This window comes from Phyllostomus discolor, chromosome 9, assembly GCF_004126475.2.
Source record: "Phyllostomus discolor isolate MPI-MPIP mPhyDis1 chromosome 9, mPhyDis1.pri.v3, whole genome shotgun sequence".
NCBI classification, from domain to species: domain Eukaryota; kingdom Metazoa; phylum Chordata; class Mammalia; order Chiroptera; family Phyllostomidae; genus Phyllostomus; species Phyllostomus discolor.
In genome coordinates this window covers 14,178,117-14,322,295 of record NC_040911.2, presented here as the reverse complement: position 1 = coordinate 14,322,295, position 144,179 = coordinate 14,178,117, and the positions used below count along the sequence as shown (strand labels likewise).

The 144,179-nt window shown below is 41.4% G+C and overlaps 2 protein-coding genes, 2 long non-coding RNA genes and 1 pseudogene across 7 annotated transcripts; 2 read left to right on the top strand and 3 right to left on the bottom strand.

Moving 5' to 3' along the window:
• Positions 1–26,973: 26,973 nt before the first annotated feature.
• Positions 26,974–94,003, bottom strand: MBD2 (methyl-CpG binding domain protein 2). Of its 2 annotated transcripts, none has more exons than XM_028524455.2 (7): positions 93,383–94,003; positions 75,003–75,162; positions 58,683–58,820; positions 34,602–34,692; positions 32,942–33,119; positions 28,753–28,886; positions 26,974–27,442 (listed from the first exon to the last, which is right to left on the bottom strand). In XM_028524455.2, the coding sequence occupies exons 1-6, from the start codon at positions 93,916–93,918 to the stop codon at positions 28,760–28,762; spliced, it is 1,230 nt and encodes a 409-aa protein (XP_028380256.1). In that variant the 5' UTR covers positions 93,919–94,003; the 3' UTR covers positions 26,974–27,442; positions 28,753–28,759. The 2 variants fall into 2 exon arrangements, with proteins under 2 accessions (XP_028380256.1, XP_035866091.1); XM_036010198.1 differs by having other exon boundaries at positions 26,976–27,442; positions 28,748–28,886; positions 93,383–94,002.
• Positions 54,969–57,538, bottom strand: LOC118496940. Its single transcript, XR_004899494.1, has 2 exons — positions 55,707–57,538; positions 54,969–55,482 (listed from the first exon to the last, which is right to left on the bottom strand). It is a non-coding gene; the product is annotated as an uncharacterized LOC118496940 (long non-coding RNA).
• LOC118496941 lies at positions 81,844–83,509 on the bottom strand. Its single transcript, XR_004899495.1, has 2 exons — positions 83,121–83,509; positions 81,844–82,893 (listed from the first exon to the last, which is right to left on the bottom strand). It is a non-coding gene; the product is annotated as an uncharacterized LOC118496941 (long non-coding RNA).
• Positions 94,004–111,850: 17,847 nt separating the features above from the next.
• On the top strand, positions 111,851–112,175 carry LOC114507038 (annotated as a pseudogene).
• A 9,751-nt stretch (positions 112,176–121,926) lies between these two features.
• Positions 121,927–143,930, top strand: POLI (DNA polymerase iota). 3 transcript variants are annotated; one of them, XM_028525059.2, is made up of 10 exons: positions 121,928–122,043; positions 123,476–123,598; positions 124,254–124,418; positions 127,046–127,198; positions 128,978–129,214; positions 131,343–131,521; positions 132,368–132,459; positions 134,994–135,124; positions 139,650–139,855; positions 141,539–143,930. In XM_028525059.2, the coding sequence occupies exons 1-10, from the start codon at positions 122,004–122,006 to the stop codon at positions 142,355–142,357; spliced, it is 2,145 nt and encodes a 714-aa protein (XP_028380860.1). In that variant the 5' UTR covers positions 121,928–122,003; the 3' UTR covers positions 142,358–143,930. The 3 variants fall into 3 exon arrangements, with proteins under 3 accessions (XP_035866090.1, XP_028380860.1, XP_035866089.1); XM_036010196.1 differs by lacking the exons at positions 121,928–122,043; positions 123,476–123,598 and adding an exon at positions 123,747–123,869 and having other exon boundaries at positions 141,539–142,374; XM_036010197.1 differs by lacking the exons at positions 131,343–131,521; positions 132,368–132,459; positions 134,994–135,124 and having other exon boundaries at positions 121,927–122,043; positions 141,539–142,374.
• The last annotated feature ends 249 nt before the right edge of the window (positions 143,931–144,179 follow it).

The window sequence follows — 144,179 nt, the reverse complement described above, 5'->3', positions numbered from 1 at the left end:
CGATGTAACAGAGAGACACCCTGTTCTACCAGCGGGCACCAGACCGCACCCTCCCGGCTCCAGACCCAACCTTCTTCCCAGTGTGTCGCTTTCTGTTAGTGCAGGATTCCTTAGCACACAGGGTTGGGTGCTAAGGAATGAGGCTCAGATACATTCTAATGGGCATCAAAGAAGGCAGGAGTAAGATCCAGAGCTTTGAGGTTACCGAGTGACCACACACCCAGCGAAGGCCCAGGAAAGGCTAAGGCAAGGGGGAGAGTGGGAGGGAGAGGGAGAAGCATGTTGCTCTGTCCCTAAGCGCTGATTGCCCGAAGCAGGGACCTGAAGCTGTGTGGCCAGTGAGTAAGAAGCCACGGCAACTTTCAAAGGCAGAAGTTAGCAGCATTCCAAAAAGTTCAGCTGTCAATAACCGGCCTACCAAGAGCACGTGAAATTGGACGGCCAACTAACTAGGTTCAAATTATAGGGAAGTTGAGTCAATCTGGAAATACACACAGAAATAAAGGAAATGCTTAAGAGCAGACAGTCTGAGCCAACATCAGACCAGCGGCCTCCAATTTTCTTCATTTTTCACCATGATCAGAAAAGCGTTTGAAGCACACGCTTCTAATCTGGATATTTTATTATAATGTACATCCATGTATCGCTGTAGTAATATATTATGAACTATATGCACAAAACAGATGTTTGTTAGTGAGATGAAATTCATTTTAAAATTAATGGCAACATTGCTTTCCCGCCCACCCGCGGGGCACTGCACATCCCAGAACACGTTCGCTCTCCTAGTCAGACACCACTGATGGGTCACTGAGACCGTCCGTGTCTTTAAATATCGTGCTGCTTCTTTTTAACCCAAGCCATCTTTGTCTCGGATGGTTTTGCTCATGATAGTTACCAAAGTTTACGGAGTTTTGTCTCTTCACAATTTTGCTTTACCTGGATTTTGTTCACACGAAAGTGAACAACAGGGAGATAACGCCCCGGGTGCTGCGCCGGGTCTCCCGTCACCAGGTCCCTGCATGCCATTCCCCAAAGCCAGGAGAGATCAGGAAACTTCTTTCACAAATCAAATAAATAAGTAATTGGCTGCAGGCATGACTAGGCCATTCAAAAAAAATAGAAATAGTCAATCAAATCATAAAAAGAATAGCCAAAAACAATCTTGAAATAGAAAAAAAAATTGGAGTACTCATATTTTCCCACTTCAAAGTTACTACAAGGCTACAGCAATCCAGACAGGGTGGCACTGGTGTAAAGTAGGTGCACATACCAATGGAATAATATTGTGTGTCCAGAAATAAACAGGTACATCTGTAGTCAACTGATTACCAGCACAGGTGCTAAGATCACCCAGTGGGGAAAGAATAGGCATTTCAACTAATAATGCTGGGACCACCAGATAGTCACACCACCAAGAATAAAAACGGGTTCCTCCTTCACAGCACATAAGAAAGTTAACTCAGAATAGATCAAAGGCTCAAATGTAAGAGCTAAAACCATAGAACTCCTAGAAATCGTAAAGAGAATTAAAATCACTCGTAGTCAAAAAATAAAAATTGAAATACTAAAAACTATTCTTCATCTCTTCAACTGACTAAGAAAATTCTAGAGACAGAACAGGTTAGACTTGAAGAAAAGGAAAACTGATCAATGCACTTTCAATGGTGACATGGTTGGCACCTTCTGGAAAGCAGTTTGGTAACACAAATCAATGTTAGAATGGACATACACTTTGACCCGTAACTCCACTCAAAGGAAATCACCCTTTGACACATTTGATAAAGATAATGGAGTTGTGTGTTTGAAGATGTCCACCTAAGCATTGTAAGGAAGAACAGAAAATCGGAAGTAAAATAAATGCCCGTCAATTAGGATTTGCTTAGTAACATGTGCATAATGGAATAATAAGCAGTCATTAAAATTGTTGATGAATATTCTATTGATGTGGAAAGATGTCGACAATGTTTTATTAAGGTAAAAGAACGAAACAGGCATTCCCAGACCGAACAGAGAATACAGAAAAGGGCAATTAACAGCCAAAGGGAACACGCAAGGTGCTGAAGTTAAACTCCACATTGGCCTTTGCTCTTCCTTGGGTCAGCCCTGGCTGTGTACTTCCTTCGATATGCCAAAGTTTGATTTTTCATAAAAATAAGCATTTCCAAGAAGTACACCGTGTGCTCCAAGCAGCTTCCCGGCTGGGAACCATTTGAACATCGAAACCAACAACTGGAGACTAATGTGATCCCCCTAGATCGGCCGGCAGATGCTGAGGAGCCTGGGCGCATCGCTAGACACATTCATTCCTCCAGTTCCTCCCCAGCCAGAAGCAAGAGGTTCTGCTCTTCGGATAACTGCGATGGACGACCCTCAGTTACTGAGTAATCCCAAAGATTATAAATCACTCTGTACAAAGAGAAACAGTAACAGCCGGCATTCTCCACTAACAGGTGGTAATACTTTGTAGTAAAAAACATGAGTCTGAAGAGTCTTCCCATGTTCGCTCCTCGTTGGAACCCCCTGGAGAGAGGGCCTGTGTGACCCAGAGATGTGTCCATCCCGCCCACCAAGCTCCCTGGGGACAAGCAGCTGTCAATACAACTAAAGCCTCACCTACCCCAAATGGAGCAAAAATCAATAGCGTTGCTTCCTGTCTCCTCCAAGAGAGTACTCAGAGCATTAAAGCAGCCCATAAAAGATTAGGGAACAACTGTTTTATCACTTTTCAGCTGCTTGTACTATATTCCATTACAATTTTGGTCACGTCTATGGCAGCCACGTGAAAAAAAAAATAGCCCCTAGATGCACCACATCTTGCACAAGTCCAAGGGATCAAACAGCTTGCACAGCCCCACAGTGAGAAAAGGCTGTGACCCAGTCACTTGTCTCCACAGCTCCCCTCCCCTCCAAGGTCTTAGGCTGCTGCGCACACTCTCATCACACAGCCGTGCACCGCCCAAGCCCAAAGGAGACAGGCATTCCGGGGAAGCATTCGGGTGTGGATCGAGCTTCACTTCTGAAGGTTCCGTTAAATGGCTGTTTTTAAAATTAAAAAACAACAACAGATGAGTACAGTGAATGTTCGTTCCCACAAGTTTTACATCTCCAAGTGTCAGCTCTTCTCAAGGAGGAGGAAGAGGACTGTGTCATGTAATGCCAAGACTCACTAATGAAGACGCCTTAGCTTCGTATTCTACCCCCACCATGGGAAATATGTTTCTTGACCGTGGGTTATGCCAGCTCGGCTGTCTTCAATGATTTTCCTCCATCATATCTTATCCCCTTTTGTATTCTGTCCTTCCAAATTCTTCTTGACACCAACTATTTTTGAAACCCTATGGTATATCGGGTATGGTATTTTTAAAGAGAATTAGCCCTTGCTGATGCGACTCAGTGGACGGAGTGCTGGCCTGCAGACCAAAAGGTTGTGGGTTTGATTCCCAGCCAGGGCACATGCCTGGGCTGTGGGCCAGGTCCCCAACTGGGGGCCTGCGAGGGGCAATTGATCCATGTTTCTCTCAAGCATCTATGTTTCTCTCCCTCTCTTTCTCCCTTCTCTCTCCTCTCTCTAAAAATTAATAAATACATTCTTTAAAAAATAAAAAATCAAGCAAATCACCACTTAGCTTCCACAATTCAGAGTGGGATGGATTTAATGTTACATGACAAGCACCCAGGTGCCCATATTTCTCCCCAATGGGGGATCCATTTTCAGCTCTGAATCTGATCAGAAAGTTACTTTTTTGTCACCAGTGATGAGGTCCTCTTCTCCAAAGCACTGAAGAGTAGATCATGAGAGCACAAGGGCAGATAGATGGTCAAAGCCTTGAGAACAACTGGAGGGAGCAGAGGATGAGAAAACCACAGGAACAAACAGCTATTAGCCTACTCTTGAAACAATACAAACAAGCAATAGTTTTGCTGGAAGTAACGGGCTTCATTAGGAATATAGTGGGTAAAATGTTGGAGGTAAAATAATTTTTTGTTCTTCTTGAAACAAAAAATAAGTATTTTCTGCCAAGTGGAGCCACAGTAGAAGCAAGTGACATCTCTGGATAAACCAACATGGAAAAAGAACAGCACAAAAAGCATACTTCAGAGGATAACCACGCTTTCGTGTTGAAAGCAATGCCCAGACGAGAGCAGGGCCCCTTCTCTCTGCATCCGCTCATCGTTTTCTTAGGGAGGAAGGATCAGAAGTTTCTATCAGACCCCAACTGTATCATTTTTGATCTGTTGTGTACAGTTATTTAAAGTGTGTAGAAGCTTGTGCAGTCTTCATTCCAAAACAAGGGTTCAATCATTATGAACTAATAGAGCTTCGCAAAATTCAGAATTAAAGACTTCCTCCAGATAGCACGGCAGGGAGATACCTGAACATGCTGAACCCAAAGACCACAGCAGTCAGGACTCTATCATCTGGCGAGGGAGCCACCAACTGCACAGAGAGTATCAGCCACCTCCTCATATGTTCCTTCAGCGGGTATTTAATCCACCTGGGAGTATTCTCTGCATTTATTTTTGTACGAGGATGACAATAATGTGATTCTGGCTCTTCTTTCTAAGCAAGGCCTCAAAAAAGTCTTACTAAAAAACAAAAACAAACAAAAAGCTTCACCTGCCTACACAAACAAGCAAGATTCCCAGCAGAGATAAGCTCTCTGTACTGACCTAAGAGGTGGCTCAGCTCGCAGGCAGGGATAGCCACTGAGATAACCAGGCGGAGGTGTAACTGCACAGTGAAGCTTTTCATTGAAACAGCCGTACTTCTTCCCCTCCGCCTCTCCCCCCTCCTTCTCCCATCCTCCCAATCTTCTTGTTTTTAGGGCTTCTGATGCTTCATAGATTTTAATATTCAAATATAACCACAATTTCTAAGTCAAATACCACCGTATATTTTAAATAAATACTTTCAACCACGGAAAAAGAGAACAGCCCTGGCTGAATGGCTCAACTGGTTGGAGCATCATCCTGTATACCAAACAGTTCAGGGTTTGATTCCTGGTCAGAGCACATGCCTGGGTTGTGGGTTCGATCCTCGGTTGGGGTGCATAGAAGAGGCAACCAACTGATGTTTCTCTCTTCCTTCTCTCTCTAAAAGCAATTTTTAAAAACGTCCTTGAGTGAGAATTTTAAAAAGAGAGACAATAGATCAGTGTTTCACCCCCTTTTCTAGGTTCTTTGCTCAGATGCCCAACTCTTGCTCCTTCCTAAAAGGATCAGTAATAGAGCCCTAGCGTCCTAAGTCCTTCATCCAGCAAGTGTGTGCAAAGCAATATTAGATGCAAGTCACTGAGGAAATAAAAGTGAGAAAAAATAAAGTTTCTGCCCTTCAAAAATTCCCAGGAGGAAGAGTCAAAAACACAGGTTACACGACAGGGATGTAAGTACCATAACAGGACATGGACAAGGGCTGTGAGAACACAGCAAAGATGGCAATCGGGATGCTGCCAATGTGGTTTACCAGTTGTACCTAAAGTCTGGGGGCCTGGGACACACATCTGCGGTGTTGCTCAGTGTTCCTCAGAAATGTATCTGCTTTCCCTTGGCAGGATTTTACTACCAAAAGGATTTTGAGACTCAAATCAAGCAGAATATCCCTATTACTATTCATTGGGCTAAAGGGTCATTTTTTAGTATTCATCTTTAGATGTCTCCTCTGCTAATTTAATCCCTCTTACGTCTTTGGCTTCATAGGGATGGGAAGCAATAGGCCTATGTGGGCTGGTAGATGAATTTTTTAAAAAAGTCATTCCAGATTGTAGACTTAGAAAAATTAGCATGAAATGGGAAAACGAAATGAGGAAGGTGGTCGAGGGCTCTTTCAGAAATTTATTACTAATGTGCCCCAAACTACTATCTGCGCAATAACGTCTCAATTTATATATTTTATGTTATCTCAATAACTTGGAATGTGAATCAACATTTGAGTCAAAGTCTATTTCAACTGGACCCCAGGGTAACTTAAAGAATTTAGTAAATTTCCTTCTAAAGCTGAGACTCTTTTTATAATGTGAATAATGACTTCCTCATTTTATGTCTTATAACTTGGAGTTTGGTCAAGTTGGCTGAATGCAAGGCAAACCGCACCTTATATTTTCTGTTAATACTGCATGGTATGGAGGAAATGGCAGCATGCTGGCGGATTTACCGCCACATGCACTCCAGTCAGCAGGTCTATGCCAGCAGCGGCTCCAGTTTCGGATAACTTGCACCAGTAGACCAGTATCCAAAAAACCTAGGACAACTTTCTGGTAAAGAGTGGGGCGGGGAGAGAGAGAGGAGGAGAAGAAAGAGGAGGAAGAGGAGGGGAGAAAGGAGGAAGAGAGAGAGAGAGAGGGAAAGAGAGAGGGAGGGAGGAAGGAAGGAAGGAAGGAAGGAAGGAAGGAAGGAAAGAAGGGAGGAAAGAAGGGAGGAAAGAAAGGAAGGAGGAAAGAAGGGAGGGAGGGAGGGAGGGAGGAAGGAAGGAAGGAAGGAAGGAAGGAAGGAAGGAAAGAAGGGAGGAAAGAAGGGAGGAAAGAAAGGAAGGAGGAAAGAAGGGAGGAAGGGAGGAAGGAAGGAAGGAAGGAGGGAGGGAGGGAGGGAGGGAGGAAAGGAAGGAGGAAAGAAGGGAGGGAGGGAGGAAGGAAGGGGAGAAGGAGGGAGGGAGGGAGGAAGGAAGGAAGGTAGGAAAGAAGGGAGGAAAGAAAGGAGGGAGGAAAGAAGGGAGGGAGGGAGATCTAAGCCAGCACTTCCCAAACTGTAATGCACACAGGAGTCCCCTGGATCGTGTGAAAATGCAGATTCTGATTTGGGAGGTCAGTGGTGCAGCACGGAGGTCCTGTATGTCTAACAAGTTGCAGGATGATGTCCGTGTTGCTATTCCACAAGCCATACTCTTAAGTGGCAAGGATCTAAGCTGAGTTCCTAAAAGAGATGATTAGAAGCCTACATTGGACTAGTTGGTTTATCAGCAACTTGACCATCCAGGCAGAATGCCTTTGCGATCTCCCAGAGAAAAAAGGGAACTCACTTCAGACAGTATCTCCTGTTCCTTGCATTTTCTTCTATAGCACACCCCACCCTTGCTGTTGTGGGTGCGGGGCCTGGGGCCTGGAGTTGGGGGGGAGCTCTGTTTGAAGCAGGGGGTCAGCCATCACAACCTTTTCAGCAGAGACTCCATATCTCATAACAACAGCGAAAAGGCAGAACATACTGGAAATGGTCAAAGATTTTCACTTTGGTCTCAGGAAGTATGATTCCACTGAGCCACTGTGTGCTCAGTCTTCCAACAAAATTACCACAACAGTTTCCACCTGGCACGCTCCCTCTCCTGAGATGTCTGGGGAACAACAGCGCCAAATATGTAAAGTTCTCCCTTTGAACTAAGGCAAAGGGAGCACATTAGTCCCAGAATACCTTTGGGCTCTAAACACTGTATCAACTTTGTAACTAACTATGAGACTCTATTTTTAGAAACATATTTACAAATATTCAGTAAATATTTGTAAATATGCCATTGTAGCGATTTTTTTAAAGCCATGGCCCAAATGAAGGCATATCAACAATTGCCCTTTAATTGGACCACAGGATAATTTCTGCATCTCGGTTTTCCCAAAAGCCAGAGAGAATTCAGTCCACAATAAGATGCATCTCACATTCACAGTATAGGGATTCCACTTCCACATGGTTGAGAGAACTCCCTCACACCACACATCAGCCTTCCCTTCCCCAGGATTTACCTTCCTGGGCAGTAGATGTAAACTGGCAAAAAAAGATACTTAAAACAAAATGTGTTACCCTTTAGAGAGTGCAGACAGCTCTTCTCCAAACAAACAAACAAAAAAATCTTGAAGGAGAAATAAATCATCAGAATCGTTGACTCAAAGATATATTAGGCAAAAGTAGGATCTGACAGCAAAAATTCTTACAAAATGTCACGGCATACCAATTAAGTCTACATTTATTTCACCCTTAAAAATGTCCTGTGTGATGTATGTTTTATGCTTCAAAGAAAATCTGGGGTAACACAGAAGTATTTCTCTTGCTAAGTATCACTTCCATGTCCATAAAAACATTCTAGGTAAATGCAGAAGTAAAACCATTCTGAGAATTACATACGCACTGAGGTGAGGGATTAATATTACATACACTAAGATGCCCTGTAGATGACTATAAATATTAAAGATATAGAGAAAGACGCAAGGATATAATTTTATGTTACTTTTTCATTGAATTATCATGGCCTTCTTGATCGTAAAACTTAACCTGAATGTTTTTCAGTAGAAATGCCATGTCTGCCCTCTGGTGGAAATACGAAGTTAGTATGTCGGGCCTTGCTGTTCTGCTGTTCTGGTTCCTGCAACAGAAATTGCCTGCAACTAGGGAACTATCTTTTTTTTCTTTTGAGAGAGAGAAAGAAAGAAAGAGAGAGAGAGCCATCTCCTCCATAGCACCTGGCATAGAATGAAGGGCTACTAAGTTCTAAATAAGCACATTTTATGGGTGAAATACTCTCTGTCACATAGAAGGCAAACCATTTAAAAAAAAAAAACCACGCTGCAATCAGGATTCACCTTCGCTCCTCCTGCTTTCACATCTATTTTCCAGAGTTAGCAGGACATCAGGAGACACACCGAAATCACAAGATGCTGGAATTCCCACCCATCATCCCTGTGTCACCCGAGTTGTGTAAAATAAGCATGTGTTCCTTTTAACATCGGAAGCAAAAGCATCTGAAACTCTCCCAGCTGGTTGTATCTTTCCCAAACCATTTCTATTTTTTTTATTCTCTACTAATGTAGGCCCAGCTCCTCCTGGTCACCCTGCATCAAATCTCCTATTTTTCTAGAATCTCTCCCTACTTCTTGACTCCTGTAGGCAGTCTCCAGATTTTATTTGGTTTTTCCCACCATCACCACTCTCAGCGAACCCTCTGCTGCAGACAAACGGGTCTGCTCTCGGTCCTGTCTACAGTCCATTTAATATTTCACTATGTGCTCACGCTCACACCCTTTCCCACCCTGCAGCATTTTCTGCCCGCTCCTTTCTCCTGCATCACAGCACCCTTCCTCGTAGGCTCCATGAACCCGCACCCTTGCCGTGATTACTCTCGTGACACTGCAGCATGTCATGAGTCCACAGGAAACATCTAACAGTCTTCGTTAGCGTGACCTTGCGTCCTGGTGAGCATGAGACATGCCAGGTTTGCTCCTGTGTTCCTAATGAAATATTTAATGGCACCCTCTTTTATACCCCAGTCTGGGTGATAGATACAACATGCTCAACCTACTTATCAAACCCACCTTCGCAAAAACTCACCTTCGTAGATGGAGTGTGACTAACTCAACTGCGGGAACTTTATCATGTTCCTCTGTACCCCAGCTCAAACAATGCTAGGCAATCAACAGATCTTATTTGACCGTGAGCAAGCTGCAAAGACTTACTGTGCTTAGAAACCGTCTGTCCAAGAGATGATTCTGTAGGGAATTCCCTCCCCTCTGACCCACCACCCCACTACACACACACACACACACACACACTCAGTACCTGGCCAGAGTGCACAGCGAAGCCCCTTCCTGGGACTCTATCTTCGCTGAGCTCCTCCTCCCAGCAGGGCGGGGCCGGGGGCGGAGCCTCTTTTGCCTCACGAGGCCCAGAGCAGCACTTCTAGATTTTAAACATTTTTCCTAGGGGTTAGCTGGAGCAAAATTGTAACCATTTCTCATTGATGACACTCCCTTTCTCCTTCTGCACATCCACTGCCTCCCTTCATTCTCGAAACAACTCATAAGCATCTGCCGTGTGTTACAAGCCGTGCAGGGGGCTGTGGCCTCAACGACGAGCAGTCTTCTGCTGCAGGAACGTGGAATGGGGCGGCAGAGAGTGACGCCCCATCAGGGCTGCGTGACACGTGCTACTGAAAAACAGGTCCTGTACTGGGGGGGCACAGAGCAGATACTGTCTAATGCTGATTGGTCAGTCTGGGTGACTCCGGGAAGTTTTCACAGAAGTGACAATGGAGCTTAGTGACCAAACAGACAATCAGGAAGAAAAGGTACACCTGGCAGATAATTGCAAGAAAAATCCCCTGGCAACATGAACCAGTTAAGTATGTAACAAACATGCCAGGCACATGGAGGGAAAAAAGGCAGTAAGTAAGGCAGGAAATGGAGACCGGAGCCAGACAGAGCCTTGGGTAACATGAAAGAGGTTGGGGCTTACAGACAAAGGGAAACAAGTAAACTCTCATTAAGTTGGGAATGACGTGACCAGGTGTGTGCTTTAGAAGGCTTGCCCTTGCGAAGCGTTCTAAAATCCCCGTGAAGGGTCCAGGGCTGCTTCCCCGGGAGGAGAGGTGGGGTGGGACATTGTGTGTGCCGAGTGCGAACATTCATGTCCAGAGAGGATGTTTACAGGAGATGGTGAAGGCACTGAAAGCCTCCCCACCAAATGAGCGTCCCGTTCTTCTCATCTGGGGCCTGCGAGGTGCATTCCTTCTCCCTGGTTAGATTTTGAGAGTCAAGCAGTGCTCGCGTGGGGGGTAGACAAGGGGCGATGATTGAAATGAGGGAAGAGACACGCCCAGCTTGGGTTACTGGGTGGATTATCGTGCCGTCAGCAGAGCTGGAGAACCTCGGACCCAGGTGGGGGAGGGTAGGACGATGAGCCTGGTGTGGGACATGTCATATTCGCAGCATCTGTCGGAGTCGCAGATGGAAAAATCTGATGAGTCACACAACTGTCCGTGTTAGCTTGGAGGGGCAAGGTTTGCTCTGGAGCTAGAGATTGGGGTGTTGTCCACACCCGAGTGCTGATTAGAGCTGTGAGTACAGGTGACACCGTCCGAGGAAGGATGGATGCCCAATGGGATCGGGTTTGTAGAAGAGACACGATTCTGGCAGGATGGAAAGGAGGCATCATTCCTCCTATCAGCTTTGATCAATGGGCAGTGTCTCCTCGGAGCCCCCAGGGAAAATGCCAGGGGCCAAGACGGACTCAGGAGGTTGCTGGGGGCGTGGAGGTAGACATGGTGGCATCACCCCAGAGACACAACACAGCAAAGGCATGGCAGAAAGCACTTCAGAAGGCAATATTCAGCTGGGGCAGGTGCCTCAGGGAAATCCGGAGGGCTACAAGCCAAGCAACCGATGCTGGTGTTTGGACACCCGTGGTTTAACTGAGCTCTGCTCAGTGATGCTGTGGGGGCAAGAATGGAGGGGGAACTGCGGGGTAAACGGGAGGAGCTGAAATTACCTCCGTGAGGAGAGACTATACTCTCAAGAAATTCCCAGAGTCCTTCTCCACACCCGAATCTCAGGTTCTCCACCCTGACCTGCCCTTCTGGCGCGTGCTGTGCTTTTTAATCATTCTCTCCCGCCCACTCCACTCCCCGCACCCTCTCACTCCCCCCACCTTCCCCTACCCCTTAGCTCTCCTTTGATAACATGATGAAAGCAGGATTTTCCAAATCGGAAAGACAAAGGCCAAACGGACGTGAGTATATAAAAGGACACACACAGACGCTTTCACTGAAAGAAAATGATCATAATAAAAGGGAGTTAAAATGAGGTGAAAGGGCAGCAGACCTCTGCCCACCCCGGGGGGCGGGGGATGAAGCTTGGAAAGGAGAGTGGGAGGGGGCAAACTCCAAGTTCAAAGGGAAAAGGCGAAAAGCCACACAGTATTTGAAAACAGCACTACCAGTCCTAAATTTCAAATTAGAGCCGCCTCTAAGTGCAAATGTTTAAACTTACATTAAAGGCAAATGGCCACCAAGGGGATTGCTTCTGGAGCCCGTCTCAGCACGAAGTAATGGGATCAGATGCTCATTAGAATGAAATAAGGAGAAAGCCGTGATTGAAGCCTCACGATTCAGCTCCGAGGCCGGGCGCTGGCCATTTTTTACCCCACACTGACCCCTAGCGGATCGCCGGTTCCTTGAGACCGCGCTAGGCGTGGGGCCCGTGGGGAAAGAAAGAAATGAACTGAGGGATAAGGTTGCGTTGCTTTCTTAGAATCCAAAGGGATGTGAAGAGCAGGGAAAAGGAGCAATGCGGGTATCTGCTGCCAAGTGCTATCAATAAAATCGCCTTAATAGAAGCGAACTCTGTCAGTGCATGTATCACGCCTAAGCTCCGCTGCTTACACTCGCTACAATATTAGTCGGGAACATTGGGAACCGCGGCTTGCATTCTAAATGCGCCCCTTTGCTTGCTTGCCCCATGTGGCAGCTGCGACCCTAGGCGGGCTGCCGGCCAACCCTGTCCCTCCCAGTGCCGCGGGGAAGGCGGTGGGAAGTGGCGCCCCTGCTGGTGTCCCCGGGCCACCCGGATGGCCACGTCCCTGGAATCACACTCCTCGCCTTGCTTGGATTCTCATCTAGGACAGAAGGTGGAGGCACGCTGCAACACCCACACTGCCCAGGGGAGGCAAGCCGCCTGCGGCCACAGGGCGGGAGGGACATTGTGGCATGTCAGGCTGTCTCCCAGAAACCTTCATGACACGCTCCCAGTGACAGAAACCTTGATTTTCAACGCACTAGCCACCCAGGGATCTGTCTCCACACAGAGGAGGGAGGAAGGAAAATAAGCACAGGAAACAACGCTGAGGGAGCTGAGGACTCCCTGTCGGCCAGCCTGACTTTGGAGCCCCGCTGGTTCTGAGGGTGGCTCCCCAGGTGGCAGTAAGGACTTGCTCCAGCTGAGGACAGAGTGCAAGTGGATCCGTCCAAAGGGGGCTGGGATATGCACTCGAAAAGTCTAACGACCCACAGTTTATGGTCAGAAAATCCACACATTGGCACAAACAGGCATGAAAGGAAACACTATAAGGGCCTTTGGAAGCAATCGCTCTGAAAACAATAGTTCAATCACATTCTAAACATCATGTAAAGACTTTTTTGCCCCAGTTTGCCATTTGTCTTTTGACTTCTTATGGTGGGGGGTCGGGGGGGTTACCATTTAAATGGAGGGTTTTGTGTGTGTGTTTTTATGTTTATTAGCATTCAACATTATATTAGTTTCAGATGTACAACATAGTGACAAGACATTTGCATAACTTACAAAGCGATCCCCTGCTAAGTCTAGCGCCCATCTGGCGCCACAGTCATTGCAATGCTCTTGACCATATACCCTCTGCCGGACTTGATATCCTTGAAGCAGCCCAGACCTCCCTAAAGAGGCCCACCCTTCCTGGACATCTCTGGTTTTAAAGTGGCTTTGTGTGCACCTGACCAAACATTCGAGCTCAGGAACCGAAGGCTACTCCCCAGGGGGGATGCCAATGGCCTTGGAGAGGTCATGAGGTCCCTGGGAGGAACTCCATGGAATACAAATCATCACCCCCTGATGTTTCCGTCTGAGCAGGCAGGAGTGGGGAGGGAGCTCCTAATCAGCTTTCCTCAGGGCTCTAACGGCCTCACCTACAACACAGCTGCCCTAAAGCTCCTCTCCTCAGCAGTGATAATCACGAACCTCGTTAACATCTCAGCAGAGCTCGAGCCCCCCCAGAGCATGCACCTGTGAAGACGCTGAAGTTATTGAAAAGTGGTGAGCCTGAGAAATGTAATCGCAGGTAAATCTCTTTATCCCTATGAACTGTGGAAGGACTTCTAAGCCTATGTGTACATAGATAAATTTTTTCTTTTTAAAAATAAATACCGTCCTAACCATTGTAGCTCAGTTCATTGCAGCGTCCACCGTTAACCGAAGGGTCACAGGTCTGATGGCCAGTCAGGGCACATGCCTGGGCTGGGAGTTCCACCCCGAGCCAGGGCGCGGGCAAGAGGCAGCCAATCGATGTTTCTCTCTCGCATCAATGCTTCGCTTTCTCTCTCTCTCTCTCCCACTAAAATCAGTAAGTATATCCTAGGGTGAGGATTTAAAAAATAAAAATGAATGCCTACAAGGGGGTGGGGCAGGGTTTCTAAACTAGACACTTGCTCTGACACCAAACATAAAAACAAAACGTAATGCAACAGCTCACGTCTGTGACTAAACCTGTTGCCCGTTTCATGAAAATTACAGTTGTGCCTTCAGAACTTCCCGGACACTGTCATTTGGCAATGCAGGCTGTCTTCACCACTGATAATCTAGTAATTGCCTGGGCAGTGATCTGATTTGATGGGTGACTTAGCCAAAATAATTGGATTGACAATTTTCACAGACTAGGAGCTTAACACGCCATCTTCTGCGTATCAGCATCTCACTCCTTTCCTTCATGGATTCACACAGCATCATAATTATTCACAAAAATTTCTAGCTGCCCACTGCAGTTGTCACTCATGAAATACGCCGGGAAGTGACAGCAAGAGAAATGCATAAATCTGTAAGCACATACCCAATACCCCCACCGCACTGTTGGCAGCCTTCAGCCAGCAGAGCGCCCCCTCCCATCATTCACAAGGGATCCTGACGCCGTCAACCCTAAGGCACGTCTTCCCACCCATCCTATGAATTACAAAAAAGTAGCAGAGCAGCACCTGCGGCCAAATGTAAGGCTTCAGAGTCGCTTCTACAATTTCTGAAAAACTGGGAGCATATAAATCCTCCCAAATTACCAAAAAAAAAAAAAGAAGAAGAAGAAGACGATGTATAGAGTTGACCCCCTGAACAACTCAGGTTTGAAGTGCACTGATTCCCTTGTACACGGACCTTTCCCAATAAATGCCATCAGCCCTTCCTGTCCGGGGTTTCCAATGTGCAGATTCAATCAACCACGAATCAGAAACGGTATTTTCACATTCCCAACCGCAGATTCCCAAACTCGGTCAAAAATACATACTGTTTTCCTTCCAGGGTTACTCGAATCTGCAGGTGCAAAGGGCTGACTGTAGAGTAGAAAGTTATACACAAATTTTCGACTCTGCTGTTGGACTGATGAGAGAGAAAAAAGGATGGGCGGAGGGGAGGGGGGGCGGAGAGGAAACGGGAGGAAGGACCGACAACCACATCAGGCAACAGGTTCCTTTGACGGAGACTGGGCAAGAATGACACACCAGTTCTGGGAAAGAATGCGACAGAGCTCGGAAAGCGCATGGTAACTAAAACTTCAGAGAGTTATTTTAGAAACCAGCTCTGGCTCTTCCAGCCCTGTTTCTCAGGGAGCATATTTCATTTTAAGGATTTCACGGACATTGATGAACGAGCTGGCAATGCGCGTCCTAAATTTTCCTGAATAAAAACAATTCAGAAACTAGCCTGCATACTTTTTTTACATTATTTTTAGAGAGAATGTAGCATTCCGGAAATACATTAAATTGATGACTTCTTCCCCAGAGTGCAGAAAGTTTCCATTTACCTTGCCCGGGTCATTACCTCGGTTTGGTCGGCCTGAACCTGAGCTATCTCGACAGCCAGTAAGAGTGGAGGCAATGAGGCCGCCTCTCCAACCAAGGGCTAGGGACAGTGAAGCATTGAAGAAATAAAGTACGCCATTTCAGCAGAGAGGCAAAATGCTGAAGAAGCAGTATTTTCTAAGATAGCTTAATGTGCTGTCTTTCAACGTGGGACTAGGGCCCCTGTATGTATAAACTTTGACACAAGCTTTCTCTTTACATTTTTCTTTATCATTCCCCGTATGCGTACGTGTGCTATATCCAGGGAGAGGCAAAAGCAGGTTTACCATTGTGAGTATGCAAAACAGAGTTTGTTCTTGTGTTATTATTTATTCACTATGGTATTGTTTTCCATAGAAACAGCTATAAACCTACTGTGTCCCACCCTGCGTGTGGCTCCCAAGTCATACTGTCTCCCTTTCCTGATTCTTTTCTCATTCCCAGGTCTCCTTAGAACCCCCACTTTCCACTTGCTAGAGGTCACAGTTCTCCTCTCCGTTCCGGATTTTTACTGGGATGTTGCCAGGGAGGTTTTTCTCCCCCCTCGACCCCACCCACTCCTCTCTAGATCCGGCATGGCCGGCGTGCTGCCCTCTCTGTGAATCCACTGACCTGATTTACACGGACGGGAGGGAGAGGGGAAGGGCGGTCCTGTGTGGGCTCTGGCACTGGGCCCCCCACATTCAAGCCCCGCCTCTGATGGCCACCAGTTCAGTGTCCTTGGTGAAGGTCCCCAAGAACTCAGTTTCCTCATCTACAAGAGGGGGACAGTACTACCTCTCGTTGGGTGACTGTGAGTCTAAAACGAGAGAGCGCCTATGTGTGGCATTATTATTTATGGCCCGATGAGCCGTCCCTGGAAGCTCTCCACCCCATTGTTGTGTTCCATGGAAATGAAAAGGGACTGTCATGTGGAACAAGGTCATGTTTATCCTGGAAGTGTTTGACTGATGTCCCTTTCCTCTGCGCTGGCAGAAAGACGTGCCAGGAAGGCCCGGTCATGGCAGAGGTCAACTCCCTGCTCTAAGGTGGCACCTTAATGTGGTCACATGGTGACCCTGAGTTTGCACCCCACCCGCCCTCCCCCTTCCCTTCCGCAGCTCCGCCCAGAGCCGTAAGAGTGGCTGCATCGCTGGGTGGAACTCACAGCCATTCCCCACGGCCACTGGTCCAGCCTGCCGTGGAAGGTGAAGACAGAGGTCAGCATTTTCTTCTTGGGGGCTAACCAAAACCTGTCACCCGAACACAACAAAGAAACTAGTCCACCACCAAGGAAGGAAAGACATTACAAACTGAACTTTACACTAAGGAAGATGTTACTATAACAGAAGTTCCACGCTGGACTGCCCCTGACCAAGATCTATCTGCAAGCCCGCCTCTACACGGAGCCTCGAGGGCGCACACCCCTTTCCTCCCAATCCGCAGAGTGGTGGGCGGCGGCTGCGGCTGGAAAGCCCTCCTACCACGCTTGTTTAATGTTAGGACAGGCAGCGCTGTTCAGCTCACTCGGGATGAAAGTGCCTGGGAAGAGAAAAACATCACTCAACACACTTGAGAGGGAAATGTTAAAATCAATGTCAGGATCAAGTTATGATTTTGTAAGAATGTCATTAAAATGCTTTTCTTTTTAGCCCCACAAAGACCGTGGTTATCAGGCAAACAGCACACCCACAGGGTGTTGGGTTAGGACAAAGACATGTCTAACTCAGGGACGGGGTTCGGGGAGTATGTGGTGTTTTCATGATTGCACCCAGCACAACCTTGAGCATATATTAAGGTGAATGAATGCAACTCTCTGAAGCAAAAAACAGGATGATTAAAAATAGAGCAATCGCCTCCTATGTGTGTCTGACTTACATTGAACTTGGAACTTCACTGTGCATAGAATGTAAGCCTACTGCTTTGTTTGATCCTCTCAATAATGAACAAGTCTTTTAAAATGTGTTAAGATGATCAAGTTTTGTATTAAAACAGAGTGCAGTAATGCCCTTCAACAGGTAAATGAATGACAATGGATAAACAACATCCATAGCAATAAAAGAAGGAACTTTAGACACATGACTTATTCTCAAATGCACTGTGCTAAGTGGAAGAAGCCAGACCTTTAAGGTTGTATACTGCGTGATTCCATCCGTCTGACATCCCGGAAAGAAAAAGCATGTGGGGACGGAGAACAGACCAGTGGTTGACAGGGGTTAGGGGAAGGGAAGGCTTGATTACAAAGGGACAGCGCGAGGATGTTGGGGAGGGTGGGGTGATAGAATTTTTCTGTCTCAGCTATGGCGGCGGACATAGGCTTCTACCATGGATCCATACACATAGACCTGCATATCAAAAGACTGAATTTAATCTAACTTTTAAAATAAATATTTTCCTAAAAACCCAGGATTGTTGCTAATCCTTTACACACTTCTCCACACACTCTCCTCCTCACTCCCACTCCCCTCTGGAGAGTGACGCGTACTTGAGAGGCAAAGTAGAATGCTCAGATAGCTGCACGTTTTGACTAAGTGTATTCTCACCTCATGCGCTGGAAGCTCAAGACAGCCCTGCCCAGATGTGATGAGTCCATCACACAAATCATAGGCCCCAAGGCTTTTTCTCTGTCCTACAGCTCCCCAAGTGGGCCTCTCCCTTTTACTGGCATCCTTAGATGAGAACTGAGAAAGTTCTAATATAACATGGGTAACATGGTGGGTTAAAAAGTCTAACAATACTAAGTTAAAGGTGGGGAAGACTGTGTAATTGCTGCAGTAATTAAGTATTATTGCCAAAGTTTAATAGGGATCATTGCTCTTTTCTTTCCAGGAGGTAAAGTGTTTGCAAGATTACTCAGTCTGGGGCCTTGTTGTTTGTTGTTACATCATTTATTTGCTCCAGATTAAGGGAAAAAAGAAAGCAATTATGTCTTCATTATCTTACATAATTGCTGAAGAAAGAGCAACAGAGAGATTCTCTTGCCTGTTTTACATGATGACTGCAAGTAAGAATAGCAAGTGGAGCATTGTGAAGTAAGGCTCTCCCGGAATGTCACCAAATGTTCAACGCTCTTTAAATATTATTGTTTTAGAATATCTGAATATTAATTTGGTCATCAACAGAACTTGGCTGAAGACCCTGGTAATAACCAAGTTAGTATCTGCTACTAAAATACTTAGCATGAAATATATAGTAAAGACCTTGGCCTTGCCCAAAGAGAGGACTGGTTATTGTCCTGGGCTTCTGGGGGATAATCTATGTCATACTCAGGAGGAGCATGTCTCTTAGGGCGGGGCCTGGTCATACTAGATTTTAGGGTGGAGCCTGTCACACCCAACAGTCTGGGGCAGACGGGCTAGTGATTCCAGAAAGACCAACCATGTGACTTGGGGCAAGTGCGTTCGGTCAAGCTGCATCGGTCATCCAGGAGACACTTCGCCCACGTGGGCAAGCAATCAATCAATCAATCCATCAACCACGCCTGCATAGTGAGGTCCCAGCAAAAACCTCTGGACACTGAGACTCAGGTGAGATTTCCTGGTTGGCAATACCCTGTGCACGTGATCACAGGTTGATGCTAGGAGGGGCGCGTGTCCTTCCTCAACAGACAGGGGGCGATGGAGCCTGCGCACTGGAACCCTCCCAGACTCTGCTCCACGTCTCTCTTCCTTTGGCTGATGTTAGTCTGCATCCTTTCCCTGCAATAAACTGTAATCATGAAGATGATAGCTTTCAGTGAGTTCTCTGGGTCCTTCTCGCAAACTGTTGAAACCGAGGGTGGTCTGGAGGACCCCTAAGCTTGCAGCCACTGTCAGAAGTGGTCTGGTAGAGGACTGTGCTATCAGACTCTACAGCTCATGCCAGGCACTGAATTCGTAATCTCATCCCTAAATTTGCTCCTTTTAAAAGTCATTGCTCGTGTCCTGGAGGAACTTACAAACTAGTTAAGAGGAGAAATATTTGAGGAAGGGACAATATGGGGTTACATACCATGTGTCAGGTGGAGTCTTCCTACCAACAAGGGAGACCTTGGAGGAAAGGATGCATTGGACAGCCTGCAGACAGAAATGCAATGACTGCTCTTGGGCTTAAAGAAAATCGAGGACTTAAACTGATTGTGAGAGAAAGAAGCTGACTCTACAAAGAAGCCAGTGAAAATGAAAGCCCATGCCCATCCTCACGACCACAGCCACTGCCTTCACTTCCATCGCAGGCCTCCTGGTGCTGGCACTGTGTCACATTGCCGTGGGGCAGCAGATGAACCTGCACTGGCTGCACAAGATGGGGCTGGTGGTCACCCTGGTGTCCACAGTGGTGGTCATGTCAGCCGTGGCCCAGCTGTGGGAGGACGAGTGGGAGGTGCTCCTGATCTCCCTGCAGGGCACAGCTCCGTTCCTGCACATGGGGGCCCTGGCCACCCTCACGGCACTCTCCTGGATCATGGCGGGACAGTTCCCCCCGGGCAGAGTGTTCCTCCTCCCGGATGGCCATCCTCTGCATCTTCTTTGCTGTGGTGTTTGCCCGCTACCTGGCCCCTCTCACCTTCTCCTCTCCCTGCATCATGGAGAAGAAGGACCTGGGCCCCAAGCCTGCCCTCATTGGCCACCAAGGTGCCCCCATGACACGGGAAGAGTGGTGTAATGGAGAAGAGTGAGATGAATCCAGTCCCACCTCCTGCATTTATCCGTTCTTTGCCACTCACAGCTCATCTCTTTCCCTACTTGCCTTTTCCTGCGGCAACAGTTTGAAGTGGGTCTCAGACATCGTACCGTTCTCCCCACACATACTTCCGGACGTGCCTCTAACACACAGGGCTTTTCTTTTAACATGGACACAACCACAATGCTTTTATGACAACCAACCCAATTAATAACAATTCCTTCATGTTATCTAAAAAAAAAAAAAGAAAGCCCAAAGTTTTGGTGGGGGGTGGGCAGAAGTATGACAAAAAAGAATATTTAGCACCTCGAAGCAGGTATTGTGTTTGACTCCTGACAATTCTCGCTCTTCCATATAATTAATCAGAGCCACCTGCCGTGGTCCCAAGCCCCCCCTGTCAGCGAGTGGTTTAGAAATCCCCACATTACCCAGTGCTAGCCAATGAGGTGTGGGGCCTTCTAAAAAGGAGGCGCAGGAAGAACCCGTCTCTCTTTTCCCTCTCGCCGTTGTCTTGTCCCAACACGTCAACCGAACCGTCTTGCTCCTGAGAAGAGGATGAAGCTAATGCATGGACAGAGAGGGCCAGAGCCCGAGGACCACACGGGAGCAAAGCTGGGCCCTGAAGCTCTGCACGGGGATCTGTCTTCCACCAGCATTGTCTGGAATAGACATTTACTATGAACTGCCTTATTTTTTAAGCCATTTGAGACTGGTTTTTCTGTTATCTGTAGCGAACAGTATGTGGCAAACAGAATGGCCCTCAAAAACATCCAATGCTGGAATTCCCAGGAACTATGAATATGTTAGGTTACACAACAAAACGGTCTTCGCAGATGCAATTAAGGTTGTGCAACATAAAAATAGAAAATGTATCCTGGATGATTTGTAGTGGACTACTTAATCTAATCAAGTGAGCTCTTAAAAACAGAAATCAGCCCTGGCTGGTGTGGCTCGGTGGATTGAGTGCCTGCCTACAAACCAAAGGGTCGCCAGTTCAATTCCCAGTCAGGTCACATGCCTGGGTTGCGGGCCAGGTCCCCAGTAGGGGGCGTGCAAGAGGCATGCACACATTGATGTTTCTCTCTCTCTCCCACCCTTCACATCTGTCTAAAAATAAATTAAAAATATTTTTTAAAAAAGAAATCTTTGTCTGGCTTCAGAGACATGTGGCAGAAGTGTAGATCAGCAAGTTACAAAATACAGGAAGGATTTGGCCCCACTTTTGTTGCCTTTAAAGATGAAGTTAAAGAGCCACGAGCCGGGGACTGTGGGAAGCCTCTAGAAGTTGAGAATGACCCCTAGTCCTCAAGGTTGTCTGCCACATGTCAGATGCTTAATAAAGAAATGGAAAAGATGATAAAAAAAGGTTTCCTTTTTACTTGAGGATATGAGCTAAATTTAGTTTTGGACATTTGAATTCAGTGAGTACTAAGGGGACACGTTTGTAAGAGGATATTCCTTCAATGTCACATTTATTTTTTTTTCCCCCGAATGATCTCTAAGATACCTGTCTCCAAATACCCTTTAGTGGTGTGAATTATCTCCATTTTTTACCTCTCACCCATATTTCCTCTTGCCTCTCTACCGGTCCTTAAAAACATGGCGATAGAGCCTAGAAGATTTCATTTAAAAAAATCAGAAGAACAAAGACTGTGACTATCCCCTGAATGAATTTGAAGTTCCAGGAAAGCTGAATGTTTTTGACTCGCTGAGTAATACCGCATCTGCCCCCGGTGCCGTTTTCAGAGCTGGGTGACTAATTCACCCTCCTCACAGCAGCCTCTGACGAACCAAAATCTCGCTTGCTCCAGCGAGGCACAATAGGTTTGAAAAGTATGAGTCATAGCGTTAAGGTTGGGGTTTCCTCCTTTATAGCATTGTACTAAATGACTCTGCACTTTGGGGGGAGACGGAGGAGGGAAAGAGAAAGGTTTTAAAAGAAGGCATTCATTCCCATCATCAATAGCACATTCTACCATGTTGCTGTGCGTATTTTCTCCCTTAAGTTTCCAAACGTTTCTGTTTTCACAGAACTAGTTATCGCTGGGTATGAGGCCCCTCCCCATAAACCAGGCTGCGGCCAACAAGGCCCCCTGACCGCTGGCCATCAGCCCCCGCAGCGCCCGTGCGAGTCCTGCTTTGGTTCTCGCCCCGTCCATGTGGTGTCTGTCCACGCAGCAGGGTTCAGGAGAACCCCTCCCAAAGCAGATTCCAACCTCGAAAGAGATCACCAGTTGTTTTTCTTTTTCTTCTTTTAAGGAGAGGAGTTGCTACCATTTACAAAATATATTACCATACACCAGGCACTGCGATCTGTTTTCCCTATGAAGAATTTTCCGGGAGCCACAGACCCCACCCGAGGACAAGACGCGTTGTCACAGAGCTGCCGGGGTGGCAGGCTGGCGGGCCCCTGGGCGCCAAGGCTCGTGGACCTCAGGAGCGGAGTCCTGCCCTTGGGAAGTGGTATCAAAACTAATGAACTTGAAATAAAACCGAAGCATGGGTCCCAAATTTATGGATATTTACTTATAAATTGCATACACGGACTACTCTACTAACCTGCTTAATAAAACTCCCCAAAATTAAAATCTGGAAAGGAGGAGATGAAAACAAATACGAAGAGGTCAGGTATGCCCCCCCCCCATGAAGGTTGTACATGTCCTAGATGCGTGCCCCCCACTCTGAAGCTCCAGGGTCTACGGCCCATTTGTAGCTCGCTGCCAGGCTTCTCACAACACCAAGTTTATGAATGGTTAAAGAAATAGAAAAGAGGGAAATGGAAAGAAACGGAAGAGCGGAAAGTACTAGAACAGAAAGAAAAATGCTAACCCCCGAGACGAAAATAACTCTCAACGTTTCGTGACTAAGCAGCTGCACCTGCTCCCACGCCTGATGAGAGACAGATGATCCTAGTGACGGTTTCCCGGCAGAGGAGTCCGGCAGACGGGTCCCGTCTCTGGAACCGCGTGACTCGTCACACGTGGAGGAACCGGGTTTCCCGTGAAGAGTCCCTCTGCCCTGTGGAAGCCACGGTCACACTGGACTCCATAAACCTGTTGTTGTGCCACGGAAAGGCAGCTTGAGATCTGAGTGGGGTGGGCAGGGAGCTTAGGAAGGTCTCCTGGCACTCTAGAAACAGAAGACCTCTCCATTCCAATTCCCTTCTCTTCACCTTAGCTCGAGAAAGGCTTTTGGCCTGCCTGGTTCTTAGACTCCTCACCTCTTCAACAGTGGCCATAGCCTGTGCCCCATTACGTGCCTTATAAATAAATAAACTCAAACATGACACTGAAGGGGTAAAGGTGTTCTGTGAACTATAAAATGCTGTAAAAATGAGAAGAAATAAAAACTTGGTCCTCTGGCCATAGAAACAAAGCCAAATAATTCACAAAGCAATTTACAGGTGCCCTTCCAGAGAATCTAGGGTGATACCTTAAAACCGGAAAGCCCACCCCAGGCCCTTGGAGAGGTCCAGACCGACAGCCCGTTGCCCCAATTCCCAATTCCTCTGCCATTCCCAGCTGATCTTGTTAAGTGGCTGATGGAAGTGCCCGACCTGTGGACTTGGCAGAGGCCATTCAAGCTGTATAGGGGTCACATCCGCACCCCGGAAGTGAAGGCAGGCCGGATGGGGGTGCCGGCAGCCCTGGTGCAGGCCTGGAGGCTGCGGCCTCCCGAGGTCTAGGGCGGCCCACGCCAGATTCCACGAAGAGTCCTTTCAGGCCTCCTGTTCACCAGAAACGCCGGCAGAGGCAGAGCGACCGAGCAATACGGTCGCAGGAGCGAGTCAGCACGGTGGCCCTGAGTAAGCTCTGAAAGCCTTGGGGCCCAAAACCCCAGTCGGAATCCCCTTGGGCCTGGGAACCACAGGCCAGAGACGTCCTCCCGGGTTGAGTCACTGAAGATGACTTACACAAGCATGTTTAAAGCTTCAAAATTTATTGCTGTACATTTTCGCATAGCATTTACTATGGAAATACTAATAGTGCAAATATTTATTTTGGACTTGGTAGCATTTGAGAGATCACAAAGGTTTTTGATCTTTTGCAATCATTTAAGATCCGTATCACTCAACTTATTTTTAAAAATCAAACAAAGAATCTTATATGTAGACATTATATAATGCATTTTAGGTCTCCTCTCTAGAACAGAATGGTACCCTGTTCCATAAGCCACAGGGGGTATTCCTTTCCCTGATAATACAGACTTGCAACATGTGTCCAACTGCAGGACTCTGTTCATCCACAAATCCAATCAACAAGTATTTATTGACAAACTGTTATGTGCCAGGCACTGTGGAAGGCTCCATTATGAAAAGTTGCAATCTCTGCTTTCAAGGTGCTTACAGTCTCAAAGTAGAAACAGACATGCAAACAAAATTTACAATAAAATACAGTAAAGTGCTTCCTTCTATGGAGGTATTTACAAAGTACAATGGGAACTTGGAAGAGGGGAAAAGGTCATCTGCCTGGAGAAATCAAGGAGAGCTTCACAGGGGAGGTAGCCACTGAGCTGAGACTTGACCAACGATCAGGAGGACTTTGCCAGGCAGGCAAAGGGAACGACAGGTGCACAGACACAGAGGCCCGAGGGGCACTTGAAGGAGCAGGTTAGGCAGGAGGAGCTAGACAAGTAGGCAGGGATCAGGTCATGAATCTTCCATTGATTCAACAAACATTTATTGAGTGCACACCGTGTGCCAGGCACTAGGCGAAGCGCTGGGGTTATAACAAGAGGCCGAGACAGACACACCCTGGCTCTCATGGAGCTTCCATTCTAGTAGAGAGATAGACAAAAAGTCAACAAATGAATTACAGACTTAGAAAATTTCTCGAAGGAAATAAACAGAGTATTGAGGCAGAAAATAAGTATTATGGCGAGGGCACTGAAATTATTTGGGGTTATCAGCAAATGCCTCTTAGAAGTGACAAAAATGACACCTGCAGGGACCATAATAACGTGCTCCAACGGTAGCACTCACTACGCACCAGGCACTCTGCTAAACATCTTATAAACAGTATCTCATTTAGTCCTCACACCGACTCTATGAGGTAGGTATTATTATTCCTATGTCACCGACGAGGAACAAGCTCAAGGAGATTAATGAACCTGACAAGTCACACAAATGGCAAACCAGGGTTCAAACACAGGTTCTCTTCATTTCAAAGTGCTCACTCTTAAAAATTACTCTGAACTATATATACAGATAAGTGAGGAGTTCTGAGCAGGGAAATGACACAGTCCTATTTGCTTTGAGGACCACCCTGAAGACTCTGTGGAGGAAAAGGAGGGTTGGAGAAGGAAAAGGAAAGGGAAGCAGACAGGTATTTTTTTTGGAAGTGCAGAAGAGAGGAGAGGAGGTCGCATGGTGGCTATGGCAGTGGGGATGGACATGCAGACATGAGGGTGCGGCTGCTGGTTCTAACGGTGTGGACAGGATGTCGGGGAGGCAAGGGAAGGAGCGGCCTCTGGGATCCCTCCTGGGCTCCCTCCTTGGCCAACTGGGTAGGACAACTTGCTTTTACATGAGTTGGGGAATGCAAGATGGTGATAGGTGTGTGAGGACGAAAGGATGAACCTGACTTTGGGCAGGTCATCCTGTGGGTTATTGGGAACACCTGCACTTATGAGCTGGTCCCCAGTTGGACACCATGTAATGGCTTTCATACCTGTTCTCTACCTGAGCAAAGTACGTAAGAACAAAATCAAGGTTCTGTATGTGTGTACACTGTGTTGTTTTTACAAAAGATATCTTGGTCGGATTGCTTTGTAAAAACAAATGACCACCAAGATGAAGTTACCCCAAGCCTGATCACAAATGGAGAATCACAGACTTAGGAGAAGCTAAGAAAAGCCTTTGGACATCATTTTAACTAGTCATACCAGTTCTCCCAAAAAACTCAAAATCAACTTTCTATGGCCACCCCAGCAGGGACAGTCTGCTGGGCCCAGAGCAGTCCCCCTCTGCCAACAGTCTTCTTAGAATCCGCAAGTGTCCCTGCTCATCCACCAGCGGGACTACTCCCAGGGCCTTGGTGGCCTGAGGCCCAGAGATCAAAGCTGAATGTGAATCAGGAATTCCAAGGAGGGCTTACTTATGTAATTTAGCATAAGGTCCAGAGAGACGGCAGCCCCAACCTAGCCAGCTACATACTTTGTTTTCTCTTCTTTCCCTTCCTCGGGAACTGAAGGGTGCAGGAGGTAGTGTTAGTCAAATGTGCGAGTGACACTCACGTGGGCCTGGTCACAGCCTTGAACACATCATTTCTGGGTCCCATTTTTAAAGAATTCAGAGTTAAGGAGTACATAAACCCATCATGTAGAAATATATTATTTTTGTTCCATTCTCCAAATATGCTTAAATTTGTTTATAACCACTGCCTCCTTTCCTTGGTATTAGCCTAACTTGTGTTTTCATTTGTAGAACCCATAATAATACTATGCACTTTTAATAATTAGATAGCAAGGAATTTAAGTGGTAATGAAGTTACACTTATGAGTTTTAACAGCAAAAAAAAAAAAAAAAAAAGTTGATGCTTTAACGCTTTGGAGGCCAGGTCAAGTATTGAAAGCTGGGTGGCCAAGCCGCTGCGCCTAGAGAGATGCCTCTCTCGGCGGCAAACGGTCTGGCCCGCACCGTTAACTCAGTAAGCTCCTGGGAATTAGAAAATGCACAGCGATCTAGAAAAAACAACACACGCAGGCTTCTAGTAACATCGAAGGGTACCTGTGTACCTAATTCCTGCCCAAGGACAAAACTTACTTATTCTTATACAACTAACAAAAGTACTAGCCATGGGCAAAGGGAAAAAATTACATATGCTAGATAGCAGCTTAAGAGTTCTGGTGAAAACACAGTTTTCATGATACCTGGAAGCCTGCGGCAAATGTATACGCTACTTGCTACCACCTCCGTTTCAGACCTCGGGCCCAGGGGTCACAGCTGAATGGAAATCAGGAATGCTGAGGACAGGCTGTTTACTGTGTGTGTTCTTTAACAGAAAGAATCCCAATCAGTCTGTGAATATAATCATTTATTTGTCTTTACAGCGATGATGGAAGAATGTACAGATGTCCTCTTTCAATAAAGTATAAAAATCTGTTTATATACAGTGAAGTCACAATAATCTTTAATTGGGAAATTTATTGGGTCTCCTGATCCATTCATATTAAAACTGGGTGGCAACAAACATTTCTTATAAGTGCTACATTTCCAGTAGATTGCACCTGGCATCCAAAGCTCAGCTTCATCGTAAGGGTCCTGCTTGGTATTACAAAAGACTAATTTTAAGTCCTAGGACTCAAAATAAACATCATCTTTTGAATAATAGATATATACATCAAAAATACATCTAAAAAGGCATTGGTTAGTGCTATTAAAAAGCTCTATGTGCTCGGGTACATTTTTTTTTCTTACAGGCAAAACCCAGTGGAAACGTTTTGGTTCAATTCTAGGAATTTGCTCTTGGGGAACATCAGCCAAGTTACCTGTAAGGAAAAACAAACAAACTTGAGTAATTCATGATTTCTCAGGTGAGGTCAGCAAAACCTGAGAGAGGAATTAGAGGCTAAATTTCACTTAGCACCACATTTCTAAAGCACTGATTAGCATTTAGCTACAGCACGTTGTACATAAAACGTGCTCAACACATCCCCTCAACGTGCAGGCTCAAAGAAATGTCAGTTCCTCGGGGAGGCTTTGTGGACCCTGCACTTCACGTTAGCTCCCCGGCCGGCAACTCTCCGAGCGCCTTTAGTTTTCCTTTGACACCAAGCAACGCCGCTGGTAGTTACATGGCCACGTGCGCGCTTATTCAATGCGACGACACGGTAAGGTTTTGTGAGCACGGGAACTGGGCGCCTGTGTCCATCCCGGCACCCACCGCTGTGCCCCCAGGCCCTAGCACTGAACATCAGGGTGACTCTCGGGATAGTCACTCACCCCCACGACTGAAAGGGAAGGGAGGAAGGGTTCAAAACCCATGTCAGAGCTACAACTCTGTCACTCACTGTGCTCATTCCCTCCCTCCCTCCCCTCCCTCTTTCTTGCTCCCCCCTCCTCCATTCTGGCTTCAAAGGACACAAATAATTAATCCACTACAAGTGGAAGAAAGTAAGGTAAGACCTGTCGGAACGAAGCAGGGCAGAAGTTGGGAAGCAATATGCTGTGTGAACACTTGGAGATTTGAGTGTGATCCCTTAGAAGACAACTTATACCCAACGGGACAAAGTCCATGAGACTCATTATTATGAGAAGAAGACGGGATCAAAATCTGTATTTTTTAGGGTAAGCTATTCATTATAATTTGAAATGTCCTCATTCTCCCTGCATCAAATCTTATGCTAGAGAGAATCTGGAAAAGGGGAGGGTTTTTGCCTACTGTGCAGCCATAACTGTAAAGGGGAGACGACACCCCCAGAAAGCCAGCGTGGTGGAGATGACAGCCTCCTCCACACCTTCACCTCCTGTGGCCACTCCTCGCTTCCTGGAAGAGTCTTCCTCTTCTTCCCCTGCTTTTCTCTACGGACACCTTGGAGTACCCCCCTGTCTTACTAAAGGAGGTGCAATCCCTTTTAAACGGCTGTGGGGCTGCGAATGTTTTCACGTAGTGAGAGCGAACGGCTGCAATAACTGATCTGGTCTTTCGCTGCAGGGAGGCACCCAGCAAGAGCTCGCGCACGACCCACGCAGAGGCGACACCTCCTAGTCCCTGCCGAGGAAGGCGACAGCAGGCAAAAGCAAGAACAGAGAAGACCTGCAGTCCCAAGCCCCCTCTCTCCGGGTTAGTTCACCTGACCATACTCTTAGGCTTCATCTCCACTGTCCATTTCAATGTCCATGTCTTCCGTATCAGCAGCTCGTGACAAGATGTCTGCCATCAGGGCTTCTTCCAATTTCTTCCGCACTTGTTGTACTCGCTCTTCCTGTTTCCTTTGTGACGAGAGAACGAAAAGACTCGGGTCACTGGGCAAGTAATGGAAATAAGAAGCTGCCACTGAAGTTCATCTTTACTTCAAAATCATGAACATTCCTGAGAAACACACACTTCCTTCTCCTTCCACTTTGCAGAAGCTGCTTCTATTCTCACAAAACCAAATCACACAAGAAATGGGCGAGCGTTCCTCACTCCACAGGGAATTCTGGCAGGAGCAGATTTATCTTGGTGACCTTTTCTTCAACCTCAATAATTTCAAATACGTGAAGCTTTGGGGCTATTCCCATGAAGGGTAAGCAGGAACATCACCCCGCAGGGTAGGTAGGAGGCGGGGACAGGACAGGAAGTAGCCCGGGAACAAAGAAGCAGAGAAGGCTTGCTCAAGGAAGCGCTGAGAAGTGGAGGCAGAGCGCGGGGCAAGCTGGGAGGCAGCGTGGCACCTGTGGCCGGGACTGCAAAGCCAGCCGAGCCCTCCCCTGGGTGCCCAGGCCTGCCGGCACCAGGCCATGGTGAAGGACACAGATGGCGCTCTCCTCTGCACTGAGGACGGGAGCTGCCAGGCAGGTCTTGGGCTGAGATGAGCTGAGCAGGTCGAGAGCATGGCAAAGTGTGTCTGTGTGTTGGTGCCTGCAACCCTCGAGAGAGGGTTAATAACACGTCACTAAAAAAAAGGAACTATGAGATGGAAAACAAAGCACAGGAACAAAAGCTACTAGTCCACACTTCATCTCAAAAAAATCAGAAAAAAAATTGACAGTTGCCTCCAGACAGGGCTAGCGAGGGACTCCTCAAACAGGTCGAGCCAACAGAGGCGGAAAACAGAAGGTCACGTCCCGAACCACGTGAGAGGCAGAGGTGACGAAACACAGCAGAAAGGAGATGACTAGTACATAAAAGCCGTGGAAAAAACAAGGCAGGGAGGGAGAGGCAGAGGCAGAGGCACAGGCGGGAGGGCTGGCCTTGACGAGAAGACAGGCTGCCGCCTCCTGAGACCAGAGGCAGGCGGGGAGGACAGACGTCGAGTGGGAGGAGCAGCCCCGTGACAAGAGGTGCGGCAACAACGAACACTAGGGCTCCACTGGGGGAGAAAAAACGTGGTTTTCCTCTATCAGCAACTGAGGAAGACAAAGTGCAGCAACGCCCACACCCGGGAGGCAGAAGAGCAGGGAAGCGATGTTCCAGAAGACTCCTGAGACTCCCTGAGCACTCCTTGGGTGCTCAACCGGTTGGAACGTTACATTCATACACCCCAGCCCACATGTCTCTCTATTTCATGAGACTACCCACAAGGTAGTGAAGTTAACATGTTGTATAGCCACAAAAACCTTCTATGTCATCTGTACCGAACTCTGAAATGAGCACAAAATGTTCAAAGGTCTGGACCTCCGCTTTTTAAGGGAATTTTCTAACAGAGAGAGGCTGTCAGCGAGTTGGTCAGAGCTCTACAGCCTCTGTCGTATTAAAAGAAGCTGGAGTCTCACAGATTTTCAAGTAGTGAAGCAAGGTCAAGAAGAACACATTGTTTACTTCTTACATAGTCAGTCTTGCCTCTGGCTCAGTGACTCGAGGTTTATGACAAATGACATCTGGGTCTCACTGGCAGTCTCTCACCACTAATAATAGAGTGTGAGAATGTGCGGGGCTGCCCTGGAGTCATTGCATTAGGAAGACAAAGAAAACAGAGTGAAGAATGGTTCTGGCTGGAGAAGTACATCTTAGACTCTAATATTTGCCACGGTTCTCTCGTCTTGAGAATTACTTCCCACACTTACGGAAGCTGAAATTAAAGCATCTGCCCACTGGGGTAGGCAGAATCCTAACACAGTTCCCAAGTTGCCCCCTGCCCCACCCCGTATATACGCCTTGAATAATTCCCTCCCCTCAAGGGTAGGTGGACCTCATGAATATGGTGGGCTACTAATCAACTGCACCCTGAGTCAACTGAAAGAGGTTATCACAGAGGTTCTGACTTGATAAGAAGAGCCCTTGAAAGGTGCCGGCCCTTCCTAAAAGCAGCTGCAGAGGGAACACAGAGGGACCCGTGGGACAAGGAACTGCCATCGGCCTCTAGCCGCTGAGACCCCCCCCCCCCCCGCCCCATAGTCAGGGAGAGAACAGGGGCCTCCATCCCGCAACCACATAGATTTCTGCAGCCACCACCGGACCCCGAAAAGGCCCTGTGGATCCAGGAAGAAACTCAGGCCAGCAGACACTTTGGTTTCAGTCTGTAGGACCCTGGCAGAGAATCCAGCCGTGCCTGGCCCAGACTCGGGACCTATGGAACTGAGCTATACGTGGGCACTGTTTCAAGCTATTAAGTTTATGAGAATCTGTTATTCAGTATTAGAAAACAAGTACACTCATGGATGAAAGTATTATCAAAGATGCTGAAAAAAATATACTTAATGTTGAGATCTTTAACTGAAGGTTTAATATAGACAATATATTGGAAACACAACTGGAGAAAGGGCAACAATTCCATTTGCAGTAACTTAGTTTGAACCTGTACTCATTCAACAAGAAATGTTTGCTTCATAGTTTCTGTTATGACAATTAAGTCAAATGGGCAATTTGTCAGACAGGTTTACCTTAAAAGGAAATCATCCAGATCTGGCTCTGAGATAGTTTCCCCTACTATCAAGAGATCTGGTGCCGAAGCCCCGACATTCCCAAGCTATCACTCAGACAACCCCAGTCAACACCAGCACCGGCCTGGTGAGATCCTGCTGATTAGTCATTCCGACACAGAAAACAACTTGTCTCCTGAGTAATTTCCTTCCTTAAGGGTAAGAATAAGCCAAACAGCAAGTTGATTCCTCTCCTTGATTTTACATTTTGTTTTTTTTTTAAGTAATGCTGATCATAAATGCTATGTAATCAAGGCGTCTGAATGAATTCAACACTGAACCACTCTCCATCTTTGTAAGCCCAAAAAGGTTTAAACAAAACTATAAACCTAGCCAGACTCATGCATTTAAAAACATTCTCATGCCAACTTACAAGGATTCAGAAAAACAAATATAAAACATATTTGTAAATTATACGATTCAAAAGTGCCATCTGCTGGTTTTGTCTAGGAATAATACCCAAGAAAGCTTTCTGATTTACATTCAGAAGATAGAAACAACGATGTATATACGCACACACTGCCGTATTTTTAGAGAAAACACAGTGTGCTACACTATCATTATAAAGCAATGATAGTCAAGTTCACAAATCCCTTACGAGAATGTCCTTGAGGTCTGCATATCTACAGTAGGGCTGCTCCTTCTGGGCAACGGTTTCGCAATGCTTTCTGGGCATTATCAAGTTCAGTTGCATGCTTCCCTTTCACTATTAGCTGCTAATACCCTGATTGGTGGCCCAGCCTCAGCAAAAGTAAAAGACGTTAACAGATTGTGCCCACTCCTTCTTCCCGGCTGTTTTACTGCTTTAACCTTTGCTTCATCTTTCCCATTTGCTTTAGGGGTGTGTATGTGTGTGTGCGTGTGTGCACAAGTGTGTCTGTCTATCCGTTTCTCTCTCTCTGTCTCTCTCTCTGGAGCCACCTTAAATCTTTCCTTGAAGGTGGAGATAAATAAATCTCTAAATTGAGCTAAAGTGAAGTAAACACAATCAAGGTAAGCAAATTAAACACTGAAAACACAACTGAGCTTAAAGCATGCGTGTGCTCTGCTTTAAAGAGAGACTGCTCTGCAGACACGCCAGTGCAGGGAGCAATGCAAACAGGCCTGACTGGGGGAAAGAAGAACCCCAAACCACAAAAGACGCTGCAAAAGTGATGAGTAGAGAGTACGACTGACCTGTCCTCTGGACATGATCACAAGGACACCCTTATCCACACCACTGCTACCTTTTTCAACATGTGTCTGGTTTTAAATGTCCTACACACCACCCTCCACTGGTGTCACAAAAGCTCTGTAAATATACATACATAACTTTCCAACCATAACTTTCCTCACTTATTAGATATGCCACTGAACCCAACAGGCAGTATGCAATTTATAAGACGTAAAAAGCAAGTTTCTGAAGTTAGGTCAAGCTGCCTTACCTAATGTCTTCGTCTGTGACAATGAAAGCTTTGCAGAGGGGTTGAGACGTGTTGAGCCAAACAGCGGGGTTCTTTTCCACAGCAGGGGAGGCCTGCCCTGTGATTGGTGCAGAGCTTGTGTGCAAAGCACTGGCGACAGCAGATAGAAGGGTCTCATCATTGCTACCTGGACCGACTCCTGCAATCAGAAATCCCTGCTTGTTAAGGGAAACTTCCAGATGTGCTAGCAAACTTTATGTCACCTAAAACAACCAATACTTTTATATTCATTTTATATTCATGTTTAAAACTTAAATAAGCCAAAGGAGCAAAGCATTACCTAATATCCTTAACAGTTATTACATATCAAAGAATTAACATTTAGTAAAAAAAAAAAAAAAAGCTGCACACTTCAACAGAATTTTAACGTAACTTTTAAAATGTGTTTTCCAATTTTTAAAAAAAACTTTTTAAAAGTTAGCTACATTTCCTCAACCAAGGTTAATATATTCTTGAACTTCTCCTGGAATAGCTTCTCCTGGAGTTTTTAACATTACTTTCTAGCAACATCTCAACACTGATCTTCTTTGTCTCAAGACTTCAAAGGAGAAGTCAACCCTGACACGCTGTACCTACAGTTCTACCAGTTTTCTCACACACCTAACAAAATACCCAAGTTAATAGATTTATTTAATTTTCATTGTTTTAAAGAGTTTATTTATTTATTTTAGAGAGGGGGAGTAAGAGAGAAAGAGAGAGAGAAACATCAATGTGCTGTTGCCTCTCATATGCCCCTTGCTGGGGACCTGGCCCACAACCCAGGCATGGGTCGTCCTGACTAGAAATCAAACTGGAGACCCTGTGGTTCACAGGCCGGTGTTCAATCCACTGAGCCACACCAGCCAGGGCTAATAGATTTATTTAATAAGTGCATACCTTCCCTACTTTTAGGAGACTGGCCACTATGGCCACATTTAAATGCATGGCTTAAAGTCATAAACGTGTTAAAACAGTTAAAGCAATTATTTCCAAAAACAGAAATGGATGAGACAACATTCTAACCATGAATTATGAGGATTTTTAAGCAATCCTCTATACATCAAAATGTAGAAGCTAAAGTTCTCATACTTGAAACATAATGCTTCTCTAAAACTTGGAGTTAACACAGTAAGACAGGCACCAAGGCACCTGCGTCCTCCACTCCAGATCCCACTGGCTGCTGTTACTGGACTGAGGTGCGTCTGAGCCCTCTGCTGTTTGCAGCAGCAGTCTGCAGAGGGAGAGGCAGGAGAGCTGCCAGCTGTGCTTTCAGTAAGAGACAAGAAAGAAAATGCTGGGGTGGGGCCAGAGGCTGCGTAAGAAAGAAGTTTGGGAAATTCTGCCACTTGGCTACATTTGGTTCTAAAAGCAGCACATGGGTTAATTTATATGAGACACCTCACCTACAGCAAACATCTTTATACACAGAAAAAATCTTAGGTAATACACTGCCCTGAAGCATCCCTGCAACACAGAAGCGTTTCGCGTACATTTTCCCCTGGGCTCACTAAAACACAAGAGGTCGGGCATCCAGCAAGGCATACACGCCCCCAAGGAGAGGCCTCGTCTCAATCACTTCGAACTCCACAGCATCTAACACAGGGCCTGGCACACACTGCGTACTGCTCAACTGAGATAATACCTTGAAGACCTTTAGGTAGTTCCATGGTTTTTATAATTTGTTCTGTTACATCTGATGCACTAAGTCCTTGTAGCCTCTTCTCCCAGAAAAGCTGTAAGGCAAAACATCATTGTTAATAGATATATTCTTGGAACAAGAAAGTAGCGCATCGATGCTGTTGAATAATGAAATTGAAATCATTTCAATAGTTTCCTAATTTCCCCTTATTTTTCTTAGAAAAAGCCAAATTATACTCCAAACAGAATTACTTCAACACATTATTTCTTTCAAATGATATTACTCAAAAAAATTTTTTTATTTTATGCAACCTATTCATTTATCATAGTACTAAAGATTATGTTATATACTATATATACTTCTTTATAAGGTATCTTCCAAAGAATATAAGTTAAACTTTTAAAGCTTCATTTGGCATAAAAATGTAGGGTTATATCTTATCAGGGGAAAAAAACAGATTACATTACATAAAGCCTCTTTATCCAGTGTAGTAGGGAAAGAGCTCTTCCACCTGTGATTTTTCCAAGGCAATCAAGTTTAGTCCTTTAGCATACTTTAAGGAGGAAAACAAAGGCCATTTCTTTATGGGAACTTTTCTAGAATGTTTTACACACTTCCTTGCTTTTGTGAAAACAGGTGCACGTTCACGAGTGACCGCCTCCCTGATGCACAGAGCCTGGGTCACCTCGGCCACTCCATGGCCGCAGGTCATCCCTCTGGGCACCAGTGAGCACGCTGGGGGCCCTCCACACCCTGTGCGGCTACTGAGGACGCGATCGCTTATCCAAGCTCTACATGGGCCAAGATGGCTCTGCTGTGTGATTGTGCATCGCTTCTCTACTCCACTCTCTCTCCTGGTTAGCTACTACTTCTCACAACTGTCACTGATCCATTCAGCATGTATTTGTGCTTGCCCTGTGGATGCAACAGTAGAAAACACAGTGTTTTTGCCCTGAAGCCTTCATCTTTTTCTAGTCTGTTTCGTATCTACTGCAGCCCACAAAACAGATACAGGAATTCCGCTGGACTCCCTGTATGTCTTTAACCTGGGATACCCGAGGCCTGTCACACAGTGGGTACTGAAAAACTGTTTGTGTGAATGACAAAATATGGGGGTAGCTGGAGTCAGAATGAGGGTCTTGAGGGACACACAAACCCAAGTTGAAACCCCAGCTCCAATGACCTTGGACAAGTTCCGTACTTCAGAAGCTGCAACTTCCTGCTCTGTAAACTGCAGTGGCAATGACCATCACGGAAGAGCCTCGTGGGGGTAGCACAAGGCAGCACATGCAGAGCGCCGGTCACAGAGTAAACCTAAGGTCTGGGATGTTTGCTTTCCTTAAATGCGGGCCCTTCTGAGGGCTTTCTGGGCTTCTGATTCTGACTTCCGGATATATAAAAGGTATCAGATAATTGTGTACCCCCCAGACAAAAGCAAAGATACAATAAAATAATTACACTTATGGCAGAATAGTAATACGTGGATTTACAATAACCTCAATGTTAGCACCAAGGGTAACCTGCAGTCGAATGCTTCCCTCTCCTCTCAAGGCCTCGGGTGCATGGCAAGATCTCCTCACGTCTCCCTATAAATTACGTAAGGAGCTGAGTATGCGGTCAACGTATATGAGGACACAGACACATTAATCATCCTGGGTGAACAATAGTTAAGTGAAGAACATAACTGATGAACACGATAAAAGTCCCAAGAAACCCCGCCTGCTTTCTCTTTCCTCTTTAGGGGAACAACGTCCTCTAAGTTTTGAGTGTCACAGCGATAGAGAGAGACAAGGAAAAAAAAAACTCAGTTAATTTCTAATGAAAAGATATTCAGAGGAATCAGTGAGCATGAAATTAGTGAGTGCTTTTATAATAAAATCACATGTATAAAATTTTACTTTGCAAAAAATTAATCAACACTACCAAAAACCAAAAGTGTGAAAATCATGTACAGATGATTACTATTTTACACCTAAAAATTCCAATTCTAAAATGTCAAAAGTTAAATTTTTTACATTCATAATTGTTAATTCTTAATTTTTAAATTCCTATTAAGAAGAAAAACGATGAAAAAATCGGGGCAGGAAAATTCTGCAAAATAAACCTCAGACGAAAGAAAGAAAACGAACACACAGATGTAGATAGAAATAAACTCCTGGTGCCGCCGCTCATCAGGTGACTTCAAGGAAATCGAAGTCAATTCTGACACGCCTGAATGACTCTCAGAATAAACTGAAATGCTTCCATGAACATGGGCGTGCGTATTATGTAAGTGCACGTGTGATCTATTCACTCTCAAAACCCACCCCCCCCCCCCCCCCACCCCCCCCCCCCCCCCCCCCCCCCCCCCCCCCCCCGCAAAGGAGGTGGAAAGAGGGAAAGGTCAGAGAAGAAAAGGAGGCTGGTCTGAAGAAGACAACACGTACGTGCTCAAGGTCACCACTGCCCACTTCTCCGTCGTCTCCCACCACTATTCACACCTAGCAGGCTCACCTAACTTCCGTGAGCGCTGAAACAGTCTTCATGAGATACAATGTTTACACCTTCATGTTTACACTTCAATACAGGGTAGGGCAGAAGCAGGCTTACAGTTGTGCGTACACAAAACAGAGTATTATTTATTATTTATTAATCATTGTATTATTTTCCGTAACAACTGTAAACCTACTTTTGCCCCACTGGGTATGTTCCTAACTCACCTTTTCTATATTCATCTTCTCAGGTTCCTACCAGTTTTGTTTGTTTTGAGGAGGGGGTACTCTCTGCAATTTAAAGTATTTTTAGAATTTACGCGGAGCAGGCGTTCTGCCAGGTGAAAGAAGCCAGCCTTTCCCGCATTACGCGCTCCAATGTACACGGCACTCTGAAGAAGAAGAAACGCAGGGAGGCAGGGGCGCGGGGTGGAGGGAGGGTCTGACTACAGTGGGTCGGCACTCTCTGTGCTGGGCCTGCACTCTCTGTGATTTTATCCAGATGATGCAAACACCATTTTCTCTCTTTCCCCAAGCCAGTCACTCAAGGGATGATCAACATGCACCATCTCCATTCCTTCAGGCCCGTGCCCCGTCAGGAATTCTCACTAAATCTACTCTGACAGCCAGTGAGCACTCTCACCAAATTCAATGCCCTTTTCCCATTGTCTTTGGCCACTTTATAGCCCTGAATGCTTTGGAGGGGGGTAGAGGAAGAGGCAGGCCTTCCTCTCCTCCATTTAAAATTTCCTGGTCGTTCATTTGCAAATTCCATGTTTTCCCTCGGTGGTTAATGTGGCCATACGGAGTCCGTCCTATTGCATCACCTCCACAATCATTGCAAATCTAAAGACAGAACTATTGAAAAGATGGGTCTCCCTAAATTTGTAAGGAGCCCCCCTCTACAATAGCTATCTAGTCTCCTCCACTACATTTTCATAAATGCCAGCCTACCCCCTGAAAAGCTTACCTCCTTGTCAAATCCAATGATTTTCTCAGCTTTACCCTACTGCCTGGTATGAAGCCAAATAATCAATGTACGACTTTTAAGATTTAATATTTGGAGAGACTTCCAAAAGGCGCTATCACCCTCAGCTATTACACCCCTTCCTAATCTCCCCCACTAATCAGACCCTCCAGGTGCCTCTAATATCTTGTTCTCCTTGTCACCCACCAAAATGTACGCAAAATGGTAACACCCATCAGTGTATCACTTTGTATTGCCAGCCGTCTGGGCAGTGACCTATGCAGTCAGTTGATGGAGAAGCACAGGAGGGATTAAAAGTCATCCAAAACCACATAAGTGCCTAAAATACCGATAACCGAGGCAGGAAAGCTTGGGAGAAACCATTTACTCGAGACTGGAATCCATCTCCAGGCCATCGCCCCCGAGCGGAGGTAGTAAGTAAGCACCGCAGTGACATCAGCGGAAGCACAGCCGGACTCTGCCTCCGAGACCCAGAGGACAAACGTGATGGTGTGAAACGGAAGGTGCTGCTTTAGCGACAGGAATGACCAAAGCTGTTTCCTGAAAGTAAAGCCAACCCCACACACACCTGCGGCCTTTTCTGCACTGCTGTGGATTTACCTGGGGCTTTGCGGGATTTGCTCAACTTGCCTTAGGATGTCCAAGAGGATGAGAAAGAAAGAGGGATCACAACCCTCACCACCACCTACAAACACCCCCCATCCTAAAGCGCTGGCAACTCAGGCTGGGCGCGGTTATTTTTAGTTCTGTCCATCACCCGAGCTTATCATACGTACTCTGGAGGGATCTGCACTCATTTGGGGAGGCCAGACAGGATGGTTTAGTGGAAAAAAGTAATTAGAGCAGCGGTCCCCAACCTTTTTGGCATCAGGGGCCAGTTTTTCCACAAATGGGGGAGGGGCGGGGACAGGAGGTAGAGCTCTGGCGAGCTTCCCTCGCGGCCCGGCTTCCTAACAGCCAATGGACTGATATTGGTCCACAGCCCAGGGGCTGGGCACCCTTGAATTAAAGGACGGGTCCCAATTCAACATATGTTCTTCCATTGCCCGTCACACACAAAACATCTGATGGTTATGAAGATAATGGTAATCACTGCTCTACACTTGACTGCTTGGTGGAAAAGAAGCAAAACTTTCAAGGAAGACTACTAAGTGCAATAATGAAGATACAAAATTGATTTCAATTTTGGGAGAATCTGGGAAGTCTTTCAGGAAGAGGTAGCTCTTGAAAAGTGCGTAAGAATTCAACAGAGAAGAAAGACTACTCCAAGCCAAGGAAATAGCTTGAGTAAAAGGCAAGGAGGCGAGACGGAGGGGACAAGCCAGTATTTCTAAATGTTTTTATGCCCAAAAACAGGCAGAGTGGCTTCTTTAAAATGTGTATTCCAAGGCCTCAGCCCCCGAGATTCCATTCCGTGTGTCTGGGGTTAGAAGGCCAGAGCTGTTTTGTTTGTTTACTCTGTGCGCGTCTCAGGGACTCCAGGACAGGCCCGGGGGTCTCAGTTTCAGGAGGGCAGGCTGCTGTGACCGAAGAGGACAGCAGTGCACACGCAGAGCTGGTGTATGCTGACCACCAAGGTCTCTGACTTTTATTCCTGATTATACCAAGCGACAGAAAAAAAATATTACTTTATTGTCTCCTTGTAGAGGACTGGCGGAAAATGCTTGCCTCTTTACTTTTCATAGCAGGAGGACTTGGGTTAAAGTATATTTAAGAATATACCCAATTGTTTCGGGTAAACAGAAAAGGGGCTCACCCCAAATTCTCCTTCTGTCCACCCAGTCATAATCTCTTGGTGGAGTGTAAGAAGAGGGAGAGGGGAACACTTACCACCCACCCATCAAGTCCTCCTTCCCCTAGGCCCGGCGTTAGGCTAAGTGCTTTATGTGCAGGAATTCAGTTCATCTTCCCTGTAGCACTGGAAAGGAGATACTGTGTCCCGTTTACATTAACTTGCCAAAGGCCGCCCAGTTAAGTCAGTGGTGCGGCTGGAATTAAACCTCAGGTCAGTGTGATTCAACATCCCTACCTTAACAATAAAAGCTTTGGAAGAGCATTTACACTTCTGGCTCTGTGTCAAATCACGTATTAATAGGTTTAAGACTTTTCTATCCATAAAACTAAAGGCGGATGAAAGATCAATAAATGCTAAGGAAATTACCGAGTTAATCCAGTTACCTGCTGGGTAATACTGGGTGAGTCACCAATGGTAGGCAATCTGTGCCGCCTCCTCCCCATGCAGAATGTGAGGCCCAGGCTTACCATCTACTCGGCTAAAGCTGGCAGGGTTTTAAGAAAATACCGAACCGTAGCTTGGCACAGCTCACGTGACGAAAACTAAAGAAACAGTGTAATATATACTCTCTGCAAATTTGCTTTCTTAGCGTTAATGGCAAATACCAACCACAGTGAACAGCAAATTTTTTCTGGTGGATGAATATTAAAAACTGAGGCCCCCACTCCAAGAAAACACTTTCAGAGAAGTCACACTAACAATGGAGTGACCGCCGGTATTTCATTAAATAGGAGAGAGGGAGCGATTTACTAAGCATATGTAACTGAAGGCCTTAGAAATTTTTCTATCAGAATACTGTTTTAGGTTAATTATGCTACCATCTATTTCTCATGAGCACATTAAAAAGCATCTACATCAAATATACCAGGATTATTTTCCTCCACCAATATGTTTAATTTGAACAGCACTGATGTGTCTGTGTCATGTTTAGAAGAGTTCCTTGATGAAATGAAGCTACCTTCTCGGTACATATCCTCATGACCTCAACTTGAGAGTCAACACAGCAGGTAGAAGATTTAACTTCTGAGTAGCAACGTGAATGAATGGATTAGGCTTCAGGGTCAGGCAGATCTATGCTCAAATCCTTGCTTTGTCATGTACTAGCTTTATACAGTTGGACAACTAACTTAACCTGCCGCAGTATCAGTTTCCTACCCTATGGAATGAGACAATAAAAACAATCTCGAAGGGTTACGGAAAAGGAGGAGGTTTTATAAGCACTTGGGCATTTCCAGTAGAGAACAAGTATCATGTTACTACTCAGTTGCGTCCTGGCGTCCAGCACACTGCTGATCCTGCACTAGCACTTAATAAGTAGTGGGTCATCTTATTAAAATTATTAAATATAAACAAAGCAAAATGTAATCAACTCTGAAAGACAAGTGTATTCCCACATGAAGACTGAGCATGTATGTAGGCATCTGCTCCTCCCTCCAGATTTGCAGCTGGGGTTTTCTTGCTATGACAAAAATCTTAAAACATCTCCTTCTTCTCATCCAAGCCAGACTGCCTCTCACCAGGACCAAAGGTTGGAAGAATTTCAGTAAGCAGGCCTGGCTACATAATTTGCAGGGCCCGGTCCAAAATGAAAATGTGAGGCCCCTTGCTCAAAAAATATCAAGAATTTCTTGATGGCATCAGCACAGCATCCAACCAGGCATGGGGCCCTTCTGAGCACAGCCCCTGCGCAGCCGAGCTGCTTGCCCAGGGAGCTTGTGGTGGTGGTGAGGACAATGCATCACGGAAAGCAGGAGACCTCCGTGCTGTTGCAGTAGTACTTAGGGAAATGCTGTGATGTGATCTCATTCTGTGAATTTCTTCAAACAAGGAAGGCAACTGGATACAGTTCTGGCTGAACCTATACAATACAAAGAAGCCTTCCCTTCACCCCCTGTGGAAATTACTCAAGGATTTTTCATCCCTTTCATCATTCCCCACGTGGAGGACTGGCGAACGGAGCAGGGCCCAGGCTCTCCCCAGCTGAGCAGCACAGGGAGGGAAGGAGGGAAGCCCAGGGAATGAGGAAACCATAATGGGAGAATGGATAGAATTTTGTTCTATTTAAATCCAGTGGATAACATGGATAGCTTTTAATTAAGATTTCCTGAAACTGTAATTTTGTTATTTTTATCACTCTTTATTTCCATGCTGTGATGACAGTAAAGCCTTTAGAAAAACCTCAAAAGGGCTTTGAGTGTTTTTCAAGAACAGAAGGTAGATGAGACCCAGGAACACAAACTACATTTCTGTTTTGCAGTGAAGGAGAAAAACAAAAAGACTTGCACCAGCAGCAACGACCCAGAGCAGAGGGTCTCAACCTCAGAGTCACTGAGGTCTGGGGCTGGATAATTCTTTGTTGTGGACATGCAGCCGCATCCCTGGCCTACAGCCTCTAGATGCCAGTAGCACCACCCGCCCCATTTTGACAACCAAAACTGTCTCCAGTCACAGCCAAGGTTCCTGGGTGTGGGGGGGAGAGAGGAAGAGCTGGGGGCAAATCGAGCCTGGTTGAGGCCCACTGGTCCAGGGCAAGAGGACAGGAGGGCAGGTTTACGATGGCAGGGGCCCACTTCCCAGAGCTGAACAGAAGGCGGACCGCACGCCCCACCAACCCCCCCAGCCACCTCCACTCTCCACGTTCTGAGACTCATTCCCGGGCCTCATAAGAACCACCCTAAGTGGCTTGGAGCTTCTTCCTACTTTAGGGGTTGAAATGTAATGACTTTCCAATAGGAACAGTAATTATTATTAAAAATTCAGACACACTTTAGATTCAGTGGTGTTTTGTGGGCTGGTCTGGGATGCTAGTGACATTCATAGTATCATTTGTGTTGGAAGATGGATAGTTCCGAACAACTGAAATGTGACAGTGCATATGGCACCCTGCACGCTAGAAAGCATCTGCACGCACAGAACTTAAAAGGAGCGTTCTGAGAACATAAACATGTGCTCATCTGTGACTGGTACTAAGAAAGGCACAGCTGCATTCAGAGTAACTTCAGGTGCTGAAGCACAGGTACAGTAACAAAACAGAACTGGTCGCAAACACACTGAGTTCCGTAAACGCTCTTAGTGTGTACCTACCAGTAGGGCCTGGCCAACTCTAAACTAAAAAGCCCAGAGAAAAGGCATCTCACTAAACCGAGCCACACAAAAACTTAAAACTTATTTTAGCCCTCATTTATTGCCTTCAAATGCATTTTCCCTGGCCTTCTGAAATTATAATCTCCATTAGAAGAAAAATGATTATAAAGAAACACTGAAATTTCAATAATGAAAGTATGTAGTTTATCTGTACCTCTTCTATATCTGAACTCCTATCTCTTAGTGTTTATTTTAAATACCATAAACCGGGTATTAGCTCCCAAGTCCAGAAGCCTGTAATAATCAACTCTACGGCAAACTGTAAAAACCAGGCGCTCAAGTCTAAAGTCCCAAGCCTTTTCAAATACCCCTTCCCTCCGGCTTCCTCTGCACCGCTTCACCAGAACTTCCCTCCTCACCTCCGGGCTCCACTCCTTTCCTAAGACTGTCTTTGCGCTCAGCTCTCGGTCACATTTCCTCCTGCCTCCTCCTGGTCTTGTCTCATTTGCCCAACTTTTCCTCTCCCATTTTCCCTTTCCTCTTCCTCTCCTGGGGCACCTCCTGCGAAGTGACAGATCACTACTCAATCACTGACAACCTACAAACTGTGCTTATTCACACTACTTCTCCTGCAAACATCTCTGTCTTCCTCTTTCCACTAGGAGAGAAACATGATCCATTCGTCTTTGCCCTTCTAGCCCGGACTCTCCTCCTCCTCCTCCTGTATTAACACTGACCTGCCACGGTCACGCCAACCTTCCAATTACCAAACCCAGTTCCCGATGCACGCCAGCTTGGCCCCACTTCCCTGCTGCAAGCGCAGGCTGTCAGAACACCTGGAATGTCTGCCTTTCATGATGGCTCCCCGTAGGTTTCATATTTTTTAACATTAAAAATTAAAACTCCTGACAGTAACCATCAAAGAAATAAGACCTGGCATTTTTTCTAATGACAACAAATACTTCAAATGTCTAAGAGGTGTTATATACCGTTAGCATCTCACCATTTTAAGAGTTTTAATGGGCACAGTCTTCGTCTGTCAAGAGCGTGATGCTGGACATGCAGCTGGCACTACGTGTCTGCACGGCGAATCTGTGGCCGAGCAGAGGGAGCACAGGGTACCAGAAAGAACACTGCTGTGGGAGCCTTATTCCTGATTCAGCCATTAAACTGATGTGCTGTCTTAGGCAAGTCACTTAATCGGTCTGTATTTTCACCAACAAAACAGGAATACTAGTGACTGCTTATCTATCTCAGGAGGTTATCAAAACAGTGACAAAATGACAAATTCTCCAAAAATATTAATGTTTTACTGAATTGCTCAGGATGCTTCCTAATGTTAGGATTTCATAAATTCAATGAATCTTACTCACTTTTCTAAGGCTTTTTTTGCTAAATCTAATCAAAGAACAAAGGACCTTATCATGTATTTGTAGATTAAAGCAAAACCCAGAAAATGTACACTTCATATGCACTGACTCATGAAAAGCCAAACAAGCAAGACGCTGGGTTAAGGGCTACGCAGAGGGACCGAGGGACCGGGGGACCGGGTTTCCTGCCCAGAAGGGACTCGCCATCCAGGCTGTGAACCGCTCTGCTTCCAGGCAGCCCCCTGTGACAGCCGGGCTGTCTAATTCCAGTCAGCAAAAACCAGCGTAGCTTAAACACCATGGCCTGCAAAACCACACGTCAAACATGAACTACCCCCTTATTTTGTGAGAGTGTCCCGGGAAGAAAGGGCTAGACAATAACAAGAAAACTATTATGTAAATCAAGGAAAAACTCGAATCATGTGGCCATGCGAACTACAGTAAGACCTCTTGTTAAGGCAAAAGATAACATTCGGGGTTAAGGAGGATGGAAGTATGAAGCAAAACGCAAAAAAAGAGCTGAAGAGGGTGGGGGAGCGGTCGCCAACCGAGACGGGGCTGCCTGCCCCAGTGTCGTCCTGAAGCATCTAACTCACGCAGCGCGGGCCTGCGCTATCGTCGGACACCTCGGAAGGCACCACTACCCAAAGATGACTGTGGAACAGAGCTCTCGTTCCTGACGCCTGTAAGTTTCTCACACGCTGCTCCCACAGGAAAAGCTGTAAGAGTGCTTTTTTTATTAACACATAATCAGTTCATGAAGGGACTTAGGTATGCTCCTTCATTTCACTTATTTGTCACAGTTCCACACACTTGGAATTATTTGTTCAGTGTTTTCTTTCTCTTATTATATTGAAAGTCTTATGATGGTATGGTGAACCTCTGACACTATGTTTACACACCACCTGCAATAAATGCTGCTGAATAAATAAATTAATGATTTCAAAAGCCACTCAAATGGCATGAACTCTGATCTGGAATAAAGAGCTTTCAGTATCATTGTTTATCAGAAGAGATGCCCTTCAGCAAAAGCCTTTTTTTTAATTTTCAAAGTATGTTTATTTTTTTTATTTTCTTTTTTTTCAAGATTTTATTTATTTATTTTCAGAGAGGGAAAGGAGGGAGACAGAGAGAGAGAGAGAAACATCAATGTGCGGTTGCTGGGGGTCGTGGCCTGCAACCTAGGCATGTGCCCTGACTGGGAATCGAACCTGAGATACTTTGGTTCACAGCCTGAGCTCAATCCACTGAGCTACACCAGCCAGGGCCAAAGTATGTCTATTAAAGCTGGGGACAGTGAAACAAGGAAGGGCTTATGCAGAAGCAGCAGGAGAGCGCCCAGGCGGGGCTGCTCTGGCGCCCTAGAAATGTTAGGGGAAGAAGGGAGCCAAGGCAGAGCTGCTGCCTGCGCAGTGGAAAGCCAGAGCAAAGGGGCCTTGGGGACAGGTTCAGGGGTCAGACCCGGACAAGCCGCCACCACCCACTGCTCCCCTGGGGCCCTCAGAGTTTAGGAGAGAAAGGTCCAGAATGCAGGCTTGAGCAGGGGGGAAAGGGTCCAGAGACAACCTGCCCAGAAAAACCTCCCTAAAACTAATTTCAATAACGTAAGTTAATTTCTCATTTTTTAATAACGTGGCATCAATGGGTACTACTTCTTTTCTAACATGGATAACTTAGGAAATAGAGGTATATATTTACTATTTAAAATGGGACATTAAGCAACCACAAAAACTAAAATCAGGTTACAAATCCTCAAAATTATCAGAAGTATGGATTTAAATGGAAAACGCACACCACAGACCATAAACGGAGGTACTAGAAAATGACAATACAATATCAGTAACAAAATATAAACACAATGATGGAGTCAAGACCAAACATGTCTGTGCTATCAGTAAGTACAATGGAAAACTCACTTATAAAATAAAAAGACTGTCAGTCAGATGGGGAAAACAATCATCTGTGTGTTTTATGCAAGAAACATTATCTAAAAATAAAGGAACTCAGAAAGCCAAAAATAAAAAAAGAGCAAAGAAATAACAAGCAAATACAGGCATTAAGAAAGGGTCCACTGCGACTATAAGATTACATCATGACAGTAAGTATCAAATAAGACAAAGCATAACCCATTATAATTAGTGAATCCCTATATAATAAACAGCATCCTAACAAAGCTGACGGTAAAACTGGAGTCTGAATTTCCACGGGGAGAAGTGAGCGCGCAGGCTGAGCCTGAAGCTTGTCAAGAAAGCGCCCTCCGCCCTTCATCTCCCCTTCCATCCAGGTGCCACCAGAACTAGAGGAGAGCGGCTATCCCAACAGACAGTTACTATAACTATTAAAAATACTACTAGAAAATATTAGGAACTTTATATCGCTAAACTTAAACATTATGAAACACATGTTCCTAAAAAAATATGTTCTCAAAATCTGTATAAGAAGAAACAGAAAGTATGAATATTCATCCATGTACCTATTATATTGAATCTGTCACTTCTAGCTTTCCAATTAAAAATAAAATGCTTGGGCTGATGGTTTCAATCTTAAAAAGAAAACCAAAGTGACACAAACTTTTCCAGAGATTAAAAGAGGGATAACCTCCCAGTTTGTTTTACAAGGCCAGCCAAGCCCTGATACTAACGCTTGAGATGACGACGACGAGAGGAGGAAAAACGTAAGTCCATCTCTCTCATACATGTAAATGCAAAAAGTCCAAAACGAGCACAAATCTAAACCGCAGTAACAATAATATACTGGGACCACATTGGGCTGAATCTAGGAACTCCAAGTTTGTTTCACATTAAAACAAACAAACTAACCAAAAAAACCTAAGCAGTACAATTCACACACAAATCACTGTGATATACTATATTAATGAAATTTTTTAAAAATCACTTTATCATTTAACTAGGTAGAGAAAAAGAATTTGATATAATTCAATTCCCATTCATGGAAAAATATCCTCATAAAAAACTAGGAATCTACGTGAATTTCCTTAATTTGACAAAGGGTATTTATTTAAAAAAACCTACAGCATCCACCAAATTTAATAAAGAAACACTAAAAATTTTGCCTGGTATCACAAATAAGTACATCTGTTTTCACTTCTATTCAAGATTGTGTTCAAAGTTCTAACCAGTAAAATAAGTCAAGAAAAAAAAAAAGTTTGTTCACATATAAAGAAAAAAAATCAATGATTATTTAATCAGTGAATTTAGGAAGATGACTGCATACAAAATGTTTAAAACCGACTTATTTTTATATATTAGTAACAAATCAGTAGAATTTTTTTTAAAGTTTAATGGAATCAGAGTAACATCAAAAAACACCAAATAACTAGAAATCAATTAAAGATGTTTAAGAGCTCTAGACTTCATGAAAACCATAAACTATTAATGGACAGATATACAAGATTCCCGAGTTTTAAGACAGTATCATTAATTCTGCTCCAAACTGATCTATAGCTATAAATCCTAGTAGGTTTTAAGAAATCTAAAATTGATATGGAAATGCAAACAGCCAAGACTAACCACAATGATTCTAAAGAAAGAATAACAAGGCTGGAAAACTCCCACTACCAGGTATCAAGACTGTTTATAAAACGACAGTCATTAAGACACTGGTATGGGGACACCAGACAGACAGACCGATGAAACAAAACACAGTGTAGAAACAGATTCACATGTACGAGCAGACCAAAGGACTAGAACTAGAGTCCAAAAAACTGACTTTCACAGGTCTGTCACACTTTCTCATTTGACATTTGACATTTCTCATATGACATTTCACTTATGACGGAGGCGACAATGCAGAGCAATCAAAAAATAACGGCCTTTTCAGTACACGGTGCTGGGTCGACTGGGGGAAAAAAAATCCACCTGACATCACGCACAAAAGCCAGTTCCTGATGGATTGTAGAGCTAAATGCAGAAATAAAACAAAGCTTTTAGAAATCAGGGGAATGTATTCATAAACTTAGAATAAGCAAAAATTTCTTTTTTTTTATTATGATGAACTAGAGTTTATTGGCACAAAGTTCACCCAGCAGTTCCAAACAGAAACAAAAGACACTATGATCTCATACAATAGCTATCTGCTGTTTATACTTTATTTACAAAGTGTTTAATTTGTACAAGGCCCTGGAGCAACAAAGAGAAGTATGAAGACCCTTAATGCTTTAAGATAATAGAGTAAAAGAAAGAGGGTGTTGAGAGAGTGTTCACAAATGAATCAGACATGATCTGTTCTCAAGCCAAGTAAGAGATTACAAAGTTAGTAATTAAAATAAACAAACAAACACATCTCCTACTTTCCTACAGTTGTTCAAAAATTGTGGCTGCATTTGAATGTATTTCCTTATCCGGCCAGGAAAGTGTCCAGACATGCCGAAGCCGAGGTCAAAAGGACAAAAATGCACATGGCATTGATGGACGGAAAAATGTCCTGAAACATGTCACAGAAGTACAAAGGAAGAGACTGATAAATTAAAGTACATTTCTTTACTTTTTGTAAGTTGAAGTGTTACATACAAAAAGTAGAGAATAACCAAAAAAGCCAAGCATAGAGCTCACTGAAATCCCACCAAGTCAGCACACTCAAGTAGCAACACCCAGCTGGGGAAAGAGAACACTACAGTAAGCCCTCCAGCAGCACCCCCGACGCCCTCCCAGTCGCCACCCCACCTCCCAACTCTTTAAATTATGAACTTATATTTACCAAAACAGATTAAAAGTGTAAAAAAAGGTCAGCCACAAACTGGGAGAAGATATTTGAGAAATATATCTTACAAAGGACTCATTAAGAATATATCAAGAACCCTCAGAGATCAATGAAAAATAAAAAGACCACCAACTTAATAACTTCATACAACAATGCATAAAAGACTTGAATAAGTACTTCAAAATAAAGGATGTCTCCATAAACATGTACACAGCGCCCAGTATCACTAGTTACCAAGGAAATGCAAGTTAAAACTCTAATGAAATACTCCTGAAGACGTATCAAAATGTTTAAAATTTTAGAGATCGACAACACCAAGTGCTGCCAGGATGTGCAGGCACTGTGCAAGGCTGGTAGAAGTGGAGCTTCGTGAGGTCACTTTGGAAAACTATTTGGTATTACTGAATGAAGCTGAACTATGCATACTCTATGACCCAGCAATTCTGCATGCAGTATAAACCCAAAACTAAAAACACGCACCAGGATATTAATTGAAGCAATAATTATAATAGCCAATAAGACAGAACCTAAAATAAACAACACCAAGAACACAGTCAATTCAGGGAACAGGAAAACCAAACATCAAACAAATAAAAAATTAATTTTTAATTAATTATAAAAATTTTAATTAATTATTAATTAATTATAAAAATTATAATTAATATATTCTAAGAAGTGAACGTAGAGGTTGTTATCTGTAAAACAAAAAATGACAAAATTTTATAAATAAAAGCCAAGAAAAAGCTACTGGAGATTAAAAATAATATGATCATTAAAATTAAAAACTCAATGAAATTTAAAAATTCAATAATAAAAATTCACTAATGGAATAAAAGTTAAAATCAAGAAAACGTCCCAGAAAGCAAAACAACAACATTCAGATGGAAAATACAAAAGTCACAGAAAAATTCTGAGATGACTAAGACCCAACTTACACAAAGAGAGAACAGAAAGTTGGGGATTTCAGAAGAAGAGAGAAAGAAATGACACAAGAAAATTTATCATGCAAAGGACAGGAGTTACTTCTATCACCTACTGAGGGTCCAGTGAATGAAAAAAGGCCTACAAGGGACATACGGAGTTTTGTACAACAGTGGGCCTCTCTTTGGCAACCCTGAAGTGAAAGAGCAACAATGCAACAACACCTTCGGGACTCCAGGGAAAGTGATTTTCAGTCGAGGACTTCATACCCAAACAAACCTGACTGTGTCCAGGTGAAATAAAGTTATTTCTAATGTGCAGGTTCTCAAAAACTTTACCCCCCATTACATTTCATTAGAAAGCAACTGGAGGATTTATCACAAACTGAGGGTGTATCCTGAGACAGAGGAAGACAGAAACCCAGAAAACAAATTTCACCACAGAAACACAGCAAAGGAAATGCCCAGAGCTACAGCTGCCCAGCAGGACCAGAGGACGGATCGGGCTGAAGGAGAACAGAGACGACTCTGGGGAAAACACAAGAATGAACCCCGCGGACTGCAGCATAAGGAAAACATTATTGATGGGCACGTGGCAGAACCATTAAAGCACTAGGAAACATTACAGCCATCAAGAAGGCCTAGCATACAATTCTCAAGATTAACAACAACAAAGCATTATGAAAGCAATTCTCCTGAAGATGACAGGGCATTAATTGCTCTACTCATGAATATTTTCTCATAATAATATAAACCTTGACTATTTTACCTGTTTTAACTAAGACTGAGATCAACAATGTCGGAAGCATAAGAGCAAGGGAGGGAGAGAACCACTTACTCAATGACCCTTGTAGGAAGTCAAGAAATAGTGTCTCCAATTAACAACTAAAGAAATAGCATAATAAATATATTCAGAAAGCTAGAGGTAATATAAAGGAAAGTAACCGGAATTGAAAGTAAATGCTTCTGGAAATGAGACTAGAAGACATAAAAGTAGGAAACTACTGTTTTGAAATATAAATTTCTTAGTCTGTTTTTCCTGTTTTCCTGTTAGAGAATTTTTAAATTAAAAAAAAAATGTCATAGATCTCTCCACAGGATAGTTGAAATATTTTTAAGTGGATAAGAATAATACATGATGATTAGAGGTTACCATGAATGAGTAATATTTCAAAAAATTCATATTCCATCTTTTAGATGCAACTCTTAACTCCTGTAACACCGACAAGTCTCCAAACTGCTCTTCTGTCCGGCGCTCCCACCCATCGTCTTCTACTTCCCAGCTGTCCCAAAACTGCTTCAAGAGTATAAACTTCCTAATACTCACATTTACATTTCACTATTTAAAAAATATACTGAGCTACCCCTTAATATTTCCCTATTCCTGTTAATGACATCATTCTCCCAGTTACCTAAATTCTAAGACTCTTCTCCCAGGCACAGCTATCAGTTAATAAATTTTGTCGACTTATTTTATAACCAACATGAAAAAATCTTACTTATGCCCTAACCTCCTATGGTGTTTCTAGTGGTCTCTCAGCCTTAAGTTGGTCTTCACATTACATGCAATAGCCAGATTAAAACCTGTCTAGAATTTTCTGCCCATACTTTTGTATTTATTTGCCTGTCTCTCTCCCTATCACACTAGGAGGTAAGTTCCTTGAGAACAGGGACTAGGTTTTGTTCACTGCAGTATCCCCACTACTTAGAAAAGTGCCTGGCACAAATTGAGGGCCCAACTAATAATTTTAGAACTTAAAAACATCAATTAATTCATTGGTTCAACAAATACATACTAAGCACTGACGTAATAGACACTGTAGATAAAGCAATGAGGAACTAATATAGTTAGGACCAGAAAAGGAGAAAGCAGAAACACTAAGTGCAGACCTGATGGATCAGAGGCTTTCTGAACAGATGAAGTGAATCTAAGACCAGACAAACGGGAAGAGTAGAAAAGTGCTAATTACAGGTGGGAAAGAAAATAGCTTGAAACATGATCAGGAACTGCAAGGACAGGGTGCAGGAAGGAGATGAATAGCACATTCAAAAACGTGCAAAAAGTGTGGTTCAAGTATAGAACCAGAGAAGGAAGTGAGGCTGGAGAGATGACTAGAAAGCGGATTTTCTAAGTAATGTTGCGTGTTTAGACCTTACAAGTCATTTTTAGAATTTTTTGACTTAAAAACTAACAGGAAGCATCAAAACATTTTCAGTAACACCATCAGATCTTCATATGTGACAGAGCTTCTGGATGCAATATGAAGAAGGAACTGAAGAGCGTAAGCCAAGAAGCAGAGAGATGATCTGAAATGATCGTCACTTGACACAGAGATGGACTAAGTGAATACTTAGGGAAGTAGAATCAACAGGACTTGTTGGCTGGGAAGAGTCACAAGGATGGGAAGAGGCGAGAGTGATGCTCAGGTTTTTGACTTAGGCAGCAAGGTGGACAGTAGTACTTAAAGCACATACTGTAGAAAAAAGGGTGGAATGATGAAGGTGTTCAGTAAGATAAATTAGAGGTGCTGGTGAGGCCTCAGAGTGAACAATGTAGTTAGCAGGTGGATTGATAAAGGTGTAAATTTGGAAGCAATAATAAGTATATACATAACCAAAGCCATGAGAATGAATGGAATTGTTATGGGTTTACATAGAGAAGAAACCATAGTATTCCTTGGGAAACCACGCCATTTTAAAAGATAAAGACAGAGAAAGAACCACCTAAGAAAGGGACTGAGAAAAAACCAGGAAGGAGGTAAAGCAATCAAGTACGGCGTCACAGAACAAGAGTATTTCAGAAGCAGCGGTCGTCACAAGTGCCTAATGCTTAAGCAGGTCAAGTAATTTATGTACTGAAATTTATCCATCCAATTAATAAGGATCATCAGCAATCCTGATGAGGACACTTCAAGTGGCACAGTGGGAACAAAAGCTATATTTCAGAGATATAAAAATCAAGAGGTAAAGTAGATCATAAACAAATCAACACCAGGAAGTCTGACTGTAAAGGGAAAAGAAAGAAAATTCCTAAAGGCATTAAGGAGATACATTCAAGTAAAGTTCAGAGGGGTAGTAAAAAAAGCTACTCTCTTGTTCAAAATCCTCTAAATATCTCTGATTTACAAAATTAAGCACAAATGCTTTAGTCTGTTTAACTTCACAAGTATTCAAATAAATGCAAATTTAAGATGAAGTAACATTTGTATATATTGAATTACCCCCAAATAGAAAAAATAGTGATAATACTCAATGCCACAGAAGGTAAGCTGAAACTGGAATGCACATGACTTTTCAAGACTTTTAATTAGGTATAACCCTTTGGAAATCAATTTTCCAGAATGTTTCAAAAATCACAGATAGTCAAATAATCATATTTCTGGGAATCTAGCCAAGGAAACATTGTAAAACATGGGAAGAAACTGTACACATAAGAATGTTCACTGGAATACTACCTACGATAGTGGAAAAACTGGGGATAACAACATAGAAACGGTTAAATAAATCATGTTAGCACAATACATAGTTGTGGGAAGAAGGCATGTAAATTATACAAAACATGGACAAAATGTAAAAATAATGTAAAGGTAAAAAATGTTTAAGTGTGCACACACAGGTACATTATATGTTTTCAAAAGATGCATTAAAATACAGAAAGTGTAAAAATGTTAAAATGACATTGTAATCTTATTATTAAAAGGGAGCTATGAGTATTTTTTCTTTTGTCTATCCCACATTTCTTTCTCATATTTTTGGACTGTAAAGACTGAACTTCAAGGAAACCCACGACAACATTCTCAGCTGCCACTACTTCCCATGAAAACCCTTATCTCCAACCAACTGGTCCCCTTGTTCCCTGCCCATTCCCACAGAACAACTTTCCAGGCACTCCTTTCCGTGAGTGGAATGTCCTCTCCCTCCCACTTGCTTTCTAAATCCTGCTCAATCTGCACAGTTCAGCATATTCTTGCATCTTTTCTAGAGATTTCCCCAAACTTCCTAGCTACAGTAACCTCACCTTTCTTAAACACCTATTGCACTTGTCTGTACTATTTATTTGACCTTTTGCACACGGCACCTTCCCAGCACTGCCCAGAATAATGCCTTTGAGCAGTTCAGGACAATGTGGCCTGTTTCCTCCACACACCACGTTCACTGCAACATTTTTTGCAAAAGCCAAGAAATGGAAACAATCTACATGTCCACCAAGAGATGAATAGGTACAGAAAATGTGAGAGAGCGCGCGAGCACACACACTCTCTCTCTCTCTAAATTATTATTATTAGCCATAAAAAAGGGAAATCCTGCCATTTCGACGACATGGATGAACTTCGAGGGTACTACGCAAGGTGAAATAAATCAAACAGAAGAAGATAAATACTGTATGGGCTCACCTCTATGTGCAATCTAAGGTACAGCAGGGGAGAGCAATGGGGGGAAAATGGGGATAACTTAACCGAACAGGAACACAAAAAAATAAAATAAATAAAAAGTAAAAACACCAAACTCAGAACCAGAGAGCACATTTGTGACTCTCAGGGGCAAGGGTGTGGAGGGAGCGGGGAGGAGTTGATGAAAGGGTACCTACCAGCTTTCAGTTATAAAATGAATCCGTTCTGGGTACGTAACGTACAGCATGGTGGCTGCAGGTCTCCATACTGTATTGTACACTTGAGAGTCGCTAAGATGCTCTCACCACCACCACCACCACCACCACAAAAAAACGGTAATTATGTGAGGTGATGAATGAATTAACTAATGTTATTGTGGTAATCATTCTGCCTCGTATACATATATCAAACCATTATGACACACACCTTAAACTTACACAATGTTCTATGTCAATTATAGCTCAATAAAATTGGGAAAAAGTCATTCTAAAAAAAAAAGGCAGACTTCTGGAAGGACATAAAGTTTCATATCCTTTGAAAGAAGAATTTGCAAATAATATAAAAGAAAAAACTAGGATTGAATGGAAGATTTAAATCCATTTCACTAACTTAAATATTTACATTTTGGTAAAAAAGGGAATATTCTGTAAGGAATGTAATTAATATTCAGAGACTATCAAAAACACCTAAAGCCTAAGACTCAGCACCCTAGAGCCTAATAATTAAAAGAAAGAAGTAATGGGTCCAAGATAAAATTTCTTTGATTTGAAGATAAAAGAAAAAACAGCAAGAGACCAAAAAGCATCAAAGACGACAGCATCAAGAAATATGGAAGAAACAGAAGTTCGAGCTCTTCAGATGATGGAAGAAGGAAACTGGGAAAGACACCTTTAAAAACAAAATCACTGTTCAATTATAGTTAAAAGAATTTGACATATTTTACGTATCTGACCAAATAAGGACATCTCAATGACCTTACAGTTTGGGATAACAATCTTATAGCTGAAAAGCGTTCCCTCCACCCCACTGCAGAGTTCTTTTTAAAATAAGGAAAAGACAGCCACTCATTAAATATGATGATAGTATACAGAAACGGGTCTGGCTACTTACCCTACCATAACCAGGTTTTATAAATTCCATCTCTACCTTACATTTTTTAAAAGATTTTATTTACTTATTTTCAGAGGAAGGGAAAGGGGGAAAGAAAGGGAGGTAGAGAAATATCACTATGTGGTTGTGTCTTGAGTGCTCCCCGCTAGGGACCTGGCCCGCAACCCAGGCAAGTGCCAACTGGGAATCAAACTGGCGGGCGACCCTTTGGTTCTCAAGCCAGTGCTCAATCCACTGAGCCACACCAGCCAGAGCTCTACCTTACATTTTTAATTATAGGCAGAAATCACTGCTGAATTCTGTTTGATGCACTTTTGCTAACATACGCTAACTCGTACTTTTAAAGCTAAGGTATTTTCAAGGATTCAATACATTAGAAATCCATAATTTATATATTTTATGGAATTCAAATTAGATTGCCATATGACCTAGACTAATATGTATATTATATAAGACAGAATTATTAATTTCTATGATTGCTTCACATTTGAATTAAGCACTTCAAATAAATCTATTTAAGGTAAAGCCTCAATTAGGATTCAAAAATCGAATCCTAGTTCGAGGTCTGAAAATTCAACACTTTAAAAGGAATTACAATGCCATTAATTTGAATATCTTAAGAGAATGAGATATGGTTAAAGAATAAAAATATTGATATCTATGGAAACCTCAAAATTAGAAACCTCATTATCTAATTATTTACTCCACGATCGAAATAACTTCTCCACATGGAACATTTGGCAATTTATATTACTAAAGTTCAATGAAGCTATGCAAAAGGTAGCAGAATTGGAAAAATCATTTTTCCCTATATATTTTTTGCTATCTCCTCAACAACAGTTGATTAACAGTCATTTGCCGCATGTACATTAAAATATAATTAAAATCAACATAGTTCTTTTACTAAAAAACTTGAATCTGAACTGGAATAGTCAGAACGACAGATGATAATTTTAAAAACATTAATACAAAAGTTGCCTCTTTACTGTTTTCCTGCATCTGCCCACTGCACAGTCCTGTACTTTGAAGTCTCATTAGTGCTTAGGGTAGTCAGATACTCCCTCAAATCTCACACTGCAGACGAAGAAGGGGAAAGACAACTACTGTCTTAGTATAGTCAAAACATCCAGCAACAAGTGCCAGGTAGCATGAGGATAAAGTGAAAAACAGAACAAACTCTTGGAAAAGTAACCTCCTAAATAATTTTAACACTTTCTGTCTAAGCAAGCTGCAAGGTAGATAACAATCTCAAAATATCTGGGTTAAAATGACACGCTTTTGGGGGAAGTGTAGGTTGGGAGGTAAGATTTGGCTTTTTTTACTTTTTACATTCTTTTCGTTTGAGAATAATCTCATAAACCTTAATGAAAGAAAAATACCTTGAAAACATTCAACATACCAAAGAATAAGGAGCAACTAATCTGGTTACTTCGACTTCAAAAATCTAGGTTACCAGCTACACACTCAGTAAATATAATCACTACAGTTTCTAAAATCTGTGATTGAACTTAAGTACAGAAAACAATTAAATTACTGTTAAAATGACTGAAATTTGCTACTCAATAGGTTTTTACCCAAAATATTTGGGTTTACAGGCTCTATTGAGAATGATTTGGCAAAGAAAAGATGAGAATAAATCTACTAAATACAACCTGTCCTCAATAAGACAACGCAGATTTCCCACATGGAACTAATGTTTTAGTTAATCCTCTTTCTTTCTTTGGGGTTTTTGAAGCAAACTGTCTTAGCCAATTACATACCTTCAAATTTTTCAACAAATATCTTGACAAGAAAATGATTTTAAAATCATCAAATGCTACAGGACAAGATTTCAAGATTTAGAGAGTAAATAAGAAAGAATACAATCAGGAAAAGGCTTCCAAGTGGGCAAAGTTCGGAATGGCAGAATCCTCTCCCTCTTGTAATGAATTCAGTAAACCTACTGCCACAGTCTGGTGACTACCTCTGGGCACAGCAGTAAAACAGAGGGGAAAAGCCTGGTACAAAAGCTGACTGGCTCAAAGAAAAACCTAAGTGGTGACAAGAGCCTAAAGGCACATGCAGGTACGCATCTTTTATATTGGATGTGATACACTTACATGGCCCCTGTTGAATCTCTTGGGGACCAACAGTAAAGCAAGTTTAGAACTTCAAATCTTGAGACATCTATAGCAAGATGCTGATCCAATGTGGCTCCAAATATCTTCTGTTTTCCTGGCTCACCTGAAGAGGAAAAAACACTACAGAGGATGTGGGAACTGAATTTCTTTATGTAGTTTCTTCTAGAGCAACTGAAAGTTTTGGCCCAATCCTTTACCAAGTCTGGAGATGAGACACTTGAGGGACTAGTGGAAAACAAAATTCAAACGAAAAGGTGGAGTGAGACATCTAAAAGGGGAATACGAGAGCACAAGATAATCGTCGTAGGTAAATCAGTATTTCTCATCGTAGTGGGAAGAGGCAGAGAAAGGAGAGGAAAACAATGCACAGAAGTTTCTCCCTCCACTTCCTCACCCCAATTGCTACTAAAAATTCACCAAGTACCTAAACTTTTTTACCACAATCAGGGAGTGAATAAGCAAGATTACTTGGAAAGCTTAAGTGTTTTGTTGAGTCTCCCTCCCCTGGCTATATGGCATTATTAGGCAGCAGGGAGGCCTTCCAGGGAACACATTTTTCCTAAGACAAGATTATGGTCCAAACCAGCTTGAGTCAATAAAGAAAGAGAATAATATATCAAATTTATACGCGTCACAGGACAAAATACCATATTTACAAAGTTTATTTAATTGTCTTTCAAAAGGGGAGGAACAGCTTTCATGTAATAAGAAATCAGAACAAAAAGTAGTTTCCAAATAAGAGAAAATATTTTTAAACTAAGCAACACAAACTGCATCCTTCATCCCCTTAGGAAATACTATCCCTAGAAAGATGATCTTTAAAAAACTAAGATTAGCAGAATCAAGTCTGATATACGTTACCACACAAAAGCATAAAAATGTAGTCTATAACAGTAAATTAATTTTGATTCATTTAATTAACTTGTTTTCTTAAAACATTTTACCTAAATATTGAATTATTAGTTCTTCTCCAGCATTCATGTAATCGCCTAGGACATAAAACAATTTTCTTTCCAAATATATTCCATTTTAACCAGTGTTTACTTGAACTATTATCTGGTAAAAATACCAGAATTTTCTGAAACATAAAGACTGGGGAACCAATTAGATCCTTACCTGACGTGGCTGTTCATTCATTCGTTGTGGGTCTGATTTCACTTTATTATTAGGATGATTTGTGACTTTGGTTACTGGTTGTTTGAAAATTGATGCTGTTTGTCTAATTGGCAACGTTGTATTTAAGTCTGGTTTACCCTGTGGATATAAGCATGTTTTCATTAATAAATGTCATACATAAATGTAATTAGATAAATTCTTTTTTATTAATCCAATATCCCTTACTTTAAATTAGATTATTCCAAACTTCTCAATATCAGTATTTTAAATACTCTAAAGTACATTTTAAGTACTATATTATATAATATATAAGGTGGGGCAAAGCTGGTTTACAATTGTTTGTACAGAAAATAATGAAATTAAATAATACCAGAATAAACTCTATCTCACATACTCATAAGTGTAAACCTACTTTCCCCCACCCTGTACATATTTTTATTGTTTTTTATATACTTCTAAATGTAAGAAAAATCTCTATATAAAATTCACAATTAATTGCATTAGCAAGACACTACGGACTTGTAAATCAACAAATATGTTTAAAGTTGGGTTATACAAAAGGAAGAACTTTCAGGTCAACAATCGGGACAGCAAGCAGTTCTACAGTTTGAGAACGGGGGGAAATAAGGGCACACTTGCCATTAAAGTATAAACAGCCGGGTCAGCTGTTTGGAGGCCAGGCTTACATAAAACCACATAAATGAACATTTTCCTTTTGTGTAAAGATGATCAGAAATGGAAGTTCTAATTCTAGCAAACAACTCAATTTAAAAAATAAACTAAGAAAATATATATTTTATGATACTTAATACTTCTAAGAGACTTCAAATTGAGCTTCAGAAAGTCCAGCAACATGCTGATCTTTTAATCGACTAGTGATAAAACATGTGTTCTAGTGAAGTATCTGAGTAATCTGAGATGTACTCAGATTACTGAGTACATCTGCAATACTTTAACAGCAAAGGGCGGTAGGGTCAGGTGGCCAGGGTAGGTGAGAGAGAAAAAGAACAAAATATGATTATGGCCAAAAATATAAAAGGTCACATTTATCTAAAAACAATACACATCTGCCCAGGCTGGTGTGGTTCAGTGGTTGAGCACCAGCCTGCAAATCAAAGGGTCACCAAGTCGATTCCCAGTCTAGGGCACATGCTGGGTTGAGGGCCAGGTCCTCAGTAGGGGGAACGAAGAGGCAACCACACATGATGATTCTCTCCTCTTTCTCTCTCCCTTCCCCTCTCTAAAAGATAAATACAATCTTTAAAAAAATAGAAAATTTTAAAAAACAATACATATCTAATAATTTGATATAGAAATATATTTGATAAATCTATAGATCAGTGAGCTTTTATCTCTATAATTATCTCCAGATAAAAATTGTAATTATCAACTTGCAGACTCCAAAATAGTGGTTCTCAAATGTGAGCATTCACCCAGGGGGCTTATTAATACTCAGATCCCTGGGCCTCACTCCCAGGGGTTCTGAATCAGCACATCTGAGGGAGGCCCGGAACCTGCCTTTCTATTAAGGTCTCAGGTGCTGCTGCTGCCCCAGGGCCCACGCTTGGAGAACCACTGCTCTAGAAGACTGCAAGTCGGTGGCAGGCAAACCACGTCTAACCCGTGGATGTGTCTGCTCAGTTTTTAGGGTCTTTAATAAATAAAGCCAACAGCTACAAATCTGGAGACTTCGCACAAAATGCAGGATTCTAGCTTCTTTTAAAAACTGGAATTGATTTAGCTACAATAGGCCATGCTTAACTACTGATGGCTGCCAACTCCAGGTGTCAAGGCTCCTCCTTTTGCAGAATTTCTCAACAACTCACATTTGTGTTGTCTGTCTGAGCCCTGAAGGTACTGAGTCTCGACCTCTGCTTAAAGAATGTTAGCAATGTCTACAAACATAAGCATCACAACAAGTTAATCTGATAGTTATAGTATTATTTGTATTATTTGGACCCACTATTAAACGTGTCTCCACTCTCCTCCCACCCCCCCACCCCCACTCCTCTTCTCTGTATGCACTGGGCAGGCTTGTCATCCCTTTACCGAACACGATTTTTCCCCAGGGTAAGTTCTTACCTTTAAGAGATAGATTCATCTTAAGTAACTCTAACAATATTATTTCTCAGGTATTTAGCTTTCTTATCTTTACGGATTAAAGAAAAAAAAAACTTTGATTTAGAAGCATACAAACTTGGCCAACAAGCTGCAAAATAACCCCTTAGTATGTCATTTCCAAAAAGTGCAGGGCACAGAAATGTCTATTTTTAAAAGCTCTCCTGGTAATTCTGTGACGCCACAGCTTTGGACACCTCTGATTTACGACATCTAGAGGATTCTGAGGTCCTAAGCGAAGCCACCCAACCAACGAAATAGCTGATATTCAATCCCAAAGGAGCTTAACACATAAATAAATACTCATGGAAAATTGTTTCTGCCACTAACTGGTTACAATTAACATATATCACTAAACAGTACCTTTGGTTTTGCTTTTGTTCTTTCATAAAAAACAATATACGCTGCTGGTATTGGAGCAAGATGGCATCAGCAGACACAAAAGTGTACTGCAATCGTTTGCATGGACAAACGCAGTCCAGGCTGTAAGATCCTCGTTGTTACCAAGGATGGCAGGAGGCAGCAGCGACTATTCTAAATTATGAATTCTAAATCCACAAGACTGGAAGGAAGCATGAAACGTAAAACTACTGGTACTACAATGGTAAGACTGACCTTTTTTTTTTCCCCATTAACTTACATTCTTTAAAAATTAGGAAATCTGGCTAAAAATATTCAAAATATGCAATTAATTTCCATTGTCTGACATTGAGACAGGCAATTCATCCCCAGTGGCATGAAATAAGAGATTATTCAAGAGCGTGCTGTTACTCTTCTCTTGATCTTACTTTGTTTTTGTATTATTTTTCTCCTTTTAATTGGCCTTGAAAGCTCTGAAGACAAAAAGAATGTTTTACTAATTAATTGTGTATTCCAAAACAGTATCATGTCATCTGAAAAGCTAGACAAACTGGTTTTCCCAGAAACTGTCTCAAAAACAGTACAACTCATCACCGCCGCCCTCCCCACAGGACGCCAGGGTCACTGTTAAAATTCATGCCGCACTGTGTGTCTGAATTTTGATAACTACCAATCTGCCATAAACTTAGGAGCTATAAAACTAACACTTTTTTTTATGGGGCAAGATTAAAGCTATCCATACACATATTTAAAATCTTCCCTTTCAATATAAGAAAATGTGAAGAAGTTCCTTATAAAATTAAACTGGCAAACACATACATTTTAATATTAGAATAAGTTTCCAGCCTGTAATAAACTTTCTCAGTACACTATCTAGCTTTCTAATCAAAGTTTGATAATGTATTTTATAATAATGTGTATATTAGGCTGAAAGTATTCAAATAACTCAAATAATTCTGAGGGTGTATTCAAACCCCTACTTGCTGAGAATACAGAAAAAAAAATTTTTTTTAACTTTTACTTCATCTCTTTCCAGTAAGTATCTGAGATGGCTTTTACACTCAGAAAGAATTTGCAAAACATTTTAAAAATAGAAAATTAAGGACAAGGAGTAAACAAATTTCCTTTCGGAAAGGGCAATAGTGACCGACACTAGAGCTGAGCATCTGATACGACTGTGAGCTTTCTAGGGGCCTGGGTGAGGAGACTAGAGTGTCCAGAAATCTTGGTCAGAAAGGAGGAAGCACGCCAGTTAATGAAGAAAACACAAGCTGTCCTGATATTCAATCTAAAAAATATTAAGGACACTTAACATCACTGTGAATACTGAGAAAAATTTAAGTGCTTTTTCTTTTCTCAGTAACCTCCCATAAAAACCAGAAAAATAACATTTAAAGGACAACCCCATGAAGGTGATTCTGAAAGGAACAAAACCAGCATGGTCTAACTATTGTGTAGCCTTTCAGGGATCTAACTCGACTGAGGCTTTAGAGAATGAGAGAGGTGGATGAAAAACACGTCATAAATCAGTGGGGAGTGTTCTGCATTCCTGAACTCCTAAAATTATTTTTGAAAACATATATACCACCTATATTTTAAAGTTGAATCAAGAATATTTCATGTTAATGTAAAGTTTCAAAGGATCCACTTACTCAAGTATTTTAAATACTGACATGTTAATAAACTGTTACATCACTTTAAAATGTATCTAACAGAATCTAAACACCAACCAACCACTTATACAAGAACCACCTCAAGTTATAGTTTCATTTCTCTCCTTTTTCTCTATGAGTAATTCCACCCTCTGAGTTATTTTCTATTTTAAACCTGAAAACCTTTAACTGATTATTTATCTCATGAAATTATTTTTTAACCTTTCTGTGACCATAGAACTTCTAAGGATAAAAAATAATAAAGCTCTCTAGTGTATTACAATTATTAGTATATAACTGGCCAAAAATGGTAAATTAACTTCAACAAATTATTAAACCTAAGAGATGAAAATTAGATAAACATGTTAATAAAAAGGATTTTTTACTTAAAGATAACTTCATGGTCTTGAATCAGTATTTTTAACTGCTAGGATGGGTCAAGATTTAGTATTAATTCTCTTCATATTCATTTTTTGGACGTAACACCAAGAAACCTTATTCACATAAATGTAAATAAAATGACATACTCTGTCATTCAATTTTTTTGAACTTCTTTTGAGTCAAGGACAAAATATCACATGTGCACCATTAAAAATGTTAACAACTGACATCTACACTAAGTCCTCTGTAAATGTTGCAAGCAAAGAATCGTACTAGCAGAATGACTTCACTGCTACCAAGTCATTCGTTTTTCCATATCAATACCAATATTTCAAACTGTCCCTTTATTGGAGATCAAACTCTTCGTTCCATGGTAACACTGCACCAAGTGAGAAGTGCGATCTTCTGTAAACTGAAGGCTGACTATGGAACCCATCCACGTGGGGGATACCCTGTAAAGCCTTCACATAAACAAAATTTGCACAGCAAGGACTTAAACTATATATTCTAAATGCCGTATTTCTCAGCCTGGCTTTGAAATAAAGCTACTGTATGACAGTTCACAACTGTATGTATTCTAGGCACATAGTTTATCTTCAAAATCGATGCAAATTATGCACTTTATTTTAAAAATTAGCCATGTTTTTAATGTAAATTTTAATGTAAATTTTTAATGTAAAAATGCTGCTCTATCTACCCAAAATGTTCTAATACAACTGATACTTCCACTTACCATTCAACTGTCATTTTAATTCTCTGGCTTTGCATATACCACATAACCCCAAGAGGTATTCATGCCCCAACATGAGAAATAAAGACTTTAGTTTTCTAAGGCCACTTTCCTCATCTGTGAATGAGGATCACAATAACTTCCTAAGAGTCCTGTAAAGATCAAATGAGATAACGCATGTGTAATGCTGCTGCTGCTGCTGCTGCTGCTGCTGCCGCTTTGTCCAGCCGGTCAGTGACCACGTACCGAGCGCCTCCTCTGTCAGGCACTGGCTGCGGGGGAAGACAGCCATTACCAAGCCACGGAAATCCAGGCCTCAGCACTCACGTTCTCAGGGTGGGAGGAAGACAACAGTAAGCAAAGTAGATTTGTAATTTGTAGTCACGTTGGCACATGAATGCTGAGTTAACAGCAGCCATTTCTATTTTGAGCATTAACGTGTTATTGAACATGCTACTAAAATTTAGAAACTTAACCTACTATGCTTTCCCTGAGGGAAAACCATCCCCAGGTTCACACACAAGGAACCTGAGTGGCACCTTTGGGTCAAAGCAGGGTTATCCTAAAAGAGAAATTTCAGATCCTTCAGGTTTTTTTCATTGAGACAGAATTCACATATCATAAAATTCACCGTTTTAAAGTGTACAATTAAGTGGTTTTTAGTGTATTCACAAGGCTATACAACATTCATTGGTTTTTGCAAAAAGTAAAGAAATACATATGTGGAATCTATAAATTTGTATTAAAATCCACTTATGTAATATCCTAAAAATATTTTTAAGGAGATCAGTGGATCTTATTTTGAACATAATAGAATGGGTGGACTACAACTTGAGCTCATTACAAAAGGACTGACACTTGTAATTAACTGAAGAGGTAGAGGACTGAAACTCACTGAAAACAGCTTTGAAGACTTCTACTTGAAAAAAAATTTCTAGGAGCGTCAGTTAATACGAGGTCATTAAGGGACTAATGGCAAAGGACGCTGCGTTTCCAAGAGATACCTAGAGCAGCTATATTCAAACAAAGGAATATACTGTCTGAAATCCATTATCTCCTTCCCATCTGGGTTCGCGCTAGCTGACTACACACCTTTAAAATTGTGGAAATTGTCACCCAAACTGTTTTCCGTAGGTTTAATTATTTTTTAAACTAGTCCACAGAAGTCAGACTTCAGGACATGTAAGTTAGGGAAATAAACCTTAATTATCAACAGAAACATGGGTGTCCAAAATAAATCTTGCCAAAGCCATGCCATGGGCAGCTATCTCACCAAATCTCCCTTCACTGTACGCGTGAACGCCAGGCCCCGCCCATCTCTGAAGGTCTACCTATCATACTTGGACACATCTGAAGGCACTAACTTATAATATGATGAACCTACTACAATACTGAAGGGGCTATTCTCATCAGCAAGTCTATTTGCTCACACAGCTAACTTTCTTCTGGTACTTCCTAGCAATCTTTAACCAATTGATATCTAAATACTTGGCTTAAATGAACCAAAAGAAGAAAAGGAGCAGTACTGTTAGCTGGTAATAACTTGGTACCTTCATTAAAGATAAATTCCTTTATTTAATATTTAATAAACCTACCTCTGCTTATGAGAAAATGACATTTTTTGACAAAGGACTACTAAATAGTTCTAGTGTGTCTTTTCCACATCCTATCCTCTCTTCCTTTCTTCATTTGTTAAACAAGCGCTATCCGAGTCACTATCAGCACTGCCTAGACAAACGTAGTAACAGCCTCCTTCACTGGTCCCAGGTGCCACTTCTGCACCGCTACCACACGCTGTCCACACAGCAGCTGAGGACTCACACTGCTCCCCACACAGCCCACAAACAGCATTCCGTACCATTCCTTAAACTGACTCGCCAAACCTGTGATTAGGTTTGTCTGCTTCCTTGAACTCACCTACCTCCCCTGTCCCACTCACTAAACTCTTGCCTCTGTGGCCTGCCTCCTACCTGCCCTCATATGCTGAATGTACCACGCTTTAGGGATTTCGCACTGGCTATTCCCTCCGCATGAAATGCTTTCCCCTCTGGTTTTTGTCTAGTTGACTCCTTGTCATTCAGATCACGGCCTAAAAATCAACCCCTCTTCCCAAGAAGAGGTTCCCAATCACTCAGCCTAAAATAGCCACCCTGTCAACCTCAATAATTCTCATTCAATTCACTGTGTAGCATTTCACATTTAAATTGTGTATCAGTTTGTCATCCCACTAGAATATAAGTTCCACGAATATAGAAACTTGCTCTAGCATATTCACAGAATATGGAATAATGCTTAATTAAGCACATAGAATGTGCTAAAAAAACTCTGTGAAATAAGTGATGAAAGTCTCTTACATAGTAGGTCTCGTGTTATGTAGCCCTTACCCTTCAATAGTCTCATTTTCTGTCTTAAACTTATAGGTGCCATATACGTGGAAAATACTGTAATTCATGTAGTCTGCAATATCCATTTCAAAATTATTAAGCATACAGTCATCTGTATTACCTGCCTCCAGATTATAAATATAAGAGAAATAATCCCTAGACTTGTTCCACCTACTACTATTTAACATGAAGTCATGCTTGTAGATCTGTGGCCAGCATTTTCCTCTGAGTCACACAGCCAGCCTGACACAAGCATCCCACGGGAAAAAAATCGTGTCTACAGATGGTGTTTTTGGCAAAGTCACTGTCAATTATAGTTTGTAATAGCAATCCAGCAGAGGTACACATACCTCCTTTCTAAAAACTCAGGACCAACCCTGGCCAATGTGGCTCAGTTGGTTGGGTGCCATCCTGAAAAGCAGAAGGCCGTGGGTTCGATTCCCAGTCAGGGCACATACCTAGGTTGCAGGTTTGGTCCCATGTTGGAACACATAGGAAAAACAACTGATTGATGCGTCTCACATGGACGTTTCTCTCCCTCCCTTCCCCTCTCTCTAAAAATCAATTAAGCATGTCCTTGGGCGAGGATAAAAAATTCAAAAATGTTTTAAAAGTCAGGACCATAAAAAAATTTTAAAGTCAGGACCACAGTTATTGTAACTGTTTACTCTGCTTCTCTAGCACTTATCAAAATTAATCCTATCATACCTCAAATTCATGTCTTGGTGATAACCAAGCAGCCAAGTCGGTCTGTCAGACCACACACTGTCATCCACCACTCATCCCAGAGTATCCTGCCATACATCCACCCCACAGGGGCGGTCAAACTTTTCTGACCTCAACTGAAAGTAGAGGCGCAGTTTACATTATGACTCAGTACACACAAGTATGTAACACAAGTTGCTTAAAATACTCCCCCTTACTAAATGTGATGTGCAATTTTCTAATCCTCTTGTATTTCATTTTTAAAAAATTCTAGTCATGAACAATTACACTAATTTAATGATCTGAAGGATCCTCTTGTATTTCATTTTTTAAAAATTCTAGTCATGAACAATTACACTGATTTAATGATCTGAAGTTTGAAAACCTCGATCCTTAACACTATACATTCTTGAAAATGACTGATCAGCAGGCTCTCCTATATCCTCAACGTTTTCTCTACACATTCCAGTCCCTGGACTTACTGAGACTTGGCTGCCCCTTGAAGACAGTATCTCCCCTAAACTTCTCTCAAATGAAGGGTCTTCCTTTCTCTCTCTCAGCACTACATCTAAGGGCCAGGAAGTACAATAGGATAGATTTTTTCCTTTCTCCCTATTTTTCTCAAATCATTTCTCCATTTTTGTTCCTTCAAAACCTCTGTCTCCTTTGAAGCTCTTAGGATCTGGCTGTACTACTCTCTGCCCCTCCTCTCCGCTTTCTCCTTCATTCATTGAAGATTTTCATTTGTTTCTTGTCTTCCTTTCCACCCCACCTCATTCTGGTTCTTAGAGGCCTCAATACCCATGTGGGGAACTCACCCAACACCTTGAGTCCTTTGACCTATTCTTCTACCCAACCTCACCCACCTGACATTAGAGTCACAGGCTTGTCAACCTAGCAACTACACCATCTCCCATTATCTCAATCAAGTGTCCAGTGCTGCAATTGCCACTTCCTGTCCTTGCAACTCACTTAGCACTGCCCACTGAAATTTTTGGCCCCATCAGTATCTCCCATCCATTGACTATCTGGTTTTTTTCACTGTTCTGTAACTCCTTTCGCACTCCTCCCTACCCAGTGGAGATCCACGGTCCGTCACCATCATCGTTACACTGCAAATGCGCTTTGCCTTCTTGACCTCTGACTTTCCCACTCGTGCTAGAGACCCCACGCTTCTTACCCTTTCCGAAGCCTTTAAAATGGAGAGCAACCAAACCAGCATCCCTTTCATCTACTGTTTAGTAATTTTCCTCCCTACCCGAGAAAATTTACTAAAAGAATTGTTCATACGGACCAATTTTACCCCTTGTTCACTTTCAACCCAATCCGATCTGGCATCTGTTCTCACTGAAACTATTATTATCAAGCTTATTAATTCATGTTGCTAAACTCAGTGGCAGTGTCTGTGTTCCCCAGTTCAACCTTTCAGCAGCAATCAATGTAACTGATCACTTCCCTTTGAAGTTCTCCTCTCCCACGTCTCGCTTCGCTTAGCCATTCTTTCGCAATACACTTTGCTGATTCCTTCTACTCTCACCAAATTCCCATTACTGGACTTTCTCAGGGCTTGGTTCTGGATCCTTTCCCGTATCTGTATAATCTCCTCCACTTCTATTATTTGGGATACTACCTATGTATCATCTCCACTTACATATGAAATAAGCACCTTAAACTATGCATATTCAATGCTGAGTTGATTTTATCCACCTATGTAAAATCTTTCCTACAGGAATCTCAGTAAAGGGCAATGCGAACCATCTACAAACTAAGGGCTCACACTCGAGTCTTTTCTATCATCTTCCATACCCAATTCATTAGCAAATCCTGTCAATTCTAGATTCAAACACACCTAGAACCTGTCCACTTCTCCCCACACGTGCCTGGGCCACCACCGCTCCTCACCGGACTACTCTAATAGCTACTTGGCTCCTCACTTCCACTTCTGTCAAGTTCACTTCCAATTCATAGAAACCTGTACTCAACAGTGGCCCTCGCTTCGGGGAGATGCCAGTAATCCTTCGTGAGCACTTCAAGGCCGAGGAGTGATTTATCACCTATGATCTATTCACTCCCATTCTCCGGGCCCAACAATCTCCAACAGACACAGACCAGAAGACACTGTTCATAAAGGGTTTAAGACACGGATGAAAAGAGCACCAGCATTTCCGAGGAAGAATCTAGGAATGTTGGTGGGAGGAACAAAGTCTCTGTTTTCAGTTCGGATGGAAAGATTCTAGCAAAGCAGAAGACAAGGGGCAGTTCTTACCACACTCTGCTCCACCAGGAGCGGGGCACCAGAACGATCTGACCACAGGCCTCTTTGGTGACGGTGAATTGACCAGGGGGTCCCTAGCACATAAATAAGTCAGCCCGCTAAGGTACTAACTACTTCAGTAACTGAAAAATTCCTTACCAGTTAAAAAAAGACCAAATGTGAGCCACAGAAAGAAGCTGGTCCCTCACATCTTTTGCCAAGGCCTCGCTTCCTCTCCTGCTTCTAAAACAGTAGTTATTAACTCTTCAGGTACATGTCCTTTGAGAAGTTGATGAGTGGACTCTCTCCTTAGAAAACTGCACAACAGAACATACTGCACCGAGTTCAAAGACCCCCAGAGGGCCTCCTGGACCCTCCGGTTGGACACTTCCCCGTCTCTATTAGTTTCTTCCACGCTAGCCCTTTTCAGCCTTTAAAGGAAGTAATACTGTTCCTTGACTGTGCTTTCTCTTCTGAGTGTTGTCCTCTACGCTCCACATCTCTTTCAAGCTTCATTCAAGTATTCTAACCATTTTTAGGGGAGGGGGTAAAAATGCACATATGTGTACATGTTTCTAAATGCACAGGAACTTTGGAAGGACATATAAAAACTGGTTAATGACAGTCTCCTAGAGGTAAGAGGACTAAGCCTGCGAGACTGAAGAGAAAGATATTTTTCACTGAATATGTGTATTTTCCTTTCACCAGGTATACAAACTAATCTAATAATAAATCAATTTTTAAACTTTGAAAAGCGCAAGCTATATTTTGCCTCTGATTGCTCATTTCCCAGAAACTTTCTGACTTTATAAATGACTTCTGGTCCTTCCAACCCTCAAAACTGGTATTTAAAGGTCACCAGATGCCTCCTAAGTTGGAAATCTAACAGAGACTACAAAATCCTCATCCATCTTGATCTCTCCCCAGCTTTTAACAAAAATCATCTTTCCTAGGCTTTCAGATCCCCACATTCTCTTGTTTCTCCTACCACCTTTCTGGAAGTTCCTTCTTACTTTCCCTAAGACTGACTTATTCATTCATTCTTTTTTTTTAACAGTGTGACAAGATAACTTCTCTTCTGTTTGCCCCAATGTTGGGTTACCTCAATACACTGGGGCAAACCACTACGACAGGAGTTTCCCAAGTATGACCTGGGAGTCCCACGGATCCACAAGACCTGCTCAGAGGTCCAAGACACAAAGTACTGTAACTCAATCTTCCTCGCACCACCCCCAAACCTGCTCATCTCCCCCTACTTCCTATTCACCCTCGCCCCACATTACTCAAGCCAGGACTGCAGCAGGCCTCAAGCCCCTCTCCACGCTCACGGGGTGCTCGTGCGCACTCATTCTCCCGACTGAGTCTCACACCTTTCCGTACCTGCTGTTACGGCACTGAGTCAGGCCGTCATTGTTTTTCTTGACTGCATCAGCCCGCACTGCTCTACCTCCAGTCTCCCCTTTTCCCAACCCATTCCCCACGGGCACCCATTCTATACCCAACACCCAAGCTGGTCCCCACCGTTGGAGTAGACGCTTGTTTCTCAAACTGTACAGACGCTGTCCCCATGACACAGCGACTCCCTGCAATCATTTGTTTTCAGTGCGCTGGTGAAGACAGCCAAAACGAGCACCCGCTAGATCATCTGCTTGAATACCGAGGGCACAGCCACACAGAATTCAAGGTGTGTGTAGGGTCACAGCAGCATGTTACCATAAACCAAGGTAACGCATGACAAATGAGTTATGACAGTGTAATTAATTCAACAGAACATGATGCTCTTTATTTCAGAGTGAAGCAAATTTATGTAAATAGAGAAATGTGGTGAAAGAACTGAGTCTTTCCAGATACCAATAGCACTAACAAGCCAAGCTAAAAAAAATAACTAGCTCCATACCATATTCATATTGTAAGAACTTGTAAAATATACCATAAGTTATATTAATACTGGGGAACTTGAATTTTATTAGTTTTGTAGCTTTGATATTAAATAAGCTTTAAATATTTAAGCTTTAAATATTTTGGTGATGTAGTTAAGAGCTAGAAGCACAAGGAATTGAGTTTAATGTTTATACATCTGAAACATTAAAATAAAAGCATTTTCTAGCAACAAAACCAAGTTCCTTAAGTTCCTTAAACATATCTTGCACTGATAATCACTATACTGTTCTTTATCCAATCCTAGTATTCTCCAATTAAAAAGAAACTTACATTTTAAGAAACTAACTTCCGTCTTAAAATGTTCAGAATCGTATCTCTGAGACCTGAAACATCTCTTTGAAGAACACAAGGTCGCACAAGTGCCTAACTAAGGCGCAGCTCTGGAAGCAGAAGTTTTGTTATCACGTGTACATACTGAGGGATGGGCTCTAGAGCTGTGCGGTCCAACATGGCAGCCACCAGGAATATGGGGCTATTTAATCTTTAAGTAAATAAATAAAACTAAAAATCCAGTAATTCAGCCACACTAGCCACACTTCAGGTATTCAACAGCCACATGTGGCTGGTGAGCACCACACTGCCATCAGCAAAGGAATGACTACTGGACTCTGTTGCTCTGTAGCTTCCCCCTCAAGTGAGCTCCGAGAAAGCCACTCCAGACTTCAACTACCAACTTGGTGGTGACAACTTCCAAGCCTTTCTCTAGTCCCTCTCCATTAACCTAACGGAGCAGCTTCAGTGCCCCACTTAACATCGCAACTCTGCTTTATCGGCTGGACAGGTAGAGCTTCTGACTGGAATAATTACGGCAGCAGCGAGAAAATCAGTGAGGTACAATGTCTACAAGAATGGAACAGATTTTCAAGCCAGGTTAATACTGAGATGGGAGAGAACAGGTACTTCAATAGCCTCACTGAATATTAATCAGAAGACAATTCCCATACCACTGTACCCACTCATCCTAAAACAATTAAGACCACTTTGCAAAGATCTTCAGAAAGTATCTTTCCAACCGTATCTGAATATACTGTTCACCCAGTAAATTCACCTTTGATATGGAAGATATATTAAAATCAGTTTATAATCCATCATTATAAACTACAATTTAGCCTCTTTCAAAGTTTATTTTATTAACTACCTTTCTAATTCTTTGAAGGTAAGAGTTAAAAAAAAAACCCTCAAAACACAATTAATAAAGTACTTTAGCCAGGTTTACAACCACATAGCAAAACACTACCTCAGATTCCCGTTATCAGTTCAAGCCTCCCAGCTTTCTCTATACTGATTATTAAAACAATAGTAATAATAGTTATTATTAATTACTCACAAATACATTTCCTACCTTACAGAGATATTTCATGTCGGTGTTAGGCTAAAAGAGAACTTACATTAAAAAATGCAAAATTCTATTTTCTGACTGCCTAATGAAGATAAAAGCAGATGCAAAATAAGACTATGCCCCCCAAAATTCAGATAGAAAGCTTTAGAAAACAATGACAATGAGAAGCATTTCCAAAAAAATGTACAGTATATTAATTTATTCAATAAACATCCATGGCCACTATAAACTTCTGAAATGAAGTGGATATTTAATCAAACAAACATGAAGCAAACATTTATCAAGTACCTACCGTGTTCTGGGCTTTGGGCAGTACACACAGAAACAACAACAACAACAAAGACACGGTCCCTGCCCTCGCGGAGCTCACAGTCTACGGAGGCTGACGGACGACCACAAACACAACAGCCAAGCACCAGGGAGGCGTTACGAAGAAGGGACTGGATCTGCCTGGAGAGTGCAGGGCAGGCTTCACGGGGATGGAGACAATGGAGCGGTGCCTTGGATGAGAGGAGTCCCAGATGAGGGGAGGGGGGAGCGCATTCCAAGCAGAGGAAACAGCACATGCGCAAGCAGAATCTTGAAAGCACATGCCATGGTGCAGGATGATGCAGTCCAGCGCAGCTAGAGCGTAAAGGTGCACACAAACTAAAGAGACGAATTAGGTTTCGGTTTTTAGTGAACTCGTAACTATCAGGAAGTTTATCTTCACATTACACTTAGTGTAACTTAACTGTGAGTCTGGTAACAATAAGGTAGTTTGAAAGCATTCCAATCATTTCACAAATATGTGAGTCCCTTCCATAGACACCCAGCACTGTGGTTATTTTTAAAAGGCAGTTTTAAACAAATCTTAATTTTCCTCTGTATATGTAAGAAGCAAAATAAACCTAGAATAGTTTTCTCAAGCTGATATCACACAGCTCTGCCTACACATACTCAAGGTCCTAACTTTTGCTAACATGAGCTCCCTGAATTCCAGTCACCGTCTCATATGTTTCTTAACATCTACCAACCTACAGTAACACTGTTACGCATGTCAGAGGCAATCCCAGACTTCCCTTCCCACCCTGCCTTTCTAAACAAGGTACCTGCCAATGTCCCATGGAAACCTATGCAAAGTAGCCAATGCTACTGAGGAAACAGTGCATTCTAACCCCCGTAACAATTTTGGGAATTCAACCACTGTAAACAAACGAGGAAGCTGAATAAAGAGAGATGTGAAGCAGAGACCCCCATACCCTTCAGGAAAGGTAAAAAGATAAGGAGAACAGCTTGGGGCAGAACGTTTCCCACGCAGGCCACCAGGCAATGCTGCTCACTGAGGTAGCTTGATGCTTTAGGAGGTGCAACAGGGAAAGGAAGGGAACAAACATGGGTCAAATACTAGACTAGACATTTTCATATAAATTCCTATTTATGCCAAGGGAAAGAGTTTAATGAGAACTCAGAGGCCAGCAGAGGTTAAGGAGGTTGCCCAGGACCGCATGAGCTAGTCAGGGGCAGAGCCAGAGAGAGCACCACACTCTTCCTGCCAGGACCCAAAGCCCTTCCCCTCCACTGCCTCCAGGCTCTGAAAGGGAGTACATACTCCCAAGCGGCAGGCAGGGTTACAGCAGCTGTGTCCCTAGAAAGAGGAGCCCTTCCTCTTCCCTTCACTGTTGCACAGTCAGTGTGAGCCAGTAGTGCTGGCAACACACACACCAATGAGATTTAAAGAAAAACTGAGAAAAACGGTTGTAAGATTAGTTGTCCTTTGGGCATGGGAGTGGGGGTGGCGGGGCGGGGAAGGGATGTTAAAGGTGCCTTGTAAAGATACCAAGTACATTAATACAACTACGTTAGTATTAGAATTCAAATGCTACTAGTTTGAGTTCCTATACTAAGCCATCAACTAAGCAGCTCAATAAAAATAAGAGCTACTAGAAAAGTCTCCAATCCCAGTATTAGTTAGGATGAGAAGATTATCCACGAAAGTCATTATCCTCCACGTGGTCACAAGTCAAAATAAAAACTCCCCTTTCTCAAATCCTAATCCTGAAAATGAGTAGGTAACTACAAACTATGTGGGAAGAATATTTGCCACATTAAAATGTTGCCTCTTTTTGGGCAAGAGGAACTATTTTAAAGAAAAAAAAAAGGAGACAATTAACATCAACAAAGAAATCTTTTGTGAACAGTCCCAATGGGCCCAAAGTGTGGTGTCTGTTGACCTAGACAGATGCTAGAACGGTGTTTTCAATGGTGCACGATTTACTTAGGCTCCCCCTCTGTACGTACTGCCGACTACCAGAAAATTAATCAGATTTGTAAGTCAAAATGCTTACTTAGCAGGGGGAGGAATGAAAAACAAACTGGAATTCAGACAACCAAACTCCAGTGTTATACTTAAAACATAAGGTATTTTGGGGGAGCATTTGAAATAGCATACAGATGTTGTAAGTAAATCAACCAACCTTGTTCTGATTGAGAGGATCATTCCGCAGTCTCTGTTTGTTCTTCTGTAATTTACTAGGCATCATCTTTCCAGTTCTGAAGTCGAAACTGCTGAGGTCAACAGTATTTCCCAGGTACCTTGCCAACTGAGGTTTGCTTCTGAACTTCTTACCACTTGGACTAGAAGAAAGATAATGTAAATTGTACAAGACAGCAATATTTACCCTATACTCTACATAAACCTTTTCTTCACGCTGTCCTTCCTGGTCCCAATTGTTACCACATCACAGTTTTACGTGTTTATATTTTTGTGACAAGGTGCAGCCAAGAGGGAGACCCCAAATAGGGATTTGTACTGGGGTCCAGAGCTCAAGGTGTCCAGGAACTATTAGAAAAATATACAGGATGTCCTCACCTCCCCCAGACGCATGGAGCAGGGCCACTAGGAACTATGCTGAATAGCAACAGCTTTGCAACTAACCTCAGGCATGGTCATTTAACATATCTATAACCTTTAACAGGTTTCATAGATACGTTAAATAGCTGTGACCATGCTTTGAGGGGGGTGGGGAGGGGTGGGGAAGTAACTGGGAGGCAGCTCCCCCTGGTTACAGTGCCTGTGTGAGAGCTTGGAGAAGACTGGCTCCACACCATGAGGCCATGCCTGCCCAGACGTACTATGGCAGCCCAGTAAAGCTAGAACACAGGAATTCGGGCAGGTGTAACTGACTGTAGGAGGAGTTGGAAATGAGGCTCCAACTTCCCCCAGAGGAAGATTGGTGTAGGGATTTAAAACCCAGGCAGGGCAGCCATACGGGGTGGTGGGGAGGACCACTCGGCTTTGACATCTTGTTGGGACCATGCAGCTTGGGTGACAGAGAGGACCATGCAGCTGTGGCAGGAGAATAGAGAACCACACAGCTTTGGCAGCAGAGTGGGCACTCTGCGGCTTTGGGGTGCTCCCTTCTGCCACGTGGTTTAGGCAGCAGGAGAGATTTTGCCTGGAAGAAAAGGGGTGAAAGGACTCCTGCTGGTAGGCCATGAGAAAGTGCCACATGGCTCTGGTTTAACTGGAGACCGTGGCAGCGACACGGCTGATGGTGCCGGGAGCCTGAATCACGGACTTCCACTTCTTTTCCTGAGATATGGTACCCCGGACGAGGCAGAGGGGGGAAGGAAGGACTGTGTGCGTCTGTGGGTGTTCTAAAGAACCTCAGTGTCAGGATGGGCTGGGCAGGACAGAATGGCGCCTGGACCACCATCAGTCACGGCGGCTGAACTACAACCCGGAAGAGATGCTGCCGCCAACCCAGGAGGCGAGGGGAACCACCAATGACATGCGGCCTCTTTGTTCACCAAGGATCGATCCCCAGCTCCCACAGAGAGCCAACCCGGAATAAAACCCCACCATTTTCCCCCGCTCCGCTCTGACCCCTCTTCTCTGGATCAGAGAACTTCGCCCGGGAGCACAAACCCCCAAAATAAAGCTCTATTCTGCCTAATTTTGTGGCTAATTAGCATTTATTCCTCGAGGGGCCTAAGAAAACCGTACATTTAGTATTTTAATGAAGACCTTAGGTCATTACTCTAGGTCTGCATAGCTTTTAAACAAATAATTCCTTTCCTTTTCACAAATCTCTGGCACTGAGAGACATCTTTCCTCTGGCAGCAGGCAAAGCGAACCTAGTATGGGGGGGGAGGAATCCCTGGGGAAAAAAGGGAGGTCCTTTTGGTAACAGTATATCGTACGCCCCTCCTTGGGTCTGTTGTGTAACATTTTCAAAGAAATGTTGACGCTTTAAAGGAGTGTAACTTCAATATAAAGAGAGATCACGTGTCATCTAATGCAACTCCACGAGGTGTACCAGTGGGGCACGAAGCCCTCGTTACTACAGATTACCCCTCTGGTCACTCACTCGGCAACCGCTCACAGAATCCCAACAGGAATTCACTTCCTGTACAAAATACTGTCAAAGCTGGAAAATTACAAAAGTGCTAGATTTATATAGAATCTAAACAGACACTGGTCTGTTTTACATTTTTTTTCCCGTGTGGCATTGCCCCAAAGTCTTATCTAAATTTTCTGAGCCAAATGTGTAGAATAAACTAACTGTTAAAATCAGGGGGATACATAACCATGAGGGAACTGTGAGAATTCTAGAACACCTCTCAAAGAAACCAACATGTTATATTTATAACTTAACCTTGTACCAACTGACTACTATAAAAGAAAAATAATTCAACAGGAAGACAAAAGGGAAAGAGCTGCAAAACTAAGCAATAAAATATTGCCCTGGAACAGCAAAACTTCTGTCTGGGTCAAATCCAAACCAACACACCCCTCTTTGTCAAACTCTGGTATTCTGCCACCACCGACTTCAAGACAAGGGAAGATCAAATCAACATTCTTTTTCCATAATCACATGACGTAAGTATTCCTGAAACACAATTCAAAGTATAGAATTCAGCCTGTAGATGAAGATAACCAGTAACAAGCAGATTTAACAAACTAGAACAAAGCAGACAACAAAAACACAGCAGAGGAAAGGACAAAAGATTATGTATGAGCAAACCTCAACTCCCATTCTAACCCTGATTTCAAAACATGCTGTTTCATTAAATAAAATAGCCTGTAGCCCTCAATACTGTCCAAACTTGAATCATCCCTGCCCACCACACACTTTCACCCGCAAGCCTGATCTTCTTGCATGGCCCTCTGCTGCAGCATCACTGCCCACCAGCACCCGATCCTCAAGCTAGAAAGCATATCCCAATGTTTCAGCGCCCCCCATCCCTCAGCCACACATCCAGTCCAAGTTCTAAATGTCCAGACTCCTCACTGCTGACAAAACAGCTTCACCTCCTTAGGAACACATCAAAACCCTTTAATCCGGTGAGATATTTTTTTCTACTCTCTTTTCCCACTAGCCTTGGAAACAATGTCACCAAAATATGCCACATCCCTCTGACTTCCAGCCATGTCTTTCCAGATGGAAGGATGAGCATGAGCAATCCTACCTGTCATAAGCCCAGCTAAAATGTCACCTCTACTATGAAGTTGTCTGAGATTCTCCAATCCTAGTTAGAAATAATTCTCCTGTCCCTGCAATTCTACTTCTTTACAATTCCTATCCATTCTCTTGATGAGTCAAACAAGCAGAAGTCACAATGCCACTTTTGAAAACCCTCAAACACGATTTATATAGGCCAGCACAAAACAAAGTAACTTTCTGAAAACAAAAACTTTTATCAGTTGAACAGTAAAGAATATGGTTTTCATTTCCAGACACACTGAAATGGCCAATTCTTTGCTTAGTTAAAAGTTACATTGCATGGAATTTAAAAAATTGAACTAGAAAATATTTTCATGATTCTATTATACTACATAAGAAATAAAATATTACTGAGATCCAAATTAATTTTAAAAATTGGTAAAGATTTCTCTATATTATGTCACTTATATAACTACAATCAATTCTCATTCAGCTAAAATAGCTATATATGTCTTATAATTAGATAGTCCAGTTACTGGTTTAAAAGATTCTGACAAAATGTTTAGTGTCCCTCAGTAGGGGGAAAAAAATCTCTCCACAAAATAAAATAAAAATTCTCAATCAGATATCTCTCAAATAAGACCTCTGTAGTGCAATAAAAAGCTGAGTTCCAGAGTGGACTTTGTTTTCACAGACTAATGTTCCAAAAGATGAACATATTAGGGTAGCAACTTCTACCAAAAAGATAAGCACTATTATTCGTAGGCTGCAGCTTAAAAGCAACCAGAATGTCATTTCTGAAAGAACCAACTGACTTCATTTTACAAATTAACCCTGCAATAAGAAGTTCCTTACGTAACAGGTGAAATGCCAGTTATGTGCTGCAAGGGAAAACATACTTAAGCCTCACTAAAACATTCTTCTATAGACCAAAACTCATCAGAGATCTATCAATTTTAGTTACCCTTCCCCCAAATTAAGGAAATCGAAATACTTAAGAACTCAACCAAGTGTCCAGTTGCCAGGGGAAGTCAACTCACCCTCTCCGGCAGCATTTCTGCTCCACAGGGAGCAGAGACCTGCCCCTCTCTGACTGGCAGTTCTTTCAAGTGCGAGGGATGCGAAGGCACCTCCTGCTGCCCCAGGAGTACACGAATGCGCCCAGGACTGCGTGTGCAAAGGTGGAGAGGGGGCCGAGGCTGAACCTCAGAAGTGCAGCTGCTGCCAATAAGAGGAGAGCCTGCCCCACTGTGAACCTCGAGTGAGTAGTGCTGGGTGGCCCAGGGCCACCTCTCCCTGTGGGGAGGGCTCGGCTGTGTCTCCCCGACCCCTGCTCACCACTGGCAGTGACAACAGATCCTATGAATGGCATAAAGAAACAACTCATGAAAAGTGATGGCATAATTTATGATCTAGATTAGCAATTTAGTATGGCTTAAACCATTTCCTATGTTTAGTGATTTTGAAAATCAAATAGGAAGTGGTATCATAAGAAAGGCCTGACATACTCTACTGATAAACTAAATGAACAATGAAGGAAAATGGTAGAAATCAAGTTTTAACTATTAGCACATCAAAAGAAAACTGGACCCTGTCCAGGTGGCTCAGTTGGTTGGCGCATCATTCCCATATAGTCCCATACACCATAAGGTTGCAGGTTCAGTCCCTGGTCGGGGCACACACAGAAGGCAACCAACTGATGTTTCTCTCTCACACTGGTGGTTCTTCTCTCTTCTCTCACTCTCTCCCTCTCCCCTCACTCCTTTCCCCCCCCTCCCTTTCTCTCTCTAAAATCAATGAACATATCCTCAGAAGAGAGTTTTTAAAAAATAAGGTGGAATAAATACCAACTAGTACTCAGTCAGATGTAACTGATACCAAATCCCCACCTCCTGTCATAAAGACGGACTTCTATGAGGCATGTAACTGAACAGCTACAGGTACTGGTCACACACACAGTGGCCTTCAGAACAGTGGTACTCGGCACTCACTTCTCCGTACGGCTACAGCTGGTGCTTGGTGTTTTAAGACAAGTTAGCGCAGCTGCCCCAGTGCATTTTCAGACCACGGACCTTCTCTGCAGCAAACGAAGGCAATTGTACAGAAAAGACTAGGCCCCAAGGGAAGAGTTCAGCAGGCCTTCTGCCCATCACATAGAGACCATCTGCACAGCAGCAAAATGACGTTGGAAGTGGCCGAGAAAGTGAATGCTAGATGAATAGAAAAAGTAATTTAAGCCCTGGTCTTACCCTGCCTAACAATTATCACGTGTCTGCATTCTAAGATGGCTGCTGCAGGTCCCAGTCTCAGACACACCAGGACTTAATATGACTAAAAGCACATTAAGGGAAATTGCTTTAAAAAATAAAATAAAAACTCTGGTAGACTAGTGAACAATATTAGTCATTTTCAGTTTTCTCTGTCCAGAGTACTGTTTCTAATCCCAGTAATACAATACTAATATTTCACTTTCACCCACAAAAAACATTCCCTACCAACCACCCCCAATACATGCCAATCCTGAACCAACTTGCGATCTCACCTCTAGCTTCAACCCACTGAGTACCCTGAAGAAAGGCAATAATCAAGTGGAAATCAAAAACATGAGTTATATTTTTCCAGTGCACGTAAGAACATTTCCTCATTTCAACTTCGTCTTCGCTTGCTTTCATTTTGATTAAACTTTTAAAAGCACTTCTTAAGCCAAACCTATCTCAGAGGTTTCTAGCTTTCAATAATCAGGAAAAATTTTATTTGGCATATGGCTTTAAAAAACAAAACTAACTGAGATACCAGTGATACTTAAATTATGGTCACCTTAATTTAATGGTATTCACATTTTGCCACTCTGTAAACTCACCTGTAACCATAATTACCTGAACTACACAGCCATGACACGCTGTGCCACACTCTATGATACAAAAATTAACTCTAATGAAGACCCGCCATTTGCATATGAAACTGCATTCTACAGACAGAACAGATCTTTTCACGTTACTTTGGTATGGCAAATCGTGACATTTAGTCAAACCATTATGAGGGGACCAGAAGTCTGAGCACACACAAGTATATAGCTTTGAAACATTTACAACAGGATGAATCATGGAGGGTGGCAGTAAACGGAGTGGAACAGTGTGAACATGGCCCATGAGTGGCAAGCAGCACTTATGGCAAGTAGCCATAAAGCTACTGAGCATGTTCAGAGGTGAACCCCTCTCCAACAACATCAGGGTAGGTATTTCGTGAGGAATAATAAAAACCTCCACACTGAAAATGCTGTAAGCTACAGCACTGGAAAAGTTTTAGAGTAAGAAAATATCAACTTTCTGTCTTTTCCTACCTGCTTAAATGTTAAAGTTTACCAGTTACTTACAAGAGTAAAGTACTAAAAGAAAAAGACTTCTCTAACATTAAATAATAACTGTCTCCAGAAATCATATTTTAGCTGGGACTAAAAATCTGAAATTAAAGTTATCTTTTTGGACTTAGGCACTGCAATAATGCAATTTATAAGAAATACATATTTGGTCATCTTATATGAAACATGTGGTTCCCATCCATTCCTGGCTCACCGTTCCCAAACCCCTTGAATTTCCTAAGCAATAAAAGCAACAATGGTGTCTCTTGCTTTGTTAAGGAGGTAACTTTTGGATCTCACTCAAGGGTAGTGCCTGGTGGCCAACAGGAGCCAACCACTTGGTTACAGACGGGAACCTGCAGTCCCGCCCCCTTGATTTCCGAACAGGCGTGGGGAGAGGCTCTAGGTTGAAATAATTGCCAGTGGCCAAAGACTTAGTCAAGCATGACTATGTAATGGGCCTTCACAAATACCCAAAAGGACAGCTTGTCAGCCTTTTTTGGGAAAGCGACCACAATGGGGAACCAGAATGCTTCCACACGCCCCAAGCTCCAGGACAGAAGTGCTTTCCTTCAGGACCTCGCCCTACATGCCTTTTTATCTGGCTGTTGACTTGTATCCTGTAATATCCTTTGTAATACATCAGTGATGTAGTGAATAAATGGGTCTGACTGAGTGCTGTGAACAATGCTAAAAGATTAAGAGACTCCAAGGAGGTTGTGGGAACTTCTGACTTACAGATGGTCATCGGGTCAGTAACAACCTGGGCTTAAGCCTAGCATCTGACTGGCAGCGTGAGTGCAGGGCAGTCTTGGGGGACTGAACCCTGAACCTCTGGAACTCATCTCCAAGTAATACTGTGTCAGAATCGAGATGAATTCTCAAGACACGCTGCTGGTGTCTGAGGTTTGTCTGTTGGTGTGGGGAAGCTGCCACATACACATAAGAATTAGGTCTGAGAATCGTTTTAAGGTACACAGCATATATCAGAAAACTGGTCCTAGCTGGTGTGGCTCAGTGGATCGAGTGCTGACCTGAGAACTGAAGGATCTTGGGTTAGGTTCCCAGTCTAGGGCACATGCCTGGGTTACAGGCCAGGTCCCCAGTGGGGGCGTGCATGAGAGGCAACCACACACTGACGTTTGTTTCCCTCTCTTTTTCCCACCCTTCCCCTCTCTATAAATAAATGAATAAATAAAATATTTTTAAAAAATAAAGAAAACTGCCAAACCAATTAATTCAAAGACTATATATAAAACACTGCTTCAAAACTACATGACATACATGCAGAGAAATCCATCTAAAAGTCAGCTCTCTGCTCGCCATTCTTTAACTCCTTTCCTGCCAATCTTTAAATGCAGACCTCTCCTGAAATGAACCATCCGGAGCCCTTCTTTAGTTTGTTCCTGGAAATTTTATCTACTCTTACTTATATCGTCCATCTCTGATCAGTTAATAAATCCAGTACCTTCATAATCACCTTTGAATCCATCCTTCCTTTACTTTGCGGTTACCTGTATCATTTTTTTAATCATGGTCTAAATCACCATGATAGGCTAACTGATTTTCTTTTTTTTTTTAAAGGTTTTATTTATTTATTTTTAGAGAGGGGAAGGGAGGGAGAAAGAGAGAAAGAGAAACATCAATGTGTGGTTGCCTCTCATGTGGCCCCCACTGGGGACCTGGCCCACAACCCAAGCATGTGCCCTGACTGGGAATCGAACCTGCAATGCTTTGGTTCGCAGCCTGCACTCAATCCACTGAGCTACACCAGCCAGGGTGTTAACTGATTTTCTATTTGCTAGTCTCTTTGCATTCTAAACTCTACAGACTGCTCTTCCTAAAAAAAACACTATAATCACTGATCAGATGATTAAAGCCCACAATGGACTTTAACTCGTTAGCAAAAGGGAGCCAACTATCTTACCCTGCACTTGAGATCCTTTTTAATCTCGCCGCCTCTTTACCGCTCAACCCCACTTTCTACTCCTCCTACCCAGTGACGTTTGCTCCAACCCTATTTATGCACTCTACTTTCAACAGGCTGAATGGTTTCCCTCTTCAGCCCTTCGCAAACCATGTCGTTTACCTGGTCCATAATACATGACTTCACCCCAACCTCAAAGACACCAGAAATACCAATCCACCTTGTACCTCCTCCGTAAGCCATAAGAAAACCATATGCACTTCCGGCCAAGATGGAGGCATAGGTGGACGCACCATACCTCCACACACAACCAAGATTAGAACAACAACAATTTAGAGGCAGAGTAACACCCAGAACTGACAGAAAATTTATCTGAATGGAAGCCGGACAGCCAAGAAGTTGAAATAGACCCATTCATCCAGACCCGTAGGAGGGCGGAGAGGACGAGCCGGGTGGGCGCGGGTGGCGGCCTGCGGAGAACAGGGAGAACTGGGCGCATAGGGCAACCGGGAGCACATAAGGCATCTGGGGTGCACAAGATCGCAGCGGGTAGACCCTGAGTTCGCAGGTGGCCGCTGGCAGACCCAGTGAGGCGGGGAGCAGGGCAGAGGGCGCAGCCCAGGATACCAGAAAAGGGACTGAGATCTCACGGAGAATGGACCTACCGCCATTGTTGCCTCTCGACCCCACCCTCACATACAACGTCACAATCTAGCGACTGGGGCGCCAGCCCTGGTGAACACCTAAGGCTCCGCCCCTCACCGTAACAGGAGCGACCAGACCCCCGCCCAGAAAAAAAAAAAAAAAAAAGAGAAGCCCTGGCTGGCGTAGCTCAGTGGATTGAGTGCGGGCTGCGAACCAAAGTGTCCCAGGTTCAATTCCCAGCCAGGGTACATGCCTGGGTTGCAGGCCATAACCCCCAGCAACCGCACATTGATGTTTCTCTTTCTCTCTCTCCCCCTCCCTCCCGTCCCTCTCTAAAAATAAATAAATAAAATCTTTAAAAAAAAAGAGAGAGAGAGAGTGATGGCTCAAATAGAAGAACAAATCAGTGCCCCAGAACTCATCCTTTTGAGCGATCAAGAAATAGCTAACCTATCAGATGCACAGTTCAAAACAATGGTGATCAGGAAGCTCACAGAATTGGTTGATTTTGGGTGCAAATTAGATGAAAAAAATGCAGGTTACCATAAAAGAAATGAAGGAAAATGCACAGGGAGCCAATAGTGATGGGAAGGAAACTGCGACTCAAAACAATAGAGTGGACCAGAAGGAAGGAAGAAACAACCAAACAGGAAAGAATGGAGAAATAAGAATTCAAAAAAACCGAGAAGCTTAGAAACCTCCAGGACATCTTTAAACGTTCCAACATCCAAATTATAGGGGTACCAGAAGGGGAAGAGGTAGAGCAACAGATTGAAAATGTATTTGAACAAATAATAAAGGAGAACTTCCCCATTCTGGCAAAGGAAATAGACTTCCAGGAAGTCCAGGAAGCTCAGAGAGTCCCAAACAAGTTGGACCCAAGAAGAAACACACCAAGGCACATCATAATTACATTAGCCAAGGTAAAAATGAAGGAGAGAATCCTAGAAGCAGCAAGAGATAAGGCGACAGTAACCTACAAAAGAGCTCCCATCAGACTGTCAGCTGATTTCTCAAAAGAGACCTTACAAGCAAGAAGGGGCTGGAAAGAAGTATTCCAAGTCATGAAGGACAAGGACCTACATCCCAGATTACTCTATCCAGCAAAGCTTTCATTTAGAATGGAAGGGCAGGTAAAGTGCTTCTTAGAAAAGGTTAAGTTAAAGGAATTCATCATCACCAAGCCCTTATTTTATGAAATGTTAAAGGGACTTATCTAAGAAAAGAAGATTAAAAAAAAAAACCATGTATAGTGAAAGGACAGCAAACTCACAATTATTAACAACCACACCTAAAGCAAAACCAAAAGAAACTAAGCAAACAACTAGAACAGGAACAGAACCACAGAAATGGAGATCACATGGGGGGTTAGCAACAGGGGAGTGGGAGAAGGAGAGAGGGGGGAAAGGTACAGAGAATAAGTAGCATAGATTGTAGGTAGAAAATAGACAGGGGGAGTATAAGAATAATATGAGAAATGTAGAAGCTAAAGAACTTATAAGTATGATACATGGACATGAACTAAAGGGGGAGAAGTGGGTGGGAAAGGGTGTACAGGGTGGAGGGAAGTGAAGGGGGGAAATGGGACAACTGTAATAGCATAATCAATAAAATATATTTAAAAAAACACATATGGCAATCACTGTATCAGGCAGATCACCATGAATCGCTTGTGGGCATCTCTATATCCTAGTCTGAAATACTGAGTTCTGTATGGTTATAAAATTTCCACAAGTTTTAAATCATATCTTCACAAAGAGCATAACGAGGTTGGTATTTACACATGGAATACGACGATGTCAAATTCTCTTGAAAATAATTAAGACTGAATCAGGGGTAGTGAATTGGGGTATGGATGAAATAAGATGGACGATTGTGGAACTGGGTACCTGGTAGTTTTTTATATAATTCCCTCTTCTTTTGTATATATGTTTGAAATTTCCTATAATGTTTAAAATATAAACATTAAAGTACACAACCTGAGTATTTCCCTTAAAATTGGAATGTTCTTTTTAAAAATATGAAGAGTTCAGACAAGTAAATATGAGGATCAAAGAATTTCTTTAGCAGTTGGAGTGGAGGGGGTAAGAGGATAAAGAATTATTTTTAAAGTATTCATAGGAAAAAATTTACAATTTGTCTATGAATAAAATGTAACAACATTCCCTTTTCCTTTAAAATAAATGTTTAAGGAATCACAACACAATTTTAAGCAGTATAAAAGACCTTAATATAACTCAAATTGTACCAATCATTTTCATTCCATAAACTAGACCTTATGTAAGAAAAATTACATATAAATAGTGTATTGCTGGTAGCAAGTTCTACTACCTGTACGTCACAGCTGTGACCAATAAACATGATCTGAAAAGTGTATTAATATTCCAGACAAACAGCAAATCCATGAAATTAAGAGGTGATGATTCATTTCTAATCCATCATGCAAGTCTGAAAAGGTCTCAAACATGGGAATAAAAGGTTATGAATTTTTTAGTCCCATCATAAAATCTTAAGTTTTTTTTGTTGTTGTTGTTGTTTTAAGCCAGGATGATCCACTAAAAAAGTTAAAAAATGAATGAATATAGAATTCTACCTATCTTGACAATTGCTTCAAGGCACTCACTTTCTGAACAAGGAGAAACACTGTTATTTTGGTTCAACAGGGCTCTGGACACTGCTGTGGAAAAGTCAGGAATTAAATATGTCTTGGAATTATTTCAAAATAAAATTAGGGAGGATGGATATTGATCACACAAGATTGGCTAAGAGCTGCTAATTGTTAAAACTGGTTGATCAGCACATGGTGTATTCATTACACTTTCCTATCTACTTTTGCATATGTTTGAAATTTTCCATAATAAAAAATAGATAGCTAAACATACCCCCAAAAGAGACTGTAGTATTTTTTTTAAAGAGGCTAGGGGCCTCCAAGATAGGCCTTTTGAGAACAATGCATATATCATTACATACATGTTAAAAAATAATTTTAAGGACATTCACCTTTGCCTTAATCTATGGATTCTTCCAGTATAAAAAGAACAAGTAAAAAAAAAAAATCAAGATACATTATTCAAAAATCGTTAAAAGATGTTTTATTCCTCACATTTATAAATCATTGACAATTGTTCCTGAAAAATATTAAGTGCTCAATTTTAAAATCTAATTTTAAATTACATTTACTATTTACATTCACACACAGCTTATGTAATCAAATTTCCAAACAAATCGGTTTGAATTTAAATTATAAGACTAAGGAAAATTAAAAGATCCATAGAAATTATTCAAATTTCATACTATTCTATTATTCATGCTATTTCATATTATTCTATTCCATACTTTTATTTTCCTTCCTTGGGAAGTTTTTGGGAGGATTTTTGTTGTCTGGGTTTTTTTTTTAAGTTCTGATGAAATTAAGTAAAACTTCATTTTGCAACTTGCTTAGCCATTTCTTAGTAGAAATGGCAAACAGCAGTAAAAGATCAATGAACAAGATCTGAAAAGCGTATTAATATTCCTAGACAAACAGTAAATCCACGAAATTAAGAGTTGATGATTTATTTCTAATTCATCATGCAAGTCTGAGAAGATCTCAAACACAGGAATAAAGGTTATGAATTTTTTAGTCCCATATAAAATCTTAAATATATATATATATAAAATCTCCCTTCCTTTGCAAATTACCTGTTTCTGTTTCATTAATTAAAACCAAATTATGACTTTCTGTCCCACAAACGGAATTTTCAAAGCAATTTGAAAATATCATCTATCAATTTCTATTGGAAATTGGTTTCAGAATGTATGTGTATCAGTTTCTTTCGAGCTATGTATTTCCTCTACTGCAGGTATTGTGAGTGGGTGCTCTGGCAGGTAAGACTTTGCATGTCAGATTCCAGAACTCAGATGTAAGACAGGCAGCAATGCTGCACCCTAACAAAAACTCCTCCAGCACATCACGAAAAGATGTAATGGTACTGCCAACAGAGACTTTTCAGAGCGCGATTCCCACCATACCTCCGTCTTTTTATTTTTTTTTTACTATTTTTTGGGGGGACCCAGGCTTCAGTCAGGCAGTATCATGGAAAAAAAAGACTAAAAACAACTCAAACTTTCAATTATGCAATAAATGCTTAATAAATATTGCATTTCTTTCCTTTCTCCAACTGAAGAGCTTTTTTAAAATTGGTGGGCAAGGTACATTTCAACTGTATCTCAACTGTGAAAGAAGCACATGAGCTTTTTGCAGGGACCATATAAACCTATCTCAATAAGCTACATTTAACCTGCAAGTTACAATTGATTTCTTCTAAGTTCAGTAAACACTTTTAAAATGAGGGCCTATAGCTTGCTCCTTAGGGAATGTGCTGCCTACCTAAATATCTAAGAAATAACAAGAGTCAACCTGGGTTAAACATATTTGAAAAAAGGGGTCGGGGAGAGGGAAGCAAACATTCCTAAACAAAAATGTTCACTTCTATTACCCAGAATAAAACTGCCTTAATTAGTGGCAATTTACAACAATTTTTTTCATTTTTCCCCCTCCAACATTAGAGCTAGAAGACTATATTTTGTCAGAAAGACTATCTTTTGGATATTAAATCCAAATAGGATTTAAAATTTACCCTTTGTCAACTTTAAGATGCAAGTATAACAGTAAATAATTACATTATTTTAGTAGCACATCAAGCTCTATGAAGTGGATTAGGCACGAGGTGTTGCAATATTTAAAAATACCAGTAGGGACTACAGAGGCTGCAGAACAGGATGGTTAAGAGTTCTGGAGTTAAACCACCTGTATCAAGGTTCTAACTCTGCACTAACTAGCAGTACAACCTTAAGCATATTACTTAACTTCCCTATCCTAACTCCCCACAGGTAAAATGGAGATAACTGTGCCTATGTTTCATGGGGTTATAAGGATCTGACAAGACAATACACAAAAACCATTTAGCAAAACAGTAGTAACAACTGCCAAAATTATGAGAGCTGTGACACTGAATACATGTAAAATTAAGGTGTGTTAAGACCCTATACTACATCCTATACTATGTAGTCAATAAAATTTTAATGTTGATTTCTCACTGTGTCTCTCTGCCCTATGAAAATCTTATTTACCTTTTTCACTGTATCTCTCTGATGAGCATCTTATTTGCTATAGACTGAATCTCTAATATTAAAAAAAGCTTTCTAACAGTAAAAAAGAAAAGCTTTCTGTCCTTCTACAATACCCTCAACATTAATGATAAAAATTAGGAACTTGAAAATGTTTGGACCTAGTAAAATATCTCAATCAATTCCACCCTAGCACAACTCCACAGGTAACATAAAGCAATGGCTAAGAAGCCATTTAAGACTTCTTTTACAAAACTGTAACTGTTATATCAGTTGGAAAAGTTATTCAGCATCTGTGTGTTCGGCACTGTACTTGAGGGAAGATGATAGGTCTGTGACAAAGTCTCAGATTTCATGGAAATGAACATGAAAGTAATACAAGGGACACCAGGCTTAACTACATAGAGATGACCCAAAGAAAATTATTATGGGAAGACAGTTTATTAAAAGCAATGGGTCTCTCCCACGGTTCATTCATCTAGTGTTTTCCAACAAAGACTACATGAGTCTATTTTTTAGGACAAAAAAAGGGAGGGAGGGGTTTTAAATTTTGACCTCAATGATTCAGAATTCATGCCCATACTAGTCTTCAGAAACAGATGGGATTTTTTTTATAATTTTCACTATACATTTTTAAAAACTTATTTATGTATGTTCAGCCCACAAAACTTGAGTTACTGAATTGTTTTTCTTAACTGATCCTTAAATATATCTAAAGCTTCAAGAGCTGTATGTATTGATTTTACTGTTCTGGGATTGACGTCTTACAACACTGAAGTAAAGGTACCATCGCGCTCACTTTACAGACAGAAAAATAAACTACCATACTGGGAAGGGTAAGTGACATGCTTGAGTCTGCACCACTGGTCAGGGCAGAGTGAGAATACTGACCCCAGATCTCTTAGCTCCTGTGCTCTACTGCCTTCTAGAGAGACGTCTACTTTTATCTGTATCTCTTGATTTTATGGACCTTAATTATACTGCATCTGAGTCCTCCTCTTTCCAAATCTAAGTGAAATCCTTTTGTTCTCTCATGTACCTGGCTCCCTATTATTATTTTAATTGTCCTCTAGTTCCATTGTCGTATCTTTTGACAGAAGTGATCAGGTGCAAATGCATCCTAACTTTGATAGGAGTAAAAAATGTTTCAATATCCCACTTGATAATATATTACAGCAACAGCTGTAACAGTTTACCCTAACTCCCAGGTCTTTAATCCAGTTACAGGCAAAAGTCTAGAACCCAACAAGTTTAGACTTGTTAAAAAAAGGCATGAAATAGCTACTAAAGGTTCCTATGTAGAGGAAAATAATATTTCAAAAACATCAACCTACAAGTGCAAGAAACCAAAAACAACAAATAACAGGCATCAAGTAGACCAGTTAGAAATGATTGTTCAAATAATGGGGTTCATACTACAAATAATAGTTTCACGAACTTTTTCAGAAACTATACCAGTGGATCCAACACTTCATGAAACCACACCCTTTTTACAAACAAACTTTGGATGATAACATATGAACTGCCAGTATACTATCAGTAGTCCGGACAGAAAGCATAATTATACTGCTTAACTGGCAACCAGAGGCACGCCTTCCTATTAGATTACTTGGCAGTCTCAGGAAACAACCAAAACGCCACTCTTCCAAAATGTGAAGCTTTCCTGATGATGAGCTTAAGTCCAATTAGTAAGTGTTAAGACACACCCTCCGTTGATAGACACAGACGTCTTTAAATTAATCTCCCCAGGGGCAGGCTAATTCAGGAGTTAGCATTATTAGAATCAGTGCACACAACCTGGTGCAGGTGTTCACGTTACCAACAGGAGAATTAGCTCTTAACCCACTATTAACAGATACGGTGGGTGTTTTGAGCTATTGGTTTTTAACGGATCGGGGGTCTATGGAGATGCTAATATGCAAAGCGGTTACACTGCGGACGGAAAAATAGTATGTCCACCTTTACTATGAGTAGGTGACCTCCATCATTCATCACTGAAAGCGGAAGTCAGTATTACAAATATCACATGCTACACGTGTCCTCCTGCCTCAGAATGTAACCTCTCCTGAGGAAATTAAGACTGGGTATTACAATCCTGCATAGTAACTAACACTTTGGAAGTAGTCAGCAAACACAACACTCCTTCTAGCCCTGAGCTAAGCACATGTGGTACAAATCTGTTCAATGTGTCCTTTAATTCTGCATGAGCAAGTAAAAAGCATATTATGTTGCATCGTCTCATAAAAAGACTTAATTTCAGAGAGTTATCACTCTACTGGCTTGTGATTCGTCTTAGGTGAATGTTTGAAAAGTTTGTTTTAAATTTACTATTATTAGTTTTTCTAGCATAAAATATGTATTGAGTTTGTATTAAAAAAGTAAACGTCCAAAAATTTACAACATTCAAAACAATATTAAGTGACCACAAATCAGAATACAGAAATCTGTCTTTTTGAAATAATTTTTACAGCTACTGCAAGGAAAACAACAACAAAAAGCTTTGCAATAAGCAAAAGTTAGTTTGGACAAATACGTCATCCCAAAACCAAACAAACCATTTCCCAGGAGAAATCTCACACTGAGTGAAATTCAAAGTTTAAGATGTTCTACTGAGAACAGATTAGTCTTCTGTTCCTCAAGGAGTTCAATCCCAGATGCAGGATATTCCTGTCCAATATATTTGGCTACAAGACACGAAGACACAGTTCACAGAAAGGTTTTGTATACTACCTGCTTGGAAAAGCAGAAGGCGCTGTTAAAGAAAGGATACGGGAAAACGAACGACTGCAAATAGCACTACCTGACACAAGTGAACTTGAGAGGAGTAACAACTTGTTCCACAATAACGTTCTTAGTATTATTCCAGTAAAATTAATATTTAATGATGGGAGATACAAAAGATAACCATCTTTGTATGCTTAAAGTACGTTTTCCATTTTATCATTTAAGATTTCACGATAAGTGGTCTCAGGTAAAGTGACAAAATAGTTCTAAGACACCCCTTTCACTGACTGAAGAGGTGAAATTAATTTACTGCAACTATTAAACCATATATTTGAGCAACTGTCAGAAATATATTCACATTTACATGTTATATCAGTAAGGATATGTTTGTGTATATCCATGTATAAAAAATACACATACACGTGTGTATTTTTTAACCTTTTAGATATATTTAAGAGTATCTGCAACTCATAAACACATACACACAAATATATTTTCCCAGGGGGCAATGTATTAACCAACTCGAGGTCAGAAGAATGGAAATCCTTCATAATATTATTCCAATGGCCAAATGTCTGACAACAATTGGTTGCAACATCCAAATATATTCCCTGAAAATGATTCAAGTCAACCCACAAACACAGCCTGCAAGCCACTGAATGTAACAGTAACATGCTTCTATTGCCTTCTGTAAATGGGATGCTTTATAAAAAAAAGTTAGTAAACCTGTTGATAAGAAAATTCCACTGATATCAATAGCCACAGGCACTTTCCTCATGTTACTGGATCATCGAAACTAATGACACAGACAGCATGACCACAGGACTGCGAGAGCATATCATGCTGAAAACCTTGAATCATGCAGACCAAGGTTTCTCAACCTTGGCGCTGGTAACATTTTGGGCCAGATAATTCTTTGTGGTGGGAGCAGTCCCGTGTATTACAGAATATTTAGCAGCATCCCTGGCCTGTACCCACTAGATGCCAGGAGCTGCCCCTTCCGAGGTGTTACAACCAAAAATGTCCCTAGACATTGCCAAATGTTCCCTGGGTCTAATTTTGGTCTAGGAGTCTAACAACTTATTAGAGTTTAGTTTTCAAAACAGTGTACGTTCTGCAACACCAAGAGAGTTCTAATAAACTTCAGGCATTCCAAATGGCTACTTTATATGAAAGTTTCCTGGAACCCCCAAAGTGAAACCTTGCTCCCACAGGTAGCTAATTCTTGTACATGTGCATGATTAAACACTTTTGTGATGATGAGTCTGGGACAGGCTGGGAAAGGAGCCAACAGTGACTGGGTTTTACAGTTTCCAGTCTCGATGAATTACACCTTTTAACCCTTCCGTGGACTAATCATCCCTGCCAGAGTAACCCTTTCTTCGCAAACTACTGTCTCCAACACCTTCAACCTAAGATGCTCGGTCCTGGGCTCTTCACCATTCATACTGCTTGTCACTACACTGGGGTCAACTCTCATCCAAGGACTCTGGGACCTTCTACTACCCGGCCTGCCCGTTTCTGCCACTTAGCACGGACACCCCGCTCTCTTCTAAACTACGTCGCCCAGGTCAGCGCTTGACCCTTGACCCCGGCCTGACCCCGCCGCACCCTTTCAACACCCCCCCCCCACAGGGGCGTTACCTGAAGTAGTAGACATCGCTCTTGCCGGCACTGAGCCCAGATTTTCGGATCACTTCCTCCTTCTTCCATCCGGGGGGGAGGGCCGGGCAGTCCATCCTCTTCCCGCTCTCCGTGGCCCGGGGTCCCCTGGGCCCCGGTCCCGCGCTCCCCGACGGGAAAGGGACCGGCTCCCGCCGGGGGGCGCCGCCGCCACCGCTGCCGCCGCCGCAGCCGCCGTCGCCGCCAAGGCCGCTGCTGCCAGTCGGGGGACGGCCGCGGCCCCGTCCCCGGCCACGGCCCCGTCCCCGGCCACGGCCACGGCCCCGGCCACGGCCACAGACGCCGCCGCCCCGGCCCGCCTGCTTCCACCGCCCCCGGCCACGGCCGCCGCCCCGAGCGCCTTCCCTGCGCACGCCGCTCACCGGGGACGGGGCGAGCGCGCTGCCCTGGCCCCCCTGCTCTATGGCGGAGTCGCCGCCAGCGCCGCTGCCGCCCGCCGCGCTCTCCCCCTCCTCCTGCTCCGGGCAGCAGCGGCCTCCCCCCGGGTGCGCGCGCATCCAGCCCCCTCCCCAGCCGGCGCTGCGCTTCTTCCGTAACCGAGCCCTTGGAATCCCGGAGACCCGCCCCGCCCGCAGCGCGGCGCGCGGGGGACGCGCGCAAGCATCATAGAGCGGGCGCGCACAGAGCGGCCCTCCCTCTAGGGGCGTGGCTCCGGCCACCACCTCTTAGGTCCTCCAAGCGTTCTGAGCGGCCATCTTGTCTCCGCCTCCTCGAGACCCGCCCCCGACCCCACCCGCTCCGCCCCCAGCCGCGCCCTTCCGGCCCTTGTCCCCACCCCACGCGGAGTCCGGAAGGCGGTCGCCCCGAGTCACTAGGTGGGGAAGGTCAGAGGTGTCTCGAAGAGGCCTAACCTTCCACTGTGTGATTTTACCCGTGTTTGCTTCCCAAGCAGTGAACAGCAAACAAAGTATCATATTTTAGATTCACCAACTGAATTATTCGTTTAACGGAATAACCAGTCAACCCTTGTCTAGCCTCTCGACAGCAAAGCTTGCTGGGGATCGTTGATTGAAGGAGTCAAAGTGCACCTTTTTGATCAGCCTTAGCACCCTGAACGGGTTGCCCTCCTAGAACTTTGTAAGGCTTGTAAGCAGGGAAATGATCATTTGGAACATACACTCCAGTTCTACACGGTCTACCGGTAAATTCTTTTTTAAAAGATCAGAATCCCTGAACCCATGTAGAATTTACCAAATTTCAGGATTTTCTTAATTTAGATTTCCTCGACTAACGGCGTTTGGCAGATATCAGTGGCCTTTGGCTTGGTAAACACTGCCTTGTGTTGAAAGACCAACTTAGTGCACTGTCACAAGCTTTTCGGAATGCGTGGAATTCATTCGGATCTGCCCACTCGTCATTCGGAAGCGCTGTTAAAGAACAATGCCAAGTTGATTAAGGACACTGATTGAAATTTTATAAAAGCACGTTTTCTATTTGTTCTTCCGCATTTATAGAAATGTGCTATTGAAAACCGAGGTGACAGATATGTCATGGAGTGTTTGGAAGACTGAAACTCATAAAGTACATTTTATCAGATCACTGATTAATTATCTTCAGTTTTTGTACACACAGGACCTAAAAGTTGAGGGCCAAGTTTAATGTATAGGAAAAAATCATTAATAAAAAATAATGAAAAATCCAAATTTATTTGATTTGCCTTTGCAATATGTGCAAACACCAGGTCATCCTCACCTACTTGCCTGTCTCTGAGTCTGACCCTGCACTTCTTTTAATGTCCTTCATTTGAAATGCACTTCAGGAAATCTATCTAGAAGTGTGTCCAGCAAAGAGTTGAAAAATTGTCAGGAGAAAGGTCAGTTGTGGAGATGTGCATTAGAAGTCAGCTTGTGAAAGTTACAGTTGAAGGAGGAAAAAAGAAAAGAAGAGAAAAGAAAGGAACCAATAACTGAATCTTGAGGAACACCTACATTTAAGGCTCAAGTGAAGGAGCAAAAATCAAAGAAATATGAGATCGAAGTTTGGACAACACACACTCCATAAGAAAAGGAGCTTTGATTTTTACACCTAATTAAAGTGAAGGGTAAATGTGAGCAAATATCCTGGTAGAAATGATAACTGAGACAATGGATAGGAAAGTGTTCCCTTTCCGTGCTGTCTCTACCAAGGTTATAGATCAAATCAAATAGAGTGGATATAAAAAACATGTTTAAAGGAATAAATCTCTAACACTTTAAGCTAACTACTACCTGGTTCCTTTTGCTAAATCCCAGTAGAGCTAGTTCAGTGTTTCCTCTGTTAAGAAAAATCTAATTTAGACATTTCAAAAGATTTTGGGTCACACCTGAATTTTTCTGCCATGATACCATGGAACAAAGTACCAAAAGAAAAAAAAAACACTTATTTATTCTCCAACTAAAAGAAAATAACATCAAATTATTGTAGGGGCTAGATTGAGACCCTAAAGGTACTGAGTGAGAACAAATGCTAAATACATGAGATAGATCCCTTTGTTTCCCTTAAAATAGTGGACAAATTATGAACTTCTGTAATTCTGAAGAGCTACATTTTATACCACTCCCAGAAGAAACTGTTGTTGTTCTCAGGCAGTAAAGTTGTAACATAATTTTTCAGTTTTATCTCTCTCACAATGGGAAAGTTCTCACTGGCCTCACTTTATGGAAAATGTGAAAGACAACAATAAGAGAGAATTTTGTTTGAAATCTGGTCCATTACACAAACAATAGAGATTTAATCACCTCTGGTCTCTGCCTCCTAGTTGTAAAAGCAGGAGCTGAAACACCAATTTGCACCCTTGAAAGACAATTGCATTTAAAAATATTTTTCTTTTTATTGTTTCCCAAGTAAAGCTGAGGGTAAGCCATGAAAGAAAAAGTAGTTTCCAAGAAAAATAAAAGTTAGTTTGGATTTTTATTGAGAAAAATAGAACAGATTCATGAACTATTGGAAGATCACAGCTGGTTTTGAGACCCGTACATGTTACTGACAAATATGTAACCCTACATGTGAGTTTTTGAGTGTGATTAGATACTAAGTGAAAGAAGGATTTCAATATTGGAAAAACTCGCTCTTTTCAAGCCATATGGTCAGAATTTATCAAGACATTGCATAGGAATGAGGGCATAGCCAAAAAAAAAAAAGTTTCCTGCTCTAGTGAGCAAGTTTTATGATTCACTGAGTTGGCCCAACTACTGTTCACCTCATTCGCAGCTGAAACGACATGAATGTGGCTGGGGTGGCAGGTCAGACTGAATGACACTTTCAAGCTCATGCAGTTTAAAGTTTATTTATTTATTTATTTATTTATTTATTTATTTCCTTGGCATGACTACAGAGGCTCTTACGCTGCCTAGCTCAAACTAAGAAGGGAAGGGTTAATTACTTGAAAGGCAAGGGGACACAAGAAGAGGTCAATTTTGAACCGAAGGAAATTATTTCAGCAGTGTGTGATATTTTTCAGAATTTTCTGCTCGTTTCATTAGCCATCGATAAGTGGCTAGTACAATATTATTAAATGTTTAGGATTCAGGGATGGGGAGATGCTTATTTGATTTAACTTCCTAAAATAGGAAACACAGTACTACCAGTAGAAAGAAAATCGCCTTTAGGTTTCGAAGCCCTAGGATACCACTTAACAAGCTAAACAATGGCTTTTAACGGTATTTGTTTCCAAAACACCAGAATTCTAGGACATGTGATCTGTGAGAAATAAGGGCTGACTGTGGCTGCTGTTCGCAAGCCGGGAGAGGAGCGGTCATGAGTAAATCGGAAAAATAATCTTGCCCAAACACCTCGAGCTGTAAGTGGCTTCTCAAAGCCTCGCATACAACTCAGTTTAGAGCTTGTCTGTTTAACTGCCTTCAAATTGCCCGATTGTCTGTCTCTGGTTTCTTCACCCTTGATCTTTCTGCTTCCCACCTCCACCCCCACCCTATCACCTTTCTTTATTTAATTCCTACTTACCCCTTAAGGTCTCCCTTAGATATCACTTTCCTCGAGGAGTTTTATACGACCTCTCCCAGCCCCTTTACTCCTGCACCCTCGCGGGCTGTGTGCTCTGCACCATACTATCACTAGGTATTTCCCCCATCCATTTACTGTACTTTTTTTGTAATTAGGTGTTAAAGTATTGTTCTTCCCCTACCGGCTTGTTACTGAACCCCAAACGTTAATCCACTAACCAGCCCAATTAGGACTAGAATATACACAGAGTCTCTCCCTCAATCCCTGCCCCCTGACCCCCCTCCCTCAGTGGGCCTGGTTTCTACTCTTAGTTGTTATAACGTGGCCAAGAATAATCAAGACTATATCAAAAATAAATAGACTAGATAGGCAGCGAAGTGCCAAAGAGGAAGAGAAGAGAGGAAGTGGCTAAAACAAACAAACACGAACCCTCTCTGTTTAAAAATAAGAGTAGAAGAGACACATTACCTTCTAACAGTAGTATCATGTGAGTGCTGAAAATTGCTCCTTTAGATGTTATGTTTCAAAATCATATCAATATTTATTTTTTTTCTGAGAAGTTTGGAAAGTATTCAAAGGAGTTCATTCTAAACTTAGAATAATAACTTTGTCATACGATCTGAATGGTCTAATAAGATAGACAGATAAAATACTGATATAATTTTTCTGCAAAGTGCAGCAAGTTTTGGGATTTTACCAGATGAATATTGTGGGGCAGGGTGGAGGGAGGACACAAGGAAAAGCAGTAATTTCATTGGAAAGAAATGTAATTTTATTCAGGTCTCATTTTTGCCTAACCTTGGTTTATCATGGAGCAGATGAGATAAGGGCATGATCTCTGAACATACCGTACTTTGAAATGTGAACCTCTTGCTACTGTCTTGAGAATGTGAATTTTCTTTGCCAGAGAAATGTTATTTTGTGAGTATATGCTACCTAGTCATTCAAGAGTCACGTGATGGGGGGTGGGTGTCTTTGCAAAGGGAATTTTTGCATTGTCCCTGTGGAAATAATTGTTTTGTCAGAATAAATAATATAATCATACTGTCAAATTTTAACATTTCGTTTGCTCATTGGTACTTCAGTGTTGACCTTATCTTCCCAGCCAGAGGCAGACCAAGCCAGATAGCCTTTTCAACCCCCCACCCCCCACCCCTGGCCCTCAGATGCAGCACATTACTTAGGCTACTGACTTCCCTTCTTGAACTAATATGATATCATCACCAGCTTCCTCCGCACAGAGCCTGTCCTCACCTGGCTTCCAGAGCTTTTCTCTCACTATCGTTTTGATCAGGCAGCCCCATTCTTAGGTTCTTATGGTACCTTCTTACTGTATCTTAACCAGACACAGCCCTTAATTGATTACATATCAAATGCTTCACCAGGTTCGCCTCACTCTTTGGAAGTAAATTGCTAATACGATGTCCTATAACCCCCAATACTTTAATGTGTAATTGTTACAAACAAGGACATTTTCCTCCATAACAACCACAAACAACCATGAAAGTCAAAAAATTAACATTGGTCTGTGATCACAACCCTCCGACACCCATTCAGGTTCTGTCCCTTGTCCCAACAATGTCCTTCACCGCAAAAGGGGCTGGTCCAGAATGAGACAGTGCGTTCGGCTGGCCCGTCTTTCAGTCTCCTTCAGCTGTGGGACGGCTCTGCAGTGTTTTGGTAGCTTTCATGACCTTGAAGCTTTGGGAGGTAACAGGTTGGTTATTTTGTAGAATGTCCTTCAGTTTTGGTTTGCCTAAGGTTTCCTCATAATTGCATTTAGGTAATGTGCACCTTTGGCAGGGACACAGTGGAAGCAATGCTGTGTTTTGCTCATTACATCCTATTCCGTGACACAGGATTTCAATTGGTCCCATGACTGGTCATGTCAGCGTGGGCCACTTGATGAGGGTGGTGCTGGGCAGGCACCTCCACTGTAAAGTCATATTTTTGCCTGTGTAATTTTCATATATGTGTGTATATATATATACACTAGATTAAATTTGTTTAATGATAACAGAACACAGTTGAATATGTTATAAATCAACTTTTAATTCATTGGAGGCCAACTTAAGTTGGTGGCTTACCTCATATTTGCATGAAGCTCAGGGTTATTTATGACCTTCCTCAGATTCTTATTATATAATTTTGAATGACTCTTCATGGTTTTTCTTTAGCTAGCCTGAGTTTTCCGACCTGAGATTGCTTTCAGCTATACTTCTGGATTTAAAGAATTTTTAAGACCGAATGACAGTCCTGAAATGTTCACAGTACTTATTTGCCTGGGAATAAAGCACCTGCGTTCATTTTCTGTTGCTGAATAACAGTTACCACAAGTTAGCATCTAAAAACAACACGCATTCATCACCACAAGTAGCCATGGACACAGCTTAGCTGGGTCCTCTGCTCTCGGCAGGTTCAAGACATTGACTGCGGCCAGGGTCTCAGTCTGAAGCTGCGGTCTTTCCCCAGGCTCACGGGGTGGTTAGCAGTATGCAGTCCTTGCAGCTGTAGAACTTAGGGCAGCTTATTTATTTAAGACCCACAGAAGAGTCTCTGGATTCTGCTTCTGACCTCCAGGTCTTCTTTTAAAGGGCTCACCTGGTTAAGTCAGGCCCACCAAGGATAATTTCTCTTTTGATTAGCTCAAAGTCAACTAACCAGGGACACTAGTTGCATCTGGGAAACCCCTTCACCTTTGCCATCTGGATTAGATACTTGAACTTCTTGTATTGCTTCGCTGCCTATTGAATTGGTTCCTTGGGTCTGACTCAGCTTTTTCTCCTTTCAGTTTTAATTTAGAGTTTCACATGTCTGAACACATAAAATGGAACAAGTAAAAACTCTGTTACAACATGCGTGCACCATTGCAAAATATCACGAGAGACTCAGGTATGCCTGCTTTAGGTGAGCTTACCGTGGGGTAACAGTTGTGCAACAACAAGTAAGTGCACGGCAGACTGAGTTGTGATACGTTCACATTAAATTTTTCTGACGCTTACTGAACATTTTCGGTGCTTCTTGCCTGCCTTTTTTGGTAAGGAATGAAATCAGTTATTCTATATTGTTAGTGATTCCCCTTAAAGGCAAACATTTATTAACATTCTGTCAAGCTTCTTGGTCAGTTTCATTGAAGAGAATACTCAGTTTACCGTGGGCACTGAGAGACACAGACAGCAGTGTGGTGATGGCCAGAGGGAAGGGGGTGGGGGCTGGGTGGAGGTGGGCAAAGGAGCAGGAAGTGAAAAGGGGACATCTGTAATAGTGCCAACAACAAAAATAAAGTTAAAAATATATATATATGCCAGTTGAAATCGCTTATCTGTATGAATGTGGAATTTCTGAAAACTCTGCAAACCAAACAAGATACAGAAATGGACGCTGAGGTTGATACATCAGCGACCATCACCCACAAAACCTACATAGCAAGTCTGTGGTTACTATTCTCTGGTTACATTGCACTTATCGATAAGAATTTAAAATATAACCTTATTAAATAAATATCTAGTACGTATACATAATTGTAAATGTACAATTTCCCAGACACAGTAGATTCCATGGTATATGCCTTCAAAGCAAGAAAGATTTTCTCTCCCGGAATGAGGCTAATTTCCTAAATCTAAATGCCCTAAAGTGTTAGGTTTCTTAAGATGTTTCCCCCCAGTCTTAGTGAGGTGGCTTTGAAGTGGACCAAACCACATACACCTAGGAGTATAATCGGGCTCATCTAAACATTTGCATGTACCACAGCCAAGAGCATAAACTTTTCCATCAGCCTCGAAAGTTTTCTTCACTTCTTTGTAATCCTTCCCTGCTTCCACCCCTTTTCCTGGAGAACCAATGATCTACTCTCTGTCATTACAGATTAATGAACACTTTTTGGAATGTTATATAAACGGTATCGCCTCATACGTGCTCTTTATTGCCTGGCTTCTTTCACTCACTCACTCGTTTTAAGATTCATCTATGTCGTGGCGATCATCAGTCACCTCTTCCTTTTTATTGCAGAGTGGTAGTCCGTGATGTGGGTGTATCACAATTTATTTATCCAGTCTTTACTAATGGGCATATAGGTTGTTCCCAATTTTTAACTATTACCAATAAAACTGATAGGAGTTTTGCATACAAGTCTTTGTGCGGTCTTAAGTTTTAATTTCTCTGGGGTAAATAGGAATGAAATGACATGTGGGTGTTATGTTTAATTCTTAAAGGAACCACCACACTGCTTTCCCAAGTCATTGCACCACTTTGCATTCCCACGAACACTGTGTGAGAGTTCCAGCTGCTCCACCTCTTCATCTTCTCCTGGTACAGTCAGTTTTTAGGAGTTTAGTATTTCTAATGGGCGCATAGTGGTTTTAAGTTACATTTCCCAATGACTAAGGATGTTAAACATCTTTGTGTGTGTGTGAAGTGTCTGTTCAAATCTTTGCTCATTTTCTCCCTGGGCTGCCCAGTGTGTCTTTGGTGCGTCTGGGAAAGACTTGGCACTCAAATAACCCATCTCGTCGTGTTGAAAGTTCTGGATCAGGAAATGATGAGTCCATCACATTGTTCCCCACCAAATTCGAGGGGATTGCTACTTTCCTTTCGGTGTGACGAGACTCTTCTAGGCTGATCCGATTACTTGGATGTTAGATGTCCTTTACCTCAGTATTTATGTCTTCCTAGACAGGGCATGCACTACCGGTTAAAGTGTTCAGCTACATTTGGTGCCCTCTTTATTTTACATGTCCAGCGGGAGTTGTTATTATTGGAGACGTGTGTCCTAGAATTGATGCAGGGGCTACTGTAAGCCTCCTTGCAATCCATGTAGAATGGGAGCAAGGTTTTTTGTTTTGTTTTATGGTTATCTTTCTAGAGAGAGCATGCCCACTTAAGCAGGAACCTTTCCTCTAACTGTATCAATAAATAATAGCATGTTGCCAGTAGAAATCTAAGGGGAATCTTGTATTTGCCCCTAGACTTAGCATTATCTAGCTACAACCAGAGGTTAATTAAGAAACACTAAGCTCTCTTTGCTCACCACCTTCCTCAGGATAGATATTTTGGACTCTAAACAAACAGCAAGTGCTATTTCTTTAAACTTGACTAGCTGTCTGTCTCCAAACTTAGTTGTGCGCATAATTGGACTTCGGAATAAATACTGCCTGATAAAACAAAATACACGTAAAAATACGGAGTCAGATCTGAAACAACCATTGCAGACTGGGGAGTGGCGGTGTCATACATTTGCTCTTATATGTTAATAGTGAAGAGGACTTCTGCTCTCCTCTCCCAGAGGCAGTACATTTACTTTCTTTCTCTTTCTGTTTCTTTCTTCATCCTCTCTTTGCTTTTTTCACAAGGCAAGAACAGATCTTTATTTAATCGATGAAAAGAGCCTGGCGATCATAAGGCCAGGGTGAGTTTAATGGTGCTGAGGCTGAGCCCGGACCATCCTTCCTGGACCACCTCCCCTGAGGCATTGTGGGCTTGCCGTGCTTCTGGTGGTAAACAGGTGTATTAGGTCTCCTACAGGCCCCCATAGGCATCCAGTCTCATGGCAGACCTAGCTTCCTGCCCTGCCATTGGGTGGAAAACTCAGGTTAGCTGTTTAGATGGGGTTGTTTATCTTCAATTGACAGAGGTTAGAGCAAAGCAAGAGGTAGGGGAGAGGCCTCAGGGTAAAAATTTCCCTTCAATCATTTCTCTAAGATTTTCTATCATAGGACAATAGGATCTTCAGTGCCTCCATTTTCTCTTTAATATTAAAATACTTCACTTTAGTGTCTATTAAGATGCTGGTCAGACCTTCTAAATAATTATTGTATGATAATATGTAATAATCCTGAAACTTTTTTTTTAGTATGAACATTACTTTTTTATTTTTATTTTTTACCTTTTGGTGTTTAGTAAAATGACTAGATAAAAGATAATTTTATACATTTTAGATACTTTAACTTTATGTATAGACAATTATAAGATATGGAGAATAGCAATGCAAACTTTTAAAATAACAAGATATATAAACATTGGAAAGTGTGGACTTCAAAGAAAAAATAATATTTTGTTACATATGTTATAAAATGTAATATATTTACATTCATGAAAATTATCCTGAATCAAAAAATCAGTTAGTAAGCTAATTTCCATAGAAATTAAAAAATATCTCCTTTTTTGTTAAAAAAAAATTTTCCTTCAAACTAGTTTAACAGTTGGTCAAGTTGAGGATCAAACCATCTTCTACCTCCTGCGTCTATTTCTGAATTAGTAGAATCTGGAGGGAATCTGACCTAAGGGTTTTGAGATTCAAAAAAATTAAAAAGCTCGACTGATTTATATAAGTGTATGTCTCCATTCCGTTCCCTTCCTTGCAGCATGACCCAGCTCAGCAGACGTGCACAGAATGTGGGTCACAGCGAGCTCTGGTTTTTGCCCCACCCTCTCTGTGTTTGCCTTCAAGACCAGACTCCCTCCTCTCTCCCTTCTCGTAGCTGTCAAGATAGCAAAAGGCTGGTTATTACACAAGCATTTGCTGAGACTTGCAAAAGAAGAAAGAAGGAAGAAGGAAGAAGAAGAAGAAGAAGAAGAAGAAGAAGAAGAAGAAGAAGAAAAGGAAAGCCTAAGTAAAGAAATGGTCATTTTAAGACAGAAAAGGCCAATTCAAAAGCATTAACTAGTCACATTACAGTCTGATAACACGATGACTTGATCTCAGCAATTTTTCCTGAATAATGGATAACGGAGACTCAGGGAGAGGGCGACCGACTGGACCAGGCATTTAATGGCAGCATATCTGGTTTGTTTCTAGAGTGGATGCTTTCTACTTTCGTTTAGTGCGTTAGAAACACAATATTTTTGTGACATGCATTTTTCTGCTCACATTGTTTATTCTGTGTGCATCAGGAGTATAGCCATAGTGGTTTTGCCAACCACAGTAACTTTTATGGATTTAACCTCCATGATTGGTAAAGGATTGCCATATTTTTTTTATATTTGGGGGGATTTTTTATTAAATTAAAGAGAGAACAATCGATTACCTTGCTGAAAATAATGGGCATTCAAATTCTATTTTTTTTAAATTTGCCTCGGATATCGGTCGATAACAACCTAAAACTGACTTTGTCCTTCTCATGTTTAAACTTCCATGATTAGTGAGTTAGAGGCACACATTCAGATGAGGCTATCTGAGAACTAAATAACTTTCAATTTCATTATACATTTATTGCCTGTAAATGTGTGTGTGAAATCCTGGACCTGGCCCGGCAGTCCTTCACCAAGGACAGTGGGATATTTCTGGCTCATGAGATTACAGAAAACCCAGCCCTGACAAAAATTTTGGCGGCTTTCTCTGCTCCAATACCCTGTGACAAGCACCCTGAACTTTGTATTACAGCCTTTTCTCTGATTGAAACCCAGTAATACTTCCTGTTAATTCACTTGAATAAACAGCTTGAATTAAATAGCATAGTTTGCACAGTGAAGACTTTTCTATAAGGACAGTTCACAAATCTTCTGTGATTTGTGAGCTTCAAGCTTTGCCATGCTCTTACCTTTCTTAAAGTCTACCAGTGAGATTCCGTTTGAATGGCCAGAGTCGATTCAGCCTAATGTCCAAAAGGATATTCTTCCACACCTCAGTGCTACAAACAAACGCGTTGCCTATTTCACCTAAAATTTATGCTTTAATCATTTCAAGTCTAAATTCTTTGGTCAGTATTGAGTTGAGCTTTAGGCAGGACCATTCCACTATTGACCTATTGTTCTGTGTTGGTGTTAGAATGAAATCAATTGAAATACAATAATTGTTAACAGGTTATATTGGCCCCTTATTGACCTTGAACTAAGCAACAATCTGTTCAAACGTAACAGAGATACTAGTTGTTGAACACTTTCACAAAACCCACACCTCAGTGAGCGTGATTTTCTGACAGATATTTCAAAGATGGTCAAACAAAATTCTGTGTCACCTGTAGTGTTTGTATGCTCTCTTTAAGGTGTCTCACCCTTTGTAAACTTGTCTGTTTACTTACACTCCACACAATCGGTACTTTTTTAAAAATTTGACTCTTGGGATTGTGTTTTCACAACTTCAAAGCGTGCTGTAGGGAGGGTGAATGGGAGCAGCCTATGAGACAGACACTGTCTAGGAAGACAGTTTGCTGAGATTTAAAAAGTGCTGGTTTAAGAACCAGAAAACCTGGTTCTGCCAAACAGCTCAACGGCCGTGAACATGCAATTTAATCTTCCTGGCTTTCAGTTTCCTCATCTGTACAATGACCCTGGTTTTCCAGCTGGACTGGAAAACCTCTATGACCCCCTCCAACTCAGAATATGTGAATATGTACGGTTTTAAAACACTTTGACATTTCTTCTAAAGCCCTTTCACATGTACTTCACCATGCTATCCTCAAAGAATCCTCACAGTATACAAGGCAAGTCTTTACAGGGCGGAGAAGTTAGGTATGATTTAGACGTGTCTGTGGGACGTGAGGTGACTGGCAAAGATAACCTAGTGGATAAATAGCAGCACTGGAACGTAAACTCAATCTTCTGACCTCAGCAAATGCCTGTGTAAACCATGAAAAGGCACAAGAAAAAGCAAAACTGTTTGGAATCACTGATCGCATGCATGAATTCTACTACTGGTATTTCCTTTAGTTTCTCAAACCACTCGACACTCAAACTAAAAGTAAATAACAGAAATAAAACTAACAAAATGCCCAGTGCTCTATTGTGATATGAATATAGGGGTAATTACGAGGGATTGAAAGATAACAGCTGAGCCCTGGGTGGGTAAGTTTGAAGCCGTGGTGTCGAGAGAAGTTATGACTCACTCATGATCACTCATGACCAGAAATGCAGAGATAAGGTACAGGGGACGGTAAGGGGGAAAAGCCACGAGGAAGACGAGGGATTGGGAAACTCTCACGACTAAGCTAGGTAAATTGAGAGATTTTGGACTAAAAATATTTGCAAATTAATAGCATAGAAAAAACATAAATGTGTACTGTGTAGGAAGGAAGACTAGGATAGAATATAAATTTGATGGTTAGATTGCAATAAAAACTGATTGTGACTGCAAAATTACATGCCAAAAAGAGTGATAGGGTTTAGGAAATACACACTGAAATATTCAAGGGTAAAGAGCATGGTGTGTGGGACCTACTCCCAAATAGTTCAGAAAAAAATGTGTGTGTATATATGTACATGGCAAAATGTTAACCACGGATGGATCTGGGTAAAGTATATATGAGAGCTCTTTCTATGATCTATGTGAGAAAACTATCTACTACTATTTTTACAGCCTTTCTGTAGGTCTAAAATTATTTCACAATTAAAGGTTAATTAAAAAGGGGGTAATAGGAGCATAGTCATTTAGCAATTAAACAAGGTAGCAGGACTCTTTTTTTTAATTTTATTTTAATCATTGTTCAAGTACAGTTTTCTCCCTTTTACTTCCAGTCCAGCCCACCCACCCAACCCTCCCCACTTCCCTCCCATTACCACCCTCCCCCTAGTTTTTGTCCATGTGTCCTTTAAATTTGTTCCCGTGAACCCTTCACATTGTCCCCTGAAGCAGGACTCTTAACAGAGCTGAAAAAGACTTCGTATTATCTTTCACGAAGAGATCAATGGACATGAATGATTGTCTCCCTTTGTCCCCTAAGTAGCTCTGACATCTTGGACTTCTCTTTGAAACACTGCGGTTTTAGACTAAATCAGTGATTGTAAACTGTTGTGTGGATTCCCGAAAGTTATTTCAGGCCCCAAAGAGCAAAATAAGAGTTGCTCTTAGCCTGCTTTCCATCCTGTCCCCATTCAACCAGAGCAGCCCCCCATTATTTGGAAGTACGGGGCAGTTGTTTGAAGAAAGGTTCCCACTGCTTCAGAACCATTTCCTCCCAAAGCTCCTGAACTAGATGACCTGTCAGAGCGATTTCAGTTAGGAATGCATGGACTTCATTTGTTTGGTGGAAAGCTATGTTATATCAGAGGTTGCCCAAGCAGAACATATGGGCCAAAGGCAGCCTACAGATTGTTTTTGTAGCACTCACGTGCCTAGAATGACTTTTACATTTTTAAATGGTTGGTGGGTGGGGGGAAGAATATTTTTTGACTGTCACACATGACATGAAATTTAAATTTCAGTTTCTGTGAGTAAAGTTGGGTAGGAACACAGCCACGGCCATATGTTTCTAGATTGTCTGTGACTGCCTTCACTTACAACAGCAAACCTAAATGGTTGTACCAGACACCAAGAGACCTCATGTCCAAAAAATCCTCGGTGTTTATCATCTGACCCTTATAGAAAAAGTTTGCCAACTCCTGTGTTATACAAGAGCCAGTATCAATTATACATTTCAAAAACCCCAGTGGCTTCTGTACAGACATTCAGTTCAAAAGGAGGTGGCCTTTTAAGACAGCTCAGCATAACTAGGGTACACACATGCTTGTGTCCGATTGTGAGCTGCGTTTACTTGTGCTAGCATCACAGGTTTCATTTTTGAAGTCGGTAGTGATTAGATAGTTCCTCTGTGCCCCTTCCTACAAAATCTTAGCTTCTCCCCCTAAGATGTCAAAAGCAACTTCTACTGTGCACTCTCTCATCCCCTCCCAGGGACATTTGCCCCATAGAAGGGCTCTCAGAGAACCCTTTCCCAGGGGTGGGGGTTTCAGGTATTTGGGCAAGAGAGTGGGCACTTGAAAGGACATGACGTCCCTGGTGTGCCCCTCAGATCTCCCCGTTTCCACATAAGGTTGCCCTTGGTTCCACCTCTTCCTCCATTCACCAGATAGTCCATTTCTTCAGAGACCAGAATAGATACTTCCTGCTTTCTGTTGCTATCCGACACATTTATTCCTGACTGGGGGGATAAAACCCCACTGAGTTCATAAGGATATAGAAGCTCAGCACGGATTATAGCCAGAAGGCGAGAGTGATGTTTCTGTCCTGGTATGCGGCCCCGTTCTTGAGGGTGATACACTAAGCTCCTGTGTGGCTCAAGGTTTCTGCAAAGATCAACAGAGTTAACGAACGAGGAAGGTACTTTGTGATGATGAGTGAAAGTGTTCCTGAACTGGGGCAATGGAACTATAATATATACACAGTTATTAGTGTTAAGCTAAAAGCAAGCCAAGATTAAAATTGAGAAAATCATTTGTTTTTAATATGTACGCACACAGTAGACGGCTTAGCTGCCCTAATCCTGACAGATACAACATCCACTTTCCTTCCCAATGACTCATGAAGCCACTCTGCTTGCTGGAACTGCTGGAACAGAGTTTCGCAGACTGCGTGGCTTAAACAGAAATGTACCGTGCCACAGTGTTTGAGGCTAGGAGCCCACAAATAATGTCAGCAGGGCTTAGTTCCTCCCAGGCGGGAAGGATATGTTCCAGGCCTCTTTCCTCGACTCGTTGATGGTCGTCTTCTCCCCACGTCTCTTCATGTCACCTTCCCTCTGCCAGTGCCTGCGTTGAAACTCCCTCTTATCTTAAAGACGCTAGTCATATTGGATTAAGACATACCCTGGTGATGTCTTTTTAACCCGATTACTTCTGTAAAGACCAGGTCTCCAAATAGACTTGCATTCTGATGTCCTGGGGGGTTAGGGCTTCAACATACGAATTTACGTGCCACACAATTCGACCCGTACCATGAAGGATGGTTTATATTGTGTGTCTAAGTGCAAAGCCCTTTTCTGGAAGACTAATCCTTCAATGACCCCTTGGTGTTAGTGAAAAAAAAAAAAAAAAAAAAGCTTCTTCCTTCTTCACTTTCTCAATTTCGAGCCAGGCACGTCTCATTTCCTTTCCTGAATCTATCTCACTGAAATGGAGAAGCAGCAGCGGTGGCCTCAGCTTTCCCTCTGCAATTCTGCAAGGAACGGCCCGTCAATGAGAACACCTACAGTGTGGAATCCCAGGCACGACCCCTCAGTGTGCTACGCTTCCAAGGCTCAGGTCTTTCCCCAAGAAGTTAGGAACAGCAGGCGAGAAGACGCCTAACCACTTTGTTCTAAGAGGGTTGGAAATGGGAAACGTGGCTGTGGTTGAAGTCAGGCTGCTCGCTGGCTCAGCTACAGAACACAGTGTAGTCCGACGCCTCTGAGAATGGGTGTCCACTGATCTACAGACAAAATCAAAAAGAATATTCGTATAAGGAACAACTCAGTGGCAGAACACGTACAAACACCAGATTTCATTTCGTTCTGCCGGGGAGCACGCTTTTAAAGGAACAAGAGACATTGAACGAGTCTGTTTTTTTTTTCTTGTGGCTGGAATATCTCTAAGTTTGCGAATTCAAAATAAAGTATAAGGATAATAAAGTCTGAGAATTAGATTAAGATTATAAAGTTTAAATTAGAACTTTAAATTTCTAAGAATATATTTTTAAACATTAAACTAAGTTTATTTGCTGTTTTAATGAAAGCATTCCAGCTAACATATTATTGCAGCCATCAGCCTTTCCCACAGTTCCCGGAGTACGTGCACCTCCAAAGCCTAAAACATAGCCTTCGTTTTCATTTGTCGTGTGCTAACATGTACTGCACATCGCAGTGCAGGTAATTACTGAAAATGTCTTTGATGCAGTAAGACAGGTTCTTCCTAATTCTCCTGTTCTGACTCTTCAGGGTTCAATAATAAACTCTGAAAGCGAGAACAACTCAAAACCCTTTTCTGAAGCCTTCCTCAAATTTTTGTTCAAGCAGTGACCAGTTTAGTTATTAGCTGTACGCCTCCCCTGCTACCAATAATTGCTGAGTGGTATGAAACCTGGGTAGGAAACTATCAGTGAGGTGCATACCAGCTCGCAAATAATCGTTCAAGATCGAAAAATATGTGTTGTCATCTCCACGCCTGTGGCACTGAACAGAAGCAAAGGCCTGAACATGAAACCCTCAGTTACCTTTTGCAGTCGCTTGATTTTCCAGCCCATAACTTTGTCTATTTGCGAGGGCCTTTCCACTGGGCAAGGGCTGAACGTGTACCTGGTGGGTCTAAACCAACAGAGAGAAATGGTGGTGGCAGCCACTGAATCCCAGCTGAATGGAAATTATTAGTACAGCGACTACAGCGAAAAGGAAACAGCCTAGCAGTTCGTGAATACCTACGCATCGGCAGGTTGGCACTCTGCCAGCTTAAATGTGCATGCGAATCATCTAGGGCATCTTGTCTTTGGAGAAGGGACTTAATTTTCTTCCCTCCGCCTTTGTTGAGGGTTAACTGACATGTAACATTATATTGGTTTCGGGTGTACAATATACCAATTCCATGTTTGTATGTATTGCAAAGCGATCACCACGATAAGTCTAGACGACATTCATCACCACACACGGTTATGTTTCTTTGTCTTCCTCACAAGTGTATTCAGATTCAGCAGGCCTGGGGCAGGGCCCGAGATTCTGCAGTCTGAACCACCTCTCAGTGACTGCTAGACTACACTCCGTGTAGCAAACAGCCTAGTTCTTTCATGTTTAATACTTAAAATAAATTTGAGAGAGAGATATTATGATTTCCTTTAAGGCAGACATTGAAAGAGAGGTTTAAAAATTCATAAATGAGGAAGGCTGAATGAAATTTGTCACATAGCAGAGTTCCTACTCTTTCTGGTATGCATAAATATAACACCCCAGAGGGGTAACATGCTTTACTTTCTTTTTTAAAACTCGCACCTCGAATATGCCTGTTTACCTGTGACATTTGTCTAAAATGCAGGTCCTCAGTCTCCACCCCAATCTATTAAATTAGAATCTACAGACGACATGCTTAGGAAAAGGTACTTTAGTCTGGTACCTGGATGATTCTCGCAGTCAGGAAAGTTTAGGAAAACGATGACCACCTAGGTCACGCTGCAGTTTTGAAAACTTAAACAAGGAGAGGGGACCACGCGGCGTTTGTTAGAGAGCTTGAGAGAGGACGCTGTCTGCTCAGGCAGAGAGGAGCTCAGAGCCCCTTTCATGCCGTTCTGCTTCGCTGCACAGGGCTGGCTGCTGGGGCCCACGGAGTGCAAGTCGTTGGTTTCATGACGTGGGGGATAGGTTTAGACCTGTACCTTATAACAGGGTGCTAAAGAGCCATATCTAATTATGTCACTTTTAATTGTAAGGTGAAAGCAACAACAGCCACAGAGTTTTCTCTTTTCCTCTTTATCAAGGGGATGATCTTTGTCTCCCAATCCAATTACAGAGCATCTGCATTCTAAAATTAAAGCTCATCTGAATATTTTCATACCCAAAGTCCATAATTAAATTTTTTAGTAGTCCCTCTCCGTGAGATCAGAATCGGGTTGATTATCTCCGCTTTGAGAGGGTAACTTTGTGCCAAGGAGTTTATCATAAATATTTCACTATAGCTCTGAATGGTAAATAAAGGGCCGAAGAAGTAGGCTTTTTAAAGCAAACACTGAGTACTCCTTTAGATTGCTGATGCTTTGTCCTGGCTTTTAAAAACCACATTCAGGCATTTGCAGCCACTCCACTCACAGAGCTGTTCCCGGGGCCCAGTTCCGGGGCAAAGATGCAGGCCCTGCACAGCGAAGACTTGCCAGAAAAGGAAAAGCTAAAGATGGAAGGTGAGCAGCTTAGCAGAGAAGTGAAGTTGCAGGGGCAACAGGTGTCTAAATGTTCTGAAGAAATAAAAAAACTGCATTGAAGCACGTTCCGGAGAGGATTCTCTGGTGAAAGGAATTTCAGAAGAACCCCTTGAAAGAAAAAGGCAGCTGCATTATTTCATAAATAATGAACTACTATTCCATAAATAATATTCTGGGGAGAAACGTTATCCTCAGTGGAAGAACTAGCTTGTTTTAGTTTTCCAAAATAAAACCAGCACGCTTTTTAAAGAAGAAAAAAACACACATTTAGTATACTGCAGTACTGTACATTATTAGAAGGTACTCTAGGATCTTGATATAGTTAAGTTAATGTACTTACAAAATATATGATTTATTAGCTAAATTTGTTCTGTTAGTAACAAAACCTAATAATAACTAGAAGACCTTGGATTTTCTTATATATTTCCGTGTTTTGAAGAAAATATATTTATATATGACCATTTTCCAATGAAATATCACATTTCCTTTTAAAATCAACAGGATATTTCAAATATGTCAAAAGACATACACTAAAAGTGACACATATGTCACTTACTATGACATAATTCCCTAAGCATAGAATTTGTTGCAAGGCAGGTCAACCAATATAAATAGAAGTTTGGGGACAGCCCGATCTGTGTTTGAAGCCTACATCCAGCCAGTTACTACACTTCTATGAGCCTCCATCCCCTCATCTGTAACACAGGGACATCTCCTTGCTGAGTTATGTGTTAGACAAGAGACAGAAGAATGAGCAAGCATGTGGTAGATGGCTACTGAATGGTAATCATAGAACAGGGTATAATTGCCGAACTGGCGGAAGGCCCCCCCTTTTAGTGACGATCACTTATGAGGCGATCCCAAAGAATGAATCCCCCGCCACCCCTTCAGCGAAGTTCTTGCCCATTCACGTCTTCCACTGGGGTACAGCGAAGTCACACGATAGACACATTGGACTTACTCAAATTTACCTACATACACTCAACAAGACAGGAAAATAATGGAAAGAGGGAAAAACTCCCTGATTCTAAATTGCCTAGACAACTTATCCCAATACCCCACACAATGAGCAAATACTCTGGCACAAACATGAGATGAGAAATGTGCATCTTTTTCTCAGTTGGCCTTGCTTCCAGCGGGCCTCTCAAAGTATGAACATTTTGCTGGACAAAGCATAATTCCAGTGCCTTAAAATATGTATTTCTCTGCAAAATATTCCTGAAGCACAAGTTAACAACTGCACTGTATCTGCTGCTCAACTGAAAAAAAAAACAACACTCTGCTTCGAAGCTGGTGGAGACGCTGGCTGTATGGGAATTATTGAGAAATGTTATCTCTCTCTCTGAAGTAACAACTTCCTGAGGAATTTTCCAATGCAATTTTTAAAAATCTTTTGAAATAACTTTAGACTTGCAGAAGTTGCAAAAATAGTTCAGAAAATTGGTGTTTACCTTTTACCCAGTTTCTCTACTGTTAACTTACACGACCGTAATTACCCAAAGCGAGAGGTAACATTGGTACAAAATTATTAACTAAACCACAAAACTTATTCAAATTTTGCCAGTTTTCCCCCCAGCGTCCTGGGTCGGATCCAGGATCCTACCTTTCATTGATTTGTTATATTTTCTTAGTCTCCTCCAAGCTGTGACAGCTCCTCATCTTTCTTTGTTTTTCATGACCTTGACTTGTGACTCCGTAAAGGGAGACAAAAGTATAACAAGTTGGCATTTTAAAAAATGTCTTAAGTGGGTATTGGTTTCTTAGGTAATTCTGTGCAAATCCAAAACCAGGATATTTTTCTACAGTGGATTATTGATTAATATGTCATTTTGCCATTACACAAGTGAAGGTAACAGAAGCCATTATTTGAATGAACATGGCTGCTCCAGCGACACCCAGACGAATGGGCTGTGCGTGCCCTCGGACAGTTACCACCTTAGGACAGGAACTGGGTCGGACGCCCGTGGAAGAGCCTGCTGGTAGTGCCCCCGTTTCCAACACCTCAGATGGACTAGAGATTCCGCATTCCGACTTCAGGTATCATTACCATTGACTTCTTAATAATTTTTATGGCTTTTATTCAAAAGAAAGTAAGTGAAATCTTATAGGCAATAAGAATCATTTCATGCAGAAATTATTTTTTAAGGAGTGATGATTTTAAGAGCGGTAATTATCTCTTTGGTACAGTAATTATCTCTTTGGTACCAGTATGTTAAAAAAAATCCTTTAATTACAAACATTAAATTGGCATTAACTGCAAGCATAGCATCTTTTAAGGATTTTAAACCATGGTAACAAAAATGGAAAATAATAGTTGAAGGTGGGCAAAGAGGGGAGGTGGTGATGGGGGGCATCTGCAATAGTGTCAACAATAAAATAATAATAATAATAGTTGAGACCCAAGAGGTTTAAAAATTTTGTAAATGGAATTCAAAGAGTAATACCTATCTATCTAGATTAATTAATAAAAAGGCAGAAATTTTTATTGCACTTTTGAATATCAATAGCAACATTTGAGAGTTTTTCCTTGGGTTTAAATAAGACCCATATCTATGCTGTCAACAAGGGACCCACTTCAGATCGAAAGGCACACACAGACTGAAAGTAAAGAGATGGCAAAAGATATTTTATGCAAATGGAATTTTAAAAAGCTGGAGTCGCAATACTTATATTAAACAAAATAGACTTTAAAACAAAGGCTCTAATAAAACACAAAGAAGGGCATTATATAATGCTAAAGGGATCAATCCAACAATAGAATATGGCCCTTGTAAACATTTATGCACCTAGGTATATAAAACAAATACTGATGGATGTAAACAGAGAGACTGAAAGTAACACAGTCATAGTAGGGGATTCTAATACCCCATTGACATCAATGGTCAATCTTCCAGACAGAAAATCAACAAGGAAACAAGGGCCATAAATGACACAATGACACAGCTGTCAGAGGGGAGGGGCTGGGGGACTGGGCGAAAAAAGTGAAGGGATTAAGCAAAAACAAATAAAAAAAACAAAACAAAACAAAAAACCTCCTAGACAGACAACAATATGGTGATTACCAAAGGGAGAGGGGGTGGGATGAGGCAGGAGAGGGGAAAGGGGGGATTTATGCTGATGGAAGGAGACTGGACTTGGGGTAGTGAACACAAGACAATATGCACATGATGTTCTTGTGGAATTGGACGCCTGAAACCTATATAATTTTAATAACCAATGTCACTCCAATAAATTCAACTGTAAAAGACACACTAGACTAGATGGATTTAACTGATATTTTTGAAGCATTTCATCCCAAAGCAGAATATACACTCTTTTCGAGTGCTTATGCAACATTTTCCAGGATAGACCCCATCTTAGCCCACAAAACAAGCCTCAGTAAATTTAAGGCTGAAATTATACCAAGTGTCTTCTCTAACCACAATGGTATGAAATCAGAACTCAGTTACAACAAAACAACTGAAAAAACACTCAAACACCTAGAGGCTAAATAACATGTTACTAAACAGTGAATAGGTTAACAATAAGGTCAAGGAAGAAATCAAAAGGTATCTTGAGACAAATGAGAATGAAAACCCAACAACCCATAATCTATGGGACAGAGAGAAAGCAGTCCTAAGAGGGAAATTCATAGCAATATATAGCATATCTCAACAAAAAATAAAAATCTCAAACAATTAAAGAAAGGTTTTTCTCAGATTTATTGAGGTATAATTGCAAATAAAAAGTATATGCATTTAGGTATACACTGTGATAGTATACATATACATTGTGAAATGATTATCACAATCAAGTTAATTAACACATTTGTCACCTCACAGAATTACCTGTGTGTGTGGTTGAATCTAAAGGACTGTTTTCATTTTTTGTATTTGTGAAGATTAGAAAAAAAATGCTGCTTATTTAGTTTCTGGTTCCTGATTATTTTTAGATGAGATCAAGCACATTCAGGGTGGTATGGCTGTAGACCGATTATCTATTTTTTAAAATAGACTTTTCATTTTAGAGTATATTTATGCTTACAAAAAAAGCTGCAAATACAGTAAAAAGTTCTCATGAATCCATCCTGGTTTTCCCAGCTGTTGTTACTTTGGTCCAAACAAGAAATTGGCATCGATACATTTTTATAAACTTGCAATTTTATTTGGATTACACCAGCTTTTCCAGTAACATCCTTTCTGTTCTGAAAATCAATTCGGGCTGCTGCATTGTATTTCGTTGTCATGTCTCCTCAGTCTTTTTCAACCCGTGGCAGTTCCTTTTACCTTGATTTTCACCACCTGAACACTTTGGGTAAACACTGGTTAACTGTTTTGTAAAACACCTCTCGATTTGGTAGGTTTGTCTGAAGTTTCCTTACGACTGCGTTGAGGTTATGCGTTTTTGGCAAGAATTCCACAGAAGTGATGCCGCACCCTTCTGAAAGCACCCTTTCTGGGCTGCATGGTATCCACATGCTAATTTGGCTAAGACCGTCACTGTCAGGTTTCTCCGTCGTAAACTTGCTGTTCCTCTCTTTTCACCCTCTATTCTTGAAAGCAAATCACTAGCCCACCTGCAAAGGTGTAGAGATGAAGTTCCACCTCCCAGAGGGGGTCTTTTCTACATACAGGGTGGGGCAAAAGTAGGTTTACAGTTGTATGTGAAACACAGAGCTTGTTCTTGTATTAAGTAATTACAGTATTATTTTCCATATGGACAGCTGCACATTGACATTTGCACACTTCCTCCTGCGTATATTATTTGGAATTCTTACATAATGAGTATTTGTCTATGCAGGACTTTAAAAATCCCAACTTCAGTTATCCAGTTGATGTTGGAATATTGCTGTCTATTTATTGAGCATATGTTTTTGGTAGGTACCAAAAAAGTCCAAGGGATGCTAGGTCCCTGCCCTAATACAATTTATATTCTAGTAAGGGAGATATATTAAAAATAAGTAAAAGGCAAATATAAAACTGCACATTGAAATATGTGTAATAAATGTTATTCAATATGTCGTGAAAGAATGTGGTGATTCTGGTGGTGGCCATCTGAGAGACTGTGGTTTGGAAAGGTCAGTTAGAGGTGTTGACATTTGAATTGAGAACTAGAGAAAGAGAACAAGCCAGTTCTGTGAAAAACCTTTCGAACAGCACAGTGGTCTGAAGTCCGGAAATTGTCCTGTGGTGGTTAATTTCATGTGTCAACTTCACTGAGCCACAGGGTGTCCAGATATTTGGTTAAACATTACTCTGGGTATGTCTAGGAGGACATTTCTGGATGAGATTAACATTCAAATAGACTGAGTAAGGCAGATTGTCCTCCCCGATGTGCTTGGGCCTCATCCAGCCTGTTCATGGCCTAAATAGAACCAAAAGGCTGAATGAGGGAGAAGATCACTCTCTCTGCCTTAGAGCTGAGGCATCCATCTCCTGCTTTCATACTTGAACTTGAACTAGAATTTATAAACATCATCATCAGCTCTCCCAGTTCCCAGGACTTAGGCTTAGACTAGAATTATATCACCAGCCCTCCTGGGTTTCCAGCTTGCTGCTTGCAGACTAAATATATGTCAGCAGAACAGAAAGGGGGCTGGTGTCTGGTGTAGCCAAGTGCAAGGAAAAATGATAAGCTGCTATGAGAAGTAGGAACGAAAGGTGGACCCTGTCCCAAGTGAGGACTTGAGGACCATGGTGAGAAAGGGGTTTGAACTTTACTCTAAAGGTTCTTTGTTGGAAGCCTCTGAAAGATGCCTAGTGGAAAAGTCACATTATATCATACATTATTAAAGGATCTCTCTAGGACCCACAGATGGGCCGGTTGTAGGAGGCCACTGCTCTAGGCTAAGCCAGAGAGGACTGTGTGTGTGGCCTGGACGAGAAATGCATCAGCACGTATGCAGGGAAAGTGAAGGGATTTGAGGGAACGATTGGAAAAAGAACTGACAGGACTCATGTATCATCATAAGTTTTCATAGGGTTTTTATTAATTTGAAAAGATACAGACAATATTCGTATAGAATTTTAGGAGATTAGGTTAGTCCTAGGGAAGGGCGGAGTCAAACTCCTGAAGAAGGGTGCAGAGAGAGACAAAATGCGTGAGGATGCGCACTGCAACAAAAGGTCAGCTGTAAGTGTCCATCAACATGGACCCAGTAAAACAGTGCACCATTAAAAAGAATGCTGTTAATTTTCCTGCGGGGAAAAGAAAGGATGCTCAAGGTAAAGTAAGTTAAAAAACCTGGTGAAGAAGAGTCTTCAAGAAGACTCCGCATAGTGTGATCCTACTCGTGAATTAGAAATGACTATCCCTATGTCCACCCTGTATTAAACATGGTAAGAGAAAATCTGATGAAGCATATTAACATATACTGTTAACAGTGGTTGCCTCAGGGTGCTGTGGGGGTTACGATGGATTTTCACTTTACACCTGGTACTTTTTTGTCTCATCATGACGTCTTAAACAATGGATGAAATTTTTTTGTTTTACCAGAGACACAGACAGTACTTTTAGGATTAACAAGTACTTTAATGGAATCTTGAAATCAACTTTAAGAAATAAGTCCTATAAATATAAATATTAGTTTCTTTTATGGGGAGTTTATATTAATCTAAACCAGGAAAATGGAGATTATTGGTTAAATTGAAATTATTAACATTTCCAAGATGATATTGAGACCATAGTCATTCATTTCCTTCAAATTAACATAAAAACAAGTATGTAAAGTTTTGTTTATATCATTTATTCAGGCAATGCATCTCACAATGGTCTTGTGGTTTGGTAAAAAAATAGATACAAAAATTTATTTGTGAAACGAAACAAAAACTTTCTTTTTAAGTTGTGCTTTATGAAAAGACAAAGGATGGTTATTTCTGAGCACCAAGATTATGGATTATTACAATTATTTCCATTGCTTCTTACCTCCTTCCTCTATTTTCAAAATTCTTCACAATAACCACAAATTACTTTTGCAGTCAGAAAAAGTTCTTATAATCGTTACACTCAGGTCAGTGTAACGATTAGCAGTTTAACACAGTATGCCTGACCTATGTCAATCTGCTCACACTTTCTATATGACATCCAGTAGTTCTCTTTTCTCAGGGACTGAAGTTTGCAGAGGTTATTTACAAACCTTGACCAAATGATTTGTACTGTGATCACACTGGTTCCCACCTCTCTTTGTCCAAAATGATGAGGCAGATTTCGTCGAGTACACCCTGACAAGCAACATTTTAAATGTCATTACTAAAGTGACTATGCAGGCTTTTCATCAGAACTACACAGAACCACAAAAAAGAGTCAGAGAAGCTGACTGTAGAAAAACTCCAGCTTCTTACACCTTCTACTGGCCACAATTGCATGGTATGCAGCAAATATTTTTAGGCTACACTGAGAAAGCATGAAACTGAGGCTTTGGTGTGCAAGATGAGAGAGCGGGGGGTGGGAGAAGGGAGGAAAGAATGTAGAGAGCGAGAAAGAGTTTCTTCATGACAACTGTAGTTTTTATGCAAAGGATTTCAGATCCTTGGATGAACATTACTAAATACTGCGTGGCACGCACATTGTACAACAGTGTATCCTAATTATAGTTTGCTTTCAACCGTCTGAAGCCTTTCTGTGTTTTGGAGTTTTGCATTTAAGCCTTGTAAATTATTTGTGACTCATTAGCCTTTCACCCCAGGGGCAACCCATAAGCTCCATAAACGTGTGCATGTTTTTCTTCAATCTTTTTTCCCCTCACAAATGCGTTCCCAGAATGTAGATTCCCACAGTGAAAAGCAATTAAATTACAGTTGTCTCCCTCTCTTACATCCTCCTTTTTCTAAAAAATGTCATTGATAATTAAGAGCATATATCTGAAGATTAATTCTTTATTACAACTGGGGACCTTAAGCCTAACAAGGGAGTGGGGTGCAGGATGGTATCAAGACTACTAGGCCAGAACGCCCCAACATTGGTCCAGTGGACACACTGGGCTGGATGATTCCTTACTGTGAAGGGCGGTCCTGGGCACTGTGGGATGTTCAGCAGTGTCTCTGGCCTCCGCCCACCAGATGCCAGTAGTGCGGAGCCCCAGTTCCCTGATGTGACCACAAACAGTATTTTCGAGATATTGCCAAATATCTCCCAGGGGACAAAAGTGACCCTGATTGAGGACCACTGCACTAGGCCAAAGACCTTACAAAACCCAAGCTCTTTGTGCCTTTGCCAATCCAAATGGTTCCTTTGACCCCATGGTCAACCTGTACCTCCCAAGCCACCCACTAACATGAAATACAGACACTCATGAAGACTCGTACACTCTTCCTGTCAAAGCCCTTGAAGGGGGTCTAGAGTTCTTCTTCTGAACCACGTGTGGCCAATTCAGCTAGAAGGACAGAAGCAGATACTGGTGACTCCCTCACCCTTCACTGACATGAGCGTTCATGTTTATCATGAACGAATTATCAAATTAAAAGCTGCTCTTCAATTTGACAAGTGACAGGGAAACAAATGAAGCTGAAGAGGGCTTTACTGTGCCCTTCTGAAGCTGACGAGTGTAGTGAGCCTATGCCTCTCATAAAGGAGCAGTTTCAGTCTTCCATGGCATGTCCATAGTTTGGATCATCCTCGACATGAAGGAATTAAAAAATAAAGCTTAGTTTTCTGCAAGTACTTGGACACCCTCGAAAATAGCCAAGAAGCACTTACTAGCCAAGGAAGCACTTAATTCAAAAGCATTTTAGCTAGACTTACCAAACAGTGTTCACAAAGAAAGCAGCATGGCTCTGAATCACTCTTAGATCCTACACTGTAGACTCTCAGGGAACTAACTGGTCCAGATGTCTGAGAGGAAGACTTGGTCTCCAATCCACTGAGTCCTGGCTCTGCCTGTTTTTCCTTCCCCTCTGTGGATATACCAACATGTCCTTTAAAGGTGTTCTCAAGGTCCTCACATCCTCTTTGTAAGAGCAGAATACTGTGAAAACGTATATGTTGAATATATGTGTACACAAAGAAATTTCCAAATTTCCTCTGTTGGTGAAAACACACAGGCACACAATACATCTTAACAGAAGGTAGGTGTGTTACATACATTGGTATATTAAAGTATATGTTAGTTTTCATTTAGTCAAATCATTTATTCTCAGGATATTTTTTTTTTTACAGTGGAGAAACTGAGGCGCAGAGTAGTTACCGTATTTTTAGGACTGTAAGACGCACCGGACCATAAGACACACCTAGGATTCAGAGGAGGAAAATGGGGAAGAAATTTGGAAGCAAAAAAATGTGGTAAAATATTTAATAACATAAATAACATAGGCTGCCGCTCCCTCCACAGCAAGCCAGGTAAGCTATATTTGAACTATAAGATGCACCCCCATTTCTCCCCCAAATTTGGGGGGTGCGTCTTGTAGTCCGAAAAATACAGCACATAACTTGCCGAAAGTCACACGGCAAGTTGATGTGTCTGGAGCAGAGATTTCCTTTGCCTCCAAAGCTCATGCATTAAAATTCTATTCCGTTTAGATGATTAGAAATTCAGAGGTTCAATTTGGCACAGTCTCTTCGAATCGAACAACAAACAAAATGCAATAAACTTTAACACACTTGTTAATCACATTAGTTTATGTGCCTGTCTTGCTCTTACCATGATTTTTACCGTTTCCCTACCTCCATCCCTATAAATCGTTCAGTGTCTAACCGTTAGCAATTTCCCTAGCAATTGATCGGGAGAACAGGCTGGCCTCTAGGTAAAGATAAAAAGTAGTAACACCAAAGATCTCAAGAAAACAATGAGCCGCCGTTTTGGAACGCAACCCTCACTTCCTGCCTCGATTTAGCGGGAGGAAACCTCAGCACGTGGATCCAGAGGTTTCCGAGCCCGCGCTAGCAGCTCGGTTTCTGGCCCGTTGGCTCGCACCACGCAGGCGCCAAGGCCAAACCGGCTAGGGGAGGTCGGGCCACGGTTTCCCTGGATACCGGGCGGAGGCTGCCGGAAGCTGCGCTGCGGTTGGCTGCCACGGATCGGAGGAGCTGGGGGCGGGGCCCGAGGAGGAAGGCGGCCACGACGAGGAAGAGGACGCGGCTCGGGCGATGGAACGCGCGCGGGCGGGGGCGTTAGCCGGCTCTCCGGGTGCGCGGGGAACCTGGCAACCTCCCTGGGTGTAAATGAGAAGGGCGGGGCGGGCGGAGGCCCTGGGCGGCGGCGGCCGTTGGGGTGCGACCGTCTCCGCCCCGCTGGGTTCATTTCATTTTCCTGGGCCTGCCAAGAGGGCTGCCCTTGGCTGCCTGGTGTTTTGCAGTCAGGACCCCGAGAGGGATGGCATCACCTAGTTAGGCAAGAGTGTTTTTGTAGAAGCCCCTCAAAGAACTCAATGAAAGCCAAATAGGCTCCTGGGCAGTTTAAAGTTGCAGAACTGGAGAACCTTGTGGCGCAGTTGTCGGGGGTGGGGCCAGGCCTCGGTTGGGTCTGGAGGGAACGGGTGGGCTCGGAGGGAACCCGAGACGAGGTTCGTGTACAGTGATCGCCTGTCCGGTGACTCACTTCTAGCTTTGGCGGCATCTTGTTTGTCTATCCTCCGGGCCAGAGTCCCGGGGTCTCCGTGCCTTCCTTTTTTTTTTTTTTTTTTTTTTTTGTAATTAAACTTAAACTTTGGAAGAATTTGAGAATTTCCGAAGTTGGAGAAAGTTATCCCTAATGATAGTATTTTACATCACCATGGTACATCTGTCAAAACTAAGGAGTTAACATTATCATAATACTGTTAACTAAAATACAAGCTTTATTCACATTTTACCAGTTTTTTCCTACTATAAGATTTTGTGTTCCAGGATCCAAACCAGAACAGTACATTGCATTTAACCTGCCTTGTTTTTAAACTGGTGTTAACAGCTAGAATTTCATCTTTCCCGTGTCTCGCCCCCCCACCCCCATTCCCCATGACATAAACTGCTTTTTTTTAAAGTCCAAGGAATATGTACATTTTTTTTTTTTTGGTGAGCATTTATTGATAGTCTTATATCCAGGGCACTGTTACAAGTACTGGGGATTCAGCACTGAGCCAGATAAACCTGCTTTCGCATGGAAGCTAGATATAGTTCATGGGTACCCGTAAGTTCTGTCTTCTGCAATTCTGTATTTCTGATTGTTTCAAATTTAAGGACGTGCCACTTAGAATAATTTTTGAGTTGGTTGAAATCTGCGTTTAAACTTTTCTACCCCTCTAATTTACCATAAATTTTACAGTAAACTTTCAAGCAAGAGGATAGTCTTGTCATCCATTATTGATCAAGACTTTTCCCCCTCAAATTTATTCTTGAGGAAAATACAGTGCATAAAGAAATGCTAAGTGAACAGGACTGAAGACCCTACTGTAGAGGGAGTTGCTCTTATGTCTTTGTAATTTTTAGATGCTTTAGCAGGTATAATAAATCCAGGAAAAAAAACTTAAAATTATTTTGCATTGTTTTTTCTCAGTTACCAGGTTTTAAGGAGTTACCAGTTGCTCAGAGATGATAAACAGCCTGAATGTATTTTTGTATTTTTTTTGCATATTGTGCATCAGTTCATGATCAGGTGGTGCCAGCAGGAAGTTCTTCATCCAGAGTCATAGTACACGTGGATCTGGATTGCTTTTATGCACAAGTAGAAATGATCTCAAACCCGGAACTAAAGGGCAAACCTTTGGGTAATTATGGATGTTGATAATATTTGTTGTGTAATAGGATCAGTACTCGTTTACTGTGTCCATTGTATTCTGACTTATTAACCATATTAAGAAAGATTTGGGGGCTCACAATGCCCCAGCCCCCACATTATCTAATCTTCTCTAGAGATGATTAGGAAGAATAGTTCAATAATGAGAACATTTATTGGAGGAAATACCTGATAATTACTGTAGGTTGGTACTTGTAGCAGGACATGGATTTATCTTCATTACACAGTTACTCAGAAGATAAGTGAGTCCAGGAATTAATTGTACTCCGTTATTTTCATCTGCTCTTATTTTTTGGTAAAATATGGGCTAGATTTGCATGTAGAGTTAATTCAGTATAAATTAATCAGGTTTTGTCTGAAAAAATTCTAGACAAATCCATGTATCTTTTATTTGTATCTTTTTGCTGAAGACTCCAAGAATCTACCGATTCATGATCATTTCTGTTAAATTTTAAAGAACTTTGATGAATAGAGGCTATATTTATTAAATGAGACACAGCTTTTTATTTTTAATCAAAACAGATTGCATTACAATTTACAGTTATAATATAGGGCTAGTAAATTATATGTTAAGATATTTTTAAAAATTCTACTCAGTTTTCTCATAAAATATTTATTTTTTATAGGGGTTCAGCAGAAATCTTTGGTGGTTACCTGCAACTACGAAGCTAGGGAACTTGGAGTAAAGAAACTTATGAGTGTTCGAGATGCAAAAGAAAAGTGTCCCCAGCTGGTGTTAGTGAATGGAGAAGACTTGACTCGTTACAGAGCGATATCATATAAGGTTACAGGTACAGCTTACAGGGAGTATTTTTTTAGCGTTAGTTTTTATATAGGATGCCTGTTCATTTCATGAAATCTTTTAATAAATGTAAAATGCCATAATCAGTTTCTTTTTTGCTAATAGCTTTATTTTGGGTCTTGCCCATTTTTAAAAAATGTATATGAGGATGATGTTATGTAAGTAGTGTTGATACAAAATGTAAAGTGGGAGGAGTTTGAAGTAGGTCCTGACTGGTGTCATGTAAATATAAGAAAAGTGGAACAAAATTTAAAAGGGAGAAAATGGGGAGATATACTAAAGAAAGCCAAATATTTTTAATTTTAAATTTAAATGAATTATGAAGAAATATGCTGTACTCTCATTCATTAATGTTAGTTGAGAGAGGTTTCTGTAATGTTTAACATTATTTAAAACAGTTAAAAACTAGCTTTATATCTATCTACCTTCTTTGCTACTGTTATTGTTTGTTCTTTTATTATTGTAGCAGTTTTCAGATGAAAGGGTTAAATATGTATAATATCCAAAAACACTAATAGATCAACAAGGAAAAAAACTCAAGAAAATTGGACAAAGAATATGAATAGGTGACAAAAAGAGCAAACACAATGTCCTATGATTATTTGGATAAAAGAGTGCTCAAATTCATTATTGTTTAGGAAAATATGAATCAGTAAGATATTTTATATCCATCATACTTGCAAAAAATAATGTGAGAAAAGGTAGAAACAAAGTATTGTTGCCTTTTTGAAAAAGCAATCTGGAAACATTTTTGAAGTTAAAGATACATATTATAGTCTTTAACCCAGTGATGTAACCTCTGGCAATTTAAGAAATAAAATCCTAAGGACGTATGTACAAAAATTTGTATTGTAGCATGGTTCATAATTGGTAAACGTGGAATGAAAACAAATGTCCATCAGGATAAGGATGGCTAAATTAAGGCTATGATGGACTGCTAACCATTAAAAAGAATGCATTGGTGCCGTATACTTGACTCATAAATATATACCTTGTTGAGTGAGTTAAAGTTAAGATGCAAAAAAAGTATATTACATTTTTCCATATGTATAAAACAATAGCACAGACTCCTCCCCCACATATATGTTTGTGTGTACATATGAACAGGAAGAGAAACATGAGAGGACATGTACTGAGTTGTTAACCTTAGTTACCTTCTGGAGGGGAAGAGGCGGTGCTGAAATGGGGGGGGGAGGGGAGAAAGGACAGCCATGCAGAAAAGATAAGGCTACTCCCAAAATAGTACTTGTGCATCTATGCAAATGGTGTGTGTCTGAATATTAAGAAGTTAATTGTTAGTGTACACAGAAGAATATTTATATGTGTTGTGCATCTTGCCTTTGTTCTTGGTGATCTTTCATGTCACTTATGTAGCTCCTCCTTATTCTTTTTAATGCCTGTAGTATTCCATTGCATTTTGCTCCATGCTTATTTAACCGGTCCTCTAGTGATAGGAGGACAGTGTGTTCCACTTTATGGCTAATGCCCCTGCGTAATTATTAGTACTAGCTCCTTTTATTTAAAAAATGTCTTGTTTTGAATGGTAACTGTTATGGTTTTCCTAATGGTGATGGATTATTAGGCCATTACCAACTACTGCAACATAAATATATGCTGCAGTAGACATTTTCATGCGGAAATTTGGGCATACTTTTTTGAGGGTATTTATAAGTTAAGTCCCTAGAGGTTAAGTGCTGTAATATATCAAAGGTAGTTCGCGCTTAAAATTTTGAATACTGCTATATGTTGCACTTAAGTCTGTCCCAACATAATTGCTAGCATGTGCGGGAGTGTTAGATATTCTCAAATTATAAAGATTTTACCTCATAGGTGAAAAAAATAGTGAATGTTTTCTGCCATCCAGCTGATATCAACAGGTAATTCAGAGAAAAATGAAAACTCTTCTCAGTGATTTCAAAGTTGTTATTAGTCTTAATCCTAAAAAGGAAAATTGATAATCCTTTTGAATTTATATCAAATCTTGGTCCAGTTCAGTTTAGTAAACATTTGACTTAAGGACTAGGCATTAGACTAGATGTTGGACACTCACATACATGTACATCATGGTCCATCTCTGCCTGTAAGGAATTAGCTTGGGATTGGCTAATTAAAATACTGAATCGTGGTGTATTTTGAAAATTAAATGAGTTTTCTTTTTGGCTCAGTAATAATTAGAAATTATAAATTTTGGTTTTGCCTTCAAAAACTCCTGTGAAAATGTAGCTAGAATATATTATTACTTGTTTTTACTTTTCTAGGCAGACTATAATTTATTCTTTGGTCCACTGCTTCAAGATCATAATTAACAATAAGCATTGATATTGAATGTATTGCAGACACAGAAATTATAAGTATAGGAGGTTGAGCTAAATGTATCGCTATGAGCATCTGCCCAGCAAGTATCGTTTTGGACTGGCTTTGTTGGAAAAATTTTGTCCTTACTCAAAATGTGGTTCAGAAAAAAAATCACAGTTAACCAAGGGCTGTATTAAATATGTTGTGGGACTATGGCTATATGTAAAACCTTTAATAACATATTTGATGTAAGCATAAAAGTTAAGTGTATTCTAGTTGTAACTTCAGTTCCATCTGTGCTCCAATATTCTGTAAATTTAGAGTTGTTGGAGGAATTTAGTCCAGTTGTTGAGAGGCTTGGATTTGATGAAAATTTTGTGGATGTAACAGAAATGGTTGAGAAGAGACTGCAGCCGCTGCAAAGTGATGAACTCCCAGCACTGACTGTGTCGGGTCACGTGTACAACGATCAGTGTGAGTGCATCTGACTTACTCTGCTCAGTCGCTTTAAAGCACATGCATGTCTTAATGCTCAGCGTGTTCCAGAAACCGACTTTGGACACTTTGTGGCTTTTGTCGGAGGAGCAGCCACATGTCAGTCATCTGTGCGGGTGGCTGAATCGTGTGTTGCTCCTGTAGCTCGGTGCTCTGAGCACTTCCCACTTGTCCCACACGGTCCGGGCATTACCATTTTGGAGTGTCATACCTCTTTAGGTCAGCCTTACCTTAGAAGAGCTGGCTTGATAATAGGCTTTTTTAGAATAATTTTTGATTCTCTTCAATCTGTCTTTAGGCAAAACTTTGAGGTAGGTGAAATTTGCCTTTGTGGCCTCTCGCTTTTGTTGCCCCAGAGCACCGAGACCGTTTTGTCGTCCCTGACTTCCTGAGTTAGCCCTTCTGGGGGCCTGACCCGGCCTAGCTGCCTGCCGTCTTTTGCAAGCTCCTGTGCAATTCGTTCAGGTCATCTTTGCCAGCTCTTAGCATGAAAGCAGAACGGCCTGTCTCCTTCACGTATTGAAGTATAAGTGGCTGCTGGTACTCCCAGGGGGATGTTTGCATTTGAAAATAAGTTCCAGTGACTGATTAGGCTTGGAGAGATCATGTGACACTGCTGGGGACTTGCATGTTACCCCAGAAGGAAGACAAGCTCCTGTGCTTCTGTGAGCCACTTGCCCTGACCGCCTGGCTTCTAGGCCTCTGCATGCGCTTCCTCTTACTCCCTGTTTTGAGAGCCGGTGACCAGTCCCCATCTAGTTCTCCACTTCCCTGATCTTACAGAAAAGGGTGAAAGCTACAGTTCTCTTCTAGAAGAAGACATGGAGCTTTTCTCATCCTTTGCACCTGTAGTTTCTTGCACCCGCAAAGGCTGAGAAGCAAGAACATTCCAAATACGTTTCTTTGTAATTCTTAAAGCAAATTCAGGCTTTATTGCTTAGAACATAGTACAGAGAGCTAGGTCTTATATCCTAAAAAGGAAATGTCTACTTTTTCATGAATTCTTCCACCGCCCCACAATTTTGTTAACATTTTTTAAACATATAGAAGAATTGATGGAATAATACAATGAGAACACTCATTATACCCTCCTGGGTGATATACCTGTTACCATTTTTCCACATGTGCTTTATCTTGCTCTTTGTTGGTTGGCTGGCTGATTGATGAGCCGTGTGGAAGTAAACTGCAAACGTGAGACTTGATTTGTAAATACTTCCGAGGGTAAGGATTGTCTCATATAACTGTAATAACATTTTCACACCTTCTAGAAGTTGTTTCTACATAATTTCCCTACACTCTTGATAAAAGAGCTCTTAACTATGTACAGATCTAAAATTGTTTTTATACATCTAGTACGTCAAGTTTAGATTCAGATCATCAAAGCCGTAATGTTGGCTTTCTCATTAATGCAGTACTTTATGCTTGCTTACAGGTAACGTGAAGAAGAGTTTTACTAATGTCAGTAGCAATTTTTTATGAGACATCAGTTTTCATAATCTGTTCATCAGTTAGCATTCTGTGCGTTCTCTCTCACAGGCCCTTGGAGTTCACTCCCTGTAGTTACTTATTTTACAGAGCCACTGTGAGAAACAAAACAGATTAGTTAAGTGGGTGACAGTGTGGTGGGGTGGGTGTGTGTGTGTGTGGGGGGTGTTGAATATAGGTTAGATAAATCCTGTACCCTTTTAAAAGTCATTTGTAAAAGAGGAAATTAAAAATTTTTGTGGTGACTTTTCACAACATTGGCTGTTTTCGTAGCTATAAACCTGCACGACATCTTGCACAGGAGACTGCTTGTCGGGTCTCAGATGGCAGCAGAGATGCGGGAAGCCATGCATGACCGGCTGGGTCTCACTGGCTGCGCTGGAGTGGCTTCCAATAAGTTACTGGCAAAATTAGTTTCTGGCGTCTTTAAACCAAATCAACAAACAGTCTTATTGCCTGAAAGTTCTCAAGACCTCATTCTCAGTCTGAAACACATAAAAGAAATGCCTGGTAAGACAAAGATATTTGAAAAGTATATATAGTATTGTATGTCTTTAATTTAAAAATAATATATACATGCAATTAATTTTTTTCTTTCTCTTTTTTTAAATTGTTGTTCATGTACAGTTGTTTCTATTTTGCCCCCTCTGCTTCCCTGCACCCCAGCCATCCCCACCTCCTACCCTCGATCCTAGCCCCCACTATAGTCCCCTTTGGCTTTGTCCATGTGTCCGTTGTACAAGTTCCTTGATGTTTCTTCCCCCTTTCCCCCCCATCATCCCCTCCCACTTCCCCTCTGGTTACTGTCAGTTTGTTCTTTATTTCTATGTCTCTGGTTATATTTTCCTTGCTTGTTTGTTTTGGTTCCACTTACAGGTTCCACTTATAGGTGAGATCATATGGTATTTGTCTTTCACTGCCTGACATGTAGTTAATTTTTAGAGCCTATGTACTTGGTTCTTGGAGAAAACCAAAAAAAAACCTGTTTTCTGGAGGGAATCTGTACTAGGAAATATACAGCGTTCTTTTCTAGTATCACCTACCTTTGTAGAGTTTGAATGTGACCATAAAAATTATAAGCTGGGAACATACTCATACAATTATTTCCAGTCTCTGGTTTATACTCTTATACTGTACATTGCATCTAAAGAGGAGCATTGTCTTTTATTAACTCTATTTTGGGATTGTATTTAAAATATTAGGGCTACAAGAGACCTTCCAAAGCATTTAGACAAAGCTTTTATTTTAAAGATGAGAAAACTGATTTTTTTGAAGGGTTCAGTGATCTGTTCTAGTCAAATTTGTATCATTGAAGATCAAATACTTATGCTTTTGTAGACCATCAATAATGGATATGTTAAACTTCATTTCTATGGCATTGCTGGGGATAAAGATGCTATATAGAATTCGATGGAAGTGAATTTTTAAGACAACTGAAACTTAACCTGCAGATATTATAACTTCACATCTTTAACACATGTTTATGTGACTCCAAAATGTGTTACTCCCTCACCTCCCTTAAAGTAGTACAGTTGTAACTTCTTGGATGAGCCCGAGTCTGTGTTCTGAAGAACAGTTACTATGTCAGGTTGTAATACATTGAGGACTGTATACTGATACATAACACTATTACTTGGCTTTACTTTTTGAATTCTTATATATTTTTTTACAGGCCTTTTCTTATTGCCAGCTTGCTAGCCTTCTTTTATTTCAGCTGTGAAAATATCTGTCACTCCACTGTAATAATTTCCCCTACACATTCATCACCTTTGATTTACTTTTACTGTTCAAGGAAATTAGATAATTGTAGAACTAATTTTTAAACACTGAGAGGAGTAAAAGGATACTACATTGCCTGAGCTTTTTTTTCTGTGATAAAATATAATTGAGTTTTCCTACAAAAAACTTTATGATAGGAGTTTTGCTAATAAGAATTTTTTTTTTGTTGGTTTACTTTCTGGTTCTTAGTTGTATTCAGGTGGTAAATATTGCCAGATGTGACCTGTAGATAAATGTGTGGTGTTGTATATAAAAATCAGGTAGGTTAACTACTGAGTGCATACTAATTAATTTTAATTGCTCTAGTGACAGTCTTTCTTTGGGTGTCCAACCTTTTGGCATCTCTGGGCCACATTGGAAAAAGAAGAGTTGTCTTGGGCCACACATTAAATACACAAACACTAATGAAATCTGATGAGCAAAAAAAAAATGTTTTGTAAACATTTACAAAAAAGTAAATTTATGATTTTGTATTTGGCCACATCCACAACCATCCTGGGCTGCATGTAGCCCATGGGCCACAGGTTGGACACCCCATGAATAATCAGCATGATTCTTGAATACTTCCACGGTGGTATATGATGTGTGGTAAAAATTTTATCAAGACAGAATTTATTGGTTGTCTCTATATTCATCATATTATATTAGGTATATTAGGGCTGTTGGGTTTTCAAAGTGGTTCATATAACTCATAGGGGCTGAGCAGAACAACCATGTCATTTGTAATGAAGTTTGATCCTAGCAAAGTATTAATTATGGGATTTAAAGATGTGATTAATGCAGTATTCATAATATTTTCATTAGTTTTATTTTAAGGAAAAAAGCTGTTGTAACACCCTATGCATTTCTTTTTGTTTAGGTATTGGCTATAAAACTGCCAAACGCCTTGAGGCACTGGGTATCAGCAGTGTGCCTGATCTCCAAACCTTTCCATCCAAAATACTAGAAAAGGAATTAGGAATTTCAGTTGCTCAGCGTATCCAGAAGCTCAGTTTTGGAGAGGATAACTCTCCTGTAACACCATCAGGACTACCTCAGGTGCATGATAATGATACTTGAATTGAGTACTGGTTGTCACATTATTTCAGATGAAGATTTCTGGTTTATTGCTATGTTTTTACTATTCTAGTTTGCTTATTAGTTAGTACATGATCCTTTTCCTATGAGGATGCTAATTTATTATAATAGATTTTTTTACAATTGATTGATTTAGAGAGGGGTGGAAGGAAAAGAGACATCGATTTGTTGTATCAGGACACTAACCAACTGAGCTACCCAGCCAGTGTATAGTAGATTAATGAATATTCTTAAATTGAATCTAAGAATTGGTATTTAAATCTAAAGTTAGCCACTTTGATTAAATAGTCTATATTACATATATGAGGCAAAATATTTTAATTATTTAGTAAGTCTTGTTTTTAGAGTAGTATAATGATTTAGGAAATGGAGAAAGGTATAATCATCCAGTTCACATTGACCGATTCTTTTTCTATGTGGCAGGAGCTTTACTAAGTACTTTACATCATCCCATTTAATTTTCACAGACCTTTGAGGTAGGTAGTTCTACTGTTTGTTCATACCTTTTCCCCTCTCTTCCTCTTGCTCCCGTTGTTTTTTTAAGATGATACCATACTTTAGAAAGGTTAAAATACTTGTCCAAGGTTAAATTCAAGTTTTAGGAGATTTAAGAGCCTTGTAGTAATCATACAGTAAACTTGGAGTTGCTGCTGGACCTTTGTAATTCTCTTGCCTTCCAGCATACTTTCTAGTGGAGACAATAAGTTGCAGATAATAGGAGGTACTATAAAAGTGAACTAAATGGCACTGATAATTGGATATGCTTATTTGGGTTTACAATTATCCTTATTTGTGCTTCTTTGGTAGTCCTTTAGTGAAGAAGATTCATTTAAAAAATGTTCATCGGAAGCTGAAGCTAAAAGTAAGATTGAAGAACTACTTGCTAGTCTTTTGAACAGGTGATTTTCCATTTTGCCTTATCCTATATTTTCTGTATATAGTATGTGGAAAGAATACTTACTGTTCTGCCTTGGAACTTACAGATTAACTGAAGACTAAACAGTGTAAAGATAGATCATTTATCACTGACTTTCTCTACATTGTAAACTATTGCAAAAGTAGTAGTAGACGCTCTTAACTAAATTTAACCCATCTAGTTCAATTGATTTTTAGTCACATTATTGTTATATTATGGATCTTAAGCTGCTGATAGTTACCTAATGGGGTTTACAGACCTCTCTAGAATCTCAACACCTATAAATCTGTAATGGTTGATGATAGGCAGTTATTAAGAGCAACAGCAAGGGAGAAAGCAGAACACTTATGTCTCCTTTGCCTTAGACTATGTGAAAGAAAACAGAGTCAGACAAAGAGTAGCTCAGCGGGGCTGTGTGTGGGCAGTGAGAGTGGCTGTGGGTGTGCACAGGGTTGCTGGTCTGTAAGTACATGAGGAGTGTCACCGGGGGCCATGCACAGCACAAATAGCCTAGCATACACAGAACAAGACATGTACCTTTCTGGTGCCCCTTTGCCGTCATATGTGTGTCCTCAACACTCTGTAGAAGAGAATTGTCTCCTCCTCTTATGTCTTTGATTTCTCAGAATGGGGTGTGTGGGGCCGGACAGTTTTGGGTAGTTGTGCTTCTGTAATGATGTGTGGATGGCCAACTGACAAGAGAAAAGGGGTTTGGATGACTCTAGGTCTGAGAAAACGGATGCAGTGAAGTTCCTACAACTTGGCTGTCACATGCAGTGTGGTTCTCATGTCTTGAGCAAAGCCACGCAGGTCATCGTCCTGCTGCATGCGACTGGGCTGACCGCGACCCAACTCCAGGGATATGACTCAGGGTGGGCCCGTGCAGTGCTTGTGAAACTGGGTCATCGGCTTTGCTCCAATGAAATAGAAGATTACTATGAAAAGCCTGGGCACGGGAAATAGTTCTGCACATAGAAAAAACACAAGAATTATGAATTTTATAGGTTCTCTTATTTAAGAATGAACCTGGGAATGAGACTAGGTGTGCTAGACTTGTGAAATTCCAACTATTAACCATTTATCCTTATCTCGGTTTGCCATTCCCTCTTCTATGTCATATCCCCTAGTTCAGGGATTGAAGTGTAATACTGTGTGAGTGATTGGCAAAAAAGGTATTGTGTGTGAATGTATTCAACTTGTAGAGTAAATGATGACTCTGTAGGAATGTGACGGGTATTAAATCATTTAATTTTTAATCCAATTTATAGGCAATAGTTTAAGATTGCTTAGAATATAATCTTTTTCTAGTATGTCTTAATTAGTTACAGGAACCAAATCATTGTCTTTGAATTGCACAATGACTTAAAAGAACAAGCTTACCTGGGAGATATTTAAACTAGTAACATTTACAGCAACTATTTAAGATGTTTATTGTTTTTAAAGCAGCAATCAAGAAATTTTATGATAAAGCAATGAAAGAAAAAATAATTTTTTAAAATTTTATTTATTTTTAGAGAGAGGGGAAGGGGAGGAGAAAGAGAGGGAGAGAAACATCAATGTGTGGTCGCCTCTCCTATGCCCCCTACTGGGGACCTGGCCTGCAACCCTGGCATGGGCCCTGACTGGGAATTGAACTGGTAACCCTTTGGTTCGCAGGCCCACACTCAATCCACTGAGCCACAACAGCCAGGGCAGAAAAAATAATTTACTACAAAAATCTATTCCAATAGAAACCTTCAATTTCAGCATGTTTAACAATGTACAATATTTGTATTTTGTATTTGTGATTTTAATGCATTGCCATACATATAAAGACATGTATTTTCCCTTATTAAATTTCTACTATTAAAGTGAATTTTCTATAGCATTAAAAATTTGTTTTCAACCCCCAAACCAAGACCATTTGGATGGAATACTTTATAAGATGCATGTATATGCACTCATCTTCCTAAATATAGTACATAATTGATCTTTCCAGTTCTTGCTCTAGTATGCCACACTGATGCTATTATTACTGGCTCTCTTGGATCTACTTGGGGAGTGCCCTTTGACAAAAGCAATCTCATTATTTTTTTTCCTGTAATCGTGCATTTTTAAAAAATGTGTGAAAAACCTGTTACTTTTCATTTATTTGCTTCTGTAAGTGATTCTCTCAGTTTCTTTAACTTCTTGCTGATTTTAATATTTTGCCTTTAGTTACATTTTGGACTTGGATAATAAAATGGCTTGTTGTAATTATGTTTTATTTCTGTTACTTTTCTGATTGGCACCCAACTCTGAGTGGGGCCTGGGAGCCTTGCACTTACAATTTCAGTTCTTCAGTGTGTAGAGTTTGCAAAACCTATTTGGGCTCTTCAGGGACCTTTATTGCTTACTGTGTAGTTATCAACTGTACTTACAATGTTGTAATTACTAAATCCGGCACCTTTAGATCTATTAAGTTTATTAGACAGTTTTTTTAAATCTTTAGGTAATATGTTTTCAAATCACTCATTTCCCGTTTTTCTTTATTTTTAGAGTACGCCAAGATGGAAGGAAGCCACATACAGTGAGATTAACAATCCGCCGGTATTCGTCTGAGAAGCACTATAACCGCGAGAGCCGCCAGTGCCCCATCCCACCCCACATGATTCAGAAGTTAGGGGCAGGTGTGGGCTTTTCCTAATAATTTAATTGGCAGGTTGTGCTCTTATAAAAGGAAACTTTGAATTAGAAATTGGCCCTGTAGATGGAAGGCCTTCGTAGGGAGTTAGTGAGCTATTAAATCCCTTTATTCTATCAGAAATTTTTACTGGAAAACTTTGTTTTTTAATAGATTATAAAAGTAGAGACTCACTTAAAGTTTCCCAAGTTCAGAGAAAACAAACTATGATAATTATATGGCATAAGATAACTTTTGAATGAACTTTTAGATTGTTTCCATTTTTTCGGCTGTTATGAAAAAATGATTCTGGCAAGTCACTGGGCGGATACATGCCTTTGTTTATCTTGTGTCGGTTGCAAGAAGTGGGACTGCTGGGCTGTATGTTAATTTGAACTCTAAGACACTGCCAAATTTTTTCCAAAGTGGGTGTAACAATTTACATTCTCACCAACCATGTAGGAGCATTCCAGTTTTCATATTGTCACTGACATTTAGTGTTGCCAGTTTCTTTTATAATAGTCATTCTCGTGGCCGCATAGTGGTATTTCATTGTGTTTGTGTTTTCTTTCATGGATAGTGCTTTTGGTGTTATAGCTAAAAATTCTTTGCCTAATTCAAAGGTCATAGATATTTGTTCCTATGTTTATATTTTTTAGAGATTTTCAAGTTTTAAGCTTTAAACTTAGATCCACTTTGAGTGATTTTTGTGTGGTGTAAGGTAATAAAGGTCTTAGTTTTTTCTTTTGCATGGGGTATCCATTTGTTCCACCAAAATTTGTTGAAAAGACTATTCTTTTCCCATTGAATTGTCATTGTGCCTTTGTCAAAAACTAGTTGGCCATAAATGTAAAAGTTTATTTCTTGACATTCATATTCTGTGATCTATATGTTTATTCTCATACCAATTCTTCCCTGTCTTGATACTTTGTTGTAAGTTTTGAACTTAGATAGTGTAAGGTCTCCAGTTTTAATTTTTTCAAAATTGTTTTGGCTATTCATGGTCCTGGACTTTTGTTTGTAGAAAGATTTTAAATTAGGAATTAGAGTTCTCTGTTTGTTAAAAGCTTATCTAGGTTTTCTATTTATCTTGAGTCTGTTTTAGCAATTTGTATCTTTTAGAAATATGTGCATTTCATCCAAATTGTCTAATTTGTTGTGATGAAGTTGTTAATATTTCTTTATAATTCTTCCATTTTTGTAAGGTCCGTAGTGATGTTCTGCTCTCATTCCTGGTTCTGGTAATTTGTGTGTTCTCTTTTTTCCTTTGTCATTCTAGCAAAGATTTGTTAACTTGTTTTGATCTTTTTTAAAATCCAACTTTCATTGTCATTGTTTTCTCTGTTGTGTTTTTATACTTTCTGTTTTATTTATTTCTGCTCTGATCTTTGTTATTTTTTATTTCTGTTTGCTTTAGGTTTAATTTGTCATTTCCCTCTTGTTTCTTAAGATAGAAGCTTACATTATTTATTTTATACTTACCTTCTTTTCTAATAATTCAAGCTGAACGTCATACATTTCCTTTTAAGCAGTGCTTTAGCTGTATTCCATAAATTTTGTTATTTTCTTTTCCATTAAGGTCAAAATAGTTTCTCATGTCCCTCTGATTCCTTTTTTGACCCCTAAATTTATGTAGAAATTTGTTCCATAATTTTTAAATATTTGGTAATTTCCCGTATTTCTTTCTGTTATATTGATTTCTACTTTAATTTCATGTTTACCAGAGAATATATTTTGAGCAATTTCAGTCCTGCAAATTCATTGAGCCAAATTTTATTGCCTAGTAATAAAATTTATGACAAGGAGTCAGCTGTTAATGGTTTTATCAGTCTCCTACCACTCAGGAGAGAATAAACCACACAGAAATTAGAATGGGAAAGTTTCACAGAATTATTAAACTGAGATCGGGGATTGACTCTAAAGGTATCAAGAGAACTCTAAGGTGATGTGTTAAGAGCTGAGGAGAAGTACCCAAGGAAGGACAGACTTGGAAAGGGGAGTTCTCCTACCTCTCAAAGAGAAGGTGTGGCTGTAGAACACTGGATTGTGGGAAAGTCCTTTTGAGTTGCCTGGACCAGAGATCTGTAGTTACTGGGCAAAGAGAGAACCACCCACACTGATTTGCAGATGAGCTGAGACTAGTGGGTGGGCACACAGGAGGAGTTGAATGTTGGGCGTTTGCTCACTGGCAGGGCAATGCTTGAGCTGGGGTATGCAGTGTTTATGTGGGGAACACATCTGTCAACAGCCCTCCAGGATGCAGGCAAGGGGAGGCTGGTGGTGGCTGTGCTGAAGGAATCTGCTAGCACACAGTCGGAGGGTATGGTGCCTGCATAGGAAGAGGCAGAGGAAACAACCCTTCGGAACATAGGCAGGTCAAGGCTGTCAGGTGGGTGTGCAAAAGGACCTGGAGCTCTGTTGACAACACTGGCCTGGTGTGTGCGGTGTTTGAATTGGTGGTGCCATGGTAACATGGTCACTAGGCTGGGGTTAGGGCTTGAGGTTGCTGAGGGACTGAGTGCACCACACATGTACTGCAAACGGACAATGTACAGGAGCAAGAAAAAGTAGATAGCAGTACATTGGAACCAGGAAGAGACGCCCATTTTCTTCTTTAATGGGCCTCCAGTGCTCTCTACTGACAAAGTTGAACATGTTCAATGTAAAAAAATTGAGAGTCCAACCCATTAACACTGAGCACATACTGAAGGGTGAATTTGGAGCTGAAAGGCAATAATGCGTCAGTAGGTACAGTTGTATTCTCATTCTCCTTCATGTGACGAGTTAGTTGTCTCTGTGTCAGCAGATTGCCTAGGACATGTCTGAGTGTGGAATCTCTTTGTGTTTATCCTACTTGGGATTTATTGAGCTTTCTGATTCTGTAGAATAATATTTTGATGAAATTTGTGCAGTTTTTGACTCTGATTTCTTTAAGTATTTCTTCTCTTTTCTTTTTCCTTTTGGGACTCTCATTATACATATGTCGGTATCCTTGAAAATGACCTACAGGTATGTGAGTTCTATTCACATTTCTTGAGACTTTTTTTTCTCTTTTTAGATCAGATAATTTCCATTCAGTTGTCAAGTTCTCTGATTAATCTGTCATCTCAAAACTGCTGTTGCCCATGTAGTGGTTTTGTTTATTTTGATTACTGTACGTTTTAACTCTAGAATTTCCTTTATTTGTGTGATTCTTTATTTAATTGAGATTCCCCTTTTGGCAGTTATATTTTAATTCTTTAAAGTGGTTTTCTTTAATTCTTTGACTATATGCATAATAGCAGCTTTGAAGTCTTCACTAAATCTGACTCAAAGTTAATTTCTGTTTACTGCTTTTTCTCCCTGAATCAATCACATTCTTTTTGCACATATTGTAGTGTTTTGTTGAAAACTGGGTATTTTAGGTAATGTATTGCAGCAATTCTGGATATTTTTCATGTAGGCTTTCAAATTTTTTTTTGTAACTTGTCTGGACTTGAGCTGCAGGATATACCCTTTCTTATGATGTATTGCCCTGATTTCTCTGCTCAGCTTTTTAAATTTAAATTGAAATGTTTTATTTTAGCTTCCTAGGAGGTTACACCAGTGTCTGCCCAGTTTGGTGGTTAGCCACCGCTGGCTCCAATGCTAGAGCCTGGGAGACTTCCTTCTGTCAGCCGATGCGTGCCTGGGTTGGAGAGCACTTGAACGTTTAGGCCATGTCAGGTCTGCCCTGGCTTTTATTTCCTGCTAGGCCTCTTGCATTTCTGTTCTAGTCAGGGATGTACGTGGAGAGCTTGGCCCTCTCTGCCCTTCCCTCCCTGGCATGCTGCCTCCCAGTCACCTGGGGTCACGAGGACAGTTTACACAGTCTTTCTATGGTGGTTTTCATTTCCACGTCTCCTGGTTAAATTTGTGGCTGATCCACTGATCTTTCACTCACTCCGACCACCACTGTGGCCTCAGGCTAGAGAGCTGTGTGGCTTCTCCAGTTGTTTCCCACCAACCTTGTTCCTTTCACTGGTCACTCTGCTGGGTGTGAGCTTTTGCCCCCCGATACACACCAGTTGTGTTCTTTCTGGCATCAGCCCTGCTGCCTTTCACAGCCCGCTTCACCCTGGTAGAACTCCTGCACCAGCTGAGTTGTGTAAAGGGAGGTGTGAACAACCCCAGAATAGGCTGCTCTCTCCTTTCCTACCTAAGCACTGGCAGTGTTTCGTAAATCAGTGCTTCTCACTTTAGTTGCCTTTAGTTCATTTCCAGATGCTCAAAATGGTTGCTATTGACAGTCTTGTTCACTTTTATTATAGTTCAGTGGGGAGATTTGCTGACATCATCCCTCTGCCATAAGCAGATATCCCGTATGTCAAATCTGAAAACTTGTCCTCGTTTGACATTTATTGATGTTGAGATGTCCCAGTTGTCTGTGTATTGTCAAGATGCCCCAATGATATCTGTTTAGGATTTTAATTTAAATTAGGTTAAGCTCTTTATACTAATTATTATATAATGCATTTAGATATCAATACTGTCTTCTTAAACATTTTATTTAGGTAGTTATGATGCGATGACCCCAATGGTTGATACAATCATGAAACTTTTTCGAAACATGGTGAATGTGAAGATGCCATTTCATCTAACCCTTTTAAATGTGTGCTTCTGCAACCTTAAGGCAGTAAACACTGCTAAGAAAGGGACTATCGATTATTACTTAACACCGTCATTATCAACAATGTCACACCCCGGCAAGCGCAGTTTTGTAAGTACCCTGTTGTTGGATTTGTGTAGTTAAATTACACTTTCAGTTTGTGTTTAACTGATGTAATTTGGAGTTCCTTTTGGGCTGTGTTTTTGGAAGGACTTCCAGGTGTGTTACAGCTAGTGTACTGCCGTGCTAGCCTCACGTGTATCGTGCTGTGATCAAGAAGGAAAGGTAAGTGTCACTGGATATTAAAAGGAAACCATTATAGAGATGTTCTGTTTAGCAACCCCTCCGTTTTTTGTTAAAGTATTTAAATTTGCTTGGTTTTGAAATTAAATTGCATTCCAATAGCAAAATTGATAGAAAATGACTACTCACTTTACAGTTGTCGTATTGTCCGACGACTAAAACAAAACCCTGTACATGGCCATCTGGCACACCTCTATTTACTAAATGTGGGATGCTTAAAAAAAATAATCATCTTTTACTAAATTTTCCATGCCTACAATGAACTCTTAAAGCAGTTTCATTATTTTCTTTATTTTTATTGTTTAATCAGTCAGTATAATTTTAGTAATATTTTATTTACATTTAAGTTTAAAATGAAAACAGAAGTGTTGTAGAAATAATGAATTAGTGCTCTCTTTAAATTACTTTGTCTTCTGACCAATTTTATTCCATCCATTAACTGAAATTTTAAATGGTGTTGACTTTTTACTTTTTAACTTACAGAATGAGAATTAAAGGTCTATAATTTACAGTAGTATTACAGAGGTAGATATAAGTGAAAGTACCTTGTGTGTGTGTGATACTCAATAAATACATGGCGTGAATCTCTTTTCCTTCTACGTTTTTGAAATTACTGTGTTGATGTTTCCTGAGTCATACTTGACTGTGTATACATTTTTATGATGCTTCAAGTTAGATAGAAATTGAAGTGGAAAAGTTTACATAAAAATTATACAAGTTAGAATTGAAGGTGTTTTTACACTTTTATTTACATATAAAAGAGGTAGTACAGGTAAAGGGAATCAATTATATGGTGAGGGAAGGAGGTTTGACTTTGGGTGGCAGGCACACAGTGCAATATCGAGATGACGTGTCATAGAATCGTACATGTGAAACCTATATAATTTTTTTAACCAACGTCACCCCATTAAATTTAATTTTTAAAAAGTGTTATACCTACTTGAACAATTAAAATTTTAAAAAAAATTTAAAAAGTGTTATACCTTAATAATGGTGTTGGATTTTTACCATAGAAGTATTTTTTTTCTTGTTAAATGACAACAATTTAGAATAGGGACTTTTAGAAAACTAGTCCTTGATGATCTATGCATCAAGTAAATATATATGTACATGTGTGTGTATGTATTTAAATACTTAGATACCGCTGGGTTAATCATTTACTTTTCTAGGCCATTCTTCTACTCACAGGATTACAAATGTGGATACATGATTAAGATCCTTTCCGTGTCTCTAAATGCATACCTACCTTCTGGCTCAGTGCTATTTAGGAAGGAGACCTCTTCCTAGAGTAGTGAGTAAAGATCCACACAGTAGTGTGACCAGTTGTGATGGGCTAATCATCTCCAGTTGTCTGGAACAGGCAGTACGGATTGGAGTTACTGAGCAGGATAGAAACACAGCTGTCAGATAACAGGTATAGTCATACTTTTTAGCAGCATGAATATTTACAGATATCAGCTAGCTAAATTATTCTGTTTTCCTGTATTCTAGAAAATGAAAGAGACTCATATGGAGGATTTTTCCAAGGACAAAGAAACAAATTGGAATTCTCTACCAACTGGAAGAATTGAAAGTACAAGAGCTGGAAAGTCTCCACTAGATACTATAAATTTTTCCAGAGGAGACAGCGATGAATTCCCACTCTCTTCACTTCCTGAGGGTATTGACCAAGAAGTCTTTAAGCAGCTTCCAGTAGATATTCAAGAAGAAATCCTTTCTGGAAAATCTAGAGAAAAGGTTCAAGGGAAAGGAAGTTTGAGTTGTCCATTACGTGCCTCCAGAGGAATATTATCTTTCTTTTCTACAAAACAAATCCAAGAAAGTCCATTAAATCCTAGAGATCATGTGTCTAATAGCAAACAGATGCTCTCTGTATCTCCCTGTGAACCAGGAACCTCAGGCTTAAATAGCAGTAGTTCCTCTCATCTGTCTAGCCAAAAGGATTGTTCACATTCTCTAGACAGTAGATTAAAAGTTGAAGGAATGAGTCAAAGGCCTAAAGAATCTCAAGGATTCTGCTTTCCAAATACAAAGCCCACAGTATCTATTTTCCATTCGTTTCCAAATTCACAGAGTGAGCAACTTTTCTCCAAAAACCTCACTACAGATAGCCATAAGCCACCGACAGCAACAGTGCCTCATCATGAAGCACTTGCAGAAAATAGAGAGCAAGGTTCTTCCGCTGAGAAAGTTACTTTTCCTTCTGACGTTGACCCTGAAGTTTTCTACGAACTACCAGAAGAGGTACAAAAAGAGCTGGTGGCTGACTGGAAGAGAAGAGGATCGGAGTTCCACAATGTACATAAATAGGCATGCTGAGGAAAAAAGGTCTAAAAAGCAAGGGAAAGACATTAAAGCTCATCTGAATTAAACACTAATAGATATTTAATAATGTAGCAATCCAATATAAAATGTTCCAAATAAAGCAAGAATACCTATGGGAAGTAAATTGTGGCACAAAGTATAAAAATTTATAACAGAAGAAGTAATGTGTAACATTACCTTCCTCTTATTTTTAAAACTATTTTATATTGCTTTTCAATAAAAAATACTTTGGTAAGCATTAGTACATTTCTCATATATTGAGGGGCAAGGTATATGTGCCAGCATATAAGAAGTAGACTGGCCAAATCATTGCTATGCAATAGCAAAGAACTTTTTTTTCCTGTGAAAATTGAGCCCATTAAGAAATAGCCAGATAGTCCTGGCTGGTTTGGCTCATTGGATTGAGTGCCAACCTAAGAATCAAAAGGTGGCAGGTTCGATTCCCAGTCAGGGCACATGCCTGGGTTGCAGGCCAGGTCCCAGTAGGGAACATGTGAGAGGCAACCAATGAATGGTGAATGTTTCTCTTGCAGATCCATGTTTCTCTCCCTCTTTCCCCCTCCCCCCTCTCCAAAAATAAATGAATAAAATCTTTTTTTAAAAAAAGAAACAGCCAGATAAGTTCTATGACCAACTTATTAATGCCTCTTATTACACCTAGCACCTACCATCATGCCTGGCACACAGAGGGCACTCAGTAACTACTGAGCAAATAAATTGGGTGGCAGGGAGTGTATTTACGTGTCATGGAGAAGGGGAAGGAGCCTTCCATGCAGGTAGATTAAGGGAAGGATGGACACCCGAAGTGCAAGGTGGAGGATCTAGAAGAGTTCTCGATAGTGGAAGAAGTCCATTTCCTTCTGGCCAGTCTAGGGTCTACAAACAGTGGATTACATGTTTTTGCATCTTCCTAAATTTTGGAGGTGAGATTCAGAGTATCACACAATAAATACACAGTTACTAAATTGATAGATGTCTGTTTTCTCTCATTGTTACTGCCTTCACCTTTTGCCTGCCAGATCAAAATTTAGATAAAAGATTGTGGATATCTTGTGATTGTAAGACATAAAGAATGTTTCCAGAACACACCCAAGCATTATGTAGCACTGTTTGGGGGAGTCCTGTTTATAACATTTGCATGTATAATTTAAAGACAAAAATAAAGTACACAAATGTGAATAAAGACTAGCCTAAAAGTACTTTCTTCTAGGTAAGGAGTTTGAACTTCATTTCAGATTTTTTTAAATTTGAAAATCCCCTAACCACCAAGGATCTTTAACAGGGAGTTTGAGGTTATCAAAAACAGTAACTTGTAGCAAGAACATCAGAAGTTACTCAACCATGCAGGTATTTAGTGCTGTGGACCAAGGACTAGAGAAGTTTCTACATGTAGTATTCTGATAAGGTGGTTAAACCCATAAAAGGAGTTCATCACTTTTTTAGATAATTCATTTTTTAAAATTATCCAATAATCCTTACAATTATTTCAGCCAGAAATCAGTATCTGACTATCGTTTATCTTATCTGCTTTTAATAAAATGATCTTTTTTTCCTTTGCTGTTGTACAAATTTATAATGTTTGGAAGTGTGAATTTATTTTTACTTATTCTTGATATATGCTGGCACCCTGTATCTTTCAATTCATGTTAGTTCTATAAGTCTTAGCCGCTAGCCCTTCCAATACCGCTTCACTGTTCTAGAACTGTGGACTGCAGAAATGGTGGGCCTTTCTGTTCTTCATGTCCCTTAATCTCTGCTACCTGTCCCATGTTTATCTGCTACATTTTGGCTAATTTCATCAGCTCTG

Coding starts and splice junctions, on each gene's coding strand:
- MBD2 (XM_028524455.2), bottom strand. CDS start 93,918: ATGCGCGCGCACCCGGGGGGAGGCCGCTGCTGCCCGGAGCAGGAGGAG. Junction 58,821..75,002: donor ATCCTCTCAATCAGAACAAG/GTTGGTTGATTT, acceptor TTATATCCACAG/GGTAAACCAGACTTAAATAC. Junction 34,693..58,682: donor TGAATGAACAGCCACGTCAG/GTAAGGATCTAA, acceptor TTTGCCTTACAG/CTTTTCTGGGAGAAGAGGCT.
- POLI (XM_028525059.2), top strand. CDS start 122,004: ATGGAACGCGCGCGGGCGGGGGCGTTAGCCGGCTCTCCGG. Junction 127,199..128,977: donor TCACGTGTACAACGATCAGT/GTGAGTGCATCT, acceptor CTGTTTTCGTAG/CTATAAACCTGCACGACATC. Junction 135,125..139,649: donor GATTCAGAAGTTAGGGGCAG/GTGTGGGCTTTT, acceptor CATTTTATTTAG/GTAGTTATGATGCGATGACC.